The sequence below is a fragment of the Mastigoproctus giganteus genome, chromosome 10 (genome assembly GCF_048544385.1).
Source record: "Mastigoproctus giganteus isolate SK-2022 chromosome 10, ASM4854438v1, whole genome shotgun sequence".
Lineage (NCBI taxonomy): Eukaryota > Metazoa > Arthropoda > Arachnida > Uropygi > Thelyphonidae > Mastigoproctus > Mastigoproctus giganteus.
In genome coordinates, this window is record NC_143584.1 from 122,623,267 (window position 1) to 122,752,930 (window position 129,664).

At 37.9% G+C, this 129,664-nt stretch overlaps 1 protein-coding gene across 1 annotated transcript; it reads left to right on the top strand.

The window, feature by feature from the left end:
- Window positions 1-75,021: 75,021 nt before the first annotated feature.
- LOC150079262 (uncharacterized) lies at window positions 75,022-121,053 on the top strand. The gene is made up of 5 exons (XM_090383667.1): window positions 75,022-75,107; window positions 95,602-95,734; window positions 97,438-97,580; window positions 105,037-105,175; window positions 120,713-121,053. The coding sequence occupies exons 1-5, from the start codon at window positions 75,059-75,061 to the stop codon at window positions 120,978-120,980; spliced, it is 732 nt and encodes a 243-aa protein (XP_090239793.1). The 5' UTR covers window positions 75,022-75,058; the 3' UTR covers window positions 120,981-121,053.
- The last annotated feature ends 8,611 nt before the right edge of the window (window positions 121,054-129,664 follow it).

Here is a 129,664-nt window from a genome sequence, read left to right on the forward strand (position 1 = left end):
AGAATTGGGATTCGTCATTAGGACTCATTATTCGTCTTTTTTACGATTTTATTTTATCGGATCCTTTATTAAAGAATATTTAATAATATCCTTTATTAAGGGATATTATTTTATCAAAAGTGCTGCAAATTACAAAAGCATGAGAAATATGTACAAAAATATAAAGGATTGAGGCAGCCCATCACCGGTTGTTGCCCGTGGTATCTCTTCAATCTTGACTGTCCTAGTGCTCACAGCTAGGCATCTTTGGATTAATAGATGCTAAGAGAGGGGGAACAGTAACAGCTTCACTTTATTTTACATTCATCGTGTCATGGGAAGCATTGTCGTGGCGATTTTCCTTCTGGTGGTCTGTCATAACTGTAAGTTTGTATATGTTTCCATTAGCTTCTGGCGTCTGTACATATGCTGCTCGCAGAATTTATCCAGGTCGATGGCTAGATTGTTGATCAAATCTACCGTGTTACCTGGGAACATGCATCTCAAGCCTTTCTGGTTGTTGAAACTCATTCTGATAGGAGTGAAACTCGATGTGGTCGTTAGCTGCAATCCCCATCCTCGATAGAGCAATATTTCAACTCTCCTTAATCTATCGAGGATGGGGATTGCAGCCAACGACCAAATCGAGTTTCACTCCTATCAGAATGAGTTTCAACAACTAGAAAGGCTTGAGACGCATGTTCCAGGAAACACGGTAGATTTGATCAACAATCTAGCCATCGACTTGGATAAATTCTGGAAACAGCATATGTACAGACGCCAGAAGCTACTGGAAACATATACAAACTTACAGTTATGACAGACCACCAGAAGGAAAATTAGTTACCCCGATTGCACTAGCTCTTCTCTTACACTGCGCATCTTGTGAGCTTTTGTTGGCCTCTCGCATCAACGAGTTGTATCCGACCACAGGATCCCCTTGCCTTGTCTGTATGTTAATTTCATTATTGAGCCAATCCCGATACACCGGAGACACAATCTTATGTTAAGACCCAAGCAGGGTTGTAGTTTCAGGAATACTCATATCGGCGCTTCTGGCGGCGCCTACCATGTCGAATTCGGAGTCACTCAAGTCTCTCTTTTTGCTTTTCGCACTGAATAGCACGTGTCATCCTTACATATTAGCTCTTCAGCTTTATAACGCATGGTATACGTGATGCTGTTACTGAAGGGCGCTCTTTGTCATGAAAAAGTAGGTATGCCTAATAAAGTGGCCACTCAGTGTATACTGCAATGATGAATAAATAAATCAGTTTTTTTACAAGATGTAACTTTATAAGGAATCTAACGACTCGATTTCTTCAGTAGAAAGTCTCTCCCACCTTAGACTTGGAAGATGAGATAAGGTGTGCTAGAATGAATCTTGTGTGTGACGTAGTAGATATGTCAATTTTATAAATTAATTGACACTAAATGCTAAATAATAATAAATTTCTATAAGTGATATCCTTCAACCCAGAAGTTGCCCTAGTCTGTTTAAAACACGAAATTTTCGTTTGAAATACAATGCGGCTGAATAACCCTACGTTTGGACAGCCAGATGATATTCTCCAGATAATCAAATTTATCGATTATGATTGGACCACTAACCAGAAGAAAGGTAGCCATCGTGGGTAGCACAGTTGGTAGAATCGCCCCCCTCCCCACACTGAGTGGAAAAGACCTGAGTTCGAGTCCTGTCGATGACGTGAGGAATATTTATGGGCCTTTTCACTACGTGGCTGAGTTAGTCGGTCTCAGGACTCAGTCGTTGATGCTCCCAAAACCCTACAACAACAAGAAGGACAACAAAATAAAGGCGACTTATCAGCGACACCCACAACCATTTATATGCTAGTCATCAGAATGAGGGGGGGGAGGAATCCTAAAGTTTTGAGGTACTAGCTACAAGAATTAACGTTGAAGGCAACCAATCGTTCTTTCCTGGACGAGGTGGACCCTATTTATTTGGATATGGAAATCCTTTTTCCATCGAAGGCACGGGTGTGTTGCCACCCTCAATCCCTGAGAACCGGTCTTGACAGCCACTATAATATAATTAATTACGATTTTTGTAAATACCCCCATGGTGGGGTATGTAACAGATACCCCCATAGTGGGGGAGTATTTCTGACATACTTCATCTTCCAACCTGTAATGGGAGGACACTAAATGAGAAAAATCTGGTTATAAAAAAGAAATTTAATATCGAATGTGACCCCATTGGCTTTGACGACATCATAACCCTCTGGGAATCAGTTTCTGCAAGGTTTTTTAAATGAAGACCAAAATCTTGCCTCACTCTTCCGAAACAGTTCAGCCGTGCTAGCCTTCGTGGATAAGGACAAAGTATTCAAAGTATGCTTGTAGAGTTATTGGAGGCCCCCAGGGTTTCCCCTATCTCCTCCGTATATTAGGCGTTCGCCAAATGCCGGCAGCAGAAAAAAAAAAAAAAAAAAGAGATAAAGACAGAAGAAATGTGTTCTTTAAGTGTGTGTATTGTGTTGTTACTGTTGTGTGTATGTGCCGGCGCCTGGCATTTAGCAGCGGGGAGCCGAGGCAATAAGCCCAATGCCCGACTCCCCGCTCCCGTCCCTAGCCACGAGGAGGCAGCCAGGAACTACTAGATAGCGAAAAAAGTAAGGGGGTACCAGAAAGCCTGATAGCCCAAGAAGGAAAGTAATTTTACTAGTTGGAAAATTCAATTTTGTATTAAATCAATAGTAAGCAAATTTTAAAAGGATATTCTAAAGGTATAATTAGACTAAATAAGAATAAAGTTAACACAAGGTTGTTGGCCCAAAAAAAAAAAAAAAAAAAAAAAACAGGAACAAGCAGTGTAAGTTTAACAAGGTTAACAAAAGTATAATTAGCATCTAATAAAATTAACTAAGAATAACAGTCCTGGTACAAAAGACAACAAGAATTAGGTGAGACAGAAATTAACAAAAGCTTAAAGTTTTATGAGAGACTGAAGGAAAATTATTAATTAGTTAACTGTTAAATTATCATTTATGGAGTAAAATTTGTCTTTAATTTATTGGTCAACTGAGCTTTAACAAATTCTGGACATTTAGTGTCTTTATAAGAATGAGAAGCATCTTTATTTTTAGACCTGCAATTTGGGCAGGAAGGAGGACTTTCAGGAGAAGGACAGTTTACAGTCTGGTGTCCAGATAAGCCACAGTGACCGCAGGTGAAGGTTGATTGTTTACAATACTTAAAGGTGTGCCCATATTGGAGGCACTTGAAACAACGGGTGGCAATGAAAAAGTCTTTAATGGTATGGATAGTCCATTCAAAGTATATTCTTCCTCCAAGCTCAAGGAAGTGAGATCGAAGTCTAGGTGATACCTCCAGAATCCAGTGTTTGTTGGATTTATTGCGTGCTGCCATCTTAAATCTTAGTTTAATTTCTAATTTGTAATCTTCAAAGGATATAGGAGAATTATTAAAGTTTTTATTGTATAGTTCTTCAAAGAAAGAGTTTTCGGAAACATCATTGCAAATATCATATACCACTAAGGTAGGATTGAGTCTTTTAGGTGTAGCCAAACGGAGGTTTAATTCTTCAATCTTAGAACTTTGTTTCAGGTTAACCAGATCAGTGGAGCTAGCAGTTTCCACCACAACTCCACAGTCACGGGTCTTCCTGATAGATTTAATTCTTACATGTTTCCAATCATCTTTAAAATTAGTAGTAACAGCAGAACGTACTTCTTCACTAGTTATCATATTTGACTTTTCATTCGGTTTAATTAATACAATATGTTTTGGAGAGGAGCCCTTAGGAATGAGATTTTTAGTCATCGTAGGTTGAGTAGGTTTACTAGTAGCTTCAGCAAAAGTTATTTCAGAGGAAGGGGGTAAAGTTGAAGTGTCACAAACTGAGGATTTTAATTTTAAGATTTCCATTTCTTTCAGATGCAATTCAGCTTCAATAGTTAACTTAGTTATTTGTTCCTTTAAGGTTGCTATTTCCAAATCTTTGGAACTTAGGGCTACCTCAAGAGAGAGTGAGACATTTTCTTCCTTCAGTTTAAAATTATCCAATTCAAGTGCACAAATCTTGTTCTGGGCAATTAACTGGTTATTCAGTTCTTGTAGTTTATTTATTTCAGCTATTTTAGAATTAAGTTCAGTGTCTTCTAACAAATTATCTTTTAATTTGGTGTTTTCCAATTCTAAAGTAAGGGATTTCAGTTCTGCAACTAGGACATCATTTGTCGACTTAAGTTTCTGTATTTCCAAATTTAGGTTGAGTTCGCTTTCAACAGAAAGGTTACTCTTAGTAGTCTTAACGTTTTCCAATTCCAATTTGAGAGAATCAGTTTCAGCCAGGAGAGTATCATAAGCATTTTTATATTTCTCAATTTTCAATTTGTGTTTCAATTCTCTTTCCATAAGAGAACTTTCACCAGCAGATTTAGCATTTTCCAGTTCCAAAGTGAGACATTCAATCTTAGCAAGAAGGACGTCATTAGCGGCCTTAAGTTCAGTAAGCTCCAAAGTAGGAGATTGCTTGGAGTCCTCTGCAAGCGAGGCATTAATCTCGCGTAACTTTATATTTTCAAATTCTTTGTCATAAATTCTGACACTGTCAACCAATCTAGTGTTAGAATCCTGATATCTCGCTAACTTTTCATAAATCTTAGCACCATCAATAGCTATGTTGATGCTTATCTTCATAGCCTCAGACCAAATATGAGTGGCTTCATTGACCAATGTAGGAGTAATAGTATCATCCTTCTCAAAGAGATTATGAAATTTATCTTCATAGCGTTTTAATTCCTTCACATTACGAATAGAATTAGTTAATTCAGTTCCAATATATCGATAAGTTTTTGGTACTACCATAGATGTAAAAAGAAAAACAGGATCGTCTTTCCTGATAATATCAACAAGTTCAACAAGTGGAGATTTTACCTCTTCCTTAGTTACCTCTGAAGAAACTTCAGAGGGGACCTTAGACAGTTCAGGATCAGGTATGGGTAATTTACCAGCAGGACCAAGCTTAGGATACTCAGCCATGTTGAAGAAAATAGTCAAAACTGAAAAAATGCAAAGTTCAAAAAATTAACGCTAGGTGGCGCTGTCAATCAAAAACTCAGGTGAAGATATACAAATATTCCAAGTTTCGTAAGAATCCCTCAATTAGGGACAAGTTATGGCTGTTTGAATTTTTACCTTAAAAATAGCAATTTTTCCGGGATGAAAACACTGTTTTTGAAGAAACTCTAATATCTTGGGAAGTTACTATACAAATGAGCTGAAATTTGGTATGAAGGTGTAAACCTCAGTAAGGGATGTATACACTGAGTTTCAAGCAGTTCCAGTGAACAGGGACTGAGAAAAATACAAACTAAAAATCTATCCACCAGGGGGAGCTACCACCCTGTAAAATAGAAAAAGGGTCTTTTAACAGGATAATAGAAACCAAGATTGGCCCAATCGGACCAATACAAGCTGAGATATTGCACTTTAAAGTTTCTTCCCTAAAAAGCCCAAAAAGTAGCCCACAGGGTCTTGGGAATGTCCAGCACAAAATACTTACCAAGGCACACCAATATTTTTTGCAAAATATACATACAAAGTCATATATATATCAGTTTTTAAGCTAGAACTACCAAAATGGCGGAACCCATGGGGGCAGCCATGTTGGAAGTCACCACATACTTTTTACCAGTAGTATACATGATATACAATCCAAGTCAATATATTCTAAGTAGCAAAGACTCTCACTCAATAAGTAAGGTTGCCATGACAACCCAGTAGTAAGACGTATGATGTATTGGTATCTCTCCAAAACGTTCCCGCCAAAAAATATTTTCCGGTAATCCTATTGGGTAGGAATTTGGGGAAGACAATATGGCTACTATTTCCAAAAACTACGACGTAGTTTTATAAGGGCAATGCCAAAGTTATTCTTTTTTATTAGGCTGGCTATGAACATGATAAATAAGTTCTGAGAATACCCCAATGTTCCTATCAGCCTCCCTCACAATCCAAAAAAGCAATTGACCTCAAACACCCCTAAGGAGGGGGTCAGAAATCAAAACAACAAGAGAAATTATCGTTGAAGGAAAAGCGCACGTTAATCGTCGGCCATTTTCCTATGTTAAAGCAGGTCAGAATGAACGGTAAAATGGTAATTTTGTTTTCTTCTTAGTTTGTCACTTCTCCTTCAACAACAGTAAAACCAAAAGTAGCTATGAACTCACCACAAATTTCTGCATCAGGGACACATACTTTCACAAGGGGGGGAGGGCCAAAAAACACATTAATACCAGATAAATCCATGAGACTAAGTCAAGCACATCTTCACAGGGCAAAAGCCATCCAACTAGTCGGTGGATAAGGACAGTTGGTAGAATTGCCGTCCTCTCCACACCAGGTGGAAGAGACACCTGAGTTCGTGTCCGGTCGATGACATGCGGAATTTTTATGTGCCTTTTTCACAACGTGGCTGAGTTAATCGGTCTTAGGCGAGGGGTAGCAATGTTTTTCGGAAACTCGGACTTTTTTCCAGCAAAATAGAAAATCGACCACACAACACAAGCAATTTACAGACAATATAGAGTGTTTTGGTTCTGATACAAATACGTCCCTTCCTTCTAAAAATCTACTAAAATTTGCCAAGTGGGCAGAATGATTCAGAACGTCACAACAGATAGTTGAATTCACGGTATCATTATTGATGACCAGTGGATCAAGTGCAAAAACCATGTAAAACGGACGATACGATCATGTCACTACCATCACCAAGCGTCATTATTGAAGCAGTACAATCTGGGTGAAACTATTCTTTGGGCATATTCCATACCCATATGTCCTCTGATCTTGCACTGCGTAGAATGATTAATCATTTCACATCTCGTTCTGTCACCGCTGTAATGCTCAGTGTTTTCGTGGGAGATAGCTTTGGCTTACGAGCAACTGCTCTACCAAATAATCTATTCTTTGAATTGTTTTTATGATGGTCGTTGGTGGCTGTTGTCATTCGTCCCAATTCTGTCAACTGTCTCTCGAGTTAGCTCCTAATTGCTTGAGAAATCGCTTTTCGATTTCTCTCACTATTCGTTCCAATTGTGAATATGCTCTGGGGGTCATTAATGGTGGTCTACCTGGCTTGGAATGAATGGTCGAATTTCTAACAGATGATTTTGGGTATACCATTCTTTCTGCTTTCTAGCGAATAGACATGCCCACTGACAACTTTCTATGCTTATTTGATATCATTCGTACCCAGGCAGACGATCCCTGGTCGTCCCCCATGTACCAGTAATGATAATCAACTAGTGGTAGTATATGTTATGCTAGAAATTACTCTACAGTATTTCAATAGATGGTGGAGTTGCCAGGGAAACTGGCTATGACCCTTCATTAACAAATAAAAAACGTATCGTACCTCTTACGAAGGGTTTTGGTCCTTTCTTTCTATCTGTCTGTCTGTCCTTGACGTCTGGAATTAACCATTACGTCCCTAAAGATGGGGTGTTCCATTAGTTCATCTTCATGAGGTGTTCCATTAACTCGGCCGCTTTGTGAGAAAGCACATAAATTCCTCTTATCTCTTCGATGAAATTAAACTCTTGCCCTTTTCATGCGGTGTGTAAGATCCAGAGATTGTAGCCGCTGTACTAGCCCTGAGGACTTGAAAATGAAATTGTATAAAGGCAGTTCGAGTGGTCGTGTCTTTTAAGATGAGCACGCGGGCATTATAATAAGTTCATCATAACGGATAGTTCAAAATAATTAAGTTGTTATGTAATTATGCAGTATATCTTCGACACACGCTATAATAATACTACAAGCCCACGAAAGATGAATATTTCGAGTTGCTGATACGTTAAAAAAAACTGCATTACCCTTTATTTGACTTATCTTTAACTTCTCAATAATTCAGTGCCTGTTTTTAAGACAGCGAAATTTGATCATTTCAGCGACGGTAAAGTAATTATCGATTTTCTCTGTAATGAGTTTTTTGTCCCCTTTTAACTCCAACAATTTTCTCCAGCTAATTAATGCGTGTATTTCAAATTTTTCCCAGAGCTGTGGATAATTTTTAAAAGACATTCAGCATTAGTTTCTCCGCGTATAAATTTTATTAGGTCTGCTGTACTTTTCTGTAATATTAATTACTTTATTATGGTGCACAGGCCAGATTGCGCTAACATGTTCTCGAATAATTCCCTTATTGAAATGCGTAAAAAAATCTTAATAAAATTAATGTCTTGTAATTTATAAGCTGCTCTGGAATTCTTATCGATAACAACACACACATACACGCACAGGCTCTCATAAACTCTTGGAATAGGTAAATGTTCTGGCATATATTTATAATTTATCATTTTTCTGTAATAATAAGACGTAATGTACTAATTATGAAATTCTGTAATGATGAAAATAAAATGCAAGAGTCAAGAAGTACAGAAATTTTAACGTAATAAATTTAAAGAACTCGTAATAGAATTATTAATCGAAATCAAGTTGTAAAAGGTTATTATTAATACAGGATAATTTCCTAAAACTAGCATTGAGATTATAAATCAATTGAAAAAAAGTTTAGAGCGAAAACTGGAAAGAGTGTAAAGCGGGACATAAAACATTTATTGTAACCGAGACTGCAGAATCTTCTTGGCCCATGCTGCTGTTAAAATTTTTTAATTTAATTTAATTTTAATGGACAAAAGGCACATTGACTTTTGTACATTCTTTTTCGTGGAAATAAATTGTTAAAAAAGACCAATCTTCTATTGTTTCAGTAGTCTCATAAATATTTTGTCATCTGTATTTTGTCTCAAAAGTTTTAGGACAACATTCATAAAAAATCTAAATCTCAAGGGAAAAAATTATTACCATTTAATCTTCAAAGTATCCCTCTTAACTCGATATACCTCTTTGCACGGTCGTGCAACTTCTGTATGGCGCTGTGGAACTGATCTTTGTGGTGGAATCCTGTTTAACTCCTTCGTCACGCTGGTTTGGATCTCGGAAACGATTTCAAAATGATGCCCCTTCAGGTGGGATTTCACTTTAGGGAAAGAAATGATCAGCAGGTGCCAAATCCAGCGAATCGCAGTATGGTGAAGCACTGTAACGCCCTTCCTACGAGAAGCTGCTGGACGATGGTCGATTTGTGCGAAAGTGCATTGTCTTGAAGCAGGAACCACTCACCTGACTCGGCCTCGTCTGGCCTAACACGCCGAATTCTTTTCAACAGTCTGTCCATCACTCTTCTGTAAAATATAGAGTTGTCTGTCTGTCCTTCGGGTACAAATTCTTTGTGCACAATTCTTTGTGCACAACTCTTTGCTAATCAAAAAAAATGTTGTTGTTGTAGGGTTTTAGGAGAATCGGCAACTAGGACCATATTGCTCCGTGTTTACTGTCTGTAAATAAATTGCGTGTGTTTTTCTGAGATTGATTTTCTGTTTTGCTAGACGAAAAGCCAGAGTTTCCGGGAGAAAAAACAATGCTACTTTCGCCTGAGGCCAACTAACTCAGCCACGTTGTGGAAAAAACACATAAAAATTCCTCACATCATCGATTTTCTATTACAAGGAACTTTACAAAGAGAAAGAAAATAAAATAAAAAATAAAAAATCAGCTCTTTCTTTAAGAAAAATAAAGCCGCATTATCCAAGTCCTTGCAAAAACAAACTGTGACTTTGTTTATTTATAGCTTACGTTGCATGAAGTTTAGGAGAAAAACAGTTGGCGACTGGAGATAAAGAATGATGTGGGAGAGACGGCAAGACGTACACACGGCTGAGGAGGGGCGATTTTATTTTCTTCTTAATATTTTTAAAGTTTTTTAAAAATGATAAATGGGATCTTGAAAATCTTGAAATGGGATCTTGAAATAAATTGGATGATCCACATGGAGATAATGAGGGTATCATGAGACTAACTTTCCTCCACTATTCATAATTTCGTTACTAAGATCAGAGCTGATATTGAATCAGAGACGAAATTTCAGCAATATTTGTAGCCATGTAAACTAAGGCCTTCACAATAAAAATTATACAGTTATTATATATTCGTGTATATAGATTAATATGCTTAATTGAAACTATTTCTTACTTTACGTTAAGGTCATCTTTTATGATCGTCCTGTACTCTAAATGCAGTTTGGATCAGCGAGGAGTACTTTGAGGAGAATGTGTCCATTTGGGTCCAACATTTTTAACCAGGATTGGAGAGACCTCATACGTTTCACTTAGAACTCTTTATTTCTTATATTGATTCTAGGAGATAGACCTTATATGAAGCTAATTTAATAAAAAAAACGCACGTACAGACCACTTAGAATTGCTTCAGAGGACGGACTAGGCAAACCACCCTCATTTTTTCCATTGCTGACTACTTCTTCTTCTTCCAGTCACACAATTCCCTGAGGAGCTGTTGTGGCCACCAACAAAATCCTCCAACTGCATCGATCATATGCTATACGAGCGGCATCGCAAAATGTCACGCCCAAAAGTTCACTGATCCCATCCTTCCGCCTAGTTGCAGGTCTTCCTTTAACAGCAATTTTTGGAGCTGGTTTTGTTATGGTTTCTGTGGCATCATATAAAGTTGTGGTATGCCATTGCCTACCACATGGCCGATTTTGAAAGGAGCCGGCTTTAATCATAGGAAGAGTCATCATGCATCCCACGAGATGATCTTGAAGAGGAAAGGTGACTACAACAGAGCCCCACTTTGTGCAGAAGGCTGATTACAACTGGTTTTCGCCTGGTTTCCAGAGGTCTTCTATGTATATAAACGGATATATATTATTCATTAGATTCGCACCAGTAGTTATTATTGCTGGCTTACTTTGCGGTAAATTGAGTTATAATTTGCAAATTTAAAATTTTTCCTACAACTATAACAATAGTTGTAGTATTATTGTACAACTCAAAATATAAATATATGTCAATTTGCTGATGAGACTGGTTGCACTTTCATTTGCTTCCAATAGCGCTTTATCACCCTGGATGATAAGAATCATCTACTACCTATTATTGTCTAATACCCGAAAGGCTCGGGCACGTCTCTGTGGAATGTGGGTGCATGCCACACTTTGATCCCTGCCTGTATTGATTAACACCCCAGTTATTCCAAGCCACTTGTAATAGTAATACCGTTTGTTGGCTTCAGGTTTCCTCAGAATGACCGGACTTTGCCGAAATTTTGTACTCAGACGATATCCCGGTTGCTGGTTTTCGATAAGCTAGTGGTTCATCAAGACGAGTTTACAGCGAATGCTCTTCTTTTAAAAACCCTTCCATTGATCAAATTGTATGGAGATTTAAAGTGGCTAGAGAAGTGTCTTTTTTGAGATAGGCCATTCTGTCGATCGTCTTCCCTGTGCGATGGTGCAATCAAATTATCGTGAGATTATAACTTATAAACTGCCTCACATCCGAAATCTTTAAGACCACCTTGAATGGTAATGAAAAGTAAATAGTTGCGATTTTCTGCCTCGTTGAAACATATTCAATTTCAATTGGAACAATTTCCTCTTAGTAGATTCACTCCATCCTAAGCTGCAAGGGATTAATTCCACCGTGTAATAGTTGTTTATTCAACGCTCAAACACAGCGAGCGAGGTGGATGCGACGTTCGCGGTGAGTTATGAAAAATTTATATCCGTCCTCCATCCGGATATTAGCAGTAAATTGTATGCACACTCCGATGCGACTCACTTTAAATTATTGATTGTAAGATAAATCGAGGAAAGCTGGTAGTGATTTGTGTTTACTCTCGTCTAGGGGAAACGAGGTTTACCATATTATTAAAGTCGTGTAATAATTCCTTACTTTAGGGCTGTTGATAGAGACCTCATTCTGAAAGCTCACGATAAGCGTAGCACTCTTAGATGAGCTCAGAGTTTCCTTACTTCTACAAAACAGCCAGCCTTTGCTGCGAGCTGTATAAATAATTCCTCGAAAATTGTTGCTATTATAGTCTCGCAAACGTTTTTTCTCAAAATTATTCATATGCTAACGTTACTGTTGGTGCAGGAGAGCTTTGAAAATACCCTGAATTTGACCTTTCATTTTCCACATCTTCGCATTGTTGTTTGTTAAAAATCCGGTTAAATTTGAAATTTCTGATACAGTTTTATTGTAGAAGTTGATAATAAAAGATAAAATGCAAAATTCTGTTTACAATATCGTAATGTGATGTAATGCTTAATAGAAAAGCTAACAAGTTAAATAATGTATAAAGTGCGTTGCATTTCTGGCATGTTATCAATTAATTTCTTAAATTAATTGATTTTTTTTCTTTAGTGTGAATAATTGAAGTGAAAAAGTAAATAATTAATTATCTAGTTACCCGTTAATTAATTAATAATATATACAAGTAATTTTTTCACTTCACTATACATACTTCGAGACGTAATATTCACTCAACGTGTCGTAATACTTATTTCCTCCTTATTTTAATAACAGTCGATATATATCGCGTACTTCACGTTTCTGTTTCGATTAATAAGTAAAAAGTAATAATAATTCATGATTTATGTATTTAGTAAACTGATAACAAAATGCAAACTTCTCAAAAGCAATGAGTTTCGTATGGGCCAAACAAAAATTTTTATTTTCTGCCACATTGCCAGCTCATATACAAGTCATTTTTCAGTTCACTTTGTGGGGGTGGGGTTTTGTATATTATTATTTTCTTTACTTGTTTCTATATTTCTTTTAAGCTCCCTTATTTTAAAATCCCCTTTCTCATTTATTATTATTTATATTCTTACTATACCCCACTTTGCAACTAACTTGTTTGTTATCTCACAGAAGAATTCCGGTTCTGAGGGAGTTTCTATATTAGTGCACTCCTCCTTTGGCTTTTGCTGTGTGTTCAGAAATGACGAAACGCCATTTGCATTAAGTTAAATACAATTCGTTTATTATACATATTTACAAACAAAAAAAATCTAGCAAATCATTACACATTATTCACTTGATATAAGTATATGGCATGGATTACGTTCCTGGTCATTAGGCTCTCCGATCCATCATCTTCTTCTTACTATTGGGCCACTAACACTCTCCTACGATCAGATTAACTTACTCTTTCTTAAATACAATTGCCATTTTATTTATTAGTCATACTTATCTAGCACAATCCTACATTCTTCTTCATGGTTAATACAATTCTTCTTCCCATCATCATCTCCATTCTCATTTACCTATTACACGTGACGTTGCCTCGACCCATGACAGGAAGGTCGAGCTCCTTCCGGTGTAGAGAGGGGACTTCCGGCTTGGTTTCCAAAAATTTCTCGAACCTTCTAGAAAGGTGACCAGAAATTCCGGCAGCTCAGAATCTTTCCAGAACCATCCAGAAAACATCTGCGTCCATTTACTTGATTCGTCTCGCCTTATTATAAAATGACCACGCCCGCTCTGTTAACGGTAAACCAAGGCCAAAACGGTAAACTGGAGCACTCCGTCCCTTGCCATTCTATCAATTGACCGCCCACTGTTCTGTCTCGCTATCTTCGCTTGCTCTTAGGGAGTGGGCGCTGATCATGTCTCTTTCTAATGTTTATTTTCATCGTATATTTGCTCTTACATTAAATATAGACTCCACTTAATTTAATTCCATTAACGTGAGACACACTATCTTAAATATTTGTGACTGTTTTCTTGTAAGGTTTACAATATCACTCTATCTAGCGTTCTTTCTTTGGTTATATTGATATTTAATTTAACTTGTAAGACTTTGTGTCTTACAACTTCATGGATAGCTTATGTGATATGTATGAAATAAGAAACTATATTTTCTATTTGTTATATTCTAATGAAAATTGGAATGGCTTTACAAATCTTTATAAGAGAACTGTGTATAAAATTTCATTAAAATCCGTCCAATGGAAGTCTAGTTGTTAGATGCGTATGAACGGAGAGATTTAAAAGAAATAGGCGCTTTAAGTATAAGTGAACGCACTTAATAATTTAAATTTAGAAATGAGGTATTGCTTCTCATTAGACAAGTGCCATTTACAACGAGAGAGAGAGAGAGAGAGAGAGAGAGAGAGAGAGAGAGAGAGAGAGAGAGAGAGAGAGAGAGAGAGAGAGAAAGCAGATCAAAAGCGAAGCCACTCGAAAATAAACTTATTCAGTACAATGTTTGATTTGTATTCATTAATTGTTTATAATTTACGTCAAGGCATCAAAAGTCACAAGGCTTTCGTATATCTCATCTCCAAATTGCGTGTATTTTAACATTAATAACATAGACGCAAAATAATGTAAGGAAGTAAGCTTATACTGCATCAACCAAACAAAAAAAAAAAACATTTCGTATTCCAATCCCTTCCAATAACATAGAATCCTACTTTAAATTTATTCAGACGACCCACTTCCACAAAACAAGGTGGAAGCCCACTTCGTTCTGTGTACAAAGTGAGCTTCCACAGAGAGGGTTTTTTTCTGGACTGCTCTTTACTTATTTTAACAAGCGCTAACCTAAGTTTATGTAACTGCGCAAGATGGAATAAAAGTAGTGCTTTTTCAAAATTACCAACGTAGTGTTTCCTTAATAACTCAGCGTGCTATCGTATACTAAATGGTATGTTAAACATGCTGCAGTGCAGTGCAGAGAAAGAGGTGATTATTTATCTCTGGTAAAATTCAGCTCATTTGATTTTGGACTCAATTTAAGATATGGGCAACTTAATTTAAAGCTTAAATATTATTTTCATTTCTATTTCTATGGAAAAACAGAAAGGAATTATTTAACAGCCGTGGGCAGTAGCATTTTTACTTTATGGCACCTTAAAAGCTAACACGCCACCTAGCTACAACGTATCGTGTGAGTGGACTGTTTTCTGAGATGGCCTCGGTACGTTAACTCTTTGAGTAATCAGCCACCAACTGTGAAAAAGGAAAAAAAAATCATCCGCGCTGTTAAAAAAAAAAAGACAAACTGTTTTATTTCGCGAAAGGGAGTAAATGCTCCGTATTGGAGTTTAATAAGTTCTCTTATTAAACTCTGCAAACTATTTTTTTTAACTTTAAGCTGGAACGTAATTATTAGAGAAAGTAGCAAATAAAGTGTGTAAAGGAAATTGTTTCGCATGATAGCGAGCGAATTTAAGTTAGTTTTCAAATGAGAATCGTTTGTTAATTTTAATGTTAATTGTTGACTTTAATTAAAGTGGAACCATTACTGTACGCTTGACCAGTCAGAATTACCCAAATGCGTTTTGCAAAAATCAGGATGATTAATCGCCGCGAATAAATTAAAAGGAGTTTCCATTTCCACCATATCCTGCTTGGCAAAAATCGGAAAGAGAAGTCAGTGATGCAGGAAGAAAGCACCAAACTCGGCAGTCTTGTGTGAGAATTACTTTTTGAGGTAGGAATAAAGTGTTATCTAGAATAAGAGCTACATTTCAGTGGTATGCTTTTAAAAGTTTCTCGGGAATCGATAGTGGAATGTCAACAGCAAGGAAAAGAGAAAAATTGGAGTGTAAAAAGATACTTAGGCCTTTAAAAGTAATTCATTTTTTAATCCGATCTTATGCAATGTTTTATCAAGTAAATAAAATTAATCATTCCGATGGAAAATTTTCCATTTTGAGCCCTGTTTTATATTGACTTCAGAAATTGGCTTCAATTTACATCTAAGAATTAGTATTTAGTTTGGTGGATGGATATCTATCTTCCCATAATTTCCGGTACTCAAATTCTTCTCTCATAGACAGCAATCCTTTTTCTTTTTTGCAAAGAACTGCGAGTATGTCATATCATTGCCATAGCTCTTCGGGTGTAAGAAGAAGAATCCGTTTCTTTGGCCCAATTTAACACCGCCTCACAGAAACTCTCAGTGGACTACGAAGGCCGAAGAACTCGTTACTACGGTATAATTGAAACAACATTTAATTAAAAAAACTAAAAACATAATAGACCTCGGGTCGGCTTGTAGTTTAGTGCATCAAGTTTATCGGGTGTTAAGATTGCCAATCTCTTGAAAATGATTTTTAAACAATGTACAGAAAACCAAACTTTCTTACGGGTATATTTTGAACGTAATATCAGGATGGTTCAAGTGAACGCAAGCTCTTAGTTTAATAGCTAAAAGAGTATTAAATTTAAAATAAAAAAACACGTGATATAAGTGAAAGTGGTGTTGATACTTGGGTGAATGAACGACTTGAAGTAGTGCGCAACATCTCTAAAAAAAATACGTGTAATATGACTGCAAGAAGCCAGGAGGAAGTAGAAATATAATATTGGATGGGACTCAGGCATGTCGGAGTGTACATGATTAAACAAGCCTTTCTTTCTCCCCCCCCCTTTTTTCTCTTTTGTTCGTTTCGGATTTGTATCCGTTAAGATTCATGTCCATTCTTGAATGGACATGAATCTTAACGGATATAGTGTAATTTTATGGACGTGTCCAATTTTAGCTATTTTTGGTTACAGTTCTATCGAGTAGTTTGTTCTGTTTGTTTACACTTTGGTTGGTCCCTTTCTTCTTGAGGGTTTGTGATGACTTTTACTTTTTATTTTTTCTTTCTTCCTTGTTTTATAGAAGTATTTGTTCATAAAAGAAGGTGAGGTTACCATAGTTCAGTTTAAATTTTCAAGTGTTAAGGTTACCGTTTAAAGTATAACTGCATATTTTGATTACAGATTGGTTACATTTCTGTATTATATGACATTGCTAATACATAGTATGCGGTTTATACATGAATGTTATTAAAAATATCATATCCATCGTTTAACATAATTGGATGTTTCATACTGCTGTTGAAAAGGCTTTTGTTTTCGAAGTTGATAATTGAAAGCTTTTTGCAGTTAAAGGCATTCAATGAAAATGCAAAACTTTTACTGCCATTCTTCTCGAGAATTTTAGGTTCGATTCCCGTCAAGACGTCCAGAGGAATTTCTAAAGTCCTCTTCAATCGAGGCTGTAGTTAGCCGCTCTGAGATGGAGGGGGTAGGATTTTTCCCCTTCAGTTATTTCCGGTTTTTCAGCCTGCACAATACGCAAGGATACGAGCGAAAGGTTCCTGTGCCATTATAAGGATTAATTTGAATTTGTTCTAGGATGATGCAGCGATCCAAAGTTAAGTTGGAGGGATGCAGCCCCGAAAGGTAATCCCAACAAAAGAGAGGGCCTCAATCTAGGTATAGAGAACTCCTCCTTGCTGTTCTTTTCTCCAACGTTGTTGCACCCGACCCCTAAGATCAGACCTGGAAGTGGACGATGCCTTTGTGGTCCGATAAACATGTACCAACATTATTTAGCCTTCACTCCTATACCTTCGTAAATTTTAGCCTATGGGGATGTTGACGACCTCCCATCTGAAGTTCCCTACACCATCTCATCACCGCCTATGATAAACACATCAGAAAATGCACTACATCCAGATAAACATATTGAGCATGCTCTTTACCATTACCAGGAGACACGATATATTTCTGGAAGCTTTTTGAACGCAACTTGTTTAATATCAATATATATATATTTCAAAATTAAAAAATAAGTAAACTAAAAAATCCCACGGAGACCACTTTGATTGGGAACTTCAACTAAGTTGCTTATACGTTGGATGTACATGGTAACATTGAAGTGTATGTTCCCGTTGTTATTAAATGTCCAGGAAAGCTCAACGTTTCAGTTAAAAGTTTATTAACTCTACATCTTATAAGTCAAATTCCCGTGCTGATTATAAACAACCTGATGCTATTGGTATCTCTCTCTCAGAGTAGCAGGACTTTTATATCGATGGGTTCATAAATTTGTAAAATCTGCTGCAGCTTAATAGGACTTGAACGTTAATATTTTCAGTTGTCTTTCTTGTCACTTTTCAAAACAAGTCGCTGTTTTCTTTTTGTTGCCTACATTTGTCTTGGCTTGTGTGTTTGACTCTCTTAAAACCTGCGTGCCTTTAATGGCGATTTTATTTCAGGAATGAAGTCCCCGGGCGACAAATGCGACAAGTAAAGTGAATGATTGACTGTTGCAATCACGTAGTGTCCAACAACTGCAATATGCTCTGGAGTACGTGTAAAACGCTAAGTTTCCACGACATATTTAAATTTGACACCGCGTTATGAACCGTATTGTATTTGATTTGCGTTTGACCCTCGCAAATATAATACATTTCTTTCAAAAAAACTCTACCAACGGACTGCATAGATTGACCAGTAGCCCATGATGATTTCCACAAATACAAAATATGAACAAAACCTCCTTCACAAAACTAAATAATTATTGTGCGAATAGGCTACATGATACAAATCAGAAACCATTTCAGGTGATAGAGGATATTTTCAAATTTTTGTTCACCAAATTGCAAAATATTGCGGTCTTCAGTAGATGGCAGCGTAATCGCAAAACTGGCAAATATTTGCCAGTTTTGCGATTACGCCAGTTGGCAGAATTTACCAACCATGAGAGGTCAGAGTGCGTATTTTGGTTTAACGGGCTGCAGTTAAAAGGAACCAATAAACCACCGAGTAGACCCACAGTTGTGCAGTGGTCCGGAAGATTCATAACGGACACTTGTTGTCAATCATCCTGGCAAAAGTGGTAGCCGAACAAAAGTCAGTGAGGACGCAGAGTAGTTAATTCGAGGAAGTTTTACGCAAGACCTAGGGAAAAACATACGACATGCCAGTCGTCAGTTTAATATGACAAGTCAACAGTGTATAACATATTACTTCTCCACTTGGGTACATAGCCATGCAACTTATAGTTCGCACAAAAACCGTTGATAGACAACAAAACAAAGAGGATGAAATTTTTCCATGATTACAGTCTTGCAAGTATGCTGCCATCTACCGTAGCATGCATATTTTCTGATTGGTGGATAAAAACTTGACGATATCCTTTATCACTTATACGCAAGTGGTTTCAGATTTGTACCATGGACCTAATTCACGCAATAACATTTTAAGTTTTGTAAAGAAGGTTTGTGGACACTTTACATTAGCTATTTCTGGATAATTAGATTCCCAAATCGAATTAAACGACCAATTACTGAAACTGGCTGCACTAACCTCTGAAAAGCTGACACTCCCTTCTGACCCAGTGATGTCTGCTTTAGAGAGGTTGCACTGCATATTGCATATAGCAACGGCAGATGATAGGGAAAAGGGTGTAGACTGGAAAGGATGGAATACTACACCTCGTATTATAGCAATTCTTATAATTTAATTAAACTTATATAAATTTTTATAATATATGAAGTCCCCCAGTGATTTCGGCCATCTTCGCTGCTGGTATCTTTCGTTTGGGTTTTGATTAAATTTCTGGGAGCAGCAATGTTACCCGGCGTGGGATAATGCTGTGCCAGAAATCGAGAAGTATGGACGGCAGGTTTCGTGGTAATATAACATTAAAAAGCGCCTTGGCCATCGGGATTCCCAAGACTTGAATTTCATAGAACATCATGAGATGAGGTGGAGTTTCAAATTAGGATATACCTAGCATGACCTGCTCAACTATGGAACTAATCTCTGTTTCTGTGTCAGTGTTGAAATAATATCCATGTCGTTATAACTTTGTCAATATACAACTAAATATGGCTTGATCTCTGGAACGATTCTCATGTAAAGAAACTCAGGGTAGCATTAGTCGAAATAACCCAACTCATAAAACAAAAATGGGCCAACAAACTCGTGAAGCAGACTGCAGTAACTGTTTCTAACAGGTTCATGCACAAAGTGAAGGGACATTGAACCCCAATGCGATTTCTGTATTGATCCACCTCGCCCGTTTTTAAAAAAGTCTCTTTGCCCATAAAAATGATGTTGAGCAGGTTACCACAGTCGATTGGCCCTATCATAATTGTTGCAGACAGTTGTTGGAAAATAAGGCTTCTATTAACTGCACTTAATGAACATGTAAACGTAGGCTTTTATGGAGATCCAGTGAGCTATTGGTCTGGAGTTTGATAGACTTAATTAGACCTGTCACGAATATTTCTCACAAGAGCTCTATAAACGATGCTGGGATAAACACTTGCCTCTTTTCGCGTACTACATTCTTCTGTTTTTGATTCCACTCATTCACCCATTAATCATATGGGCTTAAACTTTCCGAGTTCAGATACTTAGGCTAAGCCATAATCGGTGATTTTGTCACTTCCAACGACAAAACAAACAAACTATGCTTTTACTTGATTCACAATTTGTAATGCCAGAAAGGTGTTACCCTAAAAACCGTGGCTGACAATGAATCATTGCCATCAAAGAAAAAATTCATTTCTTGAATTGAACTTCAGTATTGATTCAGCGCAAACTGTAAGTGCGCAACCCTTATGCTTTCAGAGTTATCGATTTTGATAATGATGGTCTTTTAGGGACGCCCAGTATATAATAGCAATTCCAGTTCCCCGAGTTTCCCTTCAATCGATCTTTTCTATTTGACGAGCAAACAGCACTAATCAACAAATTTAGAACTTCTTGATTCGGTTGACCAGTTTTAATCCCTCGTTATCCACCGCGTTCCTATTTCATCACTCACCTGTCCGGTGTTGTTACGTGACGCGAGATTCTCGGAATTACATCTAAAGCTCCCTTTGCCGTACTCTGAACTTTAGTGCGTATAGATTTCCGTGCGTTATTAGTCTGACGCCGTGAAGAGTTGTGCGAACAAATGATGGTTGTGGTTCTTTGTTTTTTTTTTTCCAAATATTACCAGGCAGTCACACGTGAAATTAGATATTTACATCTTTAACTTTTCCTCACTTTTTTTAACTACTCTGGCGGGAGAAACAAAAAAGGGGGGGGGGGGAGAGCGAGGAAACAGCTGATGTTGTAATTAACGGAAGAATTCTGGCGTCCATTGCATGCGTGACGCGGAAAGCCAGATAGATGTTAAGTGGTCCGTTGCCAATACAAAAGTAAGCATTAAGACAGTATTTTGGTCATAATTAGGAACGAAACTCATTATGCATGCTTAGAAAAAAACGTTCAACTCGAAAATGATATGACAGATTGCCCGGTGAAATTACTTTGATTGACTCAACGATTCTTTTCCTTTAACGGTATGCACACTGGGCTTTGTACAGACAATTGCAAAAGTGGGCATGCAAGATAACACGTTCAACATAATTAACAGACTTCCAACGTGGAATGATAATGGGATGCCACACAAGCAAGCGTTCTGTACGAGACATCGCAGTCACTCTGAAGATCCCTAAGTCAACGGTTAGTGACGTCGTATGCAAATGGAAGAGAATGGGACTTAATCTGCCAAAAAAAAACGGCCTGGTAAACCCTGAAAACTAACAGAACGGGACAAGATAATTCTGCGAAGAACTGTGCGCGAAAATCGTAATTTGCCATTGTCTCAAGTCACGCAAACCCTCTGTGAGAGTATTAGGACTAATATCAACACTAGTACAATACGAAGGACACTCCATGATCGTGCAGCTGTTCACAAGCCATTGATCACCTCAACAACGGCCGCCGTAGCCTAGTGGTCAGGCGCGAGGGTGCATAAGTACACGTGCCTTGAGTGACCAGGGTTCAAACCCGTGACTGCTGAATACGGCACTGTTTCTTGTATTCTGTATATCTTGTAAACTCCTCTGACCGTTTGGTCGTCCCGGAGTATAAACAGAAAATTTATTTATAGGCCGCCGTAGCCTAGTGGTCAGGCGCGCGGGTGCATAAGTACACGTGCCTTGAGTGACCGGAGTTCAAGCCCGTGACTGCTGAATACGGTGCTGTTTCTTGTATTCTGTCTATCTTGTTAACTCCTCTGACCGTTTGGTCGTCCCGGAGTATAAACAGAAAATTTATTTATTATTTTAAATGCTAGACGCCGATTAACATGGTGAAAGGAGCTGAAATCCTGGACTGCAGAGCAGTGGAAAAGTCCTATGGACAAACGAGTCGAGGTTCGCGCTCTACCAGTCTGATTGCCGTTCCTGGGTGTGGCGAATGACAAGGGAACAGTTCCTTCATGAATGAAGGAACAATGAAGTTTGGTGGAGGCAGTGTCATGGTATGGGGTTGCTTTTCATGGTTTGGATTTGGCCCATTAGTCGTTATCGACAAAACCATGAATTCTGTGCAATACCAGGACGGCCTGGACAATTATGCACTTCTAGCATTATAGTAATACTTGGGGGAAGGCCCATACCTGTATCAGCAAGACAATGCACCATGCCATACTGCTCTAGTCGCAACAGAGTAGTTTGAGGACATGGGTGTGGAAAAGTTGGATTGGCCAGCCCAGAGTTATGATCTGAATCCTATCGACGTCTTTGGGACGTATTGGATCGTCGGATACGTGCACATCGAGATCGCCCAAAAAACAAGGCCGAAACTGGTGGCTGCGTTAAAGGCCGAGTGGAAAAATATATCACGTGACATTTATAAAAAGATGGTTGAGAGTATGCCGCGAAGACTACTGAAGGCGTCATAAAAGCAAAAGGCTTCAGTACAAAATATTAAATGACACAACAAAAGCTCTTTTTTTGTCTAAAGGCAAATTGTCCGGATATTAATGGTAGGGCAGTGTATGCGATATAGGAGGAAAATCTGAAGATAAGGTCTCCGGTGTTTTATTTTTAAAAGTTAATGATATACAGAAAGAAAGTACGTGTAGTTTCAAAGAGAAAAAAAGTCTGTTTCTCAACATAATCACCTTTGCATTCAAACATTTGTCATTTTCGAAACCATGTTTCAGGAATGTGTGGTGACACTGGTAACCATTGTCGTACTGCTTATTTAACCTCATTACTGTTAAGGAAATGTTTCTGCAAGTTGTCGCTTAAGGTCTTTTACAGGTAAAGGGCGATTTCTTTTAATGATGCGTTCTGCTTCTGCAACATTAACAGCAGTGAGTGATGTTCGTGGGCGACTGGGCCATCCTCCATCACTTAAGTTTCTTCAGCCTTCCTTAATAATCTGGACGTCTCAGCACTGAATGAATACTTCAGTACCAAGCAGTTCAAGAAGTTTTTGCAGATATTACTGCTTCACCACACATGCACATACCCTGACAATTCCTTTGTGGATATGTTAGTTTAATTCCTTTATCCCATATGAAGCTGGACGCATGGTGGTGCCTTTGGTTACACCTGATACTTCTTTTGGGTCTAGAAATGGTGCTGCATAGACATTAGCCATTTCTAAACGTACCTCCCTGCACAGTCCATCTGAAAGGAAGTCAATGAGATCAGTTTCATCTAATTTTGAATAACAAGAACTATATTTCAGTCAATTTTGAGATAACTTGTACTAACTAATTTTCGCTTTCTTTATAATATAAGATTATTTGTTTTATTCTTAAGTCAATAAAGAGTGTTTCGAAATTGCACGGAATAGATGTAAGAGTATATTTCAGATCTTCGTGGAACCTGACACTCCCAAGTAACAAATACGTTGGCGCTGATATTATGTTCTCTGATACTCAATGAGTAATTCTCAACCGAGTAATTCACGAGTTTACTTTGTTTTGTATTGTTCTAAGTCCGTTTTACACACATTTGAACAAAAATATCTTTTGCTATTTCACATAGTTTTGTAATTTATGATTAATGTTAATATCTTGGAAATAAAGATTTTTGGAATATTTAAAGGAAGGTTTTTTTTTTACCTATTTTAAACTGTATAATATACTCATACATTTGTTCCATGCAATTTTGAAACTGGTGTAATTTAGCATAGCATGCGTCAATATAATATTAATACGAGCGTTAAATAAACTTCGAGAATTAAAATTATAGAAATTACTTCTTGATAAACCGAAACACGCTCCTCCTTTTTATTCTGATTTATTTCACTTTATAATTAAATTTTGTAAATGAATCTTAATTTACAATTTTGATATTTAAGAATATATACATTGATTTAATTTTTGTATTTATTTTGTTAGAATTAAGTTTATTTATCTGTTATTAAAGTTTTATCGTGTGCTGTATAATTATTAATTAATGTATATATTTTAAGGTTTTATAAATATAGACTCATTAAAGTATCTTAATTTTTTCCTATTTATTATTTATTTATTTATTGTGTTTATTTGTTTATTTATTATTTATATATTTATTTATGTTTGTTTATTATGTTTTTTATTATTTATTTATTTATGTTTGTTTATTGTGTTTATTTATTTATGTTTGTTTTGTTGCGCAGGCCTTTTCTCCGTTGTAGTATAACTTGCTAGGGTTCCAACAATTCTCAGTTATGGTGTGATGTGTCAGTTAGGTATCAAATGTTCTTTGCAAGAGTTACACTAATATTTATATCCGGAGAAACCTGGCTTTCATGTAATCGTCTAGTAGTTAGTTAGGACAAATCCCGTGTTCTAAAAACTTACTCAGATGGACGTTGAGCAAATCTGCAACATCAAGATCGCGTTGTGTGATTTTCACCTTTGACTCCTTTCTATTTGATTAGAATCAAAAGCGCCGCCTTAACAGTTCTTTATCAGTAATCCATTCAGAGAAATCATGTGTCATCAGAGAGTAATCAACAGGCAAAAATTGTTAAACAAAACATGGTTTATTAAGCAAGACAAGTAAAATATACACTCAGTAAGCAAGTATAGTTTTTAGAATAGGGCATGTAACATTAGGCTTACTCCTCTTTACGTTAATAGACAATTAGCCTCTTAATGTAAATTGACTAGCTGAATAGTAGTGGTAGTGTTGTTCTTCGTGTAGTTTCGTGCTTGCTGTCTGTTATAGAAAAACTCCAAGTACATCCCGTCGAGGTAATAACATTTTAGTGGTTCTTGTGAGACACTAATGACATTTGTAGTATAACTATTATAATGAGGTCATAATGTTAAACTTATAATGTGATGTGTGTTCCTAAGTTCAAAATATCACTTTTTCTCTATACTTAACAAGATAAGTTATTATGAGGAGAGAAGTCTATATAAGGGTAAATAGGATCGCCTTTTACGCTATCTAGTTCAGTTGTTTAATGGGACATGGAAAGTTGACTTACCAGACTCAACCTGCATATCTTCAGGAGTTGATACTCTGGGAAGATCGTCAATTTCGGTCATTTCTGCTACTCCTATTTGTCTGCTTTCACTCGAACAGGATTCTGTATCTTCTCCGAAGCTTGAACACCTTCTCTCCTTTACTCTGGTTCGCAATTTCTCTACCCTCAGACTTGGCTACGGCAAAAACTAAGCACCGAACTCCGAACTGTTAACTCCGAACTCCGTCTCTCAACTCGTCACGACTTGAACTCCGCTTCCTCCCCCCTAGGTTCGTATATATATCTCCCCCTTATCTTTTGCTTTCCCCTGCGTATTTGTTCTGGTTAATTTCAACGGTTCAACAACAACTTTGGGACTGTCGATTTTGGAGCTCTGCTCCCATAAAATATTGGATTTATGGAGGTGGTGTGGAGGAGACTTTATTTTGGTAGGGTTTGTGCCTTCAGACTGGACAAAGGCCTGATGGCCACAAATTCGTTCACTTCCTCACACCAGACTTTCAAAAACACAAAACTCCAGTGGATGTCTTATTCTGTTTATCCCAAAAGTGTCATTTGAAAGATATAGCCTCACATCTCCACACGAGAATCACGTTCCTTCGCTGTTTTGTCAACAAATGCGCCCGGATGCCTGACCACTCCGCTCGGACAAATGACCTCCGGCTGTTAGATAACAGGCGACCGGCGGAGGGCTGACGCTCCACGGGGTGACTTTCACTGCACGTGCGGGGACCAGAAATATTTCCGCCTTCTCCCCGCGAGCAGGTGTTGCTCTAAATATACAGCATAGTCACAAAAGTATGGGGCGCTTGTTCTCTTCATAAACGTCCCGTCATAAGTGAAAATGGTTGCATTTTCACAGTTTATTGTGTTTATTTATTTATGTTTGTTTATTGTGTTTATTTATTATTTATTTATTTATGTTTGTTTATTGTGTGTATTTGTTATTTATATATTTATGTTTGTTTATTATGTGTATTTGTTATTTATATATCTATTATGTTTATTTATTATGTATTATGTACAAATCTGTGTACATTGTAACCGAATCCATTAGCCGTTAATGTGTTAATAAACCTCTTGATCAGAAAACGCAGATTTAATTCTTTAGGAGCGTAGCAATCCTTAGAAAAGTTAATTAATGTTCCTTCATCACACCACTAGTTAAAAAGCGTTAATAATCTTATAATTAAATTCCATCGGCTTAAGTGGAGATTTTCGAAGCTCCAGAATAATTCAATTCAGGATACACATACGATACTGACGTTATACACGATTCCAGCTCCACTAAAAACACTTTTTTATTAAACAATTACATTTTATATGTAATTAATTCATAGCAAAATGCATTTGAACTATTGTAAAGGCAGCTCTCGAGATATTGAGTATAGTACCTCGCTTGTAGAAATGCTCTTCTTGACCGTACTCGCAGTTATTTAATTTGTCGATTCCTTTATACGCCGGGAACGTTCATTTTTTCCCCACAGATGGTAAACAACAAAACCAGCACCACCACCACGAAATTCTCTCCTGTGAGAGCACTTCAGCTTTCTTATTTTATTTATGTTTCGAGAAGAGAGTTGGTGTAAATGGAGCCCACCTTGATGAACACAAAGAGAGACTATTAACATTTACAAAAAGAGTAGCGCACTCATCGTTAGCCATTACAATAAAGATTTTCAGTAATGATCCAAATCGCAATTTACAACACGGAATCGACAAACCGAAAAACTTCATTGGAGCAAACACATTTAGCCTCCTTTCTCTTGCGTTGCAATAAATGTGTACTTTGTGCTTATGACAGTTTAACTCCAGAACCCAACGGTATCCGCTTTAAGCACGAGCCAATGATGCGCATGTAAATAACTCGGAGTTTTGTGGTCAATTATTTTATGATTGATATTCGTGGATGATTCCTCGCAGTAATACTTAGAGAAATGGTTGTGTTGGATTAGACACTAATGCGACGAAATGAAGCAAAAAATTCGTTTCGAATTAAAAAACCGCGCTTGAGCAATGAACGAGGAAAATAATCCAGATTAAATTTCCTTATTTCTCCAGTAACACTTTGGCTTTTGCATGGTCGTCTTTAAATTAGAAGTTTTCAGTTTGTGAACGTGCTGAAGGAGCGGGTTGCTAATTAAGTTAACTCTCGCAGCTTTTGACATTCCTCGATGATATCAGCCACCAGTATTTGACAAAGTAATGAGAAGAGCTCGTATTATTCAGCGCGAGAGTGTTTTCTCTGCTCACCAACCTAGAATGGGATTACACATTACAGTTCTCCAACAGTTATATTTACTTATCTTCTCGGGCGTACACACGTATACAGAGAACGATGTTAGTTGAACAAGAGGGTGCCCCACCCTAACAACGTACGAAACATGATCGCCTTATGCCTTGCCGAAATTAATAGAATTTGTATCCGCTCGGGATGTTACTGGCATCATAGTCTGCTTAGTTTGAATTGATAGTTCAACAAAGATGCCGCCTGCAGGCACACTAACTCCTCACACGAACCTACGCTAGCTTGCTGAGAAATTATTAGAATAGCGGGCAGAATTGTTATTTAACTCAATATATTCTAGAATAACTACACTTCGAGACGGATACCAAGGGAGATAAATAGGTGCGTAATTAGATAGTGTGGGAATGCTGTAGGATGGACTATTGCATTCTGGTGCGAATGGTAGCATCCCCATATCAACTAGCTGCTGGACGATTTATGGGATATCCAGCAGGGATTCTGTCAATGAGAATTTGTGCCGCTAATGCACCTTTAGCTTGCAATGGATTAGATGGTTGTTTTGCGTTTTTGTTTGCTTGGCTTCGGTCAGTATTTAAGGACAAAGACTTTAAGCCGATCTTGGTTAACCGACAGAAGAGGGAAAGTTGCTTTGTTTTTGTGTCAAAACAACTAAGACTGTCAGTCGTATTCTACAACTGATTTTCCTGTTTTCTGCACGAAAAACCCCAAGTTTCCGAGCTTTCTGAAAGAGATTCCCACAATTCTTAGGATTTTTCCTAAGAATGGTGGGAATCCCTTCAGAGTCAAAAACCAAGTTTCTCAATGTGTTCAGAGCCAAATTTTGCAGTTTTTGATATTTATGTGATTAAGTATTAATTTATTAATTTTGTTCATTATTAAATAAACGTGGTAACGTGTCCATTCTTTTGAAAGTTGGATTAGACTTTTATAGCCCCTTTACAGATTTAAACGAAACTACTGATACAATTAAAATGCAAAATGTGCATAAAGAGAAGACCTCCACACTTTCGATAGAACGCTCACTGGAGCTCTTGTATTTGTTTTGTCACAGAATTGTCAGAATCGGGCCATTCACAGCAATGATGCAATTTATTGCATTACGCAATGAAAGGGAAAGCAAAAGCGAAAGAAGTTAATGAGAAAAACATCTAAAATAGCTACAGAAAGGTTGATGAGAGGAAAACGGCTAAAGTAAATGAGAGAGAGAGAGAAATTATTGGCTGGAGCCCATCTGGAAAACACCCACACACAAGTGCACTGCATGAAAGAAAGAATAAAATTTTAAATGTTCAAAGGATTGGAAAATCAGAAAAGAACTAGAAAGGCAAAGGAAAGCGTTGACAACTGAAACATGCGTTCTCGTGTGGATAGGTAAGAGAGAGATCAAGTGAATGCGTTGTTAGTTCCTCTCGCTGCCATATTAAGATGCGAGGGAGCAGGCAGGTGCGAAGTCATCACCCGGAGTACAAGCTGTAATTCGAGAATGTACACTTTGCTTGGATATTGATTTCCTTATAACTCAGTGACGAGGATTATTTCCCAAATCAAATATCTCACGCTTGGAATCGATAAATCCGCTTTCTCTCAACCAAGTAGAACTCGCCACCGAAGATTTAATCCATAAAATGCGCCTTAGTATCCTCACCTGCATCAGACAAAATCTTGCATGCAAAACACCGAACTCTGCTCTTTCCCTCGAAAGAAACTCTTTCCCTGAACGAAAGAAAAAGGAAATTTACCAGGCAGCTGTGGACATTATTTGAAGACAAACACGCTATTGTGTCCCAATAAACTGACTTTCTCTTTGATTTTCCTGGTGCCTGCGGACTTCCCAAGTTTTCGTGCACATGCGCGAGGTAAGAGTTTATTGGAAACGATTCTCTCTAGTATTTAACAAAGAAATGTTGCCGAATCTTCGGTATTCGCTCATTTTCGTACAACTTTAAGTAAATAAATGTGTCAGAGAAAGAAATACTTATAGAGCTATAGTAAAAAGTCTCGACTTTTATCAAATAAGATAAAATCCTGTCACGCGTTAGGAAAAGTAAATAGGTGACGTCTGTAGATTATTACCAGCCATCTAAGAGTTGACTGTCTTCAAGAGAGCTAAGAATGATCTTAAATAACTCATATTAAAATATTACCTCGTTAAGTAGTGGGAACATTGCACCATGAAACAGATTCTTCATAGAATCGATTGAACATCAAGCCAATTAGATTCCCAATTAAATTTAAATCTTCGTAGGAATTTGTATTTTAATCAGGGCTGATGGCATATCACCTTCAGATGGTGACCGACCCCCTGCCGATATGTACACCACACACGCGCGATGTTGGGATTTATCGTAAAACGTTGAAATATTTAATCCATAATGTTTGATACTCTTCATTGTCTTTGAAGAGTATCGAACTATCACTATTCGATGATTTTCTGATACAAGGTGACCAAACTGTTTACTGTTTGTCTTTATAACTGCGATAATTGTGTGTGTGTCTCTCTCTCTCTCTCTCTCTCTCCCCCCCCGCCCCCGCCCACATACACAGATGACAAAAACAATGATTTTCTTATTAGAATGGAAGATATATTTTACATATTCCCGCATGTAATTACCACACTAATTATATTTAGGTCCTAAAAATTGTTTCTGAAACTCGTTAGAACATGCTCCAAAGCGTTCCACGCGAGGCTTTTATATCATCGTTTTCAAATCCGTGGTTCGATTTCCACTGCTACGCCGTAGCCGTTCTATGAAACGTAACGGGGTATCGGATTAAGGGACAAGAACAGTCCGGGGGAAGATATCTCTGGAGACAGCGTGGTTTGTCTCCAGAATTTGTGCTTTTTTCAAAAACTCCACGATAATCAGCGCAGAATGCGTATTAACGTTGTAAGAAATCAACTGTCCTATTCTCGAAATTGAATCATAACTTGTTGAGTTCTTTTAAATAATGATCCAAAATGAGTGCATAGCACTCCTTATTCCGCGTGTTCCATCTTAAGAGGCGGAACAAATTCCTTGTGAACGATTCTGTCGAAAAAATTAATCAACATTAGTTTGGGTTTTGATTTTCGAAAACGAAGTTTATCGATCGCCATTCCATGCTTTGTCTCTTTTTCTGAATAGCATTCGAAACACCACGGGTCGTCACCTATTGCGATCGAATCGAGCAAGGAGTGCTCATTATCGTGAACAGCCTGAATGATCTCTTCGGATGCTTTCTAGTCTGAGTAGCTTTTATTAATCAGTCATAGGGGAGGTAGGAACCTAGCGCAGAACTTCCGTTTGTCAAAATAGCATTAATTGTTTCTCTGTTGATACGAAGTTGTTCTTCATCATTCGAAGGGCCATTCGACAATCAAACGCGGATTATGTGCGAACCTTTTTGACCGTATCTCTGGTTCGAATTGTTCACGTGTACAGTGCTCTTCATCCTCCTCTGCCCTCCCAGCCATCTCGAAATTTTCCATGTTTAATCATGGCCCTATGTGCTTTGCTATGCTTGCAGTGGACTCATTCCTGGAACTTAATACCTTGCGCGTATCATATACATATCGTTAAAAATGAATGGATCAGTTGATGTTTTTATGAATAAAAATAATATTTAATAATATTTTGTACGTTTTACGGGATACAAATTCCAGAATAACTCACTAGGGGAGGGGGAAGAACACTACTTCTTCCGCCTGAGCTCGGCTAACTACAGCCTCGATTGAAGAGATCCAATTAATATAAGTCGATGCTGATGGAAAGATATTTGAACATACAGTTTTTTTATGAAAACCTCAAACACCAAGGATATTAGAACCTATAGTACTTAGTGCTGTTCATGGGTTGAAGGTTGAGAAGACAAAAGATACTTAATAATATTAGATTTGAATTTCTAATACAGATTGTAGTTTTCAATAAATACATGTGAAGGAAGATTGTTCCAGAAAACAGACTTTGAAGGGATAAATGAAGAATAGTTGGCTCTGAGTTTGAAGTTGGACAGTAAAAAGATGCTGACTGGTTGCGGCACGTGTTCGGACTGATTTGGAAGAGAGGGGGGGACTACAGATGCCAATTCAGAAGAGCAGTGCTCATTAAAATATCGATAGAAAAGCCATGCAGCAATAACAGAACGTCTGTGAGACAGAGTGAAGAGGCTTTGTAAGAGATGAGTCATTAATTAACCCGACAGCCATCTTTTGAATAGAGAGAAAAGTTTTAGATTGACCACTTCAAATGTGGGAACAGTATTCCATGGTAGGGCAGATTTGAGATTTGTAAAGAGAAAAGTTGTTTACAAGAAAAAACATCGGGAGCAAAAGAGAAAACGTAATTTTTTTTAGTTTTCTTCTATAAGAAGAAGCAACATTCGTGATGTATTTATTCCAGGGGAGATTAGAAGTCAGAATAAGATATGTGACCTTGTCTAGAGACCTAAATGTCATCTAAGATAAGCATAGGAGCAGTAGACGCCTTTTTGCGAGATATAAGACAGGACTGGTTTGAAAATTAAATAAGTTATTAAATAAGTTTAATGCTTTGAAATTAACTACGTTATCTTCGCCCCATTCGAGAATTACCTGAAGATCGACATTTAAGGAATTTCTGATGGATATTCTAGAAGATGAGTCTGTTTATGCAGGGCAAGTTTTCTCAAACTGGAAGGTGGAATGCAAGGTGCTATCATCTGCAAGACTATGGGTAGGATTTCCAGTCAGTGGAAGAAGATCATTAATATGCAAGAGAAAAAAGAGTATGAGAAAGACCTGAACCTTGGGAAACGCTAGCATTAGTGAACAAGTTAAAAGACAGTGAAGTGAACCATCTACCATCATCTGCAGCGAGCTGTCAGAGAGAAAACTGGATAACCAATTACAAAAAAAAAAAAAAAACCACCCGGAAATCCGTGTACGCTCGTTTAGAAAACCTTTATATCCAAAATGCTCAAAAGCCTTAGAAACATCAAGAGCAGCTGATTGAGCTTATAATAGGGTTGATCTCATGAAATATATACGCTTTCATTCTCCAAGCTATCCAATAAAATTAATTGACAGATTTCATATTTATAGAATTATTTAGGATAAAATGCCTTTTTTGTAAAATATGTGCAGACATATTTTCATTTTAAGAGTATTGATATACTGTAGTTTAATATATAGTTTGACATATAAATATGCTGCTCGCGCCTTCAGCTTGTTTTTAAGTTTCCTGCTGGGTTTAAAAGGTTTTACAAGCTGGCCTAGGAAATAATGCTGTGTTCTTGACAGAAATTGGCCTTTTTACATATTGCTGTAATAGTTTACATGTACAGATTTTATATTAAGAATAGGGTAAGGCCTCCGTAGCCGAGTGGTCAGGAGCGGGAGTGCAGTAACACATGCTCTTTGAGTAGATCGGGGTTCAAGCCCCTGACTGATAAATACGGTCGATCTGCCAACCCGCACTGGACCAGCGTGGTAGATTATGGTCCATGTCCCTCAGCATGAATTGTTGAGGAGGCTTCCATCCTGCAGTGGGTTGATAATGGCTGCACTTTACCTTTTACTTCATAATAGAAGCCTGTTTGGTTTGTGGGATTTCACGGTAATCAGTTTCACTCCAATAACCCAAGAAACTGTGTATCACAGCTGTCTGTATTAAATGAATATAGCGTTGGTTCTAAACAAACACAGGTTGAACACGCAATAATGGAATGGATACTCATATCGAAGAGCCATCACTTTAGCTGTTATACAGCGTGTAGCTTCCCGGACATAATCATCATCTAGTGTCCACAAGGTACAATGTTATCAGATATTTAACTTCCCCACCCAACCGCGGCTTCCTTCTGCATACTCCGCCGTTGTGGACTTATTACCGAGAAGGTCAGAAAGCGAAGAAGCTGGCGTGCTAAAACAGGAGCGCGATCCTCATGAAATTAAAGACATTGTTTGTAATGAGCTTATCACTTTTGTGGTACCATACTTTGGGTTTAGAAGAAAGAAAACCGCACGTAATAAAGACAATGAAAAGATAAGACTTCCCAGAAATAGCCGGAAGGACTCGTGCGACGTTGTTTATAATGGATGAATCGATTCCCTTTTCTGAAAAGAAAACTAAGAACTCTTTACTGTAATGATATTGGGCAAAAAGTAATTGCCGTGGAACACGTGAACTTTCGAGAAAGTCACGCTCCTCCCCTGCCTTCATAGTTCAGCCGCTGCCGGTGAAAGCTTTATTTTTAATTTAAGAAGGAAGTAGGGGTGGACCACTTGTTTTCCCATTTTTCTCAATGCGCAGAAATGAAAAGCGACTTCAATTTTCAAAAAGTCCGAAATAAATGAAATTACGAATATTCCCATATTCGCCCCGTTGTCCTTCCATTGCCCAATCATGTCTTTGCCATTTGTTTTCACCCGAATTCCATTTCTGCTCGCTCTCCGCCTCTTAATTTCTCCACGCACCAAAGTGATGTTCGTTTCCTTTGATCTTCCATCCTCTGATACATCGTGCGTGCACTCTCTGTCTCACACAATATTAAAACGCAAGATGACTTTGTAATGGGAGTGACACCTTTCTCTCAGGATGCATGTCGGTACATAAAGGCATTCACTTAATGGCACTGAGTATTATCAGAACAGAACCAATTCTTCCTTCGCAGTTTTTCACTCATCTGTGAAACAAACATGGACACATTAGCGAGAGGAAAGAAAAGAAAGTAAGCTGGTGGACAAAAAGGAACAACAATAATAACCAACTGTACACACTAAGGCAAAAAAGACCCGTAGTAGTCGTAATGCCAAAACCCATTAAATTTTTTCTCCTGGCTTACCTCGCTGAAAGCACCGAGATAAAAACAGCTTTTACAACTAACAGTGTTACACACGGGTCGAAACAAGCTTAGAATAGCGGGACAAGGGCCTTTATAATAAGGTCGAGACCATGTGTGTTTATAAAGAGAAATGAGCATCGCTGGATTCTGCTATTCCACAATCGACATTGATTTGAGTTGTACAACAGATTGTGGCACGCAACCACAACTCCAGTAAACACACAGTACCATGTCAGTCATGTATTTCAAGAGTCATTCCTTGTAGTATTCTCAACGTCGAATAGTTCCTTATGTTTAAAAATGATGCATTTCACGACTGACTCCCTGTCTGTGATTGAGTTCCTCCCACTTGTTTTCTTGGAATTTATTTATATAATTCTCTCATAAATCTTTCCTCAGTTGTTCGTTTTTCTCTGAAATTCCATTTGTTTCTGTCCTCTTTCGTGTCTCTTCTTATCCTCGTTTTTTTTTTTTACCTTTCTTTTTTAAATGCTTTTTAAAATAAAGCTTATTGCATTCACCTTTTCGTTTTGGAAATCATTTAAAGTTCCATAAAGAATTCCATCAAAATTGCATTTGTTTTAAATTGCAAGAAAAGATAAACTTGTCTTCTTTGTGAGAGGATTCGATGATCATAATTTCGTGGTACTCTTTCCACTTGAGATAATCAAAAATCCACGAGGACACGGTGGGTCCTTTTTGGGCAGGAATATGCATTATTCAAGGTATTAAAGTATTTGAATTTCAGAATAAACAAACAGTTTAATGGAATTAATTACTCTTAAACCAGGTTGAAAATAATGGTAAATACTGATGTTACCATATAAGAAAAGAAAGCAATTAACGAACCAACCAAGTTAAACAACGAAAACCTATTTTCACCACGGGAAGAGTCCCTCAATCCTCTGCGAGGTTGGCGCGATGTTACGCTTAAAGTTTAAACAAATACATCGTTCCCCAAAGACAAAAGTAGACTCCCAAATAAAAAAATTAACTGAAATCATAAGATAATAAGAAATAATTAAAAGAAGGAAGGAATTTTCTTATCTGAATAAATTTCAGTTTCGTCCATTGTACACCAACAGCCTTCATTCCTTCCTGCATTGTGAGATTACTGGATGGACGTAATTGTCAACACCAACGCAAGCATTCAAACAGGAGCTGTTTCGTAATTGTCAAAGATCCATCTCTTTGTAAAAGCTGCCAGTGTTAAGCGTACTTCGTCATCGCGACATTCTTTTGTTCACCAACGTTTTCTGTGGCCGATCAGAAGTGCCCGCCTCAACACCGCGTAATTATCTTGTCTTCTCATCATTCGGTGGAAAATTACACTTTCCCCCTAAAGTGTCGCTTGCACACATGCATGATTCTGTCCTTTACTGTAAACGTTCCGCTTCCAATCTGTCAACGGACAGAGCACTGTTATCTGTAGTCCGTGTCAGGTGTCAAGCCGTCAGTGAGTTAGGAAACGGTCCTGGCTGTAGTTACGAAAATGCTTCGTCATCACGGAAACGGCGCGTGGCAACCACGGATGAATAAGTCAGTTAAATCATCTGCTTTTAGTAATCGCCATAACGATGAATCGAAGCCTTCATTCCTAGTCTACTTGCTACATCTCTCTCTCTCTCTCTCTCTCTCTCTCTCTCTCTCTCTCTCTTTCTCTCTCTCTCTCTCTTTCTCTCTCTCTCGTGAGAGAGAGAGATTCTTTATTCTTTTATCTCTTTATTTTCTTTTGAAAGTTTGTGCAACATTGAATCTACATCGATGCTATAGAAAACAAAAACAGTTTCAGTTGCATGATTTTCTGCTTAATCGCCAATAGGCTACACCATCACATTTTATTTTTTATCCATTCTGCATCGTTGGAAATCGCAGAATTGTCCAAGGCTAGAATATTCAGACTTAATAAGACGTGGTCGGAAAATGGGGCATCGCTTCCAAAAGAAAGAGGACAGCGCTCTGGCAAAAAGAGGATAGCATAGGAGAGGAACCACAGAACTTAACAAACACAGATATGTGAAGTGGAGTAGCTGTCACCCTACATCTTTATTTTTCAAGGTTCTTTAGTTGCTGGAAGAGAGAGAGAGAGACGAAACCAGCTACAGAGCCGTATCGGAGAATAGAAGGGCTGTGACACTTTTTGTGATGTAATGCTAGGTCAAAAATTGGTCAAAACCGGGTCAGCCCATTTATTATGGTGAACATCCATCCAAGAAAGAGACCAAATTTTCTGGTTTTTTTCTTTCAAATTTCATTCAGCGTTAGTAGGTGGAAACAAACACATCTGTGGCATTATAACGTTTGGATTGGATGCTTCACCTGTGTTTCAGCAGCGCTCCTACAGCAATTTTTAACACAACCCCTTATTTCCAAGGCACCACAGTTGCCATTCTTATTAATATGGATCCCTAAGATTTTTAAAAACTTGGAAAAGAGAATGAAACCCACAAAATAACATTCAACTGTACGGATTTTAGCGATTCCCAAAACCGCTGTTCAAAGGCGCTTCATTTTACAAGAACGTTAGAAGTTTGTAGTCGCAGAAGAGGAATTCTTCTTCGAACGAATTTACAGCAGAAGTAAAATATTTTCTTCCTTAACCCCAGTCTCATACTTTTTGTTTTTAAAAATCTCTTATGCTCGAAAAATGCGACCAATATTTTTGTCAACGCTTTCGTTTTCTGGGTTCTTTCATATAATCAGCAAAACAGTGAACAATTCGATAAATCAATCTCTTCAATCTGGTGCTCTAACTTCCCTTTAATTGTAAAACTGTTAAAAGAAACGGAAAACCACATAAAACGGTAAAAGCGAAGAAGGGGGAATACGAAAACAGGGATCACGGAAGCGAAAGATACCGAGAGACTGTTTACGAAATTTTAATCCATAAATAAGCAGCTTTCCATCGCGAACAAAGCAATCTGAAATGTATTGAAAGAAACCTCCATCGTTTTGTGTCCCTATCAAATCACCCGCCCATAACAATTTAACAAGCAGGAAGGATCAACAAGATTGCGCTCTCTTTATTAGCTACCACTGTCCAAACTTATTCCAGAAAATCGGATTTATTAGAACATTCACGCAGACACAGCTCGAGGATTAATTTTCCTTTTCTCCGCTAGCTAGGCTGCGAGAGCTCCAAGTGTACAGAGCGTTGCAAACACGCGCCACTCTAGAAACTACTCGAGCCGTTTGATCTTACGTGTCCTCGTATCTGCTCGTAGCTGAGTGGGTGCAAATGAAACGGAAGTGATTCCAACAATGGAAATGCTCCAGACAGCTGATAACATCCGGTCGTTTGCTGTGTGTACATGATTAAACAGGATTCCTTGTCAGCAGAAGAGTTCAGTTGAGACACGACGTCAGATGGAGATACTTAATGAAGGAAGTTCTAAATCAGAATCTGAAATTTATGTTGGGATGAACTAGAATTGGAGTGAGAGGCTTGAAGAAATGCAAGCAATTGCGGTGGGAATTGGAACGAACCCGATGAGCTCGGATAATTAAAGAATGAACAGAGCTTCTAGAAACTAACGCCAAGAACTACGGATAAACGACTACAAAGAATAACTAATGGCTAGGGTTAAGTGTACTGTGAAGAGAATCAATGAGCTATGTCTACTTTGTTAATTCGTTAACTTTGGAAGTATATTTAATAAATTAGAGTATCTCGAAACGACAGAAAGCAAGGAGGGTGTGCGGTACTTGAAGAACATCAGCATCAGTTAACACCGCAATGCCTGATGCAGCCACAGAGGCAGAAAAGATTTAGTGGTGCGTTGCATTAAAATTCACGGCATTCATTTCGGTAAATAAGACTGATTTGTTAAGGGCAGGGCCATTGAATTCTTCACCTCTGTTCCAGGAACTTGGAAATTAATTTCTTTCACTTCTGCGATCGCAGTTTCCATCTCGTTCCTCTGGTTCTCTATATTGAAGCGGCTGTTGATGCTTGGTTCATTTGCACATATGCATACTCATTTAAATTAAACCGAATGAAGAGGCTTGCCTCAATATTTTGTTATTGAGGTAGGTCTCTTCGTTCAGTTTAATTATTTATAACGTGAAACAAATTGAACCTTCTTGTTATGCTTTAATATTCATTTAAAGGACATCTCATAAACATCTCTTATCCAAAGGACTGAACTGTTTTGTTTCGGTGCTTCAGTAAGAACAAGATTTATAGTTGGCTTGCTTCTAGCTCCTTGGTGCGTGGCATTACATTAATTAAGTATACTTTTAAATTTGTGAATTTCAGTTAAGAGCTAATGGCGTGCTTCAATCACGTGTAATTTAATTTTTATGCCGCTTTTGACTGTGCTTATACTTTCTTCTTTTTCATTCTGTAGGACTTTGATTCTCAATTATCCACTTCAAAATCGCTTTCAAGTTTTCCTTCTACCCATGTACACTTTCAGGCAATCTCAAGGTAGTGCATTAAACAACTTTTAAAGATTAAGATCTTTTAAATACTTCAACGCCTCTTTTAACACGCTCCAATTGGATCTTAAGAATAGCCCCAAATATCCTTGTAACTGAGGAGGTGCAAATAAAACAGTAGGCAGTTCTAACGATTTTGATCCACCGTTGTTTAGCACCTTAGTTAATAGAATTAAGATCTTCAGTATAAAACTCACTAAGATGTTTATATATGCGCTGATGAGCTCTAATACTGGTGTCGGGTTTCTGCAATCGTGTGACCAGTTGACTGCACCCATGTCTGGATGCAACATTTCTCCGAGTCTTCATATCCCTCCCTTTTTTTATTTTTCATATGTTAACAAAAGCTCTGGTGAGCGGGAATCCGGTCTACGCGCTTGGACTTGTCCATGCCCGATTTAAAGGATTCCATTGTCCTTCCTAACGAGCACGAAGAGAAGACAAAATAGTAAATGGAATAAAAACTTTAGCGAATGTTTCCAGCTAATACAATAACACCAGATAATGATGACTATAAAATGAATTCGAAGCATTTCGCTCAGGAGAGACGATACCCAAAGAGAATTCAGAAAGAAACTTCTAAAAGCAAATAAAGACCTATAATGGAAACCGATGAAATCGAACTAAAATTAGTCCACGTGTTCAACTGCAATTTACGTGGAATGAAGTCTGAAGAAGAAGCTGACTGTAGGTTGCAAACTATAGTCGAAATAATTTGAAAAATAAAATAGGACCGTTGCATCATATTTATTGAAGTCTCGGCTTACAAGTGCAGATTTGACATTGTAAGATAACTCCAAGTTTTAACAAAAATTTCCCTTTCTCTGCTGTCTTAACTTTATAATACACGTATGTGCAACATTATGAACAATATAATACACTTTAAATCAAACTGCTCAAGTGATTGTACCTCTAATAAAGGGAGTTCTCCTTCTTTGCTTCTGTATCAGGTTGATTGTGCAATGGATTTAAAGATAGAATGTGTTGTTTAGTCCTTTGTGGTTAAGATGCAACCGTAAACCCAATACACCCATTCCCATCTCTTTTCACTGAGGATGCTTATATATACAGCTCCACTTTGTAAACCAGCCTGCAGCTACCTTAATAACTCAACTGTTTAATCATCTACAAGGAGAGTAAAAACCTGAATTAATATGAAAATTGCCTGAACTACAGTGTGTAAGAAAAGATTTTGTTAGTGATTTCATATAAAGTATGGCCAACAGGATTCCTGTTATTCTTCTTATAATCCACTTCCTGATTTCGCTTCCTCTTTCTTTTAACGTCGTTTTATTAATAAACGTAATTTCCAGTCTTCCGGATTATCGCATTAAGATGCTCCCCTTTCTCCAAAATGTTTTCATAATTTGCAAATCTCTTCCTTCCTGTCCTGTAGAGGGTTGCTTGACAATCAGTATCATTCATCATCTGCGCTGCGATGATAGATTTCTTTTGGCGCAGTGGATGACACGATGAAAAATGCAAGAATTTCTATAGTAGCTTTCTTGGTGATTTACTTCCGTTGTGATTCTATCCAGTTCCTTAGGCGTTAAATCAAAAGAGAAAGAAAGAAACTGTGAAAATGGATTCACTGTATTTCTTGCGTATTCTTTATCATAAAATAAGGTGGAAATCACTACCATCAGTAAAGGGATAGATAAGATCCACGATACCGTGAGTATTATTAATAACTTACTTTGATTAATATGAAGTAATAGTAATGTTATATGAATTTAATTCATTTTAATTACTTGAGCAGTTTCAATTGCCTTTCTTCTTGTTCTTCCATAATAACAGTTTTCTGTTTGAGAGTAATATGGCAGAACTAGCAGAAATTTTTCTCTAGCTACCCCCTTGTTAATAAACCGACAGCGCATCCCTTTCCCCCCTTCCCCCCACGCTTCAGTTCCAACCACAGTCAAGCAGATTATGTTTCAATTAGATCTGATAGTGAGTTCGACAAGCATTATAAGAGATTTCAACGAAATTATTTTAATTAGGATGATGAGGCCAGAAAGTTTTTAAAAAATGTCATTAATTGTAGCTGCTGTTGTATACTTTGCAAGAGTATAAAATCCTATTAATTAACTAAGGGGAACGTTGATTAATATTTTTGAAGATAAAATTAATCGTGGATCCATTCGCCGGAACAATTAAACATTGATAATTTTGGCCTTGACCCTATTCTTTTAATTCTAACGAGATTGTCGCGTTTATCTTCACAAGTGCCAGAGTTTTGTTCCAAATCTGATTATTCTTATGAACTGGTTGTTGCTAGAAGACTTCGAATTTACTTTGACTGCAATTTGATTTAATTGTCGTTTGACAACCGATTTATGCCTCCTAATTACTATGTAATTAGAAAAGACAGAGATGGAAGGGGAGACGAGATGGTGGAGTAGCCCTCCTCTTCAAGAACTGTCTTAGGATTATACATTATATTTGATAATGTCAACTAAGAGTCTCTTCCGAAATCTCTTACCATTAAATTAAATAAACTTTCTTCGGTTTAATAACACTTGTTTGTTTACTCCTTTCTTTAATTTCAATTTATCGTCTTATTTAAATGCGCTAATCTCTTTATTTTACTTGACTTTTGTAATTCTGGTACCTGTCGTGATCGCGTAACCCGATTCCTTCAGAATACTAGATTCCAGTATGTTTGCAGGCCGACGTATAATGTCCCTCAGTAAGGTGACAGATCTCTTCTCGGCCTTTTGGCTAAGGTCAAAATGTGGTAAGGTGACAGAGAAATAAGCTGTAAAATTTGAGCACATATACCTTTTTCATGTAATAAAAAATCTATAAAAGATAATATTTGCTTTGTGTGATGTACGTAAATGTGATTTAATTTAATCAGAGATTCGTTGTTGCAGAGTTTTAGGCGCATCAGCGACTTAAATCATATTGAATTTTATAATTTTTTTTGTTTTTATCCGTTTTTGTTCCAGCTTCTTGCCGGGTCGATAAAGAAATCAGTTTTCTCCATTTAGCTCTATCTGTCCACCATTTCTCTCTCTCTCTCTCTCTCTCTCTCTCTCTCTCTCTCTCTCTCTCTCTCTCTCTCTCTCTCTCTCTCTCTCTCTCTCTCTCCAGCCCCTCCCAGCAAATGCCTCTTCTCACCACATCTGTCTCTTCTTGCCATCTTCTTCTCGGTCTTCCTCTTGGATTTTACCCTCCATTGTCATTTCTAACAACCTCTTTGGCAGTCTGTTATTCTCCATTCTCTTTACATGACCAAACCATCTCAGTCTGGTTACTTTGTCTTTTCTTGCAATCGTTCTTCCCTCACTTTCTCCAGAATGGCAGCATTTTTTACTCTAACTCTCCTAGTCTTTCCACATATCTCTCAGAAACTTCATTTCCATTGCTTGAATTTTGCCTTCTCCTTCTCTATCCATGATTCCTTTTATCATTGGTGCATAATAAAATCTATAGAGTACCATCACGTACTTCTGAGGTACCTCCTTTCTCCAAACTAGATATTTTACAGAATTATAAAACATTCTTCCTTGGTTTGCTCTCTGCATATCTCCTTATCAATTCTCCTTCTTTATTTACTGCACTCCCTAAATATCTGAAATTATTCACTTCTATCTTCTTTCCCTCAATGAAGATGCTATTTTTCTCCCGTCCTTCCTTCCTTGCCATTCTCATTCCGTTACTCTTAGCATCACTAGACTTTAAATTGTATCTCTTTGCCTCCTCCACCCAGCTTTCCACCTGCTCCCGTACCTCCTCCTCTATATCCCCATTAATCAACAGATCAGCAAACGTCATCACTTATCATTTTTCTGTTCCAATCCTTTCCCTTCAACGTTTGCTATATCATCCATTACTAGCGTGAACAGTAGAGGTGAGAGTGCACTATCGTGTCTCAATCCATTATTAATTTCAAACCAGCCCGTCTTTTTCAAGCATTGTTTTCACGCAGCTTTCAGTTCCTCTGTATAGACTTTTAATACTCTCTATCAACAACTTTCCTACTCACTATTTACTTAACACTTCCCACACCCCTTCTTCTCTCTACTCTATCGTACACCTTTTCAATATCCAAAAAAGACACGCATAGATGCCTTCCATGCTCGTAATGTTTTCCATTATTTGTCTCACAACAAAAATGAATCCATGGTGAATCTGCCTTTTCTGAAGCCACTCTACTCTTCTCTCATCCGGCTTTCAACCTTTTCTCGTACTCTCCTCTCCACTATTCTTTCGTGCAATTTTCCTATGTAACTAGTCAGGGTGCTCCCTCTATAATTCTCGCACTTTTCCTGCCCCCTTTAGGCACAATCAATCCTATTTTCCAGTCTCCCACTATCTTTACAGTTCCACTTACAAGTTTCCACCGATTAAGACTGCAAATTCAGCTTCCATGAAGTTGTACAACACGGTAATGATCTATCCAACCCAAAGAGGCCGAAGACAAATGCTCCCCTAGTAAAACGTCCAAGTTTCTTGATTCTACATTCTTTAACAAACAGGTACGTTGGCATAGGCAATCTAATGCGAATACCTTGTTTTGCGGAGTTCCACATGCCCCACTCAATATTTCCATGGGTGTCATTTCAAAATGGGATCTAATAACTGTCTCGGAAGTGAAAATTGTCTAGAAACCATAAGAACAGAAAGTCACATAGGCAAAACGAATTATACTGAAGAAAGATGACGAGCTCATTCCAATTTGCAGCATCATACTGATATTTAGTTCATTAGACCTTACTTCGTCACTAAAAGCGGGACATTTGAACCAATCTTCTTTATTTGTCCTACCAAGATACATAAGTTTTACCTTGGTGAGAGACAAATTCCCTTCACTGCAGTATATGCCAGGGGATTTACATATAATACAATATAAAGGATTGGTTGGTTGGTTAGTTGAGTTTTATTGGCGCATCAGCAACTTAGGCTATAATGCGCCAAAACTTTGTCAACAAAAATTAGTAAAACAGTCAGTGACCTAATGAATTAGGTCACTAAGTCAGAGTATAAAAACAATTGTAAACTGTAAAAGACAAATATCTGTAAACGAGTAACAATAGTGAACCTTAAAATAATAAGATTTTTTTTTTTTTTTTTTTAAATACGAGTAAAAAGGTTTACTGTTTTTAGGAAACTAAAAATAGCAGACACATGGTCATTGTCGGATAAAATCTGACTGAGTGTATATGGCTCAGTCAGATGGTTAAAAGCGGTATAACGAGCATTTCTAAAATTGGTACAGTCACATAAAATATGTTTGATGGATAAAATGGTGTCGCACTGCTCGCACATAGGAGGGTCATCAGCCCTCAGCAAAAAGGAGTGTGTTAGATGACAGTGTCCTATGCGGAGCCGAGCAAGAACAACTTCCTCTTTGCGATCCCTGCGTAAGCTGGACCGCCATGGATGGATCATAGGCTTAATTCGACATAGTTTGTTTGTAGTAATCAGTCGATGCCACGAATCTTGCCACTGAGATTGTAGGTTACTACGGATCACTTGCCTGTAGTCTGTATAGGGGACTAACAGGTCAAGATTATCCGTCAGGGCTGCCGATTTGGCTGCAGTGTCAGCCAAATCACAATATAAAGGAATAAAAACATATATTTGATTAGATTTACATATAGTACAATATAAGGGAATATAACAACACCACCACTGAATACGCTATATACGTGGTACGCTTGTTCACATAAGCACAGCATTGAGTCAAAGTTATTCCAGAACGCACAGAACTGTTAGGAGACAGTAGCCTGAGCGAACACCATCGCGGTTTGTTTCCTCTACTTCGGATCTTCTATTAGCCTTTCAAGGTCAATTCCAATTTAAGACAAACTGTTGATTGATTCCAACGCCTTGGCTGGTATGAATCTATCGGCCATCTTCAGCCTATTAGCTTTCATTCTCAGGGATTTGATGCCTTTTAAGCCAGTGGGCTTAGAGGGGAACAGGTATTCTGTGTGTTATCAGACATTCAGTCTAAAACGCTGATGGATCCAATATCTTTCTATTACAGAAGATTTAGGAGAAGTCCGGTTGGCCTGCCTCCATAAAATCCACTCATGCACACCTTCTCGATGGTAAGCCCTGTTACGTCACTTAGGTGGCAACGAACGTGTAGAGTGGTTCTCTTCAAGACTCCTGGTCAGCGTGAAGAGGAAAAGACCAAACCCTCCAGCATATGACAGCACGACGAAACAAATGGCCCTCAGTCCCCACGGCTTTCACTCCCCCTCTTACGGCAGGGAGAGGATCAGAGTGGAAGCAGAGGGTGCTAAGAATCTCTGGGTACGACCAGGCTGTCATGCAGAGAAACTGAACTTGGCCTGTTATAACGTAAGATCGCTCATCGGTGAAGACAGGATATTAGAGTTGGAAAAGGAACTAGAAAATGTGAATTGGGATATCATCGGTTTGGCTGAAAGAAGAAGAAGAAGAAATGAATCACTTATAAGTTTATCAAGTGGAAATCTGCTGTACACCAATGGAAACAGTGAAACGAGTGAAGGTGGAGTTGGGTTTCTGGTCCATAAAGATTTTAAAAACAACATTTTGGAATTCAAAAGTATATCACCAAGGGTGCAAGACTAATACTCAATTTTTCTAAGAGGTACAAGCTAAAGATTATAATGATTTATGCACCAACATCGAGCCATGACGATGAAGAGGCTGAAGAAATGTTCACCGAAATTGAGAGTCTTCTAGATGAGCAGAAAACCCACTACACTATTATTATGGGAGACTTCAATGCTAAAGTTGAAAAAAGAAAAAACAGCGCAGAAAGGGAAACTATAGGAAATTTTGGAATTGGTGAAAGAAATTAAAGCGGTGAAAGACTTGTGGAATTTGCAGAATCTCAAGGATTGTCAGTAATGAACACTTTTTTCAAGAAAAGGGTGAACAGAAAGTGGACATGGAAGAGACCAAATGGATTAACAACTAATGAAATCGACTTCATCCTCACTAACAGAAGATATATTGTGAATGATGTTACCGTCCTGAATAAGGTAAATGTTGGAAGTGATCACAGAATGGTAAGATGCACACTTGATATAGATGTAGGAAAGGAAAGAAAAAAACTGACTCGAGTAAATAATACAAAGGTCTTTGAGATAACAGAAGAGGAGAAAAAGCAGTATGTACTGGAACTTAAGAACAAGTTTGAGCGTCTGCAGGCCTTTCAGGACCAAGATATTGACGAGGAATATTACAACTTTCTGAAAAAGTGATAAAGCCCAAGAAACCTATAGGTAAAAAGAAATCCAAAGAAGAAAAAAAATCGGTCAAGAAACACTTGTCATGATGAACCGAAGAAGACAAATGAAGAGCAAGAAAAACACCGACAGGGAGAAAATTGAGTATACTGAGTTATGTAAAGCCATTAGAAAGAGGCTCAGAGAGGACATAAGAAGATTTAACACAAGAAAAGTAGAACAAGCATTAAGGGAAAACAAAGGACTTAAATCAGCAGCCATGAGCAGTAATACAGAAAGACAAATGATACTGAAACTGAAGAATAGCGATGGTATACTTATAAACAGCGGAGAAGGCATAATTCAAATAGCAGAAGACTACTATAGAGAATTATACAAGGAGCGAGGGAATGATGCCAGCAGTGGGGAAGATTGATCGCAAATTAGCAACACATACGACATACCCGATGTTCTTCCTGATGAGGTAGAACAGGCGTTGAAGAAAATGAAGAATCAGAAAGCCCCGGGGGAAGATGAAGTTACTGTAGAGTTGTTAAAATTGGAAGGAAGAGACATAACACAAAAATTGGCAATACTCTTCACAAAATGCATTAGAAAAGGTGTGATGCTTAAGGAGTGGAATAATGAAATCATAGTTTTGCTGTATAAGAAAAGAGATAAATCAGAAATTGGAAATTATAGACCAAATAGCTTGTTGTCCCACATCTACGAGTTGTTCACAAGGGTCATTACTAACAGATTAGAAAGAATACTTGATGAGAATCAACCGAAAGAGCAAGCTGGCTTTAGGACAGGATTCTCAACTATGGATCACATTCACGTAATAACACAGCTAATGGAGAAAGCAAATGAATATAAAACACCATTATGCCTGGCATTTGTGGATTATGAAAAGGCATTTGACTCCATACAGCATAAGGCAATGTTTCGGGCATTGGAAAATACAAGGCATAGATACCCCATATATTATGATGTTGAAGAAAATATATGAGAAAGCTACCTCCTTTATTAGACTAGACAAAGACAGTAGGAAATTTAAAATTGAGAAAGGAGTTCGACAAGGAGACACAATATCTCCAAAGCTGTTTACTGTTGCCCTTGAGGAAGCTTTCAGAAGATTAGACTGGTCGCAGAAAGGAATGGAGAGTACCTAAACCATTTACGATTTGCAGATGACATTGTGGTCATAAGCCATGATCCCAAAGAATTAGAGGAAAATCTTAATCAGTTATGCACAGTTAGTAAGGATTTTGGACTAAAGATGAATATGGCTAAAAAGTAATGATGAACAAGTATGCCACAGAAAGGGAAATAATGATTGAAGGAGCAGTAATTGAAAAGGTGGAGTCATATACTTATCTGGGACAAGTTATTAGCTGTAATAATAATAAATGGCTGGAAGTCAAGAGAAGAATAAATTTTGGATGGATAGCATTCCGGAAATATAGTCACATACTGAAGAGCAATATCCCAGTTTGTCTGAAACGTAAAATAATGAACCAATGTATACTCCCCACCATGACTTATGGAAGTGAAACTTGGGCACTCACCAAAAGAATGGAAGAGAAGCTGAAAACTACACAGCAAAGAATGGAACGAATTATATTGGGAATCAGACTGTTAGATAAGAAGAGAAACACATGGATTAGATAGCAAACTCAAGTAAAGGACATTCTTATCAAAACTAAAGAACTAAAATGGTTTTGGGCAGGACACATAGCTGGAAGACATGATGACAAATGGACTAAGAAAATAATAGAAAATCAAGAGGAGCTAGAAGAAAACCTGGAAGACAACAGCGGAGATGGAGAGATGAAATTCATGAGTTTATGGGTAGTAAATGGATGACCATTGCACAAAACAGAAGGAACTGGAGAGTTGCTGGAAAGACCTTCATCCTGCAGTGGATTGAAAATGGCTGATGATGAAGCCAGATAGCGGAATGTGCCACTCACAAAGCTGCCAGAAGCACGGTGATGATATCACTCCAGTCATCAACTTGATTGTAGTTATCAGTCGTTTCCAGGCGATAATGTCTGGTAAACGCTGTATTTTCAGGTGTCCAGCAAGTTGCGTGGTCCTTAGTGGTGTTTGGTTGGCCCACTTTAGCAGCCAGAATTCAGTCGCATATATTCTCTTAACGTGAGTAGGAGTGGCTGACACCCACAATTTAGTACCATATGATATGGCTGAATACATTGTTGTTCTTACATATCTTGCTGTTTTCTCAGTTTGTTTCACGTGCAAGAGGTGTTGTTTGGTTATCCAACATAGACAGTTTAATCTCTTTACAAGCACGTCACCATGGGCAGTGAACGTAAGTTTGGTGTCAAATATTATTCCCAGATCTCTGAGTTGTGACAATTGGGATAGGTGTCCCATTTAGTTCTGGATGTACGAGGGTAGGTGATTTTTTGAGAGAGAACACCATCATTACAGTCTTCTGGGGATTTAGGGCTAGGCCAAATTTATCTAAGTATAATAATAGCTCCATAATCTTATGGTTGATCTGGTCACACACTGCACTGTTAGACAAGGCCGATCGGATAGTCGTCAATATCTTAATATCTTCGTACGTGTATACATCATCCCTGCCCTCGCAGAACGGGATCATCATTGCGGTAAAGATGAGTCCGGATAAGACGCCACCTGGCGGAACTCCTGCATGGACTGGTCGTTGGAGGATGTGACTGTCTGTATGCAAATAAATGGATCGCCGAGTTAGTAGGGACTGCAGGAACTTCAGCAGGTCTCCTTTTATTTGGAAGGCGTGCTGCAGCATAGTAGGGCATGTGCATTGAGACTATCGAAGGCGGCCTTAATATTAGCATGTTATTACCACTTAATTTCCGGCTTGGAAAACGTTCAGTAACGCGGTTTGCACTGTAAGGAGGTTCGTTATAGTTGACCTGTTAGATATTGAATAATGAATTTGTTGAGGCTGATTGTCCAGGATCTGATGCGTCAACTTTGGGAGTAGAGCTTTCTCCAGTATTTTCAAAAGTGTAGATGCAATAGATATGTCTATAGTGTTCCATGAGGTCAAGGTTTGTAATTTTTGGCATAGGGATGACAGCATACTTTTTCCAGTTTTCAGGGAAAACTCTATTAACAAGTATAGAGTTATAAATAGCTTGCAGTGGTTCAATTAGGTATGGGTGAGACACTTTAACTGTCACATGGATCGGTATATCCCGAGCCCAATACGATGTGAAAAGTGTACAAGATAGAAAAGAAAGTCTTATACCCAGAAGCAAGAAACCAGTTACAACAACACATGCCAAGACATATGTGAAGCCTTCAAAAGATTTTTAGTTTCGATTCAAATTGATACTTCAAACATTTCCATTTCTGATAGGCTCGATTTTTACTCTCATTACGCCACAGTCCTCGAACAACAGACTGCAGATTGAACTAACAACACACCGACATCGATACCACCTGCTACACATACAACTCTCTAAGAACAGTCTAAACAGAAAGCGCAGATTCTGTTAAGAAGTAATACAAACACGCTGATCCCTCTCTTAGGAATACCATTGAAATTTCTAGTCAAGACGGAAACCATCCTGGCTATCCGTTCAGATGGTATTGACATACGATCTGTTTTCTCAAAGAAAAAAAAATGAAAATTGATTGCCACGAACAGACTTCCACTAATAGCAGACTCAGCTTTTGTATTCAGCTTCTACATTTAAATCCAAACAATGAACAACATCGTTCAATGACCTGAAGAAGCTTTGAACTTAGTGTACTCATTACTCTTCACCACTCACAATAAAGCATATACTTGTTGAATGCCCGACACTTCCCATTCGGTTTCCTCCCAAATCTAAAAGAACCCTTGACACTCTGCTGTATCTTTTGAGTTGTACTAATCGTTCAGGGACATTGTTCAGAAATATCTTTCCCGAGAGTGAAATAGCAAGAAACAAAAACAATAGGCCTGTTAGTGAAATTGCACAGAGAGGAAAAGAAATGAGAGTAATGGCTCTGAAAAATGTACCATTTTCGATTTCTACAGCTGGCAATAATCAAAGTGATTCCAAGCTATATCCCATTGTGATCGCGTTTTCTAATAAAAAAAATCGAAAGCAGCTTGCCCTCAGTACCAGCATTGAAAAGTAACTACATGGTACAACCAACATTGGGTACCTTCCTCTGAACAGTCTGAAAGAATGAGATTCCTTCAAAAAAAAGACTGTCTGACACGATGTCAGACAGCCTTTTTTGAAGGAATCTCACAAGCGTATTAAAAGAAGAGATTCTGCTCTTTGGTAACAATAGGCTATCTTTGTCATCTCTTTAATTTGCGTGCTGAAAAGGGGACTACATGCCTTCCGGTGAAAAAGGATGAATATTTGGTGGACAGTTATTACTATCTGGAAAGAAATGCTAAGAAGAAAGATTTAAATGGTTTAAATTAATGCGTGCCATTGAAGTAAAAAAGATGTTGAAGAGTTTGTGTACACGTGCGCTGTCTTTGGGTAAACATTTAACTAGACTGGTAGAACAGCGGCAACCTCTGACAAGTCTGTTTAAAGAAACGGTTAGACGTAGTGAGGAAAAACCATAGGAACACTTTTCAAAGTTTACTTAATTGAAAAGTACAACAAAAGGTCATTGGTGGCTGGCGCTGACTCGTGTTCAAATTCAATTCGGGATCCAAAAGAAGTTTTGAAAGAAAAGAAATTAATGAATTCCCCAAGAAAAAGTTCTAAATCGTAAACTTATGATGAAAGCGATCCGAAACAGCAAAATGATAACTGTATGTAGGCATTTTCTCCTTACTTGTTACGAAAGTCTCTTCAAGTTGCTCTCTTCTGGCTTGAATAAAAGTAATTTGCATTTTTATTTTTAATGTTCTGCCAACGTTTGAAAATTCCAACATACTTTTGTAGCTCTTCAATCCATCGTAGTTCACATCTGTGTACTGAGATCATATACTCCTGGAGGTGTTGAAGAACGTGATGTGTAAATTTATTATACCAACCGTTTTTAAATCTTCCACCTTCATTTTGGAAGTAGATAACCGAGCTAACCAGAATCAGAAAGATGATTCTTTAAGAGAAGATCCTGTTCGTTTGTTAAGTGTAGAAGTACTTTATTTTGCAATGGGAGCGCAAGTTCCCATTGCAAAACACACACAGTTTTCCACCTGTTGAACAGTTGAGGAATTTGTTAAAGAAAGAAAGTCTGTCTTTTCTTGTTTCTGTGCCATCAACCGAAACTCCACAGAAGTGATTTCTGTTTTCGCTTATCTAAAGCGCAAGACAGCCAATTTAAAAAAGACATTTCGTGTCCGATTCTGCTATGAGATCATTGTTCAAGAACTTGATCTGCTTTCGCCCTCTCCACCAGAGACTCCCAATATGATTTTTATCGTCACATTTTAAATGTAGATAAATTATAGTGTAAAGTATCTGGCTAACTTCTGAAAAAGAACTGAGTTTGAAATATCGCTTCATAATAGAACATTCCTGTTATATGATTAACTCCATGACTTACTGAAGAAGTAAATTGCGTTATTATGCGAGTAACTTGGCATGCGCACGACGTGTGCTGCCATCTTTCGATAAGTTTACGATATAAACATATGTTGTTCCCTCAAATGTGTCCCGAAATATATGCAATTATATGAGTTGAGTGACTTGAAAAATGTACAAACCGTATACGAAACCTTTGTATTTACAGCGGGTGACCACATTATTAGAATCACTCTATAAAAACTTTTTTTTTATACGAGCAGAAGAATTTAAAAATCCACTAGAGTGCAAACTTTTGTTGTCCATAGTACTTATAATAATTTGGCCACGTTTCTTTTTACATTATCTGATTGTTTCACTTCACACAAGTTTTAAAATTTAAGTGTTAAACTTCATCTAAGAATGAGAGGTGAAATGAATCATTGCCAATATTGCATTTAAAGTTGAAATTACCTAACATACAATGATGAAAATCTTTGTGACATTATTTTTATTACCATTTATAACTTTGGTGACCTATTTTCCCCTTATTATCTTATTTAATAGACATTCGCGCTCCAATTAAAAGACATTTAAAAGATATGAAGTTTTCTAACAGTACAGACATGCTGCCAGAGCAGGTCACGGGGTCTTGTCAATGATATACAGGAATTTTGCTAGTAGGGAAAAGAAGGTGATTATCCGTTTGTATAAGGCAATGGTCAGGCCACGCCTTGAGTACTGCGTATAGGTCTGGAGGCCTCATTTTAGGAAGGATGTTGAGTTGCTTGAGCGTGTACAGAGAAGGGCAACGATATTGGTGAGGGAAACGAAGCGTCTGGAGACTAGGCACCTGCGAGGTGATCTGATTGAGATGTAATAAGGCCTTGAATGGGTTGAGCACGCTGAATTCTGATAGGATTCTTCTCAGATTACGAACCTGAGGGGTATAAATTGAAATTGTGCGGAAATTTGTCTTTAGCCAGCGAGTGGTTAATTCCTGGAACAAACTTCCATCTTCTGTCATTGTGGAAGTTGATAGCTTAAATAAATTCAAGGAGGAACTGGACAAACTTCTATCGGAAATGGTTGTCTGAAATGCTTTTTTCTTTTTTTTTTCTTGCTTTCTTCGAATAGCGAATAATAGCAAGCTTTCTGGCATCACATGCCTCTAGTACTACTGCTACTACATTCGAAGGACATCATCACACGAAACCATTATTGTTCTGGAATCGAGCCGCAACCTTTGTTTGTCATTCAGATGGTAAGTTTTTGAACTATTTCCATTTAACTTTTTCTGCATCCTTTGAAAAAAATGTTCTAGTTTATACTCCAGTACCCACCAGGTCAGAGGAATTTAGAATAAATCATGAATAGAATCGTTAATTGTATTCAACAGTCACGGGCTTTAACCACGTTCTAAAAGAGCGTGTGCTACTACCCTTTCGCCCATGACCACTCTGCTACGTCACACGAAGATTCCAGTTTGATTGCATTGCATTCATTTATTAATTCAAAGAGGTGTCGGTACGGACAACTTTAATTATGACCATTGTATTTGAATGAAGGATGTCCCTTATGGAAGTAAGGTTTGCCCTTCCTCAGTGCAACTTAGTCAGCCCAATTCATCACTGCCTGCCGTTCTTTTGGAAAGGGGACTGTGTTCGATTCCCGTCTGTGACTGGAAGAATTCTTTAAGCCTCTAGGACGGAGGGTGGGGTTTTTTACCGTGGGTTAGTCAGGATTTTTCTGATCGCGCAACATGCAAATGGACCTGTGAACACGCACATCGTACAGCCAAAAGATACATGTCCTCATTAGGGATGGTCACCCGATATGGGAGGATGGAGTGGGAGATGATTACGAAAGGAGGCTGAGTAGCTTCTCTAACCACTGTTGCGAGTGTATTAGTAACCAAGTCAAAGTTTGTTTATCTTGCGTTTAATAATCTTTATTAGTAGTAATGAGTATTGGTAATTATTATTATGGAATGAGTAATAGTAATGATTATATTAGTAATGCGCGTGTTATTCGTTACAGTATATGACTACTACTGCTGTCACGGCGACAGGCAAGGTGCATTTCAATAATGTTAATGAAATAATGATTAATTAGGCAATTAAAGTAACATCATACATATATTTAACGAATTCATCATAGTCAAATATCGTTGTTGTAAGTGGACGAAATGTATATTGATACATTACGTTATGTCTCATCTAGTTTATTGCGATAGAAAATTATTTCTAACGAGTTCATCGAATTGATTATCTTATGTCAATTCACTGTGGACATATGGACAGCATCGATCTTTATACAGCTCACATGACAAGTTCTACTATTTCGAAGATGTCGGGAGGTTGTCTCGCGAAAGTTCTTCACTTCACTAATCGAAGGATCTACGCTATATTACCAAACGTATCTGCGCACTCCTAGAATTTGGGGGAAATGAGCTCGTATAATCGCCATCTAATGTAGGGATTGAATATAAAAGCGACCATGTTCACGTTAGAGGTAAGCGGATTAAATATAGTAGATGGATTGAGGCGTGGTGCTTCCGACTTCCAACGGGAAATCATCGTTGAATGTCATATTAGCAATCAGTTTGTTCGTGCCATTGCAATAAAGCTGCGACATTCTAACCCAATGGTTCTTAAACTTTTTCAGCTGAAGGCACCCTAAAATTATACACTGCAATTTGCAACACCCTTTTAAAGAAAACCATAACTTGAGCAGGGTGACTGAGGCCACAAATTTACGAATTTGGGGCCTCGGTAAATTTAGTACAATACGACTGAGTCTCTCAACTCAGACAGCTTTCGCAGAATGGAAATTCAATTACACAATTCCCTCCACTGATTGTTAATGTAAGTGTTTATGCATTTACTGAATCCCTCAAACAAAAAAATAAGATTTCAGAAAGTTCGCGGCACCCCTACGAAACATACTCGACATCCAGTTTGCGAACTACTCCCTAGAACAATAGTCCTCATCTGTCAGCCAAAAACAAATCAACATACAATGCACATAAAACTATCATTTCAGGTTCTGGAGAATGCCCAGAGATCATTATTTATCAGAATGTGTCCTTCCAACTGCGAGGTTTGGCTTATTGCTTGTCACTATCTCTGATTGTTTCTCATGGGTTGGAATTGGGCCATTGGTTGTCGTAACAGGAACACTATGGTAACAGCATGGCAGGACCCTTTTCTTTTTAAGCATAACAATGCATTATATCATGCTGTACAACTATCAATGAGTTGGTTTGAAGATATGGGCGTACAAAAGCTTAATCCCTTTAAATACCTTTAGGATGAACCGGAATGTTTGCTTCGGACCAGGCCAACTTGTCCGCAGTCAGTAGCTGAAACAACCGCCTTGATGAAGGAGGAGGAAGGATGGGCCAAAATACCGTTTTCATGTTATCAGAACTTGTTTCAGAGCCTATCGATGAGTATACAATGTGTAAGGAATTCAGTGTGTATGTGTGTATTAATAACACATTCTTTGAAGCGTACAGATGTCGGGTTCTTTTTTGCAACATAATCTGTTTGACATTTGGAATCATCTTTCAACAAATGTTAGTCACCAGTTTATGTATATGTATTTCACTGCGATTTAGATCCTTGGATTGCACAGTCCTGCAAATTGAGATTTATATAGGATGGGATTTTTGTTCTAATACGTTATCTTCCATGTTTATGACTCTGATTTAAACACTGACGTCTTTATTTTCTTGCATACCTTTTGAATTTTTCATAAATTGAAGGGCAAAAAAGGAAAACACGTTTTATCTTAAACATTTTAAGAATAACACTTTACTCCATGTGTATTGAAAAAAAAGTTATCAATTTTATTATTATATGGAAATATAAATAGTTTAAATTATTTACAAAAATATCATAATTCCTCAGTAATCTAGCGCATTTAAAATCCACTTTAGTCTGAACATGGATTTCAGTGTTCAAAGAGATGACCTTCGAATCACACAACAGACCCAAAAGTGGGTTTTAAATAAATTATAAGTCATTTGATCTGAAGTTACTTGCAATTTTCGTTTTGTACCTTTATGCCAAGCATCTCCCTCTCGTGTTATGTTCCACCTTCTCTAGTATCTTCTTTCCATTTCATTGATACCTTGGTGGAACGTGTGCCCATTCCTCGGTGGAATCAAGATTTTCCCGGAAAAAGGTCCGTAATGAATGCAAGAATCTTCAAGTTCTTTTTGCATCCTAATTTTTGAAATGTATTGAGCATATTTTCAATGATACATAGTTGGCATCTTTCGTGTTTCTACGAAATTTGGAACATTTTTAGGCCATTTCTAGCTCCTTTTTCGACTATGGTGGCCAGTCCATCAAATTGTTCCTCTAAAGATTTCTTATTAGTGGCGCAATAAAATGCCTTTTTTGAGTTTCTTGAGAGCAATTAACCATCCTTGTCTTAAGCTTTTAAATTGCTTCATTAACTCCAATTTGATATGAAGTGGCGTTGATCCCTGACTTTGGCGTTCAGTAATTCTTTGAAACCGGTTTGAAGCTCACCCTACGTGGCCACAGATTCCTTTTCCAATGTCCAGATCGTGCTCTTTGGTCTCATTCACATATCAAACACGGAATTTTAGTAGAGCTTGAATATACAGAACTATCGAGTCTCCACAAGGGTAGTTAATTATGTGTATCATATTTAACTTTAATAAGCGAAAATTTGAACGCTCACTCTACGTGGCCACTGCTTCCTCTTCCAATGCTGAGATCGTGCTCTTTTGTCCCACTCGCATATCAAACACAGAATTTTAGTATGGCCTGAATACACAGAACCATCAAGTCTTCACGAAGTAGTCAGTTATGTGTATCATATTTAACTTTAATAAGAGAAATTTTGACGTTTTCATTCATCTCATTTACGTGAACTGAATGTGCAATTGTAGAAGATGCACATAAACGTTCTCCCCCTTATGAAGGAGAACGATTTTCAGGCTAGTTTTGGAGAAATCGATAACCACTTTTCATTCACTTGGTTCATATACTGAGCTGCTAAGGTAGTCATTAATCTGGAAATATTGTTGCAATGTACGCGTAAATCCTCCTGAAGGAAAAATATGGAATGAAATTCTCCTCACTGTGTCTGGACCAAAAAAATTATACCTTCGAAGAAACTAGATTTTTATCTTGGAGTGTTCAACCCAAAATCCATGCAGAAGAGTTTAAAAGATCCATACCTCGCACTAAACCATTTAGTTTATTTTTTGTTAACTGTTCTGTTCACATACATTTTAATGCTGGGAACAGTCGGAAAATAGAGGTCACTTATTTTAACTTTGCTTACTGTACCATAATTTGAATATTGCTATACATTAAATTCAAAATCTGATGTTGAAATCGTGTTGGGAGTTTCTGGCTGAGGTGTATGCAGATCACACTCATGCAGGACGATCTCATAATTCAGATACAAAATGTCCTTTTATGCGCATTAGCGTATATGCATAAGCGCCTGTTGTCTTCACCATATCCATCTGTTTGTCCGTCCGTCCGCGTGTAACAACTCGACTCCCAGTGGACGTATTTGGATGAAATTTTTTATTTGGTTCATATAGAAAGATTTGTGATACCTTCCAAAATTTCATTAAAAGTGGACAAATAAAGATCAGGCAATTATTCTTTCTTTCTTTTTTCACACAATTTGTTGGAAAAAAAGAAATTCATAGATTAAATGTAGTTTTAATGCAGTATTGTTAGATTTAGAAAGTCTGTCCACGCTTCACGTGTATCGTTACGCAAGATTCGTGAACGTGATGTAGTTTATGAAGATACACTGTGCTGCCACTTTATTAGGTACACCTACCTAGTAGCGTGTTGAGCCTCCTTTAGCCTTCAAAACAGCCTGAATTCTTCTAGGCATGGATTGAATAAGATGCTGAAAACGTTGTGCAGGAATAGGGTACCAAGCAGACATGAGTGTGTCACGCAGTTCCTTGAGATTCGACGGAGGTGTAGGCCTGCAGCGAACAGCCCTTTCCAGCTCATCCCAAAGATGTTCAATAGAATTGAGATCCCCGGACTGAGCGACCACTGCAACAAATAAAAGTTATCATCATGTTCCTGGAACCATTCCATAGTGATTCGGGCTTTGTATACCGGCGCATTATCCTGCTGTAAGTAACTATCTGACTGAGGATAAACTGTCAACATGAGCGGATGCACTTGGTCAGTAACAATGCTTAGGTACTATGTGGAATTCAGACGTGAATCTATGGGTATCAATAGGCACAACGTGTGCCACGAAAACATTCCCCACACCATAACACTGCCCCCACCACCTTGCACATTGTCGTCAGACATGACTGGTCCATGGATTCATGTTGTTTTCGCCAAATTCTGAGCATTCCATCAACATGATGCACCAGGAACTTCGACTTATCAGACTAAGCAACTGTTTTCCAATCCACGATAGTCCAGTGCTGGTGTTGCTGTGCCCACAGGAGGCGTGCTCCCTTGTTCTTCATTGATAACAAAGGTACGGGATGTGGCCGTCGGCTGTTGTAGCCCATTCGCGACAAAGTGCGACTAGTGGTTTGTTGTGATATTTTGTTCTGCGCACCAAGGTTGTATTTTGACGTGATGTGCGACATTGTGTCCCATCTGTTTGCTTGCACAATTCTAGCCATCCTCCTCTGACCTCGCTAATCAATAAGCGATCTTCTTCCACAGGAGTGCCGTTGAGAGGATATTTTCTGGTAGTTGCACCATTCTCAATACACCCTTGAAACTGTGGTGCGTGAAAAGTTCAGGAGAACTGCCGTTTCAGAGATGCTTTGTCCAGCACGTCTTGTACCTACTACCATGCCACGTTCGAAGTCCATTAGATCACTCCTTTTCCCCATTCTTGCTACACTTTGTACGCTTAACTGATACTAGAAAGATTGTTCTGCTGCAATTATATCCACAACTGTGGTCATGTGACTTGCAACGTTATGGGACAAACCGTTTGTGTACACAGCAGGGGTGTACCTAATAAAGTGGCAGCACAGTGTATATTTGCAAACATATTAGTAAAATAATTTCTGTCAAAAAATCTTCCTATTTAAGATATCTTATGTCACCGTTAATTGATAAGAAGATAACTATTTAATATTCGCTTCAGTTAATCACACAAAAAGGGAAAAAAATCAATTCATTTTAAGAAGAAAACAGAATGCCCCTGAAGTGTAACGCACTGCGTTTATTACCTAATTTGTAATGGAAGTATGTTATGGGATGTTTAGACATTACTTAATAAAAAAAGTTCAATCGATATCACATTTTCAGCGTACGTTTCGTTGGTCCCTGGAAAGCTTTTAAGGTCAGTCATAGCTTACGATTTCAGAGCCCACGTTCACTTCCCACCCCCCACACTGTAAATCATGTATCCTTAATGCGTAAACACGTTTTGAAAGTTTTACGCATTAATAGACCAGAAATGTGCGGATTGCTACCAAAATGTTCAATATATATTCTGTTGGCCCCTGGGATGGTTCTAAGTTCAATTCCGATTTCATAGAATTCCCTCCCCAGTTTCCTCTACAGAAATATGAATTTAAATTTGGAACAGGAAAGCTCTGATCTATTTCAGAACTTGCGTTCCTTAGAAAGTCTGCCACACAAGTGCAGACTTTCTGAGGAACATATGTTTGTGTCCGAGTTTTTTCCCAGAATCTCTAATTCCAATGTTTTTCTTTCGCTTTTTTTACAAAATAAAAAAAAATGGCAAAATGTCGATATTCCTCTAAACACATCCGTCAATTGCGGACGAAGGGTACGAGGGGGGTCTGAACTACATCTGAGACGATGTGCCCCCAAAACCTCTAAGGCTTCTTAGATTCCATTCAAAAGAGGGCATTAGGCTAATTAATGACTTATCTCTAACATAGTCTCTCCACTCTCTGTGTCCTCGTGGGTAGCCCAATTAGTAGACTCGCCTTTCTCCCCACACCGGGTGGTAAAGGCCTGAGTTCGAATCCGTCTGTGACGTGAGGCATTTTTATAGGCCTTTTACCAACGTGATTCAGTTAGTCGGTCTCAGGCAGGGACAGCGTGGTTTTTTCTCCCGAAAACTCATATTTTTCCTCTATCAAACAGAAAATCGACCACAGAAACCACCCAATTTACAAATGGAGTAATACGGTCTTAGTCGCTGATGCTCCTAAAACTCTTCTACAACAACCACTCTCTCTGTCTCAGACGTTCTGTTTCTGCTGCATGCCTTTTCGTTCTACAGATCTTCCATGGGCACTGTTCTTCTGAATTGTCTTCTTTAATTCTCGCTCTCTCTTCCAAAGCAGTCCGAACACGTGCCACAACCCTTCAACATCTTTTTTCTGTCCAGCTTCAATCTCACATAACAAACTTTTATTCTTTCTCATTCATTCAACTTTCGTTTTCTGGAAAAACCTTCCTTCATACATATTTCCTGAAAATTACAATCTACAGAAGTTCAAGTGTAACGTCAACAAGTATCTTCTGTCATCTTCTCAACTTTCATCCCATTCACCATACTAAGTACTATAGGTTTTAATACCTCTCGTGCTTGGGATTTTCATTAAAAAATTTAAAATAAAATAAAAACATTATTTTTTTTTAGGAAAATTTCTTAAGGTGTCCGGCATCTGGATTCTTAAAGAGTTCTACTTTTCCATTGAATTTCTTTTCTTTTTTTAAGCCCGTTAGCACAAATGCACAAATTCGCCTATTGTCTTCATCATGTCCGTCCGCATGCAATAACTCGACTAACAGTGGATGGATTGTTATGGGATTTTACATTTGGCCGTTTCTAGAAAGATTTATCGGGCAATTTCAAACTTCATTAAAATCTGACCAATAAAAAACCGATATTATTATTTCTTTGTCCATTGCGTGTAATAATTCGACTCTTAGTAAATGGATTTTCAAGAAATTGCGTTTCGCTCTTTTAGAACGATTTGTCAAGCCCTCTCAGATTTCATTAAAATTGGACCAGTAGAAATACTGCAATTATTATTTATTTTTTTATGCATAACACAGACTAACTATACACCAATGAGCCAAAACATTACGACCACCTACCTAATATGATGTTGGCAATAGCTGTCGGTTGACAGCCAGTAGAAAAATCGTGGCTAGGACAGCATCCCAGTCTTGGTTTCCAAGATGTTATGATCATTTGTGGGAGGAATCCAGTCGGAGATTCATAATCATGAATGCGTGGCTGATTTCTACCGGTTAGTTTGGTATGGTCAGTTCCTTTGGCATGTGATTGGTAATTTTTCCTTTGGGGGAGTCATGTTATGGTGGTAGGCTTGTTCTTCGTCTCTCAAACAGGTCACGGGCGTATTTTGTGAAGGAGTGTATGTTTCCTTTGATTCCAGAAGATAGTACTCCTGTTCCTTTGGGTTGAAATGGATGGTTGCGATCAGTATGCAGCAGAGGTCTTTATATAGCAGACAGTGGTACATTATGTGATTCCAGGAGGCCACAGAAGCAAAGCGGATTGTCAATCAAGCCTAGGATAATTAATTTTCCTTTGATGGCACCATGACTAGTCAGGAGATACGTAGTGAAGAGGCCTGAAGAGAACCAGGATGGTGGTGTCATTCCAGGTCTGTTTGAGGAATGTGGAGAGTTGCCATTTTTCCATGGAGTGTTTGTCTTCTGGGCCAGTGGTGCATAGTGTTGGGGGAAGGGTGCCTCTGCTGATTTCCCACATCAGCGCCATATAAACTATGTGGAGACAAACAGTATCACTGTGAAAGCCAGAAAGCGTTATGTGTTGTAAATGAAGTATTGTGCTGAGTTCTGTTGGGTGTCCTGGCTTTTGCCCACAGGACCCCTGGTGGGACCCCACATTGCCCGCACACACCACTAGGAGATAGCCAGTGGTGTGGTCGATCTTCCTTTTGTCAGGTTGTAGAGCATACCACACCGCACATCCTCCAGGTCCAGGAGGAGGACGCCCACCAGGGCCTGGAGGGCATGAGTGCTGACAGTGCGGCAAGCTCGGGAGATGGTCAATAGGATTGAGCGTTGTATCCTCGAGTTTTCTTTGGTTGACTGCCATCGTGGCTTTTCTGAACCATACCGGAGCGGTGTAGGTTATGGCAGGCAGGAATACTGTCTTGTAGAAGAGACCAAGGGTTCTCCGTTTGAGACCCCTGTCGCTCTAGGCAACTCTGGCAACCATTGCCTAGTAGCCTTTTATTTTTCGCTGGATATAGGTGAGGTGTGGCTTGAAGGTTAGATTTCCATCGAGGATAAGTCCCAGGTGTTTGAGTTGCATGGCAAACTTGATCGTGGTATTATGGATCTTGATTTGCCGTGGTCGGTTTGGGTGGAGATGATATTTCAGCAAGATAGAGCAGGTTTTTGTTGGTGATATTTGGAGGTTGTGTTGGGCAGCCCACTCTTGTAGGGTCGCGAGGGCCCGGTTTCCCAATGCCTCCAGCTGTGCTCTGAAGTACGCGGTCAGCAATAAAACAAGGTCGTCGGCGTAGACCTGGGAGGTTACGCATCCAAGATCCTGGTGGAGGAAGTCATCCATGACCACGTTCCAGAGCAGTGGGTCCAGAACAGAGCCTGCAGACAACCTCTATGTAACTGGCACGTCGTTTGACAAAAAGGTGCTCGGACTGATTTTTCTATTTGAGAAATATTGCCTTACACAGATGTACAGGTTTATGGGCAGGTTTGCCTTTCTGAGCCTGCCTAGGATAATCGGCCACCCTGTCGAACGCCCAACAAAGTCGATGGAGATGAGTAAAAGATATTTTTGGTTGCAGGTGTTTGCAGTAGTGATGATGTTCAGTGCGTCAGTGGTGGACTTGCCTCGTCCGAAGCCGAATTAATTGTCTGAAGCGAGATTTGCACAGTGTTGTAGTGGTTCTCAATTCTTTGTCGCAGAAGGTATTCTGTTGTCTTGCTTAAGACAGATAATAGGGCTATGAGACGGTAGGAGTCAGGTAGGTCCTGTTTCTTCGTCGGATTTTTTATGATTAGGCGTACGCTGGCTGTTCTCCAATCAGTTGAAAACCATCCCAGGGAGGCAGTGGTTGATTAGGTTCAGGAGTCGTTCCGGTACTTATTCGATTGTTCTTTTTATGATTTACGGCTCCAAAAGGTCCAGGCCTGGTGTCTTCTTGTTTCTAATTTTCTGGGCTGTGTGGTTGAGGCCTAGTTCCGTGAAAGGCTGTTAAGTTGCTTAGATTTGCATAACGACTCGCTGGTCATAGTGTTTTGGGTCATCGGTGTATATTGTATACGTATTGTAGTTGAAGCACTGGACATTATGTTTGTTGTCGTGCGCTGATAGAAAAATGAATGGGTAATATGGCGGATGCGCAGAAAGTCTTTCCTTTTGCCCTTTTTTTTTTTTTTTTTTGAAAAATCATGAATTATTACTATTTGCTAACGCGCTTGAAATGTAGCTTCCAAAATTAAAACGACATGAAAATTGTGCATCGAAATCGTCTTGAAACATTTCAAAAATGTTTCGTAATGGAATAAAAGACCGCACCACATTTCTATCAGATTAAACAAATTTATATATTTCCTCTTTCATTTGCTTCCTAACTAATCGTATTTAAATCTTCAGTCATTTTCCTCAGTGTCCTGAGTTAATGTCGAAAATTTCCTTTAATTTTTGTTTTGTTTTTCTTTGTGCGCAGTATTATTATGTTTGCGTCGTTACTCTTAATAATGCAACCTCCATGGTGGAATGATAGCTGTCAGATGCCACCCATTTGGAACAGGGCAGGTTCGAGTCCCGTATAATGCGAAGAAGTTACAGAAGCCTCTTTAGATAAAAAGTAGAATTGTTTTCCCCTTCTCGCACTCACTCAAACTTTAGGCAAACATCATCGACTCACAGGTCTGAAATAGAAACGCCCGCGTTGCCTTAAGGCTAATTTAAAACAGCTAAACTTTTAATAATATGGCTAATCCCATAAACAGCAAAGGTACGCCTGTTCGGTTCATATAGCCTCACAGGCGCGTCTTGTGGTGTCTTCACTTACTGCAGTTCTCTTCAGTTCCATTAATAAATAACTAAGAAATAAATTTAGACGCTTAACTGTTGCGTAAAACGCGACAAAACAACGTTAATTAAAATCGTAAGGCGATATTAAAGTGTCATAAAGAACTGTTTGAAAGAAAAAGAAAGAAAAATCACGAACACAGTTAATTAAAGCCGCAATAAAATGATAAATTGCGTAAAAATTAAAGGGTTCTGAATATACAAGTGAAAATGCAATATGTTGGTCGATTTTTCGGAGCTGAAGTTGGCAAATTAGCAAATCAGGCCGCATCCTTTGCAGAATGAAGTCTACGAGGGTGGTTCAATAAAGAATCGCCCTGACCTAGCTGTAGAGGTGCTAGCCTGTTGATTCTTGGCACAAGTTTTAGTCCTTCTCTACAATAGCCACCGTGCAACTTTTTCCCATCGATGGATGAGGCTACGGATACCGTCTTTGTAGAAGTGGTGAGGTTGGGCTTTGAACCATAACTCTATTGCAGAAATGAGTGTCCCGTCGTCAGGGAAGTGGGACCCCCGAAGAAATTATTTGAGGGAAGGAAACAACAACAAGTTTGATGGTGCAAGATCAGGTCAGGTGAGTAGGCTGGATGGGACAAGTGGCCGCTTGTGTTGTTGCAATTTCAGAAGTGTCTTGAAGCATTCGCACACCTTTAGACAGCATGCCACGCCTACATGTTTTGATTTTCTCCCGTAATTTTTTGAGTAAGTTGGCATAATAGGCACCTGTAATTGTTCTCCCTTTCCGCAGGTAATCATCATTATTGATTACCTGCCGACCTTTCCTGCTGGCGCTTGGACCCTTGCCTTCTTGGGTGGAGGGACCATGATGTTGCCATTCCATGGACTGCTTTTTACTTTCAGGGTCGAAATTGTGTATACAACTTTCATCCTGAGTGATTAGACGAGAGAAAAAGTCTTCCTTATTTTTTTGGCACAGGGCTAACCACTCGTGATTTCTGTTGTCGATCAGCCTTCTGGAAACCAATCAATAATCGGGGAATCTATCTTGCACTCAATTTCCGTAAATGGAGGTGGTCATGAAAGACTGTTTCAACAGAGCCCACACTAATCTTCACCTCCTGGGACAATTCACGCACAGATATCCGGCGATCTTCCATGATTAACGACTCCATATTTCTGATATCTGAGTGGGGACGACCTGGAATGGGCTCAGATTCTACCGATATCCGACCACACCTAAACATTCTATACCAGTGCTTCACAATGCATAGGATGGGGCTTCATCCTTATATACAGCAGTCATCTCCTCGTGGATTTCTTTAGGAGATTTCCCCTTCAGGAACAGATACCGGATTACAGCTCCGGCTTCAACTTTGTCCATGATGCTACTTCGTCATACTCTGTAAGAGAAAAACAAAATAGACACAGGGCTAAAATTTTGCACCTTTAGTACTGAAATATGTATGATGCTACACACAAAATATCATGACTTTGCAATATGTGGAAGTAGGTGAGGGCGATTCTTTATTGAACCACCCTTATATCTACTGTAGAGTGTGCTTTTCTAAAGATCCTGGTGGATATAGAGGTTTAAAGACTGTGAAAAGATTTGGATGATGCACCACGGCTGGGCCAAGCACACCATTTTCTGAATACATGGCAGAAAAACTTGGTTCGAGAAAATTGACTGATAACTCAGGATGATTTCATTGCAGAATTGTATATGAGTAAAAAAAAAGGTAAACTGCAACCATTATCAATCCACTTGAGGATGGATGCCTTCTCAACGATTCATGTTGAGGGAAATGGACCATAATCTTCCATGCTGGGCCAGTGCAGGTTGGTAGATGGACCGTATTTAGTAATCAGGGGTTTGAACTCCGGTCTACTCAAACAGCGTGTGCAGTAGCACTCCTCCATCCACTCGGCTATGGAGGCCGATGTTTTTCAGTGTTATGGTTGTACAATGTGTGTGCTTTGAACGGAGCAACTGATAGATAAAATGAAGCAAATAAGCATCCTGCCAGACGGGAACCGCATCACCAAACAGCGGTGCCGTCCTTAAAAGCACTATTGAAAAAGGGCACCATTAGTTGGAAAGGTAATATTAACTTCTTTGGGGCATTAATGGCATCTTATTGACAGACTTCTTTTTCCCCAATGATTGGATCAACCTGCACATCAACAAATATTTCCAATTACCAAAGAACAATGAAGCCAGCCATTAGACCAATTATATATAGTAAAAATAAAGAAAAAAGTACATCTAATATAAAAAAAGAAAGGAAAATGTATATATAATTTAAAAAAAAAACTGCCAGGACTTTGGACTTCGCCAACATAAGTTGATAACCAGATTAAGAGGTGAAATCCATAGATAAATGGGGCCAAGTGAAGTAGCAAACATCGGAAATTCAACATACATTTAAGGTCATCAGTAGAAAGTTATCCAAGATCTAAGAGAACATCAGCAGATGGATTTAATAAATGGTGGTCGTGCTTGCGCATGAAACATCCAGTAAACTACGTCACGAAATAAGAATCCCCATTGCAAGAAGTACATATGAGCATCATAATAACACGGTGAAGTAGTTGAAATTTTGAAGCTCAGAAGAGCATCTTGTAGTCGTAGTTTGAATTTGTGTTGTTCAAGTACCAGGAAGCAGTAATTTCCTTTTGTCGAAAACTCCAGCAGAGAATTGCTGTAGAGCTTGAAAGTATGCAACGTTTTCAATAAACACTGATTCATTACGTTCAGAATAACCTATCACCAAATTCCTTAAACTATTTCTTGAATCAGAATAAGAATAAGCAGAATATATCTACTGCAGTGATATTAAAAATCTCCTTCAACAGAAGCATTGGAAAGTCTGAATCTTCTTCTTCTTCTTCCCGTCTGAACGTCTTCCCAAAGTTTCATTATGTGATATCTCGCTATGCACAAAACAAGAACACATTTAAAAGTGTTGTTGCGATAGAGATGGCGCAAATAAGCAGAATCAGATGCGGCGAGGTTCTTATAGAATTCAAAGAAAGCTGTAAAGTTTGATTAAATAAAATAATTATTATTACTCTGTTGGTTGGTTGGTTGGTTGGTTGGTCGTTGTTGGGTTTTAGGCGCAATTAATCCTTATTGCGTTGTGTAATAATATGTGTATGAATTGCGTACGTTCTGTGGTCGATTTGCTGAACGAAAAACCCGACTTTCCGGGAGAAAAGCCATGCTACCCTCACCTGAGACCGACTAACTCAGCCACTTTTTGAAAAAGACACAAAAATTGCTTGCGCCATTGACCGGATTCCAACTGGGGTCTTTTACACCCTGTGTGGGCAAGATGATTGTACCATCTGTCCTATTGAATACCTCAGTATATTTTCTCCTGATGATAAGATCACGCACTTATCCCGAAACGTAATTTGTGACAGTTAATATAGCAAGTTATTGTGAGTTAATGTGTGCTTCAATTGTACGAAACTAAACGGTTTTTCACAATGGAATAGTGCCTCTACTTTTGATATTTCAATTTGTATATTCCACGTATTTCCTTTTACTCAATACACAATGTTTAGATAGTTCAATAAAGAGCATTTCACCTGCTGTTGTGGAAATATTTTGCACGGAAACAAAATAAAGGCAGTTTGGCATTAATGAATACTCTTATTCCTCTTAAATGCCACTGACTTCCCTAATAAATCAAAGCTCTTTCTTACTGAAATTCAGTGCAGCAACGCTGACCCCTGTGCAGCTCATAACGTAGACAAAGTTCACGAAAATATTTCACATAACGTGTAAACGTTGGATAAATGAAGTTGCCACTAAGAACGAACGCACTCTTGTGTATCGACTGAGTAACGTTAGTGTATGATGGAGCGCATGAGCAGTAGAATTGTATTTCGTTATTCGTTTTCTTTTTAAATCTGCCACTTTAAAAGTTTCGCAATGGATGTAAGAATTCGTATAGAAGAGAGAATAAAATATTCTCTGCGCTCGACATAAGCAATTTTTAGAAAAAAGGAAAAAGTTGCGAGCTAAGAAAGTTTTAACTCCAAACTTGGACGATATTTATCAAAACGCAACCGAGGGAACAGACAAACGTAAAACCTGTTTCTTTAGAAAAGGGTAAAAATCAGACTTTATGGATTTTGAACGTCGAACTTTGGCCAATTTCTTCTTTTTTGACATTTTTGCACGCTATCCGACAACAAAAAGAGAGAGAGAGAAGAAAACAAACGCTCGATCAGAAAAATTCAAAGGAAAATTCTTAATGTAAATACTGTCTCACAATTAGGCTGTATTTTTAAACGAAATAGTAATGGAGTGGACAGGTTATTTAATGTAATTCTTGCATGTCTGTATTATGGGTTTTTTATGTATATTAAAGCTGTCTGCACTTTTGCATCGTGTTGTTATTCGCTTTGTTACTAGAATCATTAAAAGTGTGGCGCGACAAAATTATCTTAGATTTATTAATACCTGCCAACTTAAGGAGTGTTTCTATTTAAGGAACGGTCGTTTTGAAATGATCTCCGATGTACTGTTTTTATTAAACAACCCAAATTCATAATTTAGACCTCTTTTCTGTATTCAGATTTCTCACTCTAAATGCGTATATTAACTTGTGTATCAAATATGCACCAACAACTCACTAAATAGTGTACACAACTAATAAATAAAAAAATTCTATTAAAAATATTAGCATATAGTCGAAATGGTTTTAAACTTGGCTTAAGATAATTAACACAATTCTCATAAGTGCGAAATATTACATTTATGGGACATAAAATTATTAAAATTTAATCGGTTTAATTTATGCCCGATTAATGTACACTAATCAAAAATGCCCGATTACAATAGATTTCTAATTAATAAATAAAACATATACATTTATATATAAAAGGTTTTCGAAACCTTGTATTGATAAGAGTTTTTATTTATTTATTTACTAATGGTATGCTGCTCTCAAAACTCGTTTTCGTCTCAAGAAAACGTCAGCTGAGGCGTGTGAAATGTTGAACAAGACTTATGGTGAATCTACGCTTCCATATAGCACAGCCCCCAGATGGTTTAGAATATTTAAAGATGGACGTGATTCTATCACAAAAATCGCTGATCCTGGAGCTCCAACCACTGCTGTCACCACAGAAACCATAAACACTGCTTCTGCAGTCTTGACGGAAGATTGTCGTTTAATAATAAGACAACTGGCAGAGATGTTGAGAACATCAGTGGGAAGCACGCACGGTATTCTTCATGACCACGTGTTTGTTCCAAGACTATTCACACCTGAGTAACAACAAGTTCGCATGGAACTTCTTCAGGAGCTGCAACAGATGGTTATCGAAGATGGTAAGGTTCTGCACAAGGTGATAGCGGCGGATGAGACATGGCTTCATTTCGACACAGAGAGTAAGCAACAAAGCTCTGTTTGGAAGTCTGCGTAATCGCCAACATCTAAAAAAGCAAAAGTTGTGACTTCTGCAAGAAAGGTTATGATCATCCCTTTTTTTGAAATTCAAGCAATGGGTTTCCAGCATGTTGTTCCACCTCATATGTATTTTTTGACATACGTTTGAGACTCGCCTTCGATATCTTTACAACTTATTTTGACGACTGGAAGTGTTTTCCTCGCAGCTCCTTTTTTAACTTTGGAAATGGAAAAAAAAATCGCAGAGTGCGAGCTCAACACAGATTTGACATTAATGCTGGCTGAGGGCTCGATGACAGTATGAGCAGTGTGAAGTCGCGCATTTTGTGATGCAGCATCCACTCACCTGCGTGTAGTTGTCGTTCGCCATGAATGTGATCACGAAAAGTGTGCAGTACAATTATGTGGTAAGGTCAAATGTGTTCCTCATCCGCCCTTTAGCCCTGACCCTGCGATTATTTTTTTTATTTCCAAAATTAAAGCAGCTGTGAGCAAAACATTTCCAGTTGTCAGAAGAAGTTGTAAAGACATTGAAGACGATTCTCAAACGCATGTCAAAAAATGGCTTCCATCATGTTTTTGAAGAATGATAGAAACGCTGGAAAAGTGCATTTCATCCAATAAGGATTACTTTGAAAAGAACCATCAAAATATGGATGATTAATAAAGGTATACTGTAAAAAAATTATAATTTTTATTGAACAGCCCTCGTATAAAAACAGTTAAAGATAACATACAGACGAATAATATTGTCGAAACATTACCAGTAGTTCACACATATGAATAATAAGAGCTTGATAATTCCCAAATTGCAGTATGCTGGTTGAGATGACTAGAATAATAGTTTCTAAAGGTGGTCAAGTACAGCCATCTATGCAGGAAGACCACTCCAAGGAGAGGCCAGTTAGTGTCAGTCGCTTTAGCCTTCAACGTGCTAAAGAGACTAACTTGGTGGTCTGTAGCTTCTGTCTATACAAAACTTATAGAAATTATAGTGTTCAGGGCGGATTTACCATGAGAGATTTTCCCAAATTTGACAACAATCCTAAAATTTTACATGACATTACCAATAACGAGTTGTGAAGATGAAAGAAACTTTTGTAAACTATAAATAATAAAAAACAAATTTCGATTAACCATGCTAGACATGTATAATATCTTCTGTACAGCGGCTCCAGAACATTAGTTCAGCTCTGCCATTGCGCTCTGTGAAGATACAAGACTCTGTAGAAAGGCCAGAAACGTGTGTAGTGTTATGTGTGTATAGTCTGTGTGTTGTTATGTTGTTTCTGGCCACTTTGCCAGTGGGAAGGCCAGGATCTCCAGGAGAGCCTACCCGGTGCCCGTCTACGTCACGAGGAGGTGGGCCACAACTATGTATGTCCCTAGTCCCACGGAAGTTAATCATTGAGATATTTGTCCGCCCTGGGAAGGGCGAAGTCCCGCACCAACTGGAGGTAGTGCTATACCAGTGGGTGCCAGCAAAACCCCATACCCACAGCTGCCCAAGCTGAGGGTACCAGAAAATAAATAAAATAAAAATAAAATAAATAAATATAAATAAAATAATAAAAATACAAAAATAAAATAAAATAAAAAGGGGGACTAAAAAAAATAAAATTAATAAAAAATAATAATAAATACAAATACATTAAATAAATAAATACAAAAAATAATAAATACATTAACTATTATAGTTAATGATAATAAAATAAAAACTTATATATATGCTTGAAAAAAAATGAAAGTGAGATGGGAAGACGGAAAAGAGAGTGATTTCTTCGTGTTTTAGAGACATGAGGTCTCCTAGGAATTGAAGACAGAAGATTCTTAAAGTTCCATAATTTAGGTTCTTCATAGTAAACAGTGGTAAAAAGGGTGTCTGTTATTCTAGGCATCTTGATTTGAATTTGTGACTGGTTGGTTTGCCAAAAGTCGTTTTCTTCTAGAAAATAGCTCAGTTGAGAACTGCTGGAAGGCTTTGAAATTGATGATTCTACTAAAAGTGTCTCGTTCCCTGGAGAAAGGCTGGGAATTTGTGTCTTGAGGATGTTTCTAATGTCCATGTAGAGCGCGCAGTGGTATAGGATGTGGTTCCAATCTTCTGTTTGTTAGCATATGCAGGAATCAATGTTAGCTAATCTAAACTGATAGTTTTGAGTTCATTGATCCATGGCCAGTGAGGAGAAATGATGTGTAGATGTTAGGAGTGAACCAGTAGAATGTTCTTTGGTTTGCAGTGAAAGAGACTTCTGGGATGAAGTTGAAAGTTGTTCTTCCTTTGGTTGATATGTTCCAGCATGTTTTCCATTGTTTCATCAATTCTGTCCAGGCTCGGGTCTTCTCAGATTTTATATCTGCAAGAGAGAGAGAGAGAGAGAGAGAGAGAGAGAGAGAGAGAGAGAGAGAGAGAGAGAGAGAGAGAGAGAATCTTTATTTTCCTTCACGGCCATAAAGCCAGGGTTTACAGCCTCCCAAAACTTCCGGGAAAATCGAACAATTATTTACAAAAAAAGGTAATTTTACAAATGAAAACATATTTTAGTACAAAGGAGAGAACTCCTCACGAGAGTTAAGTCTGATTGAGCTGGCTTAGCATCGAGATAAGATCACCAGCTCAATCAGACAGGAACAGATGCAAGGTACACATCAGTCATTGCTGATTAGTCCTGCTAGTCAATTTTTTTCCGGTAAGTCCGGTCAACAGCGAATTTGTTCAGGTCGGCGTCAAGTGCCTGGGTTTGCTTGAGCATTTGCTGAGGGAGGAATCTGTCCGAGAGATGGAGTCGTGCTGAATGCGAGTAGAGCTCGGGGTTGGCCCTAAGTGTAGCAGGGAAAATCCTCTACCCACAGGTATCCCAGAATGAAGTGTTGCAATTATTATTATTATTTTTTTTTTTTTTTAATGAAAACCCCAAACACGAGAGGTATCAGAGCCTATAGTACTTAGTACCGTGCTTGGGTTGGAGGTTGAGAAGACGAAAGAAGATATTTGTTGACATTGGACTTGAACTTCTGTAGATTGTAATTTTCAGGAAATACGTATGAAGGAAGGTTGTTCCAGAAAATGGCAGTTGAATGAATAAATGAGGAAGATGAAAAGTTGGTTCTGTGGGTTTGAAGTTGGACAGTAAATGGATGTTGGCTGGTGGCGGCACGTGTTCTGACTGTTTTGAAGGAGAGAGCGGGAATTATAGAAGCCAATTCAGAAGAACAGTGCCCATGGAAGTATCTGTAGAAGAGGCATGCAGCAGAAACAGTGCGTCTATGAAACAGCGAGTGGAGAGACTTTGTTAAAAATGAATCATTAATTAACCTAACTGCCCTCTTCTGAATGGAATCAAGAAGCCTGAGAGAGGTTTTGGGGGCACCGCCCTAGATGTGGGAACAATATTCCATGGTAAGGCGGATTTGCGATTTATACAGAGTGAGCAGCTGTTTGGAAGAAAAGTAACGCCGAGAGCGAAAGAAAAAACCAAGTTTTTTTAGATGCAGAGGAAGCAATATTTGTAATGTGCTTGTGCCAAGAGAGATTAGAAGTCAGAGTAATCCTCAAAAGAGATATACCATTTTGCCTAGAAATCGGAGTGTCACTAAAGATAAGCATGATTCTATTATGATTCTATAGATAAGCATGATTAAATGATTCTATCGTAAGTAGTAATTAGCACATATTGAAAATCCCCACCTGGCACTAAGAACCACTTCATCCTGTTTATGCCCTTTATTATCGGACCTTTTTTTCAGTGAAAAGGTGAATGTAAGAGGCTGATTGGGAACTGTGCAATTAATTGAAAATTATACGTGGGCCTTCTGCGCAATTGGATGATCTCTGTATTGCGAGAATGTGTTCTTGTTCACATAGCATTCGTGGTGCTACTCTCCACTTTCAAAATAATGTGAAGGCCTTTCTACGAATAATTTAGTGAAGAACATATTATGGATCACTTTATCACTTTCTTAATCAGTCGATGATCGTAAGACATAACTTAAGATTGCTGTTGATAATACTATTCGGTGACCGGTAAAAGTTTCAAATATACCAAAAAGTGCCAGAAAATAATTCCAGTTCTTGTATAATACTCTAATTCGACCACCAAATCAAGGGAGTTTACAAAAAGTCATGAATACCATTGTTAATCGTATTTATATTTCTCGCAACTTTAACAGTCAGTGCAATACTTGTGGCTCATCTACTTGAAAATGGGTGGGGACCCATAGAAAACTGATTGTTAAAACTGTAATTTTTGTAAACTGTTAATAAATATGTAACGTCGTTTTCAGTCCCTTTTTGTGATTTAGTATTCCATTATTTTGCATTCTTCAATTCTTTTTGTTTTAAAAAAGTTTTAGGACGTTTATATTTTTGAGCGTAAAAATACTTTACAATCAAAACTCAAAGCTAATGCATATAAACCTGAGTCATATTATTGAGATAGATTCCTCATATCAAAGTCTAAGTCAGCAAATCATGTAACCATAGTTTTCATTAAGACATCTGCAGATTCGTATGCCCTTTTCAAGAGCTACAAAGAAATCCTAAATAAGATAGCTAACTGAGAAAGCGAAAGAAAGCAAATACCGTTGAGCAAGTCTATCAAGAGTTGCAAACCACAGATGAAACAAAAAAAAATACACAGGCAGAATTGGAAAATGGTCTTCAGGAAGACCTAGAATGGTATGGGAGAAGAAATACATTCACGGTGGACTGATTTTCAGTCTCGGTGGAGTCGTAAGGAGCTTTTGAGCACTAGTACTGCTTTTAAACCCCCTAATCTGCAGCTCTTTACGAATCGGGTACATCTAGTCCATCGTAGCCAAGTGGTCAAGCCATAGGGTGAAAAAGTACATGCATTTGAGTGACCATGATTCGAGCCGATATGACTATTAAATACAGTGATGATTTGTGTTATATCTTCCGAAATTCTCGGACCTTACGTGGTCGCCCCAAAATATAAACAGAACATTTATTTATTTACCGATACTCCTCTGCACATCTGGAGTACCAACGTAACACATTTTGCAAGTCAGATTAGTTTTCATCACTTTCTTCTGGAATTGGCCATTCCCATCCTTCAGTTTTTTCTCCTATCTGAGTTTGCTCATCCCTACGTCGCTGCAGTCTTTTATATTTTTACTACATTTGCTACGGTTGACTTTACGAGGTTCAAACCTGTGGTTGCCACATGCAATGGCAAACTGCCGAATCCAAGGGACACATCTCTTTGATGGGCATAAGCATCTCGCGGCGCGGAGACTCATTTATAATATTTCTGCTGTTGCCTGCACACTTAAACCTGTTCCTGATTTGCATACGTTCGCTACATTGGGAGGCGTGTTCGTATACTTTTGTTGCGTTAGTGTATATGGAACCTAAGTTTCAGCGAAACGTTACTTTTCCAAAAGCCAACTGCAATTAAGTTTAGAAAGATAACGGAACATTTGGCGCGTGGGATTCTTGGGGGGTGATATAAGCAGTGTCTTCGAATTCTGACAGTGAAAGTTCCATTTTCTGACAGCACTTCCTTTATGCAAATAAACAAGCCTAAAGCGAGTGCTGTTGCTGTCACTGGAGACACGCTAACAGTATTAGCACACATTGTGTGATAAAGAATAATAGCCTGGTTACCGCGAGTCCATTTAAATGTCATTACCACTCGTTCATTTCTTAAAATATTAGTCCCAATTTGTCACACGTTTTCCTCGGAATGTGTTCCCTTCAAATCTTTCCTTTCTTTCCTGTTCTCCCGCGTCTCATTTCGTTAGAACTCGGATGATGGTGAATTGTGACGTGGGAAGAGGATTCTCGAAAGATGCTCTCAATAGAAGCGTAGTGATTTTTATGGCTAATATTTTACGAGTGCTCCGTTTGATGTATTTTGAAGTTATTAAGGAGGGATTAGAATATCGCCGCTAAGTATCCACGTTTCACTGGACTCTGAACGAAGGAGTATTCCAAGAAAGAAAGAAAGATGCCGAGAACGCGAACAAGGGACTACTAAACAACGTTCTCGTACTTCGCATTAATAGATTGGCGTTGCCTGCCGCGATCATCGACTCCACTTTCCGGCCTTTAAAATTCCGACGTTGAGGTGTGTTGCAGTTCGTGCTTTCTTTGTCAGATGTAAGTAGCTGTTGGTGATGAGCTGAGTGATCTCTTCCTGTCGTAAGCTGTGTTTAACGAACGCTGTCGTAACAAAGTGCCCATTCGCTCTCCGAGCTTGTCTGCTCTAACTTCCCAGCTGAGCTCTGGAGACTCGGTAATGGTGTTCCGAATTTCTTTTATCCCGCTATTTCTTTTACTTTATCGTGCAGTGCCTCGTTTGTGTCCTGTTTCGAAGACGCGGCCCTCCCTCCATCCCTTCTGTTCACCGCGGAATGCCAACGGTGTCTCTTAGCTCGGAAAACTCTTCCATCTTCACCCGCGCGTGAATGAACCGGTCTGATATTGATCTAGTATAAAAGCGACTCCTCTCGTTGCCTCCGCTACTTTCACTCATTCTCAGTCAGGGATGTGTTCCGTGTATCCGAGCTCCAAGGTTCGTGTATGGATTCCGCGAAGTACGTGATACTGTTTGCGTGCACAGTTGCCCTGGGTAAGTAACGATGTTACTGATAGTGTGACGTCCCGTTTGAGTGCCACGTTGCTGGACGTGGGTGTCGCTTTTCTCAAATACACGGTGGCTTCGATAGCATTGAGGGACCACTGGCGCGGCTGGGTAATGCTGTTCAAAACTTTGTTTAATCCTATCCACCCCATTCTCTCACACTTGTTAATTCTCCTTTCTTAATGTGATGAGGTTTTCTTACTGGATCATTTCTTATTCAACGACTTCAACTGTATTTGGCTATTCCAAGCCAAATCCAGCCGTGTTCTTTGAGTTTTAACCATATAAGAAAACACTAATCTTAATGCTTGAAGTCATAAGAATAATGGCGAAGAATTCGTCCGTTTTTTTAACTGAGTACATAACTTATTTTTTTTATATTGTTATTTTAAGACTAGATGATGGATTGAATTATTTTCATTAGTTTTTAACCCAACGAGGGGCGCTTATCTCTCTCTTCGTTGTCTGACTGAAAGATATGATTTACATTAATAACTTAATGGAATACTCGCAATCTTAACAGACGAAATGCAGAGCAAATTTGAGATGCCCCCCCCCTTCTGAATTAACATATCATGATTTAAAATTTGAGATCCTCGTGCCTAAGATCAGCTTTGTCTTATGACTATCATATCCTGTGATATGACCATCTCATTTGGCAGATTGTGCAGGATTCCATAAACTGCTAAATATTTAGCAGAGTTCCAATTAGCTGTGGTAGTAACTGGTTAAATACATGAGTTCTAATCAGGGGTTAGGTTAATATAACATCTACCATCCTGATTACTCAATCTGCTAGGAATCTCCAGGAACTATTTGCGAGATTTCTTCAGATATGCGATGCTAATAAAATAGCTGAGGGGAATTCTGTCTGTAGTTTGTTGCGTAAGATACTACACTGGTGTGCAAAACTTAAGGACCAGTCAGGTTTTCACCTGTAGCTTCTCATAGGAGTGGCCTGGATATGGGAAAAGCATACCAAAGGAACATCGCCAAGTAAGTACAGAAAGATCAAGGAAACAACAAAACGGTACAGAGGGCATTTATTCAAAAATGGCAACATAGCACTGGCTGCCATGATACAGATGCATCACTGCCAAAGATGGAAGAGGTGGTCCTCAGTAGGAGATATGATCACCCCTAATGTCGATGCAAGCTTTGCACCGCCTGTCCATACTTAGAACAATGTTGTTAAGTTCTTGCGGTCACATCATCTATTCCTCTGTCAGCGCCATCTTCAGCTGGTGAACATTTTCTGGTGGGTGTGGACGTGCCGCTGGGCATCTTCCCCAGAGCGTCCCATATGTGTTCGATAGGATTTAGATCGTGGTAAGTGCAAGCCAATCCATACGAACAATGTCCTCACTTTTGAAAAGCATATCAACAGTCGCAGTGCGATGGGGTATGGCGCTATTTCCCATCTGGTGAGTATGGGCTTGGCATACCCAGGGTCCTGAGCTGGATATCATAATTTTTCTGTTTCTTGGTGATTCACGTCTACTTCTGACTGCTGTTTTTTTTTCTCTCAGGGTAATTCCATTTTTTTTTTTTTTTTTTTTTTTTGTGGCTGGTGCAGCATAAGTCCCGCGCTTCCTTGCACCATATGGCTAATAATAAACACGAACTCGGGGCCAATGGCACTTCGGAACAGACGCACATGGGGAATAATTACCTCAGTACAGTTAAGTGTGTTTAGGGTCAAGCAGCACCAGGGGTTTCCCCCATCTCCGCGTAGTTTACCTTGTGGGTGAACCAGTTGACTGGAAAGCCAGAGATTTAAAGGTGTATGGACTTTGTATATGTGTGATGCCTTGTACTGTTGTTCATCTGGTCATTTAGCCGCCAGACCCCTACTGAGGCCCGACGTTGTCCCACTTTCGCCCCATGGAGGCAGACCAGGTACTCACTAGTATATAGTTCGCTCTGGCAGGTCCTGCCACCTAATTTCCTGAGATTTCAATGCCTAGAAACTAAAAAAAATATCGCGGGAAGCGCTAGAAATCCAAAAATTGGGAAAAATTCATTTAGATTGTGTGGGGCATGTTCACATTGCTATCAGATAGAGTGGGGTGAAGGCTGAAGACTGGGGGCAGATAGACAGAAATATGGAGCCGAAAGGGAAGGAAACTCCAGTTTACAGTGGGGCATGCCCACTGTAAACTGGAGGGAAGAAATAGGGGCGCAGGGTGGGGAGGGGACAGCAAACTGTCCCCTCCCCACCCTGCCAGGAAGAGGTGAGACAGTGAGCCAGACAAGGGAGCTGGCTCAGGTTGCCAATGTGGTCTGTGTGCATGGTGGGAGCAAACCAGACTGCAGGGTCGAGTCCGCATCATCCAGAAAAACTTGAAGCCCAGCAAAGGCGATCCAATGTTGGTTTGGCTGAATAGATTGTGCAAAATGTCATAGTTGGGAGTCATTCGTGGGACTGTTGTCCCGTCCTGTAGTCAATGTTCTGGAAAGTGGAGTTTTGTCACTTCTCAGAAGAGTTCCAGTTTTGGTCCTGCATGAAGGATCAAGCAGTCAAATCTGACATCTAGTTGGGGGTGTCTGAAAAGCTTTTGTTTTACATGTCTATTCTAAGTTTGCAGGCAGAGGAATGGTCAATCGTCTGGCATACAGGTTCCCGGCGAACTTGGTGAATTCTACATATGAGGCTTCGTCTCCCAGTAAGTAGTGTTCCCGGTAGCATGCAGTTCCAGTACCTTTCCAGTATCTGGAGTTGTGTACGTCCATCCAAGATAACGCCTCCCCAGACGAGGACACCTCGACCGCCATATCGATCCCTTTCAGTGATGTTTGCGGGGTGATACTGTATGCCAACCTCTCGCCAGATTAGCTGACGTCCAGAATCGCTGCTGAGACTGAATCTACTCTCATCAGTAAAGAGTACCACATTGTGCTGCTATCCAGTTCTTGTGTTCGATACATCACTGTAAACAGTGTCGCCGATGGTCAAAGGGACACAGTGTACTGGCCTTCGGGCAAACAGTCCACCTTTGTGGAGTCGCCTGGCCACAGTAAACCGCGATATCTTGTGCAGCTGGTTTGCAATGGATTCCCCTGTCTGGTGTCGGTCCCTCTTGGCCTGTAGGAGAATATAGCGGTCATCATTGGGCGTTGCTTTTTGTGAACGACCACCACTGGTCCTTCGAACAGCTGTACCTGTCGTTCTGAAGGCCGACCACGCACGTGAGACGATGCTATGGGCGATACCGAATTCTGCAGCCACACTCCTCGCACTTCGAGCTTCCCAATTATTCGACCTCGGTTAAAGTCATCCAGATGTTTTTTTTAAATAAAAACAACATCTCTTAGATAAAATGATTTTCATAGTGTGATAATATTTCAACAAAGGATTAAAAATTGGAAAATAAGTCTCCTAGATATTCGCTAAAGTAATTTTTTTTTTTTTTAATTTAGACATACAAAGAATGTATTCCCCTTCCAATTCTATTCCGGTAATCCAAAACAACATCTAAGATTAAGTGAAGGAAACTAAAGTCTACAGCTTTGGAAAAAAAAAAAAAAAATTGCATGGAAAATATGCAGCTACTGTGTAGTAGAATGGCCAATGCATATTTCTTCTATCTAGCTCTACTTAGTTAGAATTAACTCCCATGCAAAAGCAACGAATTACTTCTGTTTCTACAATAGTGATAGCAAAATAACTGAGGATTGAATGAACTTGATAAATGCTTACTGTTGAGGATGTACAACGCAAAATTACGAAGGGTGGTCAAGAAGTTCTGAGAACAAGGTATATAAGATTTAATAAGTTTTCGTAACTGCATAAGACATTACCACAAATATTATGTAAGACATTAAGCTTTAGAAAACAGGCCTTGTGCGTCGGGTTGCATTATATCATCAAAGTTTCTTGCGACGACCAGACTAACTGGTTAAAATCATTTTTATTAAAATAAAAATGATTTATACATAAGATAAAAGCGTTAATACGTTATTTTAACGGTCGACGATTTCAATATCCCGTTGGGATGATCAAGATTGTGCTGCTCAACCCAATGTTCTTGATCCCCAACGGGATATTAAAATCGTCGACTGTTCATGTGATTACCGCCAGCACTCACGGCTTGAAGCACTACACATAGCCACCAATAATAGTACTATGAATTGGACGAGGGGAGTACACTTTCACCCTATTATAGAATGTACTGTATTGCAGTGAGATGAGCGCTGACGATCATCACGTGTAATTCTGCTTTACCGGCACCAGACTCGTGATACATGATCATGCCCAGCTGACTTGTGCTATTGTAACTATCAATATACAGGGTGTCTCAAAAATATTGGTACAAGCGTTTAGGGGAGGTAGGTAACATCTAAAGGAATGTGAATCGCATAGGAACCCATAACCGGAAACGCCACGGGAAAGTAGTAGCAGAGGCACAAGAAGCAGAAATGACACAACACAGTAACTAGTGGCAAACATTTATTTGACATAATATTACCAATGGAGTAAGAGATGGATGCATTTCATGATGTTACAACAGATGCTCGAAGGTTCCACCATGAGACACGATGCATGCGTCACACCGACGCAGGGTGGATTGGAGGACACGGTCGAACACACCTAGAGTTTCTTTGACAGTAGCAGCAGCCCAGAGGAATCTCGCCACGAGATCCATTTCCGTCTCCACAGGCGATTCATACACGATAGATTTGAGGGCCCCCACAGAAAGAAATAAAGGCTCGATAAATCAGGTGAGCGTGGGGGCCAGGCAACGGGTTGTTGTTGAAAGATGTCCGGCAGAGTTCAAAAGAAGAGTTGAATCGCTTGATGGTTCTAGGTCTCATTGGCCGGCTTACGCTATCAATTCTGAAACACTTAAGTGGAAAAGTATTCTGGGGAAGACTTCGAAGTCCATTTGGTTTTATAAGCTCTATAATATATTCATTACTATTTGATATTAATATAATAGGTCTTTTGTATGAGATTCATTAGTGGTGTAGAACACAATTATTCGTAAGATTGTGCAAGTGAATTCAATTATTACTTGCAGAATAACGTAATTTGGAATAAAGTTCGGTGGCTGTGTTTAATAAGCACACCAAACATTAAAAGAACCTAAATCAACGTGAGAAGGAAGCAAAGCTAAACGGTGATGGTGGGGTGGAGGAAAGAAGTATTATTAGTTCATTGAGTACGGAGGGTACGCTTCAGGGATTTTCCCAGCACTACTACTCTAGGCGCAGCCAGAGTGATGAGATGGAATTTCTTGATCTCGAGAAAGAGGTTGTGAAGTAGTGATCGAAAAAATATATTTCGATTAGACAGATCGTTGCATCTACCAGTACCTTCTCTAAGAGAAGAATACTGTAGAAATTCAATTGCAGCGATTCGAATTAAATTTTAGATAATTCCTTAAAACGGACAACATAAAAGATCATCTGTGTGATTACTGATGAAGTTGTAATTACACTTTCATGCATTGACTGTAGTTTTGTTGATGCTGTTCATTTTTTTTTATATAAAGCGAACATTTGGAGGGGGAAGAAATGTAATGTGAATTTTGTCCTATGACATTCAAGAAGAAAATGATTTTTATAATCTTATGTAAATTTCTTGCTAAATTTAAGCAAGCAGGTGCTTTTCTCTCTTATTCGAATTCTAAATATATAAAAACAGACAAAATTAATGATCGCCATTACGAGTTTGGAGCAGCCATCTTAAACACGAATCGAATAAGATTCATTCAGTAGAATAACTCGACTGAAATGTTTTCGTAATGAAACATTTGGGTTGCTCATATCTACGTTTAAAATTGCAATTTATTCCAGTTTAACGTGTCCAACGAGATAAACCAGTCAAACCGAAATTCTTTTGGCGATTCATCTTCTTACATTCTTGTAAAATACTGCTGATCTTTTTCAGAAATTGTCAAAATCGTTAGTCGAAAATCTTGTAATGAATATTCGGAATTAATTGAGAATTGGCTAGTTTTCGCAGTTGATAAATAGATGAAACTGATACAAAAGCACGTGTAAGTAACGTTTCAGGCCAATCATTCTCCACCCGCACAGCGAGTAGGTGATTCGCTGCGGTGGATAGTGATTGGCAGGAACCAATCACAGGCAGAGGTAGCAGGAATCCTGACTGTCTATCAGATGTGATACTTCAGTCCTAGAAACGGCTCCTGAAGAGGTGTGAAAGATCTAAGGATCAGATCAACAACTAGATGACAGAATAGTACTTAAGTTTACAATAGCTCCGGGATGACATAACTGAATCCCAAACGCTGAGAGCAAGGTCAATAAATACAGAACGACCTTGATTCGTATCCATCTCTCCTTTTCGCAGGGAAATACTACTTTCAATTTGGGTTAGTTCTATGTTTACGAGCGAGTCTAGATTCAGCTTATTTTGCCTTCCTTCTGTAAAGATAGGGGTGAACAAATGGAAATCCCTCCCTAACATCAAGGAATGGAATTACTATGGAGTGGGTGGACTGAGGCATAATATATACCCGCCCGCTGCTTCGGGGACGCATCCTTGAACCGTACGTCAGACTTCTTTCAGTGCACTGGGCCACAATTTTATATAATTGAGAATAATATTTTCCCCATAGATCATAATTGGAAACCCTTCAGAATATGGATATTTCCCGAATTGTTCTGAGTAGGGTATCCATTTTTATAACTTTGATCTTAATTTCGTTTCCACAAAATTATATCATTATGAAGTGAATTGTACCTATGGCTTTTCTAAACGTTTCGGTAATGTCCAGCTCATGTAGTTGTTATGACATTTCGAAATAACGGGGCCGCACGCCTAAATGACTAGACAGTACTTATATTTGTTAGTATCCTACAACTTTAAAGCCTTTCATTCTGCAACAGTGTGGGTGTTCTTCTTCCAGTCACATAGCTCCTTGAGGAGCTGTTGTGGCCACCAACAAATTCCTCGAACTGCATCGATCGTGTTCGATACTAGCAGCATTGTAAAGTATCATGCCCAGAAGTTCACTGATCCCATCCTTCCACCTAGTTGCAGGTCTTCTCCTCCCCTCGGTTTTCCTTTCCTTTCATTATATTCTTCAACAGAAAGTTTAAGTTGTGTGGGTGTACACAGGACTGAACGGTTTATTTTATTAAAAATGTATAAAGGTTAATTTGCAAACCAAAATGTCCGAAATCATGCTAATACTGTCATAATAAGTTGACGATTGGTTCAATCGATTTTAATAGAATCCAAAAGGGATTGAACAATGCTCCCCAACTCTACTCGCTGGAAGGATTCGTAATGAAGGTCATAATACTAGTAGATAACCTACACAATTATTACTGAATACTAGTAGATAACCTACACAAGAGTAAACACGCAAGGTACAGATAATGAGGGAATACTGCTTACCAGTCGTTACTAATAAGCTTGCGAGAACAAAGCTTGATTGAGTGAAAATGTGGTCTGTCTTTTCCTCATTTTTTTGTGGTTTTTATACTCTTAATTGGGTTTTCTTTTTTTCTCTTCCTTAATCAGGAACGCTGCATGCCTATGAGACAACTTTGTGCAAAGGCTTATTGGCACTTCCCACCCACAAATGATCGTTTTAGATTATTTTATGTAATTTGGAATTATTTAATGAAGCGCTTGTAATTAAAACAATGTTTTTACACTTCATAACAAATTCCTGAAGTTTTCTTTGTTTCATTTTAGTATAAAACAGCTACAATGCTCTGTTAATTGTATTTCAATATCTGTAGAAGAATGATACGTAGAACACTTCCTAATCTCTCTGTTCTCATCGTGGAGTGTCATTAGGAAGTGTTCTTCGTATCATTTTGAGGTGAATTTTTCTTATTCTTCAAGTTTTGTTCCTTATATACCGCTGAAAACAAATTATTACTTGATAATGTAATAGTCCGGAATTTTTTTTTATTTATAATGAAGTACAAATAACGAAAATAAACAGTATTTTTTTTAGTTATTAAACTTCGGATGGCTTTGTGTGGTGCACACCCGAACGTGGCAGCTCTAGAATTAATTGTATTAAGTTGAGTGGTTGGTGCTCTTCCTCTCTAAAACTGAAATGTGCCGATACTTGATACTCAAAGGCATCAAGGCCTTTGGTGTTGTATTTGGCATGATTTTTGTTCTCCCTTCGATTGAAAGATAGTCCGCAGCTTTGGAGAGGTTAATAAATGCTGATCTCTCTCCTTTCCCCTCCCTGCTTTCGTGATTTATGAAGGTAGCAGTGGATATGTTTTCTATACATGTGGACAACTTGGAATCGAATTAAGGCAAGCTTTCTTTGAGTTATTTCCCAGTCAAGAAACTTCTGAAGATAGCTCTTTGTCATCTCAGAAACACACCGGATATGATACTCTAAAGAGACGTCTGTGGGTGCAAGGTAGGAATTTTATGAAGACTATTGGTAACGATAGTTAATAGCCCTACTATTTATATGTACGCTTAAAATAGTCCTTTCGCGTATTTCATGACGGAAAACTTTTTTTTTTTTTTCTTTCATTTAAACAGAGTAGAGCTACATGACTCGTAGCTTGAAACTAGTTATTCGACAACTTTATCATCAGTCGTATTTAGTGGTAATGTGAGCTCGAACCACGGCTGAATTAAGCGCTAGTGCTACTGGACTCCGCGTGGTCCATCGGTTTGTTCTTCGCTTCCTGTGACATTGAAATCAAACATGAGTTCCTTCTGTGTTACACAAAATACTAGATTAATAGGGAATTCGGCTAGCTTAAATATTAAACTAAATTTATCAGTAATAAATCTCTTAAAGAAGAGGTGTTTTTTTTTTAAGCTATAAAAGAAAATGTAAGCGACCCAGCACTTATGGAAAATAATAGTGCACGTGCTTTTCTTTTTATGTAGTAATCCAAAATTAAACCCACGCAGCTGTAACCATATCGGTAAGCAAATTTCTAATATACTTAATTATTTCGATGAAAACTTCATTATCATTTAGGTAAAGATTACAAACGTAATCTCTTATCTGAAGATATTTAGACGGCATTGATCTCTGAGACTTATTTCACTGCAAATAGAGCTCTTTGCATAAGAGAAGCACTGTATGGTATTTCTACTTTTATATTGGTGCTCCAAACTGCATTTTTGGCGTTTGCCACCTCATCGGTGTAACTTTTATCATTATAAACGGATAGCTTTATACACTTTTATTTCAAAAGAGAAATGGTACTGGACAGAATTGGTCTTTAATTGCCTTTTCTATGAAAATAAACCATAATTAGTACACTTAAATTGTTATACTTTTTTTAATTTAGTGTATTACGCGGTCACTGCTAAATTTTGGGAACATTGATGGGATACACAACTTGTATAACTAACACTTCCACTCCTCCTGTTTTTGCCCAATTACAGGGTGGGATGACCCTCTAAAACGACACATTTAAAGCAACACAAACGTTGATACTTGAAGAAAACAGTTCAAGTTATTGTTGGCTCATTTTCAAGTACAGAACGTCAATTATAATAGCCACTGCAAACCATACCAAACCGCAATACTCAATGAAAAACAATGTTCCGATGCTGGCGTGTGACTCAATATAAACCTTGTTGTAGTTTTTTTACCAAAGCAGCACGAGAAACTATTTTAGACATTTCTTGAATAAGAAAGTCCTCACTATGTCAAGGAATTCAAGAACTACTCTGTCGCAACAGTGTTGACAGCACCATGAACTGCCAGAGGATGTCAAGTGTAAACCGAAGACATCGATCATGTAAATATGGGAGTGGAAAGTAAGTGAGAATTTTATAAGCTGACCTGAGAATGAAAAGAATTTGTTTAATAATAAATTGTATCGCTGCTGACCCTAAATATAGCTGTTATGTATCCCATTGCGATTTTGAAATGTCGCTTGTCTCAATCCGAATTGCTTTCACATAATAAAACTAGGTTCAGAAAGCTAGTCCTCCAACCTTAGATAGGCACGTGTTTCCCCAGAAGTACACAATCAATACGTTCCTAAAATTGAAGGCGAAACTTTATTATCTAATAAAATAATGGAACCAGTTTGAATTATTCGCTCTTTTTCATAAGAGTTCAAGTTGATGAATTAAGTGATAACACTCGACCAGAAGTTGCGTTACACAACAAGGCATAAACTAGATGCAGTGTACATAAATTGTAGTTAGTCTGTTCAGTTTTTCTCAATCTTAGAGATCGAAAATTGGTATGTTTCGACTTAACGTTTTTTGAGGGAGAAAAACATGCAGCTGTCACTGGAAACAATAATTTGGTTGTTGCCTACCGTGGAGATGGAAATCTAACTTTTAATTCTTTCCACGGTAATTGTGGACCTGTCCCATACCACGCTTGTCCCAACTGTTAGGACAGAACATGCGTTCTCTGGGTTTCCATGTCGAAACACAAGCGTGACTTCGCACAAAACAAATTTCTACTGTCTAGGTTTCATGAAAACACAAGAGCTGCAATTTTGTGGCTGTTCACAGCTGTAGGGTCTCATATTACCAGATGAGGTAAGTAGCCTCTTTCAGTGCGCGTGTCTCTCCGTCAATGTCTTATCTGATCGTTTCTTGGACTCGCTAGCTGTGGACTGCTTCTTCGGCACACATTGTCGATTTGTGACACTCTTAACTGCTGCATAATGGCTCGCGTATAGCTCTTTCCCCAAGTGAAACCGAACAGTTTCACTTGTGAAACTGTTCGGTTTCACTTGGGGAAAAAAGAATTTATTTTTGTTTTCAGCTAAAGCTAAATTTGTACACCAGTTTTTCTCAAGACTACTAAACTTAAATGAGATTATTAGCTATATGGTGCGAGGAAGCCTGGTGCTTATGCTGCACCAGCCAAAAAAAAAAAAATAAATTCCCGAGAGAGAATCAGCAAGAAAGAGAAGAATAATGATATCCAGCTCAGGACGCTGGGTGTGCCAAGCCCATACTCCCCAGATGTTGAGCCCCTGGGGTTAAATTAGTCTTCTGTTGAACATTAATTACATTGGATGTTGTATCCAAAATCATAGCAAAATATCTAGTCACTTCTAGCATTTTTTATCTGTAATAATTTATAAAATTATTTCAACAATTTTTTATTTTGTATTTGATCACCTAAATAATGCTGATATTTTTTGATACAGATTTCTGAATATGGAAAATATGTTGTGCCATAACTGAATTAAATTTAGCAATTGTTTCATGAATTTTTAAAAGTTACCATTTGTTATTTTCATATAAATCTTTTGCAGATCCCCGAACGCTATACACTGCCTTGCTAAAAATAGTATCATATATATTATTCTTTCAGTTACCGAATACCAATACATTTTTTCTGTATCATATAATTTCTGTTCTCTAGCGTCGATTGTAATATTTGTCTTTAGTGACTGTGTTAGATCTAACCACTTTATGATTTTCAATGTTTTTTACCACTTGTTTTTATGCTTACCTAAAATAGCATATAAATTTTTCCAATTACTGAATCCAAATTGATCACTTAGTTGGTTTTAACAATCGGCAAATATCTTTCAACGAAAGCAAAATACGGTAAGAATTTTGCGATAAAGAATAAAGTAACCTTTTTCTTTATTTTTTTTTTTTCGGAATTTTCATATTATAAACATCTGAATTTTCTTTGACTTTAATCGGAAGGATATTTTTAATTTGAGTAGGATAATTTTGAATCGTATAATTGCGTTGTTTCGTGAGGTTTTCTGGCCAATTACCTGAATCAATTGATAATGATATATTTATTAAATATAATTAAGCGGAAATTTAAAAAATCGCTAAATAAGAAATTTCACTATTAAGAAGTCTGTTAAACAGAGGTCCGACTTGTATGTGTTAAAAATATTTTTGCACCCTTCTGAACCATAAACAACGCTTACCTCACCTACCCACTGCGGTGGCCATGATTGTAATGACAAATTGTCTGCTATTCAAAATAAAGGGCAAGTTAGTTTCATTGGAAGTTGAATCAGTTCTTGGAATTTGACCAAAAATGTTGTCATCGCAGTCACCCAGGCAGATGGACTTGTCATGTTCCGCGAGGCGGTCCTGAAGACGTCTGGAGTTTTCCCCTACATAGCAGCTGCCACATTTTTGGTCAACTCATGACCTCAACCCCAGGCGCGATAGTGAGGTGATCGACCAATCTCAAGACTACTATCATCACTTATGGTTAGTCCCTATATCCATCTGTCAGTCTTAAATCGCGGTAGAGGTACAAGACTACATCCAGTTTTGGAGTGAGTAGTTTTGAAAGACGACAAACGCTGGCAGCAATCCCATGTGTGTGTGCCGCACACCAACAATCGCCTTATCTGGCCTAGTGAATGATGAACACCTTCCTTCATGTATGCACTCTCCCAGTCATCTGATCACGCACAGCATATTTAGTACAATTTATTCCATTCCTAACTTTGTTTGCATTTCTGTATATACCTTTTTTGTTGAGGAAGGGGTTTGTCACCCTGAAAGCTACTTGTCATATTAAAACTTAATTACTTTAGTTACTGCTTCCACTCGCTCTGCTGTATTTTCTTCTGGGAATTAAATATTACGGAATAATATGTCGTCAGGCAGGGTTGAACTTTGGAGGGCCACAAACCATTGTAATACCTGTTTTTTTTTTTTTTTTTTTTTTTTTTTCTCCCTCACTCCCATTGAGAATCCTGGTCTAGTCTAATAAAGGAGGTAGGATTCTCATGATTTTCTTCAAAATCATAATTTATGGGGTGTCTATGCCTTGTTTTTTCCAGTGCCTGAACATTGCCTTTTGCTGTATGGAGTCTAATGCGTCTTCATAATCCACAATGCTAGTCATAAAGGAACTTGTGAGTTGGTCACTCTCAATCTAGCGGGACTTTTGTGGACTTATTGGATGATGGTTTTCCACAGCAACCAGAGGGAGTAAATACTCTTGATCTGATTATCAACAGTGAATATTCATATTGGCAGATATCTATGTGTAACTCAAAGATTATGAAACTGTAGCAGAGGATATTTTAAAGTTGCAGTGTTTTAATTAAATTTTCTGTTTATATTCCGGCACGACAACCAAGTCAGAGTTTACAATAAATCGTCAATACAAATATTTTATCGTATTTAGTAGCCACGGGCTTGAACCCCCGGTCCACTTAAGGAACGCGTGCTATGCACTCTCGCTCCTGACCACTGGGCTACGTCACTTATTAGTACTGTACATTGATTTTTTTTTTTTTTTTTTTTTGCTGCTGCTGCTGCTACATAAACTAGCTTTATTGTGTATCTCTACTATGTTGTATTCTGGAGTTCAGGTTTTGAGGAACGTTTTAAGGGCCATAGTGGTTGATACCCACGATTCTTACCATTTTCCAGTCCAGATATCCAGAAGGGATCGTTCTTCAAAAATCTGGATAACTGATTTCTAAGAAGCACGCAACGCCATAGTTGCCTTCTTGGCGTGACATTGGAAAGCTGTACAGAAGGAATCTGGATATTCCATTTGGCAAGCCTTGAATCATTTGAGTTATCAGAACTGTATGGCGAGCAATCTTGCTTGAGATATGATTGAGCTGATTTACCATTTTAATTGTTGCTCATAGTATCGGCGATTCGCAATTTTGTCGAGTATTGCGTCATGAGGCGTGAGCTTCGTGAACAGGTGTTCTTGTTTTTTTGGAGGCGTACTTTTCAGTGTTTCTTAAGCAGGTTAGTTTTTTTTTTCCTTCCGAAACGATTGCACCCGGGATTAGCGTGATAGTCAAAATGACTTTCACCTCGTTATTTTGAGTTATTTTGGCGCTTTTTGTGGTCTACGGATTTAAAAAGAACCTGTAGACTGAAGAATACCTCCAAAAGCCGTAATTAATGGATGATGTTTAAGACATTCAAGTTCATGACTGAAATATTTTATATCGTCAGACTATAACAAGTTGGTCGAAGTGATTTCTTGAGCTGGGGGGGGGGACAGAAAAGGCGCTATTCTTTTGGACCATCATGGTGCTGCAAATTGCAGTCTTATTGTAATGTATAGTTTTCTACACTTAGAGCAGTTCTAAGACTCTTCCTGTAGTACCAAGTGGATATGTCGAGAACGATGATATATAGTTCTTCATTACTGGCCGCTTGTTGTATGTGATTGGCATTTAAAATAGTCACATTTGTAAAAATCATCAGACAATATTTTACCACTTTTTTTTTTTTTTACCACTTTCAATTCTAGAAGAGCAATATTCAGAATGCCATAATTGGCAAGTGCTCGGCGCCTTCGCATCCAGTGTATCCCTCCAAGGGTTGAACCTGCATGGGTAGAGTAGGCTTTCAAATTTTCGGAAAAGAAAATCTCACTGTTGCAGCAGGATGCTTTTGCACGAGAGGCTTACCGTGTGATAAGAAATGCGCAGATGTAAGAAGGAGTCATGGCAAACTAGTTTCCACAGTGGTAAATGGCGATCCATGGGGCATTGTATTTCGGATCATTACAAACAGACTAACCAGAGGTGAAGTTTTGGAAACTACAATCAGGCCGGATGGAACCTCGACATACTTTTGGTCTGATTCTCTCAACAACATACTGGACAATGTCTACCCAACTGATGACTTGGCACCGACACTAGAGCAACAAGAAATCATTGACAGGAACAGGGCATACATATCAGATATTAGTGAACCGCTTTTCGCATCCCTGGAAATGAATTTGGCCCTGGTAAAAAAAAAACCCCAGGCTTGGACTTGCTGGAAGTCGACGTAGTAAAAAAGTTCGCAGAACACTGTCCTATAACTCTTAAGTTTATTTAATAGATGCCTCGCTGAAGGAACATTTCCTGACTTCTGGAAAATTTCAACACTGAAGTTAATCCCGAAACAACCAGCTCAAGTACAGACTTCTTACAGACCAATAGCCTGTTTTCTGTTTTGGCCAAACTTAAAAGAACTTCTTTTGATCTCCCGTTTCACCGACTACTACCCTGAGTAACAATTACCATCTCCGCATCAGTTTGGTGTTAAAACAGGCTGCAGTACAGAAGGTGTTATCCACAGATCAATCTCTCTAGCTACCAAGACAGAATCTAAATACTCTCTAGCCATAATGGTGAACTTTGCGGGAGCCTTCGATCGACTATGGTGGCCCAGCATACTTCAAAGACTTCGGCAGGCCAAGACGTCCAGCAGTCTATATAACAGTATAAAGTCCTACCTCAGCAATAGAACAGTGCAGGTAACCAACAAATACTGAACAGTCATCAGGAATATACTGCGAGGCTGTCCTCAGGGCTCTGTTCTTGGGCCATTTCTTTGGTCCATTGTCTTAGACGAGTTCCTCGGGCTAGCCGGGTGAATAAAGTGCCTGCCTGGCAACCCAAAGGTTGCAGGTTCGAATCCCGCCTCGGGCTTGGATCAAAGTACTGCAAAAACCTTGGGAGGTGCATTATGGCCACAGAAGCCGATGCGCCAATAACAATAACTACCAAAGGGCGGAGATGGGGGAAACCCCTGGTGCCGTTAGACACGTATACACTAACTACCAAAGGGGGGGGGGAAGTTCCTGGGGATGGATCTCGGCGAGGTCAAGCCCCTGGCCTTTGCTGATGATCTCGTACTGGTTGTTCATTCTGGTACAAGAGCCACATTGGAAGTTCAAGCCAACTTTGCATTGGGAAAACTTCAAGACTAGGCTGCCATTGCACAAATTAACAATCTCCAGTGAAAAAAAAGTTTTTCCTTCTAAAAGGAAAGCTCCAAATGCGACAGGCACCAGTGATAAAATTAACAACACCCTGATCCGTCTCTACCCAGAAATCAAGTATCTGGGCCTGTATCTACACGGCAACTTATCCTTCCACCCCCTTAAAATACCCGTCTGCTAAAATCCGAAAATACACTGCAATGATAAGGCGGATTAGTAGAGTGGATTGGGGCCTAAAGAATAAAGCTCTATCATTAATATGTATCATTAGTATGTGTTCCGATTGTGTGCTATGGAGCCTCCATCTGGTGTGAAAAGGCAATCGTGGAAAGGAACAAGTGCGAGCTTGATTCCATTCAAAGACCGATGTTACTATCGGTTACCAGGGCATGCTGTACTGTCAGCACCCCTGCATTACAAGTCATTGCAGGTTACTTACCTCTATCTGTAAGTTGTCAAGATGGGTCTCTTCCAGCGTCTGAAGAAGGGAATCCCACCGCAATTGTTAAATCTGCAGTTGAAACATGCAAATGACCCTAAGAAGAAAAATTGCAGATCACTTACAAAACCTCTGGCAAGAAACATGGGACAACGCCAAAAGGAGCAATCGCCAAAAGGTTTATTCCCTCAATAAGTTGGACTTCCCCCACAGCCTCCTCCCTGGTACTTGCCTGGATTGCAAGTCACCTTCCTGCCTGCAGGCCATGGACTGTTCCAGCAAAAATTAACAGCCATGAGAATAGAAAATAACCTATATTGCCACTGTGGTGAAGAGCAGTCCTGGGAACACTTTATGTAAGAGTTTCTCACTTACGACAACGTCAGACTTATTTTTCACAGAGATTCAAGGAAACGCCCGCAAACAGGAGTCTTCTTTACTTCAAGAAGAGGCCACATACTTAGCCTTAACGCCCCGACTGTTTTAAATTCTAGAAGAGCAAAACTTGTGGAACTCGGGGCAGAACAGAATAACGTGCCACCCCTGCGATCCCCGACTGGGGTAGTATAATGCAATTTACCCTGCGTGCAGGATACACACAGGAGCACCTGCTCCTATGATTTTCAACTCCCTTCTCCATTCCCTACCTTAGAGTGGACTGCCTTCCCTATTGGTCCACTGCAACTAGTGTTCCCCACATTTTGACCTCTTCTCTTACTCCTCCATATGCTCTCTTCAAAAAAAAAACCTTATCTTTCTATTTTTTTTTTTTTTATGGCCTCTGTCAGAAAGCTCAGGCAACCCTGGCAGAGGCAGCCTGGCTCACCTCCCAGTGGTTGTGGCAGGCAATGTAGGGTTCCAGCAGAGGCCCTGCAGCCAGACACAAAAACAGAAAGCACAATACTACATTAACCAGACATTACACTTTTTCTGGTTGTGCAGTAGTTCTGCATTTCATCAGAGTACATATGGTGCAGATGTGGGAAACCACCGATGGCACCTGAACCTAAATACTATGCCACTATGTTGCGGTAGGATGTTCCTACTGCATAAAGACATTAGACCCATTCGTCTAATGTCTTTATGCTATGGTAAATTTTTCTGTTGTGCACGGATAAGAAAGGGAGTGGTGTGTGTGTGTGGTGTTTTTTTTTTTTTTTTTTTCCGGATGGAGAAACTTGCTCAAAATGCAGTTCAACACGATGGGAGAAATCTATGATTTAAACTAATAGAATTTTTAAATAAATATGAAAATACTGTGGTCTCACGATAGTATTATTTGGCATACTGTAATGTTTAGAGTGACATTAAGTGGGTTTTTCGGATAACCTTGAATTAAGGTAGGGAGTGGCGCTTGGATGAGTGTATCTGACGAGGCAGTCAATACATTTGACGTTATTTGGTCAATTTTGTTTTTGAGAAATGCTGTTTCCAGAGTGCTGGATTTCCTTTTAATCCACTGCAGTGAAGTTTTTTCTGCAATGAATAAAGAGGTTACGATTTCTGTGTCTGGATAAAGGGTTCTCTCTTCTGGATGGGATGAAGGTAGCAGCGGTGCGTATGTGCTTAGAGGCTTTATAATGTCCTTGTTTTTCAACTAGGAAATGCTATAATAAGAATATTAAATAAAATAAGTCAGTATGAGCAAAACTGAAAGTGTTGGAAACAGACAAATCGATGATTTTATTTGGTGCACAAAACATTATAAATTTTTCTATAGTACAGCAAATCCCGCTGATGTGTATCGCTGTTTATTTTAAGAATAGATGTCGCGGAATGTTTCATATGTAACACCATACATCTGTCCGGTAAATGCAAATCCTCGGTTTATGTAAAAGAACGCTAAAGCATCTTCCTTCAATCAGAACCTAAATTATCGAGCTCGCTTGGCTCAATCTTAAATAGTGAAGTGGAAGATTTTCAAAAAATCATCTGCATCGCGAGGAGAATTACGTTTTCTATCACATGTAAATGGACTCTGAAAGAGGTTCAGGTTGTTTTTAAGGGGAATTGGACGAGATCACGCCATATATATTTGTAGATCCATATATATGGATCTACAAATATATATATATATATATATTTACATATATAAGAGAGGACTAAATTTTCTAATAAGCAACGTGGGAAGCAAGAGTAATCAGCTACTTAAACGAAAGTATAGCAACACGGAAAAAACTGTGGGCAAAGGCCTCAAATGAGGCAGGCATTATGCAAATGAAGACTGGTTGTTTTCGAGATCCGATCGCAGCAAAAGTCGACGTAACTTAAGCTGCTTTTGGAAAACATAAGCATAGGTCTTTGAATCTATTAAAGAACACATACAATTTACAAACTTATTAGCGAAGTAATTCTTTCAGTTTCGCCTCCAAACTGAAATCGAAGAAATAAATATTCAGGTAAATGGACTGATCAAGAATGATGCGATACAGTCATGTTTTCTGTATAGAACAGCTGCAATTGTATGTACACGTGATTGAAGTGTAGTGAGAGAGAGAGTCGGATCTTGATAGCTAACGTCAAGACGGTTAAGGCATGAGCTACACGAAGGTAAATCATAAAGAATATAAGTATGAAATCTTTCTCTCTTAACTAGAGATTATTTGGTTAATGGCTCTCGCTGGGTGGAAAAGACCAGAGTTCGAATCTCGTCAATGACGCGTGTAATTTTGGTGAGCCTTCTTCACATTGGCTGAGTTAGTCTGACTGAGGCGCGGATAGCTTTTTTTTTTTTTTTCGGAAACTGGTTTTTCGTTGAGGAAACCGACAAGGAACATATACAAATTACAAGCTTATTATATACTGCGCAATATGGAATAAGTTACTGATGCACTTAAAACCCTTTTATCTGTTATCTTATCTAACTGGGTAACATACATTCACATGTTGCACAGCAATTTGTATTAGGCCTTGTCAGAAGTGTTTTTGAATGTGGTTATGAATATTGGTCTAGATTTCTTTCATCTACAAAGAAATCTTATTCAAATTGTGTACCAGGAATAGTTAACGATATTACATTTTCCATCTATTCACTTTAAAATATCAAGTTATATAAATGAGAGGAAGGTGTCACTGGAAAGGGGATTTAATGAACTGAAGATAAAACTGGAAAACCTTATTTATGGTCGTTATAACCAACCTGCCATCCCGCAGCATTTGCAGTCCACTTGTATCATAGAAACAATGTATATACAGGGTGATTCACCACCAGTGCGACAAACTTGCAGGAGGTCTAAGGAGCACAAAGACGAATCACATAGCATTGCAGCGTCCGAAATGCCTTCGTCATGCGGTAGAGGACATTGAACGGGAGGTTGCGTGAAAAGCGATCCCGCTGGAAGTCAGCATTTGCGAACCGTTTCTGTTGAAGAAACCTAGTAGCAAAAATCCTCCGGAGTGGATAATCCGCAGGCTCCAATGATTGGACGCGTTGCAGATGGTATGAACTCATTTGGTTTGTTGACAGTATCCTCCATACAGTGGATTGGGAAATACCCAATCGTTGGTCTATCGCTCGAGTACTCGGATTGCCTTCTGCAAAATGTAGGACATTCTACTCATTGTCTGGCGTCCTCGTTGGTCGTTCTCGATTCATGGTACCTGTCGTGAAACAACCAGTCTCACGTAACCTTCTGTGCATACGTGCGAAAATCGTATGATGAGGAGCACGCCTGTGCGGGAAACGTTCCTGGTACAAGCGTAGAGCGGCGCGCCCGTTACAGTCCGCAGCTCCATACGCGAGGTGCATGTCGGCCAGTTCAACGTTTGAATACTCTTCTATCATCCTACTGCCTCGGGAACCGGTTCGCAAATGCTGACTTCCAGCAGGTTCGCTGTTCACGCGACCTCCAGTTCAACGTCCTCTACCGCATGACGAAGGCATTTCGGACCCTGCAATGCCATGTGATTCAGGTTCGTCTTTGTGCCCCCTACACCTCCTGCAAATTTGTCGCACTGATAGTGAATCACCCTGTATGTGTAATCATAGTACGAACTGTGCCTATTTACAACAGGCATTCACAAATATCATTTGAATAGTCTACTTCTGAAAAGCATTTATGATCAGTTTAACTCATCACAAGGGAGTATTATTAAGTAGACTTATTTTGTTATACTCTTGTAATTACAAGGAGTGTGATATTTGAATGGCTCTAAACAGCGAGGTTTTCATTTCGTTAGTAGCATAATAGCGCTTATAATAGGATAGAAATAGATTAAACAGCTTTAAGAAATATTGTAATTCTAAATAGGCTACAAAACCAAAGTGTTACTGGTGTGTTCTTGAATGCTGTGCTTTACTCATAATTTACGTGTTGTCATTACTGAATATTTTTTGCATGTTATGTTTTGACGCAAAAGATTCTCTTCTGTATTTAAGAGAATTATATTTTAATAATCGTACTTCCTGTTATAGGAATATCTTTTGACTTCAAAAACGAGTGTTCAACAGAAGATTTCCAGTCTTGTATGAGTACCCTCGAATCGGTCGCCCAAAGCGAAGATTTAGCTTTGGCAACAACACTCTCGGAGCTCTCACAGGTGTGCAGGTGAGTTGTAATTTGGATAAATTATTAAAAAACATAAGCGCTAATGTAATCGTTCGTAATATTCTGGTTTCATTAATGAAATTTTTTTTTTTTTTTTTTTTTATCACCGAAACTTTAATTACTCCAACTTTAAAATGGCGATCATTCTATGCCTGTAGGATAGGAATGTATTTAACGTGGGGAGAAAATAAAATATAAATTGGAAATATTTTTGCAAGTATTATAGAAGGCATTTTTAATAAATTAGAATCATTAATGTACAAAAAGTGACAACATTCATTTATCAAATTTAAATGTAATTTAGGGTTTCTGAAGTGCACAACAATGAACTTTTGATATTGAGGTTCCTTCTGGAACCCTGAATATTTTCGTATGTCTTAATAGGCATGGCTGGCATCGTGGTAATGAAACACTTCAACTATTTGAGTCATCAAATATGACGAAAAATCCGTATGATAACGAAAGCAGTCTGCTTCATAACTTGTTACCAGTAATAATTGCAGGGGGGGGTAAATTTGTGCATCTTTGCTACTATTTGCACTGCCACGTTTTATAACTTATTGTTTTTATATAACGTCTATGTTCTTGCTTTTTTTTTTAGCATGTAGTAGACATTATCAGTTTTTTTTTTTTTTTTTTTTTCCTTAAAATCGGAACATGGATGAGTTTAGGTAAGAAGCAGTGCAGCTTTGGCCACTGTGATAGTATAGAGTTTGCCAGTTCTCTTTCGTTTGGAGAGATCAAATTGGGATCCTGTGGATAACTAGCGAATTTATGAAGTTTGAATATGGCTGATTTTTGATGATAAGAGTACAGGGCCCGCTATGAATTATTCATTTTTTTTAAAATAATTTTTGTCCATATTTGCAATCAGTCCTAACTCAAACTGATGTCTGACATTGAGTGAAAATAATGATGAAATTCAAGGCCCTCCTGCTCATAGCTTTCAGGAAAGTCTGGTGTGTGTGTGTGTGTGCTTTTCGTTTCAGAAACCTGAAGCACCAATGGTGTCCTCCTTTGAAATCAGTAACCTTTTCATCAGTAATTCTTCTTGCCTCATGCTGAACCATCTTTGTGGACACAGGAATTCCAGTTGGTCTTCAATTCCCTCTCTAAATCAGGCCATTTTGCTGACTTGCCTCTGATGACCTTCTTCTGCCATGGCGTTTTCAGTAGGGTTTGTTCTTCCCATAGCCAGTCTTGGATTGTTTTCTCAGTTGGAGGAGGACCATTCACTTTTGCAAACTGGATGACTTAACTTGAATTCAGCACTGTAAGAAAATCATTTCTGGGCAAAACTTAATCTAATATACTGGTAACAAGTGAGAAATGCAAGTAAAAAAAAAATCTACAACCACTGTATAAGATGCACCCAGTTTTTACACCCAAATTTTTTGAAAAAGGGTGTGTCTTATGCATGGGGAAATATGATAATTAGCCAACTATGTTGTGGAAGTTGATAGGTTAAATAAATTTAAGGAGGAACTGGACAGGCATTTGGAGGGAATGGTTTGTTTTATTTTTTTGGCTGATGCTGCATAAGCATTTGCTTTCTTGTCACATTTGCTTTATTGCATCACATGCTGCTGCTAACTAATGCCCCTAGCCATGTGCTGTGATGTACTTGCAATAAATGAATATTTATTTATATATAAGTAACTGTAGAGTTAACTTTAAAAAGTGCTTTTCTAACTATTTTGCAGAAAACTGCAAGAAGGAGTGCACTGTCTTGAACACCATAGTGTCACTTGCTTCACAAGTGCTCAAAGGCAGGTCTTTGATTCTGTTGTTTCAGAATCTAGAAAAGTAATCCAGGATTTGTGTGTACCAGGAGAACTACAAAACAGTAGGTGATAGCATTTTTATATTGTTTCCGAAATTTTAAATATTCAGCTCATTGCAACTATTATTGTCACTTAATAATAAATTTCATCTTGCTATTGTTCTTGGTAATTTTATTGATCAAATAAATACACCTCACATGTATTTTTAATATACATTAAGACATTCACAAACCACCCCATTTACTTTAAAAAACTGAAGATCAGAAATTTGTAAATAGCACTAAAATTTTAACCAAACAAAGAATAGAAATTTTTTGCAAAATAAATCTTTACAATTTTTTTTTACTTTTGTAAGTCAGTGCACTGTAAATGTATTTTCACTTACAAATACTATACATTACTATATAAAAATATAGTGATAGGATTATTTTATTTAGTAGAGTAATATTATTTCCAATATAGTGCAGAAAAGCTATAGGCTTTTGCTCAATTGGCAAAAAGAAAACATAAACTACACAAAAAAATATTATATGCTTCCCTTGTATAGTTAATTTCCCAGTTTAATTTCCAGCCTCAACTATGTAAGGGTAATTTGTTGTAGCAATCAATGACTTCCTGGATAAAAAAAAAAATACCTGCAATCTAACCTAAATTCTAATTTGAATTGATGGCCCCTAGCTCTGGAATAATTCTTAAGTCATTCATTTTTCTAATCCCTTTGAGCCTTAATCAGGAAACTCTAAGGTACCTGGTTGCCAAAGTTTAGCCAACATATAGTTCCCTTCTACGATTGTCCTTTTATTTCATTTGAGTTGCCCATCTTTACACCCCTTTAACAAGCTATCTTTTCAGATAATCTCCATAATTGAAAATGATATTGCAAATGTGATATTAGAATTTCACTTATGCAGTGAAACTTATTTAACAAAACCATATCTCTACAGGATTGTTTGCCAATTTATTGCTGGGTACACTGAGCTTTCCTGGATGCCTGTTTAAACTGCTCAGTAAACTTTATATCTATCTGTATTATAACTTGAAATCTCTTTCTTTCTCCACTGTTTTTAATTCAACCCCAACAATGTGCATATGTCAGTTCTGATATTTCCTGTCAGAGACTTGGCAATTTGGAATCTTCTGTCATTGATCTTCTCTGGCTTAAAATCTGTCTACCTCATTGTGTCAAATTCATCTGTTGTCTCTACTGTTCTCCCAACTGCACTAATCAGTTGGAGCCTTTTGACTTCCTCTCTTTGCAATTTGATTTTCTGCAGTCCAACATTCCTAAAAGTGAGATAATTTTCCTTGGTGATTTTAATGTTCACAACTTCAGCTGGCTTCTGTTTTCTAGTCAAACCTACCCAGCAGGTTGAGATGCTGAGGCTTTTTCAATTACTAATGACCTAGCACAGATTGTTCATTTACTTACAAGAATACTGGACAATCCTAATTATACAGCCAATACACTTGATCTTTTTTTTTCACAAACAACCCTTCTAATTAAGTTTAAGTGAGAGGTCCTTTAGGCACTTCAGATCACAACTTGGTGATTGTCTGTTCTCCAATGGAACCTTTTATCTCATGGCTATTCCCAACCTTGTGTTGTTTGGCATTACAAGAATGCAAAATGGGATGATCTGCAAGATTTCTTTTCCTTGGTTGGATTACTGTTTCAAAAGTTCTGATGTCAACATTTGCTCAGATCGTGTCAGTGAAATTATTCCTGCAGGAATGGAATCCTTTATCCCACGTTCCACTTTAAAATCTCGTCCTTTATCTAAACCTTGGTTTTCCAATAAATGTGCTAAGGCTGTTCAAGAGAAGAATGTTGCATATTGTAATTGGCTTGTTTGTAATTCTTCATTTTCTGCCTACATCAAAACTTGCAACAATTGTAAGGCAGTTATTAATCAGTCCGAACTAGTGTTTGAACAGGCTAAGAGTAGAAAACTTGCCTTCTTGCCCTAATGGTAGCTGAGCATTCTGGTCTCTTACCAAAGCTATTGGCTGCAACTTTTGCCCATCTCTGCTCAGACCTCTGTCCAAACCAGATGGGTCTGTTGTCACTTCAGCCAAGGATAAAGCTGACCTGCTAGCATCCCATTTTTCTTCCAGCTCATGTATTAGTGATCTTGGTAAAACATCTCCCACTATTTCCCAACAGGTTCCATTCAATGTCTCCTGTGGTCTTCTGTCAGAAGGATTTGATGAATCTTGATGTTAAGAAAGCTTGAGGTGCTGATGGTATTTCTCCACTTGTTCTCAAAACCTGTGCTCCTGAAATTACTCCTATTCTTTGCTGCCTTTTTTCACTTTGTTATTTGGAAGGTGTTTTTTCTTCTGCTTGGAACTGCTGACTCTTAAATTACCTAGACACTTTCTGTCTGATCAATGATTGCCAGTATGTATTCTGTTGGTGTTGAATCACTGGTGATATTTTGGCTTTGGTTTGGCAAAGGTTTGAAACACAAGTAGGCTTTGGTGTGAAGGTCTTCTAAACTAGCAAACTTATGGTTTGCCAACTGTCTTTAATGATAGGTTAGCATTGCCATTTGATGTAGAGTAGAGTAGAGTAGAGTAGAGTAGAGTAGAGTAGAGTAGAGTAGAGTAGAGTAGAGTAGAGTAGAGTAGAGTAGAGTAGAGTAGAGTAGAGTAGAGTAGAGTAGAGTAGAGTAGAGTAGAGTAGAGTAGAGTAGAGTAGAGTAGAGTAGAGTAGAGTAGAGTAGAGTAGAGTAGAGTAGAGTAGAGTAGAGTAGAGTAGAGTAGAGTAGAGTAGAGTAGAGTAGAGTAGAGTAGAGTAGAGTAGAGTAGAGTAGAGTAGAGTAGAGTAGAGTAGAGTAGAGTAGAGTAGAGTAGAGTAGAGTAGAGTAGAGTAGAGTAGAGTAGAGTAGAGTAGAGTAGAGTAGAGTAGAGTAGAGTAGAGTAGAGTAGAGTAGAGTAGAGTAGAGTAGAGTAGAGTAGAGTAGAGTAGAGTAGAGTAGAGTAGAGTAGAGTAGAGTAGAGTAGAGTAGAGTAGAGTAGAGTAGAGTAGAGTAGAGTAGAGTAGAGTAGAGTAGAGTAGAGTAGAGTAGAGTAGAGTAGAGTAGAGTAGAGTAGAGTAGAGTAGAGTAGAGTAGAGTAGAGTAGAGTAGAGTAGAGTAGAGTAGAGTAGAGTAGAGTAGAGTAGAGTAGAGTAGAGTAGAGTAGAGTAGAGTAGAGTAGAGTAGAGTAGAGTAGAGTAGAGTAGAGTAGAGTAGAGTAGAGTAGAGTAGAGTAGAGTAGAGTAGAGTAGAGTAGAGTAGAGTAGAGTAGAGTAGAGTAGAGTAGAGTAGAGTAGAGTAGAGTAGAGTAGAGTAGAGTAGAGTAGAGTAGAGTAGAGTAGAGTAGAGTAGAGTAGAGTAGAGTAGAGTAGAGTAGAGTAGAGTAGAGTAGAGTAGAGTAGAGTAGAGTAGAGTAGAGTAGAGTAGAGTAGAGTAGAGTAGAGTAGAGTAGAGTAGAGTAGAGTAGAGTAGAGTAGAGTAGAGTAGAGTAGAGTAGAGTAGAGTAGAGTAGAGTAGAGTAGAGTAGAGTAGAGTAGAGTAGAGTAGAGTAGAGTAGAGTAGAGTAGAGTAGAGTAGAGTAGAGTAGAGTAGAGTAGAGTAGAGTAGAGTAGAGTAGAGTAGAGTAGAGTAGAGTAGAGTAGAGTAGAGTAGAGTAGAGTAGAGTAGAGTAGAGTAGAGTAGAGTAGAGTAGAGTAGAGTAGAGTAGAGTAGAGTAGAGTAGAGTCTTTTCACTACTCTTAATACTAAGGCAAATGTCCCATAGCTCAATCAGTTAAATGAACTAATATTGTTATATATTAATAACTTGCATGTTTTGTTTTTAGTTTTATGTATCAATTACAGTTGAGCATGATTACAAAATGTCATCATTGTATTAATTCACCAAGCAGCTTTTGTTATATGCAGTGATTACACAACTATCTGTCAATAGTCTAACACTCATTAAAGAACTTTATTTTTAATGGTAATTGTAAACTAAAAATCTACATGAACAATTAGAGTAACAACTAAAATTTGAGAATTTACAAACCTACTGGATTCTTGGTTGCCATGTTCCAAAAACATGTTCTCCATTCCTGCTCATACCATTTCCCAAGCTAACCTCTGACATGTTAGTGATTAACATAGTGACCATTATCATCCAAGATACTGCTATCATAGAAATTTTACCTAATGAAGATAATGCCTACTACACTGGCTGGCTACTGAGTAGAGGAATGCCTGATCATAAAAAAATTCTCTCTTTTATACTTATTAATTTCAATAACTGTAATATGAATTTCTAATTCTGTATGAGTTATATTTCTTCTAATTATGAGATACACCACATTTTTTGGATGAGAAGAAATCAGAATTTTAATTTCTGTCCACTGTTACAGGTAGATGAGCATTGTATGCTTTTAACTTTCAAATCTTCTGAAGTGGGCCTAATCCTGTTAAAGAAAATGATTAGTTAGGTTAGGTTATTCACATTTCACGTACAGTGTATGTGAAATGTGATTTTCACGTACACTGTACGTGAAATTCACTTTTTTTTTTTTTTTTAATGCTTTTACTGCTCATGATTAGCTTTTTTTTTTTTTTACTCTGACTCAATGAGGATTAGCCCCAAAAAAGACCAAAACTCTCCTAGCTATATAGGAACTCTCCTGACTTACATAATACTTGACTTTATGCAAGTTTTTGCCAGCTGGTGCAAACTTAAAAATCATGGAAATGTATTTTGCATCCCATAAGAATCAATGGAGGTATTGTGAGAATATTGTAATGTGAACCTAATAACACATTGTGTAGTGTTTTTTTTTTTTTTTTTTTTTTTTTTTTGTAATTTGTTCCAAGTCCTTGGAAGTTGAATATTTTGCAATATTACTATGCTATTTATCTCTCTAAAAGGTCACATTTATAATGGAAATTGCACTACCCTTTTATTGTTATCATATGTTCCCATTATAAGAATCAATTTTGAATGCCTTTGTGATATTTTTTCAAAAGAATGTTTCTGGAGGTCATGACCATCAAACAATAAAATGTGCACTTTCTGGTTTATTGGGCTGTTCTGTTAGCCCATCTAATTATAAATGGGTAGTAAACTCTTTTATTGCCATTTTTGATAATATTGATAACTGCAATTTTGTGGTTTTTATGCTATTAGGGTGAAATGTGTTCCCCTCTTCTGAAATCTTTTAATCATATAAAAAACAAATTTTCAGAATCTTCTCTTCATTCCTATTTAACTATTACAATGATCAAGGGAAAGGGACCAACAGAAAGTGCAAGTTCCAGGAAATGAAACAAAATTGATTTAGTAATGAAAATGATTAAGTACAAAGTAGAATAGAGTTCAGCATCTATTGCAAGGGAATTAGGTCTTGCTGCTTCAACAGTGAATACTACTTTAAAGGACAGTGTGCAAATAAAAGAACATGTCAAAGGATCAATGCACTTAAGATCAACAGTGATCACAAAACAGTGTTCAGGCAGGTGCTATATTGAAGATGGAACAGCTGTTAATAATATGGATGGAAAATATTTTCAGAAGAGTACCCCCTGAGTCTGACCATTCATGCAAAAGCAACAAGTATTTATGAAGATATTAAGGATAAGTATGGTGAACTCCAAACCAAGTTCATGGTAAGCAGTGGGTGGTTTAATAGATTCAAATGTTGTGCTGGTTTCCACAATGTTAAAGTATGCAGTGAAGTCACCAGTGCTGATTCTGAAGCTGCAAAGAAATTGTGATGTGTTGGAAAAAATTATTGATGAAGGTGGCTATTCACTGCAGCAAATTTTTTAATGTCAACAAGACTGCTCTGTATTGGAAAAAAATACCACATTGAATGTACATTGCCAAAGATGAAAAGACAATGCCAGGTTTCAAGAAGTCAAAAGATAGGGCCATGCTCTTGCTTGGGGTTCATGCAGTGGGAGATTACAGATCAAAACCACTGCTTGTTTACCATTCTGGAAATCCTTGTACATTTAAGGGCATTAATAAAGCCACCATACCTGTGCATTACTAATTGAACCAGAGAGCATGGATAACAATATCTCTCTGAGGATTGGTTTAAATGCTGCTTCATTCCTGAGGTTGAAAAATATTGTAAAGACAATGACATTCCTTTCAAGATTTTGCTTCTATTAGATAATGCTCCTGGACATCCTACACATCTAGATGTTTTTAATATGAGCATGAGTCATATTTCTACTGGCAAACATGTCTTCACTCATCTAACCTATGGAATAGGGTGTTTTTTTGGATTTAAAGGCATACTATTTATGCTCAACATTTGCTCAGGGATTGTCTGCAGTAGATGATGAGAAATTTTGTTAAGAGACTTTAGGTAATCTTACAATATTTACCATGCTATTGCAAACATTAATAAAGCCTGGTTGGAATTTACTAAAAGTTCTTTAAATGGTGCATGGAAGAAAATATGCCCATGGCATGTAAAGGGCTTTGAATGATTTGAAAAAGATGAATCATATGAAGAAGTTACAGATAAGATTGTAAAGGTTGCAGAGCTACTTCAGTTGTAGGTTGATGCCAAATATGTGGAGGAATTAATAGAGGAAGAGAAGGAATTATCTAATAAAGAACTTATTGACTTACATGCAGTGATAATGAAAGAAGAAAATGTTGGCAAAGCTTAAGATGACCCAAATGAGGAGCAAAGATGTTTCATCACCAGAGATGACAATTTCATGAAATTGCATTGGCAGTGCTGAGGTTTGAGAAGATGGATCTGGACAGTGAACAATTCTTAAAAGTTAACAGAGGGGTGAATAACATGCTTGCTTGCTACAAAGAAATCTATGATGAAAAAAAGCCACTGTCCAGCCATCCATTAATGTTCTTTTGTAAGGTTGAGTGGCCAACCCCTTCTAAATCTCCATAGCCTTCAACCTCTATAGCAGTGTACTTATCAGCTGAAGATGTTGATTCTGGCAATAATGCTTGAGAGGTAATAAGCCAGTCTGCTCTTTTTATAATTTTGAAATTTTTTTTTAAATTGCATGCTTTTGTAATTTTCTTGTGCATAAGATAAAATTGAATAAATATAATAAATAATTCTATTTACATGTTTGCTGAACACTTTTTTGATTCAATCAATTCAGTGAGCAAAGTTGAGTGCTGCTGCACAAGAATGGGGAAATTCCCTGACTTGTGTAGCATTCCATGGAATGCAACCCTTACATGTGTTGGGGAGTTCCTGTATTTCTAATTGATCCAAAGTTTGCCCATTGCTGTTTTATGGCATACACTTTCCTTTCCAAAAGGTTTTTCTTTTAAAAGAAATGTCTTGTAAGCTAATATTTATAATCATCATATCAGTTTCTATGACTTCTTCATCATCCCCCTCTAATATATATATATATATATTGAAAATCATGGCTCAAAGCTTGAATAAGCTTTTGACTTATGCTCAAAGAAAAATTTAAAACTAAACTGTTGCAAACATTATTACTTGGTATTTAATGTATTTTCTGTCTTGCCCAGATTATCTTCGATATGCTCCGTGTTTTAAAAACATCTCCAAAGATGAAACCAAGTGTGCTGCACAATATAAAGAAATGGTGATGTTGACTGAAATTGGAGATACTGAAGATGTTGAAGGTAGTCTTAGAAAAACTTGCTGGTAAGTGGTAAGTTTTGTTGACTGAGAAAAAAATTTTTTTCCCCTTAACTCCATTTCAAGCAATTTTCAAAAAAAAATTGGTATTCTAACAGTTGCTGTGTCCAATTGACATATCACAAATTATTATTAATAATGAAAGTGTTTTGTTTTAATTAATTTATGATTAATTAACACATTTTCAAATAATGTCATGTAAATATTAACAATCCTTAACCATGTAGAAATTTTAAAAATAGTCTCAAATGAAGAAATACTAACTTTAGTAATGGTGTAAGATGCAAAGAAACTGCAACATCAGCAAAAAAATGTATCATCTCTCTATCCCCCTCTAATAATTTGCATAATCCTTCCTTCTGTTTTATTGTTATAAAAACAAATTTCACATTACTAAATTTATGTGAAATTTTACATAAATTTAGTAATATTTAATTAGAGTATAAGCAATGTTATCAAAATAAAGGTAGCTACTTTCTTCCAGTGCAATATAGCTTCAGTGGAACATCCCCTCTCTTCCTTGTCTGTCCTCTGTTTGAACAGTATATACAGGGTGTCTTATACATGACACTTTTTAAATTGTTGCAAATTTTTTTTAACTGTTTTTTGATAAAACGAACATCAAATGATTCATTGTTCCATGAGATTTATAAAGTTAATTTTACTTTCTTTTCCAATTGAATCATGCCCCAGTTATCAGTATGCAAGAGTTAAGAAAATAGCAGCCAACTATTTGAGGGTCCACTATAAGAGTTCAAAGGTAGTGGAAGGCTAAAACTTGGAATCCACAAACACTGGACACAAAAAAAGTTTAAAAAAGTGTACCCTGTATACATAAAAAATGTTTTTATTTTATATGAAGAAATCTATGGTTGCACTAGAGTTGATACTCACTCACTCATCAACTTAGAAGGTTGATGTTGATCAAAATCTTGAAGCAGATTTTATTAAAGTCTGCATTTTATTCTTGTATAATATTACTACCCACTGTTTACTCTGCCAAATCAATGTTAGTGAGAATTGGTGCCATTTACAAAGTGATGTAATTTCCATATCTTAGTATGAGCTTATTCTACTGAATCTGTTAGTGACTGAGTTAGCAGTGTTACTATGATTTTAGGAAGTGATGTTAGATTTTAAATGATATCATTTAAAATCTAAATGTTAGAATCAATATGTTAGATTTTAAATGATATCATTTAAAATCTAACAGCTGCCTAATAGGAAGTGACATCACTTGTATAATTTCCATAAAAAAATTTCATCAACAATCAATTGTCATTTCTGTTACTGTAAGAAAATTTTGTTATCAATTGATTTTACTCTAGTGATGCCATTGATGTTTTCACATCAAAAACTGCCATCAGAAGTTAACAGCAATAGGTTGTCATGGATAATAAGAAAAGGCCTTAGACCTTCTCTCCAGGCAGTATGGCAACAGACAGTTCTCCAGGGAGTCCACAAAAATCAGTGTTTGGCTTGTGAAGGTGAGCCCTACCATTAGGTAGTTGTGACCATACTCAGGAAAGGGCTTTCAAGCAATGAAAGCCACATTGTATAGCAATTGTTTCCTGATGCCTGACAGGGTGAAATTTGAAGAAATGCTGAAAGGAAGAATGGCCACAGATTTATGATAACACTGTTTGGTGTGATGACTGTTTTGTGATGGTTTTGTTAACTAACATTACTGCCATTATTGGGCAGCAGAAAATCGAGATGTGTGGAAGAAGTTTTACTGGCATTGAAAGAACATTTAAACTTGGATGAAATTGAAGCATCAAGCACTAGAGTGCTTGCAGACATTCTGTTGTGTTATTATTTTTTTTTTTTTGTGCAATAGGCAGTAGTGAATGTACCAGTTTAAGGAAATGTGTAAAATGCTGGAATATGTGGAACTTTAATATGTAGTGTTTAAGCACCTCAAATTGCTATTTTAAAATTGCAGGGGGGGGGCATGGTGTGTAGGGGAATTGTGATGCAACCAGAAAAATGCCTTGAAGCCCACTTTCCTGGCTAGTATTCTGTCTTGACATTTATTAGACTGTCTTGCTTTGAGAAGAGTCTCCTGCTGAAAGGATTTGGCATTTGTTTTTGGGTCAGCCACACAACCACAATTTGTCACTTGTAATGGTAAAAGAAATGAAGTGTGGGTCAATAGCATGTTGACAAAGATCCCAACATGAATTTCCTCTCTGTGATTGGTGAAGATGCAAGGTCCATAAACTTTATTTCTCAAATCTTAAAATTGATATATCATAAGAAATGCCAATTTTGCTAACTGCTTTGAACAGTTCAATGTTGATTGATTGTTGCTCCCAATGACATCACATACACTTAGTGATTTAATAATTAGTTTTTGAAGAGTAGCCAGAAAGACAAGTGGCCCTCTTTAAATGACACTTTATCATCTCTGAAAGATGTTAACATTTTGTGGCTTTCCCTAATTTGAAATTTGCTGGTTGGTAAAATCACTCATTTGATATGCATGAAACACTTATTCAATGTGTACTAATGCAGAAGATATTATTCATACATTACTGAAAACTAGCAATAAAATCCAAAATCTTGTGACTGTGGTATTAATACCATCTTAATTTTGTGCAAAAAAAAAACAGTATTTCAGTGTAACAGTTCCTTAAAAGCTGGTATTTTCCACAGCTTAAAGTAATACTCTTAATAACATTTTCAATAACACTGTGCATCAAGTGTTCCAGTAACTTGTATTTAAACAATTACTAAGTTGTTTATAATGGGATTGATACCGGAACGTTGTTTTCAGAAGCTTTAGTATATGAACAGTGTAGATAAGAATTAACAAATGATTAACCCTCCTAAAACAGGCTCTCCTCATGCTAATTCACTGTAACACTTGGAATTTCTATTCCAGATATTCAGAGAATGTAGTTTGTTTTGTATGAATGAATGTAGTCTAGTGTGATTTGGAATGCAAATTTTACTGTGTGCAAAAATAAGCAGATTTCAGATTAAGGAAGAGATATATTAAAGAGTTTTCTACTCTTCAAAAGTTTAGACTGCTCAAAACTTGTGGATTTAAAAAGGAAAGCCCCTATTGTAGAATACCCAGCCACCATTTTTGGTCTAGAGCCCCTAAAAGAGGTCTTTTCTTTTAGGATTTAATTAAGAGGCTACTGTCATAAAATGGACTATAAAGTGCCATGTTTAAACTAGAACTAAAGTGATATGCTAGAAAGCAGTAGTATAAGCAATATGCTTATACTATTGCTTTCTAGTTTTATAAGCAACTAGAAACTGTCTAATAGACATCTCACTTGATTGCCTCTGATATGTGATATCTGTGATTAACTATTTGTTTATTTAGAGATCCCTGCTAAGATTTTTTTCCAAGTTTAGCATACAGAATTACCAAAAGAAACAGGGAAGTTCACCTTCTGCTGCACCTGCCACTACTTTATACTGCAATATCTCATCCAATTCCTTCTTGAACTTCCCACCAAACTTCAACAGGCAATTCTTATTCTGGTGACCAATTTTGTTAACTAAAGGTTAAGTTTCAATCTGGTCATGCTTCCTTCCACTTTGTTTATGCTCTGAGAGTTATTGTATTTAACATCTTAATTATATAGGAGGGGAACTCAAATCTAGACAGACTTTACATAACATCAACAGATTCTTGCAGGGGCTCCCATCTGTTGAGTATGGGCTTGGCACACCCAGGGTCCTGAGCTGGATATCATTGTTCTTCTTTCTTGATTCCCTTCAAGTTCTCTTGGTACCTTAATTTATTTATTTTTTGGCTAGTATAGCAAAAGCCTTGGGCTTTCTTGTACCATATGGCTAATACAGTGGATTCTGGTTATTTGGGCCACTGGTTAATTGGGGCAGTTGTTTATTTAGGGCAAATCTTAAAAAAACAAACCAATTGAGAAAATAGCCAGGGTTTACTTTGCTTAATTGAGGCAGGAGACAGCAGCACTGGAGATTACCCTATGATTGTCTCTGACTGTACCATGTGGTTTGTTCAATTCTGGAGGTCACACCCATAAAACAATTAGCAGTCACCTGTTATTGGGCTTTTCTGTTAGTGAAATCTATCATAAATGGACAGTAAACTATCTTACTGAATTTGCAATAATACTGACAGCTGGAATTCTGTGGGTTAATTATGGTGAAATGTGTTTACACTTCTATGAAATCTTCAATCACATAAAAAAACTTAATTTTCAGATCTTCTCTTCATTTGTATTTTTAAAGCTTTGTAACTTGTTACTCTGTTCTCACTTGTGTGTATTGTGTTACTTGCAATTTGTGTGTGCTGTGTTCTTTGTTATTGATTGCTTATCTTTTTACTATTTTAACCCCCACCCACAAATGTCAGTGAACAGAAATGTCAACTAGTTTGTATGTACTTATTACAGTATGTATTAATTCTTCTGATTATCATTTAATTTTTTAATTGGCAAGGTAATAAAGGGTAAATTTGTGCTTAATATATCTTTTGCTCTTATAGCCTGTGGATAATATTCCTCCTATTTTTGCTAATTAGAATCACTGTTTAATAGAATTAAAATTCAATTCACAAATGTGATCACATTGACTGGTGCTTACTGCACATCATATAGTGAATGGTACTTTACTATGCTACCTATCAAATCATGTTATGATGGAGTCACCATTGTAACATCCTCAAATAGGCCTCTGAGGTTGGGTATATTCATATTACACGTTCTTAGCGTTTTTTCACCAACCTTTCATAAAATAAAATAAAACACAACAAATTCCCGATAACTATATTTACAATAACCTGTATTTACAAAATTAATATATACGTATTACAATATTAAAAGTATTAAAACACAAGATTAAAATATACTAAGTTAAAAGTGATAAAATTCCGTTAGCTTTCAAAGGCTCCAGCCTTCTTCTTCAGCAGTATTCTCTATTATTCAGTACACCTTTAAATATCAGCAGGGTAATGGTAGACATCACATGTTTTCATTCTCACGTGTTCCGCTCTCTTGCATTGTGGAACCGGAAGTGGCTCGAACGGAAGTCGTACGGAACCGTTCATCCTTTTTTAGGATAATAGTCTCTAAAAGGGGGTGAATCCGTACACCCCTATCCCTATTAATGTTAGTTGTAGAACTGATCCGCAAACTCTTGAGCCACTTACGGTCCCAAAACCTATGCGCCCGATCGGTGATAGTGGCATCGTCTGGGGAGATCTGGTGCTGCTTCTCCCAAAAATGCTTGGCCACGGCAGACTTGCCATACTCCGCATTCCTTATTGCTTTTTTGTGTTCCCCCAGACGATCTTTGAGACGACGTTTTGTCTCGCCTACATAACATTCCCCACAATCCGGGCATCTAATATTATATACGACCCCACTAACATCCTCTTTTTGAATGGGGTCCTTAACTTGAGACACAACTGTGCGCAGTCTTCGTCCCGGAAGCTGCACACAGCATGTCTGATATTTTCTTAATACTCTAGTTATATAATCCGTCAAGCCTGGATAATAGGGAATGTATGCAGTAGATACTGGTATAAAAGATTCATCTCTCCTCTGATTTTCATTAATAAATTTATCTATAATCCTCTGGGGGTAACCACATTTAGCAAGATCTGCCGTGACACGTTCATACTCTGCTTTCCTATCATTGGGGTTACTGCAATGTGATTTCGCTCTATTAATTAACGTTCTTATCACACTGTTCCTATGATGGCTGGTCAGGGCTGAATCATAATGCGTATATTGCCCTTTACACATCTGTTTTCTAAAGACTTTTGTCTTTAACTGCTGGTCTTCCCTACAGACCAACACATCCAGGAACGGGAGAACTCCTCCATCTTCAACTTCTGATGTAAATTGTATGAATTGGGAGAAGCCATTTAAGATATTCAACACCTGATCTTCACTCCCCTTCTGAATAAATGTAAATGTATCATCCACATACCTTTTCCAAGGGCGCATAGGGAGAACACTAGCATTAAATATTCTGGTCTCGAGCTCCTCCATAGCTAAATTTGCTATAATTGCGCTAATGGGGGAGCCCATATCTGTACCATTAACCTGTTTATATATAATGTTATCAAAAACCATAGTGTTACTTGAGAGGCACAATTCTATACCCTTCCTGATATCTTCTGGATTAAGTTGTGTCCTAGTATTTAGGGTAGTATCCCTCTGTAAGACTATGTTTGCATAATAAACTTCCCGTAGATATAGCTAATGAAGCCCGAGTGAAAATAGCAGCCATCCTTAGTCAAGCTAAGAGTGCTCCTTCCAATCTTAATGTGAAGCAAAAACTAGCATTAAGAAGCCTTAAACAAGATGATAGTATTATAATTTTACCTGCTGATAAAGGCAAAGCAACGGTGGTTCTTAATAAAGAAGTGTATAAGAATAAAGCGTTGAGTTTATTAGAAGATCAGACAACATATAAGGTTATCCAGAAGAGTCCACTTCTTAGTTTGGAGCGACAAGTGAACGGAATGTTGCAGAGTTGGCTCAAATCTAATAAGATTTCTAAAGAACAATATTGGACACTACATGCTACAGGTAGCCAAATGCCAAGGTTTTATGGGTTACCTAAAATTCACAAAGTAGGTGTGCCACTCAGACCTATAGTCTCATTTATAGGTAGTCCGACGTATGCACTTTCGGGTTTTCTAGCCAAACTATTGTCTCCACTAGTAGGACTCTCTGATTATAGTATCAAGGATAGTAAAGAATTTGTGCACTTTATTAGGAATCAGCGTATAGAAGAGGATGAGATTATGATATCATTTGATGTAAAATCGCTATTTACTTGTATTCCTATTGACCACAGAGTGTGGTGTGCAAACATAGTCTTACAGAGGGATACTACCCTAAATACTAGGACACAACTTAATCCAGAAGATATCAGGAAGGGTATAGAATTGTGCCTCTCAAGTAACACTATGGTTTTTGATAACATTATATATAAACAGGTTAATGGTACAGCTATGGGCTCCCCCATTAGTGCAATTATAGCAAATTTAGCTATGGAGGAGCTCGAGACCAGAATATTTAATGCTAGTGTTCTCCCTATGTGCCCTTGGAAAAGGTATGTGGATGATACGTTTACATTTATTCGGAAGGGGAGTGAAGATCAGGTGTTGAATATCTTAAATGGCTTCTTGCAATTCATACAATTTACATCGGAAGTTGAAGATGGAGGAGTTCTCCCGTTCCTGGATGTGTTGGTCTGTAGGGAAGACCAGCAGTTAAAGACAAAAGTCTTTAGAAAAACGATGTGTAAAGGGCAATATACGCATTATGATTCAGCCCTGACCAGCCATCATAGGAACAGTGTGATAAGAACGTTAATTAATAGAGCGAAATCACATTGCAGTAACCCTGATGATAGGAAAGCAGAGTATGAACGTGTCACGGCGGATCTTGCTAAATGTGGTTACCCCCAGAGGATTATAGATAAATTTATTAATGAAAATCAGAGGAGAGATGAATCTTTTATACCAGTATCTACTGCATACATTCCCTATTATCCGGGCTTGACGGATTATATTAATGAAAATCAGAGGAGAGATGAATCTTTTATACCAGTATCTACTGCATACATTCCCTATTATCCGGGCTTGACGGATTATATAACTAGAGTATTAAGAAAATATCAGACATGCTGTGTGCAGCTTCCGGGACGAAGACTGCGCACAGTTGTGTCTCAAGTTAAGGACCCCATTCAAAAAGAGGATGTTAGTGGGGTCGTATATAATATTAGATGCCCGGATTGTGGGGAATGTTATGTAGGCGAGACAAAACGTCGTCTCAAAGATCGTCTGAGGGAACACAAAAAAGCAATAAGGAATGCGGAGTATGGCAAGTCTGCAGTGGCCAAGCATTTTTGGGAGAAGCAGCACCAGATCTCCCCAGACGATGCCACTATCACCGATCGGGCACATAGGTTTTGGGACCGTAAGTGGCTCAAGAGTTTGCGGATCAGTTCTACAACTAACATTGATAGGGGTGTACGGATTCACCCCCTTTTAGAGACTATTATCCTAAAAAAGGATGAACGGTTCCGTACGACTTCCGTTCGAGCCACTTCCGGTTCCACAATGCAAGAGAGCGGAACATGTGAGAATGAAAACATGTGATGTCTACCATTACCCTGCTGATATTTAAAGGTGTACTGAATAATAGAGAATACTGCTGAAGAAGAAGGCTGGAGCCTTTGAAAGCTAACGGAATTTTATCGCTTTTAACTTAGTATATTTTAATGCATTTTAATCTTGTGTTTTAATACTTTTAATATTGTAATACGTATATATTAATTTTGTAAATACAGGTTATTGTAAATATAGTTATCGGGAATTTGTTGTGTTTTATTTTATTTTATGAAAGGTTGGTGAAAAAATGCTAAGAACGTGTAATACCATTGTAACATGATTTGATTGTACAGTGAACCAATTGTAAAGTGGGGGGGGGGGGGTACATTGTATTTTTAACTTTGGATAATTGGGGCAGCCACTTAATTGGGCCAAAATGCACTAGTCCCAATGTGTCCCAAATAAGCAGAATGGACTGTATATGAATATGTAGTTTTTTTTTTGTTTTTTTTTTAAATGCTTGTCTGGTGTCTGTATGATACCCCTTGTTTTAATTATAAAAATTTAATTTTTGTTAAACTAAATTGAAACCACTAATCTAATTATTTGCTAAACTCAAATGAAAATGAACTAGAGAAACCAGTATTAATAATAATTAAGTTTTTACTGTATTTTTGAGAATTTTAAGGTCCCTCATTTCCCCCAAACAGAAAATGATTGTGTAATATCTAGCAGAAATAACATAAACATCTGCATTTTTATCAGATGGTTGTCACTTCTACCTCATAGCTGCCATGTGGGAATAAAGTACCTAGAAGGAAAGATGCTGCTTTTCTCTTTGAATCTATTAAATGCCAAACAAAATTGTCTCATAATTTAGAGAATAGAGCAACAATATATAGGAGGATCTAATTTCATTTACAAACTTCAAAATAATGAACAACTTAAAGTGGCATCTGTCAGATACTATACTAGCAACAGAATATTAAGAATATATATATATATTATCTATCTATACATTAAAAAGTTTTCCTCCTAGTGATATTTATTTGAGCCAATGGCAGAAGAGAGCAAGGCAAGTTTGTCACTACAAATGCAATTAATTATTGACAACTGCCTCCATAATGTTCACTAACCTTGTGCATGTGATTCTCTGTCTAATGTTTAATTTTCTGTTGTAATGTTTTTTGTATATTTGTAAATACTGTGGTTTAGTATTTTTTAAATATTTTAGTCCTGCTCTTTTGGATGCAACAATATTCCTCATGTATTATGGAACCTGAAGCAAAAGGCATTTTCCTAAGTGACCTATGTAAATGCAGGTAAATAATTATAGTGATATTGGCTGAAATCCAGGATATTATACACTGGCGGTTAGTTTGATGAAAGACAGGAAAATGGTGATAATTGACATGTGAAGGCACCTCCCTTTTCTGATTGTTTTGTCCTAGAGGAGGGGGCTTAGCTTATGTAGGGTGTTTATCCCTCCATCCTGCTGTTTTAAAATGGGGGAAAAAAAAGTTCCTGATTTAAAAACAGCAACAAATATGGGAAAAATGCCCTAGGCATATCCACCTACAATGGGTGGGGAAGGCAGTGGCATCTTCCAATCACTGCTTTGTTCCTGTCTGTTTGTCAAAATATGGGAGTCAACTTGTCAATCACTTTCCCACTGTTTTGCTTGCTGCCATGTTGGAGGGTGTACACCGATCTGGACTTTGACCTTAAGAATGCTGCACACTAAATGCACAGGTAAATAATTACATAGGTTATTTCCTAATTAGATATCGACCAGTGTGTTTCGACAGGTGTCTTTTATGTATAAAAGATTTGACTTGCTCTGTATACCTCTACATTTTATGTTAAAGGGTGCACAGGGCTAGGTGGCAAGGGGGCAAAGCCCCCTAATAATCTATTAAATAACTTATTTTGTGTTAAGTATTTGATTTCATAACTATTAAACATCTAATCAAGTTAGCTAACACTAAACTTCACTGCAAAAAAAAGCATATGGTAGCAAGCAAAGTTATAAATGCACACCTGTCACTCACATAGGGAGTAATAAGAATATTGTGTATACAGAAAATGTGTAGCTGAGAAGACAATTTTTACTTTTTATAAAAAAAATTGTAAGCCAGGTAAAAACACTGGATTTTTGTAATTATAACACTAACTCTGGACACACATAAAATTTATGGATCAATATAATTTATAATTATCCCACACATTTTTTCTTTGTTGCCCCTACTTTCATTAGTTGATCTGACATCTGTTTATGTTATGTCAAAACCTTGAAAAATAGCTCTAGATTAGTATAAAAACCCTAGTATTCTTCAGTTACTTTCCTTCTCACATTTAGCATTTGCAGTCATCAGTTGGTCCCACTGAAAAGAATTTAAATTGCATGAGACCACTGTAATCTGCTTTTCAAAAGCAAAATCTCTCTCCTTTATCCATCACAATAGATTTATCTTAAATAAATTCCCCATGAGTATACACTAGTCACTGCCACCCATTTACCTGAAGATTCTAAATACATACTTCCTGTTATCAATCAGATTGTGCATATTGCCAGTATAGGAAATGGCAATCCATTAAATCCCACGAAATTCTATTATTGTGTGTGAATGATCAGCTGATACATTCTTGTCAATATCTGAAAAGTTAATTCCCTGTGAAAAGACACTGATATACAGGCCCACTTATTTGTTAGTACCATTACTCATTCTATAGCTGTCATTTGGCTAATAGCATGCTCTTTCATTTCCCCCCCCCCTTTGCTTGCCACATCACACTGGCAACTTAGATCAACTAATTCTGCATTCTTAACCAAGAGTTAAGAATGCAAAATGGGACACAGAAAGCAAAGTGCTAAAAGTACTGAACATTGGTAAGTTTACATTTGGTCAGCATATTGCCAAGCAGTAGAATAGTTCTTCCCAGATGGTTGATAGTATGGAAAAAAATTTTGGGAGGGGGAGTAACATTATTGTAAATACCAGTTATGCACCTTACAAATCCCACATTGAAAATTTAAGACTGAATAGAAAGTTATTATAAAACTACACCACCATATGAGCTAAAAAAAAATTGTCAAGATGTTTGCAGAACTACTTGCATTTCATGTTTTTTGTGGGCAAGATGATTTAAACTGTTTTGATAATGAAATGTACCCAGCAAGTGGTGTGCTTTGAAGAAAAAGAATAAGAAAATGCAGTGGTCTTAATTCTTGCAGCAGAATGAACACCCCTTGCCAAAAGGCTAATTGGCAATGTGTTTAAAAGATAATACTGCCGTGAGACTGTTTCATGACTAATTGGTTCCTCATCAAACAGCAGGTGGTTCTAGTTTTGTTTTATTTTTTATGAAAATCCCAAACAAGGTATTAGAACCTTTAGTGCTGTGCATGGGTTGGAGGATGAGAAGATATTTGTTGACATTAGACTAACTTCTGTAGACGTATTTTCAAGAAATACGAAGGAAGGTTGTTCCAGAAAACGGCAGTTAAATGAATAAAAAAGGAAGATGAAAAGATGGTCCTGTGAGTTTGAAATTGAACAGTAAATGGATGTGGGCTGGTGGCAGCACATGTTTGGACTGTTCTGAAAGAGTGGGAATTATAGAAGCCAATTCAAAATAAAGAACTGTCTATGAGACAATGGAGAGACTGTTAGAGATGATTCATAAATTAACTTAACTGCCCTCTTCTGAATGGAATCTAGTACCTTGAGAGGTTTTTGGGACACTGCCCCAGATGTGGGAACAATATTCCATGGTACTATATTGTTGTTCCACAGTGAACAACTGTTCACTCTGTACAAATTGCATTATTTGGAAGAAAAGTAATGCTGAGAGTGAAAAAGAATTTTTTTTTTTTTTTTTTTTTTTTTTTTTTAGATGCAGAGGAAGCAGTATTTGTAATGTGCTTGTGCCAAGAGAGAGATCATTTTGCCAAGAAATCAGAGTGTCACCAAAGATAAGCACAGGAGCAGAAGAATCCTTTTTGCGAGATAGACAGGACTGAGTTTTAGAAGGACTGAAATCAACTAAGATGTCGTTGCTCCACTGGAGATCGGCATTTAAGGAACTGGTAGCAGATATTCAAGAAGTTGAAGCTGATTGAGCACAGGAAAGTTCCCAAAGTGAAATGCAATGTGCTATCATTGTCAAAACTATGGATAGGTTTTTCCAGTCAATGGAAGGTCATTAATATACAAGGGGGAAAGAACTGAACCTTGGGGGACATTAGCATTAGTCGAGAAGACAAAGCCATTGCCCTCAGTGAGTGGTCAGAGAGAAAACTGGATAACCAATTACAAAAAAAGTTGGCAAACCAAAAGATGGAAGCTTGTTTAGAAGACCTTTATGCCAAACCTCATCGAAAGCCTTTGAGATGTCAAGAGCAACTGCCTGTGTTTCACTGAACTTTTCCATTGAATTTGTCCATAAATGGGTAACATAAGCTAGAATATCACCAGTGGATCTACACTGACGAAATCCATACTGGAAATCGTTGATCAGATGGAAGGTTTCTAGATAGTTTGAGTTGCAAGTTAATTGATTTCTCCATTACTTTAGAAAGAGTAGAAGTAATTGCAATGGGATGATAACTAGATGGGATGGATTTGTCACTAGTTTTTTAGGAACTGGCTGGATATTTCTAAGCAGAAGGAAAAACACCTTTGGAATAATTAAAGTGGAAAAAAGTGACAAAGAACAGGACTAAGTTCAGGAGCACAGGCTTTGAGAAATACCATTAGGACCTAGAGCTTTCTTACATCAACATTTGTCAAAATCCTTTTGATGGAAGACCACAGGAGGCATTGAATGGAGTGTTGGGAATGGTGGGAAGGTGTTTTTCCAAGATCATTAATACATGAGTTGGAAGAAAAATGGGATGCTAGGAGGTCCACTTTATCCTTGGCTGAAGTGATAATAGCACCATCTGGTTGTAACAGAGGTGGGAGCAGAGCTGGGCAAAAGTTGTGCCCAATAGCTTTTGCAAGAGACAAGAATGTTTGGCTACTATTATGGCAAGAAGCAAGTTTTCTATTCTTAGCCTGTTCAAAATCTTGTTTGGACTGATTAATAACTGCTTTACAACTGTTGTGAGCTTTGGTGTAAGCAGAAAATGAAACTGAAGAATTGCAAACAAGCCAATTCCAATATGCAACATTCTTCTCTTGAACAGCCTTAGCACATTTATTGGAAAACCAAGGTTTAGAGATAAAGGACAAGATTTTAAATTGGAATGTGGAATAAAGGATTCCATTCCTACAAGAATATTTTGCTAACATGATCTGAGCAAATTTTGATATCAGAAGTTTTGAAACAGTAATCTGACCAAGGAAAAGAAGAAATCTTGCAGGTCATCCCATTTTGCATTCTTGTAATGCCAAACAACATGAGATTGGGAACAGCCATGAGATAAAGGCTCCATTTGAAAAGAAACAATCAAGTTGTAATCTGAGGTGCCTAAAGGCCCACTCACTTTGACCGTGTACTTACAAGGGTTTTGTGAGAAAAAGATCAAGCGTGTTGGCTGTGTGTTAGGACTGTCCAGAATTCTGGTAGGTAAATGAACAATCTGTGTGAGGTCATTAGTAATTGCAAAAGCCTTAGCATCTCAACCAGCTGGGTCTGTGTGACCATAAAATGGAAGCCAGCTGGAGTTGTGAACATTAAAATCACCAAGGAAAATTTCCTCACTGTTAAGAAAGTTTGACTGGAGAAAGTCACAAAGTCCAGTTGCAAAGAGAAAGTTAGGGTTCAAAGTGATTAGTGGAGTTGGGAGAATGGTAGAGACAACAGATGAATTTGACAGAATGAGGTAGAGAGATTTTAAGCTAGAGAAGATTGAAAAGAGGAGATTCCAAATTACCAAGTCTCTAACAGGGAATATCAGAATGGATATGTGCACAAGTACCACCTTTGAGGCAAAAGGAATCATACAGCAAATAATTTGGGTAACTGAGATGAGCAGTGGTTGAATTAACTGAGATTCTATCAAAAAAAAGTACATGGGGTTTGACAAACTAAGTGGAAATGGACATCACTGAGATAAGAATTGAGACCATGTATATTTGTGAAATGAACTAGGAAGTGTTTGGTGGGTTTAAATCTTTTTGCAGATAAGTTTTCTCTATTAGTTTGACAATTCATGGTGTATTCAATAGTAAGGAAATGTGGAGGGGGGGATGCATATGGCATACACAAGGTAAGAATATACCCAGATCCATCACATAATGTGTCCTCGACAATGCCCCCTACATACACACTACTCGGACTCCCTCCAGTTGCTATCTGGCAGAGTAGAGGTAGCAAGATTGTACACTAGCTGATCCAGAAGCCTCCTAGAGAATTACCAATAGGTTTGGTCCAGTGTACTAACTAGTGGCCAGCCTGTTAACATGCCATTTTAGAGCTGTACCCTCAAAATATAAGGAAGTTTGGATCTCGCCATGGTGCTCATCATAACCTCAAAAGACATCAATCATACTGCATGATGGAAGAGATTGGGAAGGGTTGACCACAACCTTGGCTCTGAAGACTAAACATGGGTTCCTCCAATAAGCAAAGTGGTGGTATGGCTGGTAACAGAAGGGTGGGCACCACACCTTGACCCCTGCTTGTGTTGCTTCACACCTGGGTGGTTACCCACAGTGTGCTTGCACATGGGGTTTATACCCATGGTTACTAACAGTCCCACCACGTGAAGGTGCAAGCAGAGGATCACTCTCCAGACTTTGCCAAAATTGGGTTCACTTGATTTGAGTGTCACCCAAATATCAGTTCCATCAGCATTTTAGACTCCCAGGTAGCAAGCACTGCTTGTCTGGCATATCTGAGATAATGTCTGTGACAACCTCAAGTTACAATACTTCAAAGTGATAATACAGTTAATGTTATATTATGGGAAAGGGATGTATCCCTATCCTCAAAAGGGTATTTGGTAACAATTCAAAATAGAAGAAAAGATAATATCAAAAACATCTCTCATTAACTTTCCAAACAAGATGTACTTTGTACAAAAATATAAATACAAAGTCCTTAACACTAGTCTCATCAGTTACTTTCTTTCCCACTTCTCATTTAGTTGATGAAAAATTTAACTGACCAAGACCATTATGCCTTTGTTTCAGCAATTACTCATTTGTCCAGTATGCATATGTAATTTGAAAAAAAAAAATCTATAAATTACACTTCTACACAAATCCATGTCTACAGGTATTCCTATGTTTTATACATAAAAGTAGGTTTTGATGTTTTCCCCCCTAGATGGATAGGATGGCTGTTTGTTCCCAGCATGAGCAGTGTATTAAAAACTTGCATGCTGTAGAAAAGTTATTACTGGAAACACTACCTATACTTATTAATGAATTTAGTATATATTTTAATACTAAAATTTGAAGTTTCACTTGTAGAGAATTAATCTTACTGTTCATGGTTGATATAAATTTCCATTTCAGTACATTTGCTGAATTCGTCCAGTGTAAATATACCCATGTAGTGAATGACTGTGGTCATCATGCTGGAAAATTTCTGCACCGTCACATGGAACGCATGTCAGGATCTCTTTTGACACAACATTGTGCAGCATACACATATCTTAAGGGTTGCCGCACCTCCTCAGGACCAATTTTTCGCTGCACCTTTATTAACAGTTTAGTGTCTGTGATGTATTTCATCACTCTAGTGCTAAGTTGGATTACAGACTGGATAACATTATTTCAATGAAAAGCTGTAAATTTTGTAAATATTTATTGATTGTATATTCTGTAAATGGCAATTAAAGTTTCTTACAGTATGCTATTATTTTCTTCTTGTCATAAAGATAACAATACTGTAATTAAAATAAAATTGCTAATTAAGTATCAATTTCTGAAATAGCACTAACCTGGAAAAAGCCTCTAACATTTCTAAAAACTGGTGCTGAATAAATCTTCAGTCTCCAAATAAACTGTACAATGTTTAATCTTACTTGCCTAGTTTTTAATAAGCAAGTATAATTAGTATATATATTACATGATTGTAGGAAAAAAATAGATCAACTAATATAAAAAAAAAGTGGCATTAACATAAAAAAAAGTGGTATTAACATAAGTTATCTTATACATCACTAAGGTTTAACTCCAAATATGGTGTTGAATGTAGAGGAGGTTACAGATGTGATAGTCCCTCTTAATTTCTGAAGTATTTAATGTTAGAAACAAAAGTAACACAAGCTCAAGAAACAGAAATCACACCCACCCAAAAAAAAAAAAGCTTATAAAATTACATATGTACAGCTTTCAGTAAGCTTGGGCTATAAAGACTCTAGAGATTTGTTTTTGGTCAATTAAATAAAGTATGAATTATCAAAATAAATGTCTGAACCTCTGGCTTCTGATGAATTCAGACATTTCCTCTAGTGCTCTCTACAAACAAGTTTTAGTGCACTTTTCAAGGTACCTATAAGGAAAGTTGTTCTTAAATACTGTGCAATTTAATATTATACTAAATACTCTTCATTGTACAACAAGAAACTAAACAGTAATGTTGTACAAGTCCTTCACAATCTGAAGAAAGTCTGGGATTAAATATTGTAGTGTACAATATTTTAAAAAGTATATTATTGTTTTATAACTTGTATTGTATATTATAATTTTTGGTTGCTTAGACTCTGTATTGGGGTAGACATAAGTATAGTTGGCCTAAGGAGATTAGTTCTGATTTGAAAATTATTCAGTCAGCAGAGTGCACTTAATTTCATAAATAGTTTGATAGAACTGAATTTTGTTTTATATAGTATATTTTGATTTTTTTTGTAATTTAGTGGAGTTATAAGAGGAAGAAGTTGAAAGGTAACTCATCAGTGATCAATTTTGATATTTTTGTTATTTATATCTTTATTTAAATGTAATTATGGTTTCAACTGGAAATGATGCACAAAACATGTCACAGAACATTGTGGCTGAAGGATGGTGTGATGTGGTATGATTCACCTGTTATGTTTTGTTATATTCACTGCTGCATGTATGCAGAACTTTCTTAGCTGATGGAGATTCTTGTCTGCATACCAGATGTAGCGAGTCTGATGGCCTTAATTTAAAACTGTTAAGTGAGACCCAGTCTGTTATAAAAGTCAAACCAGGAGCTCAACAGAGACAGACACCTAATTCTATACAAGACAACATTTTCCTGAATTAAACCCAGGACTGAACCTTCCATTGTTGCATGCTCTGGTTGTGCAAGTGGTAATCTTGCTGAGAATTCAGTTCTAAAATGAAATGGTACTATATTCTGTAATAAAGGCAGATGGAGAAGAACCAAGGTAGTGTATATCTGCCAGTGGCTAAACTTAATTGTGACCATTCAGTTGTCAGGTTTTAAGGGAATTCAATGATTAACATGGAAATTGATTGAACACATTGTGTGTTGTATATATCTGTGAGATTTTAAATCCATATGGATGAAAAATCACTTGACTTTTTAAGAACCATTATCTTCTGATTTGACAAAAAAAAACATTTGTCATGCAAAATTTGCCAGCAGCTGTCTAATTGAGCAGCAGCAAGAAAACCCCCAAAAATGTCTCTGCCTTCCTTAAGCCATATAGTCACTGCTGTAATTTGATTCGGTCCACTACGTTATACATCAAACTAGCAGCAAACATGTTAAAACATAAATGGATGACTTGGTCAAGAAATATAAGGTGATGGTGGCAAAATATAAAATGGACAATGTTTTTGTGTCTACAATTCTAGCCAGATATAATAGGAGGGAATATATGACAAGAGCCTTGTTGATCAAACTCTAAACTTGAGGGACTCCTCAAGAGTTATGGAAGAAAGTTTTTCTCAGTGTGGCCTGCCCTGGTTAATAGAAGATATGTTTTGTAAATTCATTTAAACAGAAAAAGTGCAAATGTCACCGGGAAGACCTTAAAGGTACATTCAAGCAACAGATAATTTGGGTGTTTAGGGAAGTTGTAGGAGCAACACAGGTTAATGTCACAAGCCAAAATCACACTTGTATCACCTTGTGAGTAATTGTCAATCTGTAATTAGAACGGGCATGCATTACCTTATATACAGAGAGACTTAAAAGCAAAAACCACCAGCAGTCATATACCACCAAGCAAAAGGTGTTTCAGTAGCTATAAGGAATGCACCAGGGTTGTAAAAAGCCACAAAATAGAAAATTTGTCTATATAGTAATACTGTAAGTAAATTGTGACCTACTGATAAGATCAACCACTGCTGATATGGCAGACCTAATGGAAATAGATTAGAAACATGACCAGACCGAGAGAGATTGGTAATCAAAAATTTCATTAGAGTGAATTTATTCAGAACAGACAAGAAGAATCTAAGAGATGGGAGGGGGGGGGGGAGGTTGTGCTTATCAAAATCTCTCAAAGAGATCAGACTACCCAGAATCAGTTATTGGACATTGTTGTGCAAGATGATAATTGGTGTATATTACAGGCCAAATGATTGAGGAGTATAACAAAAATCTCTTTAAGCAACTGGAATGGGCATGCAAGTGTAATTGCCTCATTATGGGCACCTTCAACCTATCTCTTATATAGTGAACTGGTGAGCCATGTGACTTATTTATTGTGTCAGAGAAATCACAAGGGACTCTAATATCCTCAACTTGATTTTCACCAAGGATCCAAAATTTTACAGTGCCATAGCCAACAGCAAGATGCCCACAGTATCATAACATGGGTAGTCTCCAAACCAATTTCTATCAATGGAAAAAGAAGAGGGCTTCAATTTCTTAGGCTTAAAAACCAGAAAGATGAGTTCATTATGGGGAGTGGAATAATTCTGCCAAGAAAGATGTGGATGACCAGAGAGAGAGGTTAAGCATTTCATTGAGAAAAAGAAAACTGTTACGACTACTGCCAGAGGCGCCTCCGTGGGCAGGAACAGCAGTGTGTAGCACACGCTTCTTGATTAGACAGGGGTTCAAGCCCATGACCACCAAATACGGAGGATGTGGAAAGGTCAGGGAATGACCACGGCATATCCCCAGAGTAACGTGGCTTTAGTTGATAATGCTCCTAAAAACCAAATAACAAACAAACTACTGCCAGACACTGATTTATGACTAGTATATGTAACAAACCTGATGATGGAGTAAGATGTGCTAAAACTGAACAGGAGAAATTATTAGAAAACAGTGTGAACAAGGAATTCCTTTCACATGTGAATACATGCAAATTAGAGTAACCTGAGGGAAATTGAGATGCTATGGCTTTACTTATTCATACCTCCTTTCCCATAATGTCAGCATAAGTTTTCTTTTTCACATGAATATAATAAATACACCACAACTCAAGTGATATTTATTGTTGGCTCTCATTTTCAGTATTATTTGTTTCAAAACTGTCGGCTAGCTGTTATTTTGTCTCTTTTCTGTTAAATATAAATTGCCGTAATGCCTATAATTTTGATCATTTGGACCTAGTTAAACAGGCAGATAACAAACAGAAACAGATAGCCTTGCTAATTATTGGTTGGATATACTGAATGGTGCTAACCCTCAAAAACATGCCATTCAAGGTATCGTATTTTCAATAATTAGCCTCCTAATCATTATTTTATATTTTATTGCTAATTAAGTTTATTTGTAGAGTATAATGCAGTAAACTAGCACAGACTATCTTAGTCTTCATAGATTCTTTTTGCCTAATGGCTTGCTTTGTACTCTTATACTTTTAAGCTAAAGTTTTATCATACATCTCTTTTGGTCTGTAGACTCACTATGAGCATTTATTTTGTATATATACCCTCTTACAGTAGTAATTATATATATATATATATATATATATATATATATATTTTTTTTTTTACAGTAAAATAAATCTCAAAACTGACTATATACATCTGTACACTTGAAATAATTATAAAGCTTAAAACAAAATAATTAAGGAAAAATACAGCTAGTAACACATTAACCTCCGATCTCCCTGATGTACTATGCTTGTCAGAGACAAGCACCATGCAAATTAGCTGAATGAGTGTGCATTAGATAACAAACTTTCCTGGCAAGGAAATAAAAAAAAAATTTTTTTTTTTAACTTTGCTCTCTTTCATTTTGATAAAAAGCACTCATACAACAAGTGTAACCAGTCCTTGTCTCCTCAACTACATAATTTAGTATTATAATATAAAAAACTATTTTAATAAACTAAGATTAAATTAATTTAAAGAACTGACTAGTAAGAAAAGTGATAAGAAAACCAATGCAGAATCACAAAGCATGATCAGTACATGGTTTAGGAGTATAATACATTGTAATCGTTTCCAGCCCAGTTTTCACATACCAAAAACTGCAGAAAGTATCATACCTCCCCCCCCCCCCTCCGACTCTAGAGAGAGTGTTAATGTCATTAAACCTCTGTGCTCACTCTTAATATTAAACAGGCTTTTTTTATAACCAGATATATTTTTTAATGTAGTGTCCTAAATGAACAGTGTACATATAAAACTAGTCTCATTCTAGGTAAAACATTTTTCTAAAAATAAATTGCTGTGATCTTGCTATTCCATATCCACAAAGTCCAAAGGTACCAGTAATAACATTATGCTCAATATAATTTTACTTTCATGCCATCTTATGATAATTAATTAGAGGAGATTAATAATTATATACGTTAAGCAAAATGTATTATCCCATCAATTTTAAGATATGAATTTATTGCATTTCTGCATTCAACCGGTGCAATACCACCACTTTGCTTATTGGAGGCTTGAAATGGTGGAACTCATGTTTAGTCTCCAGAGCTAAGTTCCAGTCAACCCTTCCCCATCTCTTCCATCATGTAGTATGACTGATGATCTTCAAGGTTATGTTGAACATCATGGTGAGATCCAATCTCCTTACATTTCGAGGGTACAGCTCTAAAACGGTGTTCGCAGGCCGGCCACTAGTTAGTGCACCAGACTGAATCTATTGGTAACTCTTCAGGAGGCTTCTGGATCAGCTAGTGATCCGGAAGTAAATATCATGTAAAGATATTTTCTTTTGCAAGTAAATATCTTTAAAAATATCTTATCTCGGACAAACAATCTGGAAATATTCAAGAGAATCATCCATCCTATTTCTAAGAGCATTAATTTGCTCTTTGAACTGGAGGGGTCTGCTTTAGACCTTGCTACTTCTACTCTGCTAGATAGTGACTGGAGGGAGTCTGAGTAGTGTATGCGGGGGTGCATTTTCGAAGCCACGTTATGTCAAAGAGCTGGGTATATTCTTACCATGTGTACGTCATATCCAAAAATTTCATTACTTCATCCAGCATGTCCCCCCCACTTTTCCTTACAATTGAATACACCGTGAATTGTCAAACTAATAGAGTAAGCTTATCTGCAAAAAGATCTAAACCTCCCAAACACTTCCTAGTTCATTTCACAAATATACATGGTCTCAATTCTAATCTCAACGATGTCCATTTCCACTTGCAGAGTGCCAAACCCCATGTACTTTTTCTGACAGAATCTCAGTTATCAGTTGATTTCACTACTGTTCATCTCAGTTGCCCAAATTATTTGCTGTAAGATTCCTTTTGAAGGTGGTATGATTCCACCTCAAAGATTATAATATAAAACACTATTTGTGGTACTTGTACATATGTCCTTTCTGATGTTCCCTGTCAGACTTGGTAATTTGGAATCTCCTCTTCTCAATCTTCTCTGGCTTAAAATCTCTCTACCTCATTGTGTCAAATTCATCCGTTGTCTCTACCATTCTCCCAACTTCACTAATCACTTGGAGCTCTGACTTTCTCCAGTCCAACTTTCCTAACAGTGAGGTAATTTTCCTTTGTGATTTTAATGTTCACAACTCCAGATGGCTTCCGTTTTCTAGTCACACCGACCCAGCTGGTCAAGATGCTGAGGCTTTTGCAATTTCTAATGACCTTGCACAGATTGTTCATTTACCTACAAGAATACCGGACAATCCCAACCATACAGCCAACACGCTTGATCTTTTTCTCACAAACAACCTTTCTAAATACACGGTTGAAGTGAGTGGTCCTTTAAGTACCTCAGATCACAACATGGTGATTGTCTCTTCTCCAATGGAGCCTTTATCTTGTGGCTATTCCCAACCTCGTATTGTTTGGCATTACAAGAATGCAAAATGGGATGATCTGCGAGATTTCCTTTCCTTGGTCGGATTACTGTTTCAAAACTTCTGATGTCGACATTTGCTCAGATCGTGTCAGTGAAACTATTCTTGTAGGAATGGAATCCTTTATTCCACACGCCACTTTAAAATCTCATCCTTTATCTAAACCTTGGTTTTCCGATAAATGTGGTAAGGCTGTTCAAGAGAAGAATGTTGCATATCGTAATTGGCTTGTTTCCAATTCTTCAGTTTCATTTTCTGCCTACGCCAAAGGTCGCAACAATTGTAAAACAGTTATTAATCAGCCCAAACTAGATTTTGAACAGACTAAGAATAGAAAACTTGCTTCTTGCCCTAATGGTAGCTGAGCATTCTGGTCTCTTGCCAAAGCTATTGGCTGCAACTTTTGTCCATCTCTGCTCCCACCCCTGTCAAAACCAGATGGTTCTGTTGTCACTTCAGCCAAGGATAAAGTGGACCTACTAGCATCCCATTTTTCTTCTAACTTCAGCCAAGGATAAATGATCTTGGTAAAATACCTCCCACCATTCCCAACACGCTCCATTCAATGCCTCCTCTTCCATCAAAAGGTTAGAAGGATTTTGACGAATCTCGAAGCTAAGAAAGCTCCAGGTCCTGATGGTATTTCTCCAATTGTTCTCAAAACCTGTGCTCCTCAGCTTACTCCTGTTCTTTGCCACTTTTTTTTTTTCACTTTCTTATTCCAAAGGTGTTTTTCCTTCTCCTTGGAAATTTGCTCATATCCAGCCAGTTCCTAAAATCTTTACAGGGACGAGAAGAGCATGGACTGAAAATTTAGTGTCAATACACTGTTTCCTCATCAAGTGGTATCCAAACATCCAAAACACCTTCATTTATACAAAGAGAATTCAATCTTAAGAATTGGGGGGGGGGGGGGGGGTAGGAATAGAGAATTTCTGTTGATCTGATTTTAAAGAAATTTTGGGTGGTTCTATAAATCTTTCTAGAAGACAATTTCATAAGAATCCATTCACAGAGAGTAGAGCTCTTACAGGATTAGCATGGTGAAGACAATGGGTGCTTTATTACATCTGCAAACATGCCTAAAAAGATTTTGAGGCAAAAAACAAAGTGGGAGAAGACAGAGGGTGGTATTCAATGGGTGCTGCTCTTCTTGGACTAATGTTATTAGTGGAGTCTCACAGGTTTTGGTGTTGGGTCCACTGTTTTGTATATTTATCAATGATATTGATGAAGGTATATCAGGCTTAATGTCGAAGTTTGCAGATGATACAAAGGTTGGCAGGGTTGTTAATGACAGTAATGGCAGTGTGCTACTGCAACAGGATCTAGATAATTTTGGCAGATGGGCTAAGAAGTGGCAACTGTTGTCTCTGTAGAGACAACAGTTGCCACTTCTTAACCTTGAATTTTAACCTTGACAAATGCAAAGTACTGCATATGGGTAGAAGTAACTCCAGAGAAATCGTACCAACTGTGTGGTACTACACTTAAGGTGGTAGAAAGTGAAAAAGACCTGGGAGTAATTGTGCAGTCAGATATGAAGTTTTCTGAGCAATGCAGACAGGCTGCCAGGGCAGGTCATGGGGTTTTGTCAATGATATATAGAAATTTTGCTAGCAGGGAGAAGGAGGTGATTGTTCTTCTGTATAAGGCAATGATCAGGCCACACCTTGAGTACTGCGTACAGGTCTGGAGGCCTCATTTTAGGAAGGATGTAGATTTACTTGAGAGTGCACAGAGAAGGGCAACAAGATTGGTGAGGGGAATGAAGGGATCCTCTTACCAAGAGAGGCTTAAGGTCTGCAAATTGCAGTGGTTGGAGATTAGGCACCTGTGTGGTGATCTGATTGAGGTGTAGAAGGCCTTGAATGGGTTGAGCACTGAATTCTGATGGGATCCTTCCACTTGTTCATATTACGAACCTAAGGGGGCATAAATTCAAATTAAGAAAAGACAGATGTAGAACAGATGTGTGGAAATTTGCCTTTAGACAGCGGGTGGTTAATTGCTGGAACAAACTTCCATCTGTCGTGGAAGTTGATAGGTTGAATAAATTTAAGGAGGAACTGGACAGGCAGTTGGAAGGAATGGTGTGATTTTTTTTTTTGGCTGATACTGCATAAGCTCATACACTTGCTTTCTTGCACCACATGCCACTACTACTATAATACCGAGAGACATTACAAAAAGAATTACCTGCACATTACTGAATTGTTGTGTGCAGGTAACCCTATTTGCATTTTATTTAATCAGCTTCAGATTACAGTTTTGTTACTTTGGAGCAATTT

What these genes read in the sequence shown, in the direction of transcription:
- LOC150079262 (XM_090383667.1), top strand. Translation starts at nt 75,059, where the DNA reads ATGGATTCCGCGAAGTACGTGATACTGTTTGCGTGCACAGTTGCCCTG. An exon ending in GAGCTCTCACAGGTGTGCAG is followed by an intron (nt 95,735 to 97,437) that starts GTGAGTTGTAAT and finishes ACTATTTTGCAG; the next exon opens with AAAACTGCAAGAAGGAGTGC. An exon ending in ACCAGGAGAACTACAAAACA is followed by an intron (nt 97,581 to 105,036) that starts GTAGGTGATAGC and finishes TGTCTTGCCCAG; the next exon opens with ATTATCTTCGATATGCTCCG.